Raw genomic sequence first — 144,179 nt, 5'->3', positions numbered from 1 at the left:
GATCACTTTGCAACATTTTCTAGCCATCTTACATCTTGTCTTGAAAAGACTTCTCCTTAAAACAGGTTCCTCATCACTTCTTTTATTACATAAGGCTCTTCTCACCATCAGATTTTCTCCAACCTCAAGTCCACTTGGTGAACTTTCAATGTCTTCTTGAATCACAACATTTCTATTATTCTGTCCACTTTCAGAGGATCTACTTTCAAAAGATCTATGCCCTTCTTTGCCACATCTAAAATAATTACCATGAAATCCACTTCTAGAATAGGAATTACATCTTCCCCAGTAAGAATTAGTGCCTCCTTGGTAAGAATTACCACCTTTCCATTCGGTCTTGCCTTTATCATCACTCTTCCATTCAGTTTTGCCTTTATCTTGCATAGAATTGTCAGATCTACTACTTTCTCCATAAGATTTACCTCTACCTCTTTGGAATCTACCACCTCTACCTCTTTGTCTTTGTTCATGCTTCTTTTTCAAGATCTCCTCAGCCTTCAAGGCATACTGGTATACTTCTTCCACACTTTCCAACTTCACAAAACTTATCTAATCTTGAATTCTAGATCTCAATCCATTAATGTACCTTGCAATTTTCTCAACATCATCATCCACATGTCCAGATCTGATGTCCAATCTATAGAATTCCTTGGTATATTCTTTCATTGTCATGTCCCTTTGTTTCAAATTTTGCATCTTTATCAATAAGCTAACTTGGTAATCAGCAGGGAGAAATTTGTTCTTTACCTTGTTCACCATCTTTGGCCAAGTTCTTATCTTCTCCTTTCCTCTCCTTTGTCTATCAATTTGCAAGTGCTCCCACCATAATGATGCATGACCTTTCAACCTAGTGACTGCAATGTTCACCTTTCTATTATCAGGAGTGTTTTCATACTCAAAGAACTTCTCCATATCAGAGATCCAATCCAACACAGTATTTGTAGCCAATTTCCCATCATAAGGGACAACTTCTACAGTAGGCTTTGAATTTTCCCTAGATAATAATCGCAACAATCTTTCCTCATCTCGATCTTTTTCAGATTTTGGATTATGGTTTGGTGTTGTTGCTTCATCATCACTTACATCTTCAAGATGCGCTCCTCTCCTCTGGGTTGTCTCCACAGCATCTAATCTGGCTGCAATTTTTCTTAACTAATCCAATATAGTGTTATCAACATTATTTCCTCTACCACGAACCATCTTTACAAATTAGATTCCTGTAAGATCGTAACCCTTTGCAAGTTATAGGTCAAATCCATAGATCTGCCACCCTACAACTAGATCCAAATTAGGGTTCTACACCATCCAATCTCCACAAGGATGAACTTTGGGCTCTGATACCAATTGATGTAGGCAAGGGATGAATAACTAGGGCCAAAGGCACACCCAACTATCTAAACCACCCTGTAAGAGTTAACACAACGGAAGCAAACACGAGCAACAACACCAAGGAAAGAGAGAACACAGATATATTTATTGATTCATCAAATATTTAGCATACATGCCTAGCTATAAGGCCTTCTGGGTTACGGCCAATTACAAAATGTACAACTTCCAAACCTCCAAATCAGCTTTTTAAATCCACATATCTCTTTTCTTTTGAACTCTCCCCTAAAATCTGCCCTAACTCTAAAACTAAACACCCTACTTATACTTGCCAAAATGGCTTACAGATAATTCTAGAACATAGAGAAACCACAAGTCGGCCCTCATCAAATATAATTAACTATACCAAAATTAAATGTGAGCAAAGTCGGCCCAATTGGAACTAGGCAGAATGAACTAATGTGCAGGATTATAAAGATACCCAAGATGCTCCTGCATCATCTTTCTATATGAGTCCCTCACAACCTTAAGATGTTTGAAAGCTTTTTGTAACAATTTCTTATGATAAAAAAATATTACTACCAAACTCATGCTCTATATCTTTGATGAGCTCATCTTTTTTTTCTTTATCTTGGAAGTTCCACCTTTTAAGAAAAAATACAAAATTGTTAGATATAACTAGTATAAGAAAAGACCTGAATAAAAGGAAAAATGTTGCACCAATTAATGATATGAAAAAAAAAATAGTGGGGTAAAATTAGTTCAGTTATGATGTTCCACCTTGTACATATGGTGGGCCCGAATCTTTGTAGCATGAGGTCATAAAGCCTCCTATAAAATGTATCATTTCTTGCAAAAAATGTCATGGGATAATTAATAGTAAGAACCATTAAAATGAATCTGAAAGTGAGCACTCTAAAACTCTAACAAGCAATAGCAATTATGTTGGAAATCATTGAAAACTGAACATTGAATATGAAAGAAGACTCCCACATTTGGTTCTCTGTAGAAAAATTGGTTAGTATCTTCTACTAAAAGCATGATATTGCAATGTACCGAATGAGACATCTCAATGGTACACACACTTCCACTATTTAGATCATATAGTGCTAGTAGAAATATTTAGATCAAATTTGGAACTCACAGATCTAGTTCAAAAACATTAAGTTCAAAAACATTAAAATGCAAAATAGACTTGTGCAGGGTTGTGCCCTAGCATAATAGACTTGTTAAATATCAATAGAGGAAATCATGAACTCTAAATTACAAGTGATATAAATGTACATGTTGATTTTGGTCTCCCATCAATGTACTTGCAATGTTACCATTTGAGCAATCCAAATTAAAACCACCATAGGTACTGAATCAAACACTTCATAGCTCAAATTGAATTACTAAACTAGAGAATTACTAGCATAGACAAAAGGTCATTGATAATTCAGATGATCCTACCAAACCCCTAATAAAAAGGAATTCTAGAATAATTAAACAACTTGCACAATATGACATACTAAAGAAGGTCATGAGGCATCACTCTACATCAAAAGCCCTTGCATTCACCACTTCCTATCATGTTTACATCTTGCAAGAAAATCCTTATTACAATCTAAAAAATAATTATTTAAAGTACATTGATTCATCATCATCAATCAACAACGATGTTTGTGTAGCTCACGTGCTAGAAACATGGGTAGCTCCAAGAAATGACGGTGAATTATCACCAATACATGCACTATGATCCACATCTGGCAGCATACCAGACGGTGCATCTCCTACCACAAAAAAAATAATACACTATGTGATGCACCCAAGATTAAAGTACAAATTATCAACTCATTATTAACACAAAACCAAATATAAAACAAGGATTTACCAGTTGGATGTCCCCTTGTTGCCGACATTGTAGTCGACAAATCTTGTACGAGCATTCGTCTACCTCGTAGGAGTCTCCTGCACTATATGACCTTAACAATACATTGTTAGAAAAGACATTCTGAAATAATAAAAGTAAGAGCTAAGTTAAGAAGTTTTAAATGTTCGAAATAAAAAATTCCTTCTAAGTTGTCAACTAAAAGATTATTTTACCAGTGGCAGTCGGAGCTCTACTACTACTGGCCTCACCGCGTTGTCCTTGACCAAGTTGTGGATCAGTTGCCAAAAAATCTTGTATAACAAGAGTTTAGTAGTTAAAGTTTCTTACAACTCTTTAAAAAAAATTGCATCAATAAAGTATTTTTGCACATATTACATATTTTACTTCACAACATAAAAGATTTTAAAATATAAATCTCTATTGAACTTTTGTTATAACTAAAGATTCATTACTGCTTACTTCATAATGACGAGTTTGCGCTCTCAAATCTAATAGCCTCTTCATCATCTCCTTGGATTCCATATTTGCCTCATCCAAAATTTTCATTATTTCTAAATTAATTTTTAAATTTTTTTTCTTCAACATTTTTGTTACATTAGGAGTTTCAATAATATCCTCATCAGAAGGTGTAGCTAGTGGCTTGGTACTTATTGTTGGTGCTTTACCCTTTTCCTGAACATCAAATTGTGAGAGGAATATCAGTAAAACTATCATAAAAATTCAAAAACTATAAATAAAATAACATAATAATATAACATTTTTCAACTATCTAATTTGTACAATTTCAATAAGGTTTACCCTCGCTGAAGAAGGGGTGGGAGTAGCAGCCTGGTGGCCTCTATCATCTATCGGATCCATATCGTCCTATCACAAAGATTAAACATAAAAATTCAGCTAACTGAAAGCAATAGACAAAAAAAGAAAAACTTATTAGCAAAATGGTATATAGTACTTACAACCCTCATGATAGTAACTTTGTTTGTATCTATGTGATTTAAATGGTAATCTATTAGCAGTTTTTTCCCTTGCACTTATTGATTTTATTGCACAAAAAAAAACTTCATTCCCCTCATGTGCCTCAAATATGCAATTGAGTTGCTTACTAGTTGAGGAAGGTCGTGTACTATTTATAAAACCTACAATATTACCTATTTCTTTTGGTCTCCCATCAATGTACATAGCAAATCTTTTACTTTGATCATTTCTTTTCGTTGTATATAATTAGCTGATAGTGCATACCTACGCATACTTTTTTTTATATCGAACAATTTGCATCCAATCATTGTAATTGTAACATGGACCGACATACTTGAACAATTTGACAATTTTTTTGTAACATACCTTTATCCCATCCATGGAAAATAGGCCCAAACTATGTAATGAGGATGGAGCAATGCGATATATCCTCTCATTAACACGAAAATCTATGTTAATTAGAGGTAGCTCATTGGGTACCCATTCTTTCTCAATGTGTGTGTACCAAAAGGGTACCTTGATGTCACCTTTGGTCTCATCATCATAAGAACATGACCCCCTATTAGCAAGGAAAAATTGCATGTGTTTATCAATTTTTTTTCTAATCTTTTGACCTCTAGTTGATCTCCCTATTTTAGCTATACTACATGTAGATCTTTCATCTACCATTTCCTCATTTCCCTCATTCGATGTAGATAGATCTGACGAGTACCTATTTGGTGGGTCCTCCAATCCATCAAATGGAAAGTGAAAGTGACAAATATAAAATGTAGTAAGTTGAAAGTGATTATATTCTATACAGACCTTCTTTGTCTATATATATACATTATATGATTATATAATATGTCTATTTATAACATACATGCTCAATGATAAACAAGAAGAATATAAGAAAATTATGTCTATTTTTTGACTTATACCTACTGATCCATGTCACCGTGCATGATCCACGCCAAAGGGGTCAAATTTCCTACATATGTTAATCATTTATCTTAAGTTAGCTAAAAATTACATGATATGTGTAAACATGAACAAATTTACCTTATATATGGAATGCAAGATCGTCAATAGAAGGGGTGACGATGTACCTATAATCAATTCAGTGTTTGCAAAAAGGGTGATAATCAGACACAATATAAACATTTGTAATTATAAATAACATATGTTGTAATCATTAGAAATGAACACAATAAATATGTAATCAAATTTCCTACATATGTTAATCATTTACCTTAAGTTAGCTAAAAATTACATGATACATGTTTGCTAAAAATAACTTAGAAGACAACATGAACAATAGGCAACATCATAAACATGAACAAATTTCCCTTATATATGGAATGCAAGATCGTCAACAGAAGGGGTGATGATGTACATATAGTCAATTGACTGTTTGCAAAAAGGGTGATAATTAAACACGACATAAACATTGGTAATTATAAATAACATATGTTGTAATAATTAGAAACGAGCACAATAAATATGTAATCAAATTTCTTGCATATGTTAATAATTTATCTTAAGTTAGCTAAAAATTACATGATACGTGTATGCTACAAATAACTTAGAACACAACATGAACAATATGCAACATCGTAAACATGAACAAATTTACCTTATATATGGAATGCAAGATTGTCAACAAAAGGGGTGATGCCATTTGTAGTCATTGATTATCTTTTTCTTCATCATCATCATCATCACCATCATTGCCATCATCGCCATCATCACCATCATCATTACCATCATCACCATCACCATCACCATCATCATCATCATCACCATCATCATCATTTCCATCATCATCTCCATCATCACCATCATCATTGCCATCATCACCATCACCATCATCATCACCATCATCATTGCCATCATCACCATCACCATCATCATCATCATCACCATCATCATCATCATCATCATCATCATCATCATCACCATCACCATCATTGTCATCACCATCATCGTCATCACCATCATCTTGATCTTCATCATTTGCTTCTTCATCATCTTCAATATCTTCTTCTTCCATAACATTATACTTTATCGGCCTTCCTCTTGGATCATGTCTAAAAAAAAATGACCAACCCTATTTATGTGGAACCTTTGAGTAAAACACTTGCTCACATTGGCTTGGAAGAACATAGGGCTCATCTCCAATTGGCTCAAACAACCTTGTATTAATCATTGTAAATCCATTATCATGTTGAATAACCGTTCTATTTGGATCATTTTGATTTAGTTGTAACTTGTACCATTTGATGATGAATATAACTACTTTGAAGGTGTTAAATTCACACTCAATTATATCATCCAAGATGCCATAGTATTGATTTTGAGATTGTTGAGGATGCATGTCATTTCTAGATGATATATTGGGGACCTCAAAAACTGTAATTATCCCAAAATCACAAGTTTTCTTTGTGTCATCCAACTTTTTTATGTAAAATTTTTGACCATGATAGTACATAGCTTTGTGGTGCTTGACCTACAATTTTTGAAGTTGTAAATTATTTGCATCGTGAGTTGATACGAAACATACGTCGAGTTATAATCATTAATAAATTTCTATGTACCTCTCCACCTCTTAAACTCTTTACTAGATCAATTACCATTGACATAACATTGGAATCTCCATTACGATGAGCTTTTGTAACTAATGAAGCAACACCTTCCCATGTTAATGAGCAACCATTTTGTTGACATCATTCAATCCATTCTGTCATCCAATCAAGATTGTTCACAATATACAAATGTATTGCATCCCACTCTCGACCACCTGTTTAAAAAAAAAAAAACACCAATTATAAATAACTTATATTGAAGATTTATAAGAATTAATTAACTACAATAACATCTTAGATTTACCTCTCACTTTCCTCGATCTACCTTTTCCCATCAAGTACTCCCTTTCAAATTTTTTAATTGAGTTGGGATCCTTAATACGATCTACATGGATCTTTGTTGCAAACTTAGGAAGATATTCACTAATGTACACCATGGTCTGGTATACCATATATCCCTCCACCATAGAACCCTCAGGATGTGTTGTTTGTCAAACCAAGCCTTTCAAAAATTTTAAGTGCCTCTCAACCATCCACATTGACCTAGTTGGTACAGGTCCACACAATTCAATCTCCTGAACTTGATGTATGAGGTAGTGTTCTTGTGCATTGAAAAAACTTGGAGGTAGACATTTTTGCATTTCACACATCAGAAGAGGAATTTTTCTCTTTCAATATTTTATATCTTCTTTATTGATTTCTTTAGATGACAACCACCTCATATATTTTCCAAGATCATATATAACCTGTTTGACATTGTTGGCGAAGTGGTGTGGGAGAGATAGAGGTGGAACATATTGCAATATTTGTAAAATGATCTTGTCAATATTTTATAAAAGAATGCAATTAAAACTACATGCACTATATAAATATATAGTGAATACAAAATAACATGAATTACCTTAATAAATGTATGCCAATCGTTTGTTTTCAACCCTAGCCCAAATTCACATTTTTTTGATATGAGATTGTTTATGTTCGCAGCAAATCCTGTGGGAAATCGTATTTTTTCATGACTTCTTTTATAACATTGGTATGCTGCTCTGACAATAACCAACTAAGGGCACTTGTATCAATTTGGTCTCCATTGTTATTTGATCGAATGCCAATTTTCATTGCATGGTTGGATTCTTCAATGTCACTACAATTTTTGACAATTTGGTCTTTGTCATGCCTTCCATCCAAGATTTTCCATAATGTCTCTGTTACATTCTGTCCAATATGCATAGGATCAAACAAATGCACAATTGGGAGTTGTTCGTAGTACACCAACCTAGTAAATTGTGTAGGATAAATTTTTAGTCCTTTTGGAAGTTGGTCATCGATGCCTTGACAACCTTCACAAGTATCGATCACATCATCAGTAAACAAAACATAATATCAAAATATAAATTTGAAACAAAAACCATTAGATGGAATGACATTACCTCGATGATTTATTTTATTATATGCCAACTTCCATAGGTGAGGTGTCATTCTTCGTGGCTTTGATGTAGTCTCTTCTTTCCCATTGAAAAGATGTTTTTCGATAATTCGGTACTTATGATTTTTGTGCAGAAAGTGTTTATTCTCATCAAACACCTGCTTTCTTAAACTTTTTGAATGACGAGATTTCATTTTTGGACCACAAACTGGACATGCAAATTTTCCCTTTGTCTGAAGACCTACAAAATCGTGTATAATTGGATTAAATGTGTTAACTTTGACATACCAAAAAAGAGGTGTTAAGAAGAGAACATACCACAACAATGTGTTAGACTAGGGGCATCGTGTATTGTCCATACAAGCATTGCATGAAATTGAAATTGTCTTTGTCCTATTGGTCTATAGATGTCATACATAGTAACCCCATTCCATAACACCATCAACTCGTTGATAAGGGGTTCAATATATACATTGATATCTTTAACTTGGTACATACCTAGTTGAATGAACAAAAACATTACATAATTATTATGACCATTTTGATGGATTAGTAATAATAAATTAATTTAGATGACCACTAAATCAAAAAATACCTAGAACAATTAGTGTCAAAATTATGTGCTCTCTCTTTATGGACAACCAAGGAGGTATGTTATTGTTGATAACAAAAATAGGCCATGCCAAGCAAGTAGATCTCATCTCTCCAAAAGGATTGGCATCATCTGCTGCCAATGAAAGCTTGAGATTACAAGGTTCTTCTTTAAAGTGTGGCCATTTTCCCTCTATTTCCTTAAATGTCGAACCATCTGCAGGAATTCGTATAATGTCATCTTGACTTCTATTGTGTGCATGGTAATCCATAAATTGTGCCAAGCTATTGCAACTAAATAATTGTTGCAGATGTGGAATAATGGGAATATGCTGAAGAACCTTGTGAGGCACCTTTTTTGTTAATCAATCTGATTGATATCTACTAATATGACAAATAGGGCATTGTGTTGCAAATTCATGTTGTTTATGATATATAATATGATCGTTTGGACATTCATGTATTGTTTGATACTCCATTCCAATATCTTTCATGATGGCAGATAATTCTCAGTACAAGCAAGGTAGAATGTTTGATGATGGTAACAAACACTAACCTATCAACCTACGACCAAAAATATAATTTGTTAATTTAAAGAATATTAATTGCTACATGAACCCAATGTTAATTGTAAGGGAACTATGAGTAAAATAATGAAAGAAGATGGAAAACCTTAACATACATGTCATTGCTACGTTGGATAAACCATTCATAACCTTCAAGTTCACCAACAACAATACAATGAGAAAAAGAGTTGTTGGAGCCTTCATATAGGAACTCGTGTGCCTTCTCAAGTATAGGTACATCAAGCTCTATGTCAACATCATCATCATCATCTTGATCATCGTGATCTTCATCATTGTGGTCTTCTTCCATGGTATCATTACCTTCTACTTCAATATTCACACCTCCATGTTCTCTCATTGGGAAATCCACGTTCTTTGAATTGTCATGGTCCATAACATGAAACTTAGGGATGTTGACCTATATAAAAATGATGACCTTATATTAACCATGACCATGATTTCATCATCAAATCATGCCTTATGTAATTTATAAACTATTAAAATACATACCAATGGACGATATTCATTTCCCCCTTCAATGTGACCATGTTGCCTACAATGTTGCTCAACTGTTGTGATTAGATATCTTCGAGTCTTTAAGCCCTTACAAATTTTGAGAGGACAATAAAATTTTCCATCACCTTTTATTTTTAAGTTAGACCACAGTCTAGCAATTGTCTCCCTATTTTTTTGTGCATTGATATTGTCAGACATGGTCTTTCTTGAATGGAATGACTCATTGGTGGAAGAAGGATGATTTGTTTGCAACCTGCAGATGGAGTAGTAAGAGGAAGACACATATAGAAATGAATACTAAAGAGAGATAGAAAGAAAGATGTATATATAGAAAGATAGATTGATAAAGAGATAAAGAAATATAAAAAATGAAAAGTAAAAAATACTTAGTTGACCTTCCATAACTCAGAGGACCAAATCTTTGTTGATCAGTTTAACATAGATTGATGAACAAAAAATTCATAATAAAAATCTGATTTTTTTCCACACTTGTTCAAACCATATAATGAATGACAAAAAATGAATTGTATACGAGTCACTCCAAATCCTTAGCTTTTAATACGTTTCATAGATGAGATTGCATTATATGGTTTGAACAAGATGTGGAAAAAAATGAAATGACAGAGTCACTCCAAATCCTTAGCTTTTAATACGCTTCATATATGAGATTGATCATCACTCTGTTGATAATTTGGAGTGATAAGGATACAAATAGAGTGTAGTTGCTTTGTAAGCTCATGGTTTTTAAGTCATTTTGAAGGTCACTATGTTGGAACAGTCAGAACAAAAGGAGTGTATGGAACAATCAGAGCCTTAAGTAATATATGAGATCTAAAATCACTTGTAACATCAAACAACCACTTTGATATGGCTTAGAGAACCTAAAAATCCAAACATTATAGGGAAGCATCCAGCAAACATACTTCACATGGATGATAATTTTACAAACTTCGAGACAAATAAAGCTCACTTAACCTTGAACAAAACTAATATTTGTTCTTCAAAAGTAATGAAGATAGTAGAATACCCAAAAAACTTAACTTAGATTTGGTTGAATTTAACAAGAAGGTTCTAAAAACCATTCATTAGAGAAATCAATTCAAAGGTGATGTCTTGTTACATATGGTAAGATATTTTCACTTTCTAAAAGAAATATAATGCTTACTAGCTCTATGACACATTTTGATACAAAGAATTATAGTGACTAGTCAAAATATCAATATGCTCAATTTGGTATTATATGTCAAATTTTATAGTGCAACTTGAATTTGAAAGGCATAGGTACTATCTTCGGTATCTTAGCTACTATTATTTAAGTAGACTTTGATGCAATGAAGCTTGAACTCTATTTTGAAAAGAAAAGAGTTGTTGATTATTTAACTTCTACTAGTGCCACTTATCCAATTTATATAAAAATAATACCATCAATATTTGATAATAATTTCCACGATAAGTTGATGTAAAAAGAAGTAGAACAAAAGTATAGTAATAGTCTGGATTGAGTTGAAGACAAATTTATGGTATTCATTGATTGTGAAGGATATCAAAATCATATATTATAGTTCAAAATTTTGAAATAGAAGAAGATATGAATGTTAATTTTAGTTCTAATCCAAGATATAGTTCCAGATATTTTTAATATTTATATACATACTCTTGTCAAGAAATAAGGTTATTATTTTTAAAATAACATTTAATCTTCAAAGCCACCCAAATGAAAACACACAATATTTTGGTCTATTTGTTTCAATAATCCACTTATCCAATGAGCAATCATATCATTAAAAGCTTCATTACAGTATTTATAAAGCTCTTAAATTTTGTCAATTACAATCTTCCATAGAAAGAAAAGAAGTTACGAATTGCCCAGCCTAGATAATTTTGTTGAAGGAGATCTATGTTGTGGAAAACTTCTAAGAAATGCAAGTTACACTTCAAAACAAACAAAGACACACAAAGTCAGATGATACTTTTTTCTTCTATAAATTCCATTTAATTCTAATATTAACATAAAATAGAACGAGTTTAAATGACCATAAACAAATTGGCTTTAGAAACTTCCATTAATTCTTGGAAACTTTTGAAACATTTAAATTGAAACCCAAAGTAACATGAATATTTGGATTTAGTTATCAAACCTTATTTTAGTAGCATACTAAGGACTCCAAGAGCCTTACAACAACCAAGGAGGGTGGAAGTAATCCACCATTGGTAAGAAATAAAGATTGCATGTGCATATAGACTCAATCAGAGAGGATGATCTTAACAAGAACATCACATAAGAAATAAGATTAAATATCAGAAACAATGATAAAAAACTTCAAACTAGCCATTATATCAAGCCATCATTTGGATTAAAAAGTGGATCATCACATACACAAAGTTGATGAACATTAGAAATAGTGATGAGCATATTACTTTCAGATTGATTTAAAGTTCTATATTTGATTGATATAATATAGAAATAATATTCACAACTCATCCATTCTTCTCACATCTTTGAATTATAACACAGTGATCAAACTTAGATCAATACAATCTCTATATATATTATAAATTCATATCAGTCCTTGCCATATCAATGTGTATCTTGCAATGGCTTCATCCAGATTCTGGACGATCTCCATAAATCAACATTTCTACCAAAGTCAAATAAGATATTGCAATTGTTCATTCAATCCATACATTTGCAGATCGATATATATTTTCCCTTATAGTTGCAGATCAATATCTATTATATCAGTGATCATCTTGAACAAATCATTTTGGATATAATGTTTAAAAAGTTGATATTTGTTGATCAAAGACTTTCTTCATCACCCACATTGTTTATTGATTTCAGATCAGAGGATCATATTAGAATTATTTTTTGGCAATAAAATCTTGCAGATTAGTCTTCAATATCATCAAGGCAGCAAACATTTCATGTAAGAAGCCTTCAAGGCTCAACTGCTTAATTGACTATGGTTGTTTTTGGTTTTTATTGTTTTCCATTTTTGTGTGTTTTTGAGATGGTTTGACATGAAAAGCACTACATGTGCTGAATTAAAGCTTCTGAAAATTAATACTTGTTCTATTGGAAATTAAAGCACTAAATTTTCATTTTTTTTTCCTATTTTTTGGTGTAGCAAAATCAATTTTACTCCCAGCAAAATTGGCACCGACTAATAAGAATTCATAATTTATTGTACAAAAATTGATTTAAAAAATTAACTAGTTTTAAAAATAAATGAGCATTGAAGAATAGCTACCTTTAAGGGAAGGGAATCCAAATTAGACACGTTGATGGCATATTGCATTGGCTTGAAGACAACTTGTTAAAGAACAAACAAGTTTTAATCAATTTGGGTTGCTTGAAAGAAACAAGAGCTTAAAATGGGTCAACAAAATATAATAGATTAGTTAAGGAAGAATAACATGAACAAATCAAATTAATTTAAGGAAGAATAACGTGAAGAAATACTCTACTGAGAATGATCTTAACATATTCAATATTGCTTAGCACTTATCTTGACTAATTGTAGGAAATTCAAGCATTTTTAGGCAAGTTGATTGACAAGAGATGTCTCTTAGGAAATTATTACTTTGCGTAAAATCTGATCTACACTAAGAAAATATTTTCTAACCGCTATACACTCCATAGTTATCTCCTCCATGTTCATTTTTATATAATGAATGACGTTTCCCATCTCCTCTAATAAAATGATTTCTATGTGAGCCGCAGTGAAACTTCTAGAATTCAATCATTCGTGCAAAATTAAGTCACCCGTTGGTATAGAACATGCATAACATGTGAAGTTCTCAATATCTATCTAACACATGAGATTGTCTGGCAGTGGTTCAATGACCTTGCTTTTTCATGATAATTTAGTTATCAACCAAATCATCTTATTTCATTAATTTTGTGAATGAATATTATTAAAGAATGCACAAAAGATAAATAGGAACAATGACATTTATGGTGGCTGTAGATTGAATTATTAGTTGAGGTATCAAAAATTTGTCAATAATGTCTTTTAAGGCTAAAAATGACACATAATTGAACTTTAAAGAGAGATCTAGAATCCAATTTTCAAAAAATAAATTAAAAGATAAGATAAGCCAACCCTAATTTTTCCATCACAAATGATTCTGTGGTACGTAGTTAAAGACGCGTAAGCAAAAACTATTATACATTCCTTCATTATGATCAAGAAATGCCACCCATAATCAAAGATGACAAGTTTAACAGCATTCCAATCCTTCAATAGTTCTTACTTGCAAGAAAGTTTTGCATTTCTTGCAAATTCAATGAGAGAATTGTTTAGGAGATTTCTATTATGGTCTGTTTTAGCAAGCCCTATTCCAAAGCATGTTGCAATCATAATGGATGGTAATAGGGGATATGCAATGAATAGAAATAAGCAAAAATGGAGGGGCCATGAATATGGGTATAACAACTTGATGCATACTTTGAGAGATTGTTATGAAATTGGTATAAAATGTGAGTGCTTATGCTTTTAGTATTGAGAATTTCAAGTGCTCAAAGGAAGAAGTTGAGACACTTATGAATTTAATGAAGGAGAAGCTTGATCTTCTTGTTGAGAAGGAAAGCATGGTTAACAAGTATGGAATTAGGGTTCAACTTATAGGAGATATCATTCTTTTTCCTCAGAATGTGAGAGAATCAACAGAAAGGGCCATGGCTTTCTCTAGGAATAATGATAAGGCTATTCTAAATATATGTGCTCCTTATACTGGTACTCAGGAGATTGCTAAGGCTATTGAAGATGTTTTGGAGGAAGAGGATTTGGATGGAAAGAAGATTAGTGAAGAGGATATTGCAAAGCATTTGTATACTACATCTATGCAATACCTAGGAAGCATCTTATATTGTAACTATTAAGTCTATTTTAATTTTCAACTCTTCTTCTTCATTATTTCATAGAGAAAAAAACTTGTTACGATCAAATAGCATACTTGGGTAGTGGAAGAAACCCTTTTAACATTCGTTGCCCAAAAAGACAAGTCAACAATATAAAACCCTTTGCCAATCAGTAGTAAAAACTTCAAGAGATGATACCAAACCCTGCTATAGCCCTGGGCTTCTTATAATGTTGCATTTTGCCCTTACCTTTGATGGTGGTAAGTCTTCAAGTGGCCCTATATGCTCGAATGACGCTCCAATCAAAATGCCCTCCACTATGCCTTCAGGCAAAATGCCCTCCACTATGCCCTCATGCTCTACCCCTCCTCGAACACAAAATCAACAAGCTATTCAAGTCTCTCATCTTTGCCAGAGTTGCACTTTTGAACGTGTTTTCTTCTCAGTGACTTACTCAATGCCCAAGAAATTATTGACGAGGCAGCCATATTGGCCTTTTAAACTGCTTGGGGCCTCCAAAATTCATGTAAGATATGTGTATCGATACTACTTCGAGGATTCAACCTCTTCTCACTACGCAAAATGTTGGAATAGCGCTCAAGCGAAACCCTCGACACTGACTTGCTCAAGTGAAATGTGAATTCCATGCCCTTTTTTTTTGTCTTTATGCTGTCATGTGCATCATAATTGATACCAACACAAAATACACATAATTGGTTGCAATTGCAACCAACATGGGCATGTTATTAAAAAAAACAAAAAGTTGCCTTTATAATTGACCAACCAAGCCATTTAAAAAAGTTGGTCAAAATTTAGGGTTAAATGCACTAGTGCAATAGAAGAAAGCCACCTGTAAGTCTAATGGTTGACTTTGCTCTGGAACTTATCCAAAATCCCCTGCCTATACAACCTATACTGAGATCCCAGAGCCAAAGGGACGCCAAGGTATATCAGGGGAAGATAACCAATCTGAAATCTAAGGATCCTAGCAATCCTATTCTGAATAGGCTGAGGGGTATTGAAGAAGTAAATGAAAGATTTGTCATCATTGATACACTGGCTTGAAGCCTTCAAATAGATGTCTAGGGCCCAACTGAAATTCATAGCTTCACTAACTCTAGCAATACCCATCAACATAGTATCATCCACAAACTAAAGGTGAGAATAGGAAGGGATAGAGTCGTCCCAACTCCAACCTTGAATAAGACCCCACTCCACTTGAGACTTAATAAATCTTCCAAGACCCTCTACCATGATAATGAATAAATAAGGAGATAAAGGGTCCCCTTGCCGAAGTCCTTGAGAGACACTAAAAAAATAAGATGGTTCTCCATTTACAAGAACTGAATAGGAAGAAGAGGTCACATAATTAAGAATCCAATTCACCCACTCCTCAACAAAACCAAATGCCAAGAGAATGTTCTGTAAGAATTCCTAGCTCACCCGATCATAAGCTTTAGCCATATCAAGCTTCATAAACATAGCCCTCTCCTTAGAATTAGCCATAGAATGAATAGCTTCCATTGCAACCACAATACCATCCAAAATTTGTCTTCCTTCAACAAAACCCCCCTGCTTCGGAGAGATCAGAGAACCAAGAAGAGGTTTAAGTCTCTCAGCAATCCGCTTAGTGATGATCTTATAAACAACATTACATAGTGCAATAGGTCTAAATTGAGTCAACTAATTAGCCCCTTCTTGTTTAAGTATGAGAGCCAAAAAAGTAGAATTCATGGACCTGAGCATCTGTTTGTTCCTATGTGATTCTTAAACCACCTCAAGGAGGTCAAACTTTATTATTTCCCAGAACTCCTGAAAGAACTGAATCGGAAACCCATTAGGGTCGGGAGCCTTACCTTTCTTCATGTTAAACACCACTTTCTCAAATTTTGATAATAAAATAGGACGTAAGAGAGCTTCATTCATCTCTGCAGAAACTAGGTGAGGAATGCAATCCAAGATTACCCTCTCCTCCTCCCTAGCATCAAGATCCTCCTTAGAAAAGAGATCTAAAAAATAGTTGACCGCAGCCCTAGAAATATCCATATTGGAAGAAAGGTGAGCCCTTTCAGGCAAGATCAAAGAGGAGAAATAATTCCCCTGCCTCTGAGCTTGATCGAATTGTGAAAGAATGCAGTGTTCCTATCCCTCTCCTGAAGCCAATCAACATGAGATTTTTGCTTCCAAAAGATCTCCTCCCAAAGCTCCCACTCTTCTAATCCTTTAAGGGCCAAGGACTCAGCTTCACTAAGATCAAGGGTGCTCCCTTGATCCCGAACCACCCGAGTAATGTTGTCTAACTTAGACTGAGAAACAATCCTCTGAGCCTATAGGTTCCCAAAACATTGTTTATTCCACTTCTTAAGCCTGTGCTTAACATGCTGGAGCCTCTTACAAAATGTATACATTGCCGTCCCATAGGCAAACATCCCCTCATACCACCAATCCACCATAAGGTCCTGCAAAGACTGATCTCTTAACCACATTAATTGAAACTTAAAAGAAGTGTTTTTTGCAATCCCATAAGCAGTAACTGAGAGCTTGATGGGCCAATGATCGGAGCCTCTCCAATCGAGAATTTTTGAACTGGTGACCAACCTGTTGTTCATCCAATAACAAGAAACCAAAAACCTATCAAGTCTTTCTAAGATAGTCTCAGCACCACATCTCCTATTATTCCATGTAAAGACACCGTTATTTGGCTTCATGTCAATGAGCTTCAAGGAATCTATCATATCTCTAAAAAGATTTGCAGAAGGGTCCAGCCTGGCAACCCCACCATGTTTTTCATCTAAGCTAGTAACAGAGTTAAAATCACCAACCAAAATCCATGAGAGAAATGGGTCTAAGGCTCGGATGCAACTAATATGAACCCAAAGATTTGATTTGCCTAAAATATTAGTAGGAGCATAAATATTGGATAGAAGGCACCTTTCTCCGGTATCCAAACAAGATGCAACCAAAGAGATAGAGGATCGACTAGAAATCCACCATAAGGGCAGGACTTTTCTTAGGTTCCAGAAGCAAGCAACCCCCCTTGAACTGTTCTGAGCTCCTACCCCTTGCCAATTGCTCTGGGGCTAGATGTGCGAAGCACAATTAGCTAAGCCATCAACTGTAAGCTTAGTATCTTGGATAAAAACCACATCAGGTAATTGAGATTTCATTAATCTATGAACAACCTTTTGTCTAGGGATGTTATTCAACCCCCTGACATTCCATGATAGAACAATCATTTATGGGGGTGAGAGAAATGAGAATCAATGGGTTTCATAGACCCATATTCCACCAAAGTATCTCCCATAATCTTAACATTCTCTTGATCTGTCTTCTCGCCACTCCTTGACGGTTTATCAAGAGACCCCTTTTTAAAGGATTTCTACTATAAGCCTAATGTAGGATGGGCTTTACTGCCTTTAGCCAAATTTGAGGCCCCCTTTGGAGCAGGGGGATTTGGAACCACCATAGTCGAACTCATCAGAGCCTATAACCCTTGGGGGTCCCTGGGATCCTAAATCTAAGGCTATGGATCCATATCAATCTGTACATTCTGAAGGTCCTTTGAAGATAATTGATCCTCTTTCTTTTCCTCTTCTTCTAGAACTTCATGCAGACCCTTGTCACTAGAAGAAAGCTCCACCAAAATACCTTTCTCCTGAACCAGGTCTTCAAGAACATCAAATTTGTTAAAAATACCATCATTGTGTCTCTCCAGCTAGGTTCTCTTCTTACCCTTTCCTTTGTTACATGATTTAACCTGAGTAAAGCCCTCATTATCCATAGGTTCAGTAGATGTAGGAGCCTTCCCCTTGTCACCCTTAAGAGGTCCAGAAGCATTCGAAGGAGCATGCTTAAATATGGGGCATTTGCAGAGTAAATGGCCATATTCATGGAAAATTCAACATCTAAAAGGGAGGGTCTCATAATCCAGTTGTTGAATCCGAAAAGAGGATCCCATGCATATTTCCATAGAATCTGGTAGTGGATTGGTTAAATCAACTTCTACACAAATGCGAGCATAAGAGATTACCTTATGATCTTGAGTTTGTGTAGTCGCTCCCATAGGCTTTCCAAGAAGTAATGAGATCGAGTGAAGGATGTCTTCCCTCCAAAACTCCAGTAGAAATCTCAGCAAACGAACCCACACAAGTACCCATGAGGGGATCTCCTCGGTTGAATTGAAGCCCATGTGTCAAGGCTTGTTGAAAAGCCTCACCTGGTTAAAGAAATAAGGGCCTCCTTCAAAAGCCCTGTCCCTATCCAACATGCATGAGAAGATAACCAGAAAATGATTATTCACAGCTAGAATAATTTCCATATCACCTTCAAGATTCCAAACCCGACAAGCCTAGGAATCCAACATAGGTAAGGAAAGATGAAGGCCCAAAAATTTGTAGCTAAGGGCATGATTATGCCAATATTCAACATCCTCTGAAATCTGCTCAGGTTGGATGACTAAAATAGGTCAGTCTTCTGATCTTTCCAAACATCCATTAACTTTTTTAATACAAGATACTTCTTTTAAGGATGAGACCCCATCTCCCAATGTAGATTTATTCATCTGATCTTCACCATTGGCCTGCACTGAAGAAGATGGAACAACCATCTCCATATCCTCAGAAGCAATCAAAGATAATACTAAACCTCGATTCACCATAAAGCAAGCCCAACAACCCACCAGTAAAGGAAGATGGGATAGGAAACCCCCAAACTCCAATTCCACCAAAACCCCTGACCAAAAACTAGCTGCTACACCAAAATGCAGAAGTTTCCAAACCCTCGCAGCCAAAAATTGACCCCACAATCCATCTACACCCTGTGAATCAGCAAGAACAAACCCCCCCTATGTACGTAGAAGACCCCACCTGCCATCGTGCACAGATACTGGACCAAAGGCTAAGGCATGCAGGCCCTAGTGCTCAATAGACTTGCACAATGCCATCGCCATTCCTCTGGTCTGCCATTTTTGCTTTGATTAACCCAAATATTATAATTGAATCATTTTTCAAATAAATCACATAGTCAAATATACATAAAAACAACATTACCACAACTAACCAAAACTCAAAAGTAAACAACACAGACAAAGATAAACTCATGGGTTTAAAAAAGGTGGAAAGTTAGATATGTGTCCTTCTCAGGACAAGTAATTAGGCTAGGATTGGACCTGAATATTATCTCCGCTTTCTTACCATTGAGTTATTGCAATAGAGCACACTCATCCTAGCAATTTAGGGAAGTCAATGCCTGGTATCTGCAAATTTGTATAAAATATGAGCATGTATATCATGTAGATCTCAAAGGTGACTACAACTCCCTCCCTCAACCAAATCAGACACATCAAACATAAATCTAAAATAGACACACACACACACCACACACACACAAGTACATGGTGCGTATAATAGTAAACCCTAAATATAAATAACATCATATTCTAACATGAATATCTCATCATCGTGAGGACATACTAAACATCTTTCCAAGACACACCATATGACATCATCATAAAAGTAATTTCATTAACTAACTAAGAGAAATTAAAACATCATCACTACCACTAGGAAATTATTACAACTTGACGCAATCAATTACTCAATATATCAAAGTATTGCATTTCAAATATCAAATAAGGGCTAACACATCTATAGAAGAGTCATATAAAACTTTAACAATTAAGTCTACAAGGATAGCAAATGAGGGGTATTACAAGAATTATATTTGGAGATTTCCCCTTTTCCTCACATACATATTTGAATGGCTTAATGGACCAAAAAAATGGAGATCTAGAATCCTATTAAAGTGTCACCCTTTTCCCCATAAATAATATGCACAATACTATGTATGTTATTTTATCATATCTATTCAACTGAAAAATATAGATCATTAAAACATAGATATCAACAAGTTATAGCTCATCTATTCTCAAAAAATATACATGTGGAAAAAACTAAGTTAGGTTGGAACTTAAAGTTAGTTATAGGTTAAAACTAGATTTGAATAACTAAGTTAACTAGAGGTTTGAGCAAGGTTTCTAGGTTTGATGTAGATGGAACTTAACTAGATTTAAATAGCTAAGTTGACTCTAGCTTTTAAGTTGTATATTTTAGTTCTAAGTTTGAATAACTAGGTTCATTCCAAGTTAGTTCTAGCTTATGTTTAATTAGGCTAGGTCTAAGATTTTATGTTTGGCTAGGTTAGCTAACATTAAATCTTGACAATAATTTTTTAATATTTTAAACATGATTAAATGTTTTAAGTATCAGTTTACATGTATTATATAAACATCTAAATTTATATCATGTGCATGCACATTTAATCTAAACACGAGAAAAAAATGAATGGTAAATTTATAATTTAATTATTCTTTTATATACATAAAACTCATGAATAAAACATAAATAAACATGATTAGTTCTATATATTCTATACCTATGTTAGTTCCATGTTTTCAAAGTATGGTTAAAACTATCTTAAGTTAGATAAGTTAGATTATGTTTACTAGGTTAATTATGTTTAAAATACAACCAACTAAAATTAATATACGTTTATCTATGTTAACTACATTTTTTCTATGGCTATAATTATATGATTAAATTTGACTACGATTATCTACATTTAATCTACCTCTATGGTTAACTAAGTTAAAATTGACTTTAGTTATCTGCGTTCAATCTATGTCTTTGGTTAACTAGACTAAATTTGACTATAATTTTCTACATTTAATCTATGTCAATGATTAACTATCATTTAATTAAAAAAAACATAATACAAAATATATTAATTAAATTTAATAGTACAACTAAACTAATTCATCCTAACTATAATATGCAAACCTATACTAACTAAATAACACTTCTAAAACCAAAAAATAAAATAAAATCGGCCTACTTGCTCTGGCCAAAAGCCCTAATCACCCGCTCTAGGAAATTTGGAAACTGCTACAATAAAAATGAACCACTAAGGGCTCCTTCAACCTATATATAGATTAAGGGGGTCTGATCAAAACCCTTATGATTGGAACCATTCTGGCCCGAAAGTGTTATGATTGAACCCATTTTGCCACCACTGTGCCACGTCGATACCACTTGGTGCTGCGAGGGTTCAAATGAAAGCAATCTGACTAGACCCTTTCTGGTCATAACCCTTATGATTGTAACCCCATTGGATGTCCTAAAGGGGACACAACTTTGTGCTTTTACCCAAGTGTTCTAGCAAGCTAAATGACTTGATTTTGGGAGAAACTCCATGATTAAGTATGCTTGAGTTAGATTAGTATTAAGATGGGATGAATGACTTCCCTGGAAGTCTTCTTGCTTCACCCTTTTGAACATCAACTAAATGTAACGAGTGTTAAATGTACCATTCATGCTAATGAGAAATGAGTAAATGAAAATTGACTCAAAACTTCATAGTCGAGTCTTTGATAAAAAATCATTTATCACAAAAAATCCATCCATCTTTATAAATGAGCCAATGGATAGTTAATGGACAATTAATAATGTATAATATGTGCTAAAGGATTCGTAAATAAACTAGCAAGCTAATAGAGATTACTCCTAGGAAGAACTCGATACTAAGTATGCTTCAATTGGAGTAATAATAGAATAGGTGGCTTCACTATGTGAACATCACCTTAATGTTACTGATGAGCTATAGATTCATATGAACCACCTCTTGAAGAGTCTTTGTGCTTTATCTTTGTGAACATCATCTTAATGCTATTAATAAGAAATAGTTTTATGTAACCCACCTCTCATAAAAATAAGATACACTATAGAAATCTCCCTCCCACTACAAAACCTCCGTATCAAATTATCTTCTTCAAGAGTACTAGGTTTTGATGATTAGAAAACTCTTATAGAAAAATAGAATAAAAATCGAGAAAATATTTTTCACAAGAGAGTTCAACAATAAGGAGACAAAAAATAACATCTACAAAACTAACATGAATAAAAACTCAAGCCAATTTCTTAAGGCTTTCTCACTAAAAAAAAAATAATACCAAGAATCAATTATCATTTAGACATTAATGCAATGTCCCTAATGTCGCTATAAGCATCACACTCCAAAATTAATATATTTCAAATTAGTTTGGGGTCATATAGAAGGGGGCTTCCTAAAAAATAGCGTTAGAGCCTCTTGCTACATTTTAGGAATATTTTAAAAGTGATGGTCTAATGAATTTTGTAGTCTTATTCAACTTATAAATTTAAATATTGAAATTTAAGGAAGTTGGTGGTCTAATGAATATAAATGTAAATACAAAATGTTTTCCATATATAATGATTTTAAAAGAATTTTTTTAAATTAAAACTTAGGCAAGTGACAAAAGACACTCCTAAGCTAGTGAGACAATTTCTAACCCCAACCCTTTTGCACTTATTTAAATATGTAATTCTAAAAAGTAGGAATTCCTATTTTGAAGGAGAAAATTCCAATTATTCACGAGACCGCCCTCTTCTTTTAAAATAAAACATGCTAATTGAATAAGCTGTAGGTCCATCACTAACTGCGGCCTCTAGAGTTTTGGTGTTTGGATACATACTTGCTTACTTGAGGTCTTATGTTCTACTCTCACCCCTCTCCCCATGTGGTGTTAATGCTGGGCCAATGCACCCCAGGACCCATGTGATGGTGGGGTCCCCGACCTATTGCCGGTTGAGCTCACAAACATGCTTACTAAATAAGTTGCAGGTCCATCACCAACTCCGACCTCTGGAATTTTGGTATTTAGATACATGCTAATTTGAGATCTTATGTTCTTCACAAAACCACCTCTTATTTAAAAAAACTAGAACTCAACTTCCCTATAAGACCCCTTACCTAGACTAGTACCAAAAAAACAAAGGCTCACCCCCTTTATTTCTAAATTTATTTTGCTCCTACGTATAATGGAATTTCACATCACAATTGAGTAGAGTTGGTTCTTATTTGAAGAACAAGTATTTACAAATCACAGACCTCAAGAAGGTTTCAAGAAATACGAGATAGCGAATCGCATAAGCAGTCGGAAGATGCAAATGCCAACAACACACGTTGAAAAACGCTAACCTCGTGGAATATATAAACTCTGTGACAAATTCAATCTTTTGAAGGCCAAGAGGGCATAAGGTACAGGGGCTTGTCTCTGGAATAATGGCAGAATCGGCAGTGGATGTGCCGCCCGCGCCCCCTCCATTTGCAGCGGTGGTTATGCCAGATGCCAATGTGGATGCCTCGTCCGAAAATGTGAGATCAGGAGGCGGAGGAGAAACGACTGAAAACAAAGTGAAGCCGTGGCACGTGTCCACGGCTGAACAGGCGCAGGAGCTGAAGCGAACTTTAGTGGAATCTACAGATTCTGCCTTGCAATCGGTAAGGGAAAATGTGGAAGAGCTGCGGGCCAGTTCTTCAATTCAGTATCGCACAATACTGGTAATTCTTTTCATTTTAATCTCATTGCTTAAAAAGCTTCTTTTGCTATTATTGCAAGTGGTAAAAATTGAGCAAAGAATACTTAAATCTTTTTTTTAGTTTAATTTTTTAAAACTATATCTTTTTGTTTTTGAGTTTGTTAAGCTGAAAATTTACTTCCTGGCGGGTTGATCTGTGTAGATGTCACAAGAGTAGTTATTTGTTCACATGTTCTAGCTCGATATTGTAAACTATAATCCCTGCAAGTCGATTAATATATAGTACCGAACATTTCACTGCCTGAACTCATCGATTCAATTGCTTTTAACTTTCGGTTAAATGTCTTCAGAAGGGGGAAAAAAGAAGGAAAAAAACAAAAAACAAAACCGTTGAATAGATTCGTGTACCTTTTCTATTGAAAGATTTCTTGGGTTGAACGTCGAAATGCAATTCATTTTCACACACACCTGTTTATGCATGGCATGGTTTGAATATGCATATCATGTCTGTTATGCGATAGGTTCCTGTGATCTTGTGATGAATTTACTACCTAGTATTTACCGTTTGTGGGGTTGATTTCCTTCCAAATATATATGCCTTTTGACATTGAAGATTCACCTCAATATCTTAGTGCTAAAATTTTCATGGCACTGGGTAGGAGGACCTTTTTATTAAAATTCCACTGAGAGAGAGTTATGAGACCATGTTTCCTTTCCACTCACAAAACATTATGATGTAGGATCTCTCCGAAACACATTTTCAGATAAAAGGTCAAAAGATTGGCAAGAGCCAGATGAGATTCACGATTCTAATATCATTGTCCTTCAAGTTTTGATGCTCAATTTATATTACAAGTATTTTAAAGCCTGATTACTCACATACACATACCTATCTATATACATGCATATATATGCGCACACACATGAACCCCCATATATATCATAATTAGAAGAGAAGATTTGGGGATTCTCAACTCTTCGAAAGGTGTGAAAGTGTCCCTATTGGCAGAATGCCTGGACATTTGGTCCAGACTGCTACAAGAAGGCACCAGAAAGAAACATAGAAATCTAGAAGTGGAAGTGATAAAACAAAGCTAAACTGCTTACTGAAACTAAAACACTAACCAAACTGAACAACACTGAAACTGAAACACCAAATTTACAGAATTCAAGAGCAGATCAAAGCAGACTCAAAAGGAAACCACACAAATGCATTTTTGGAAGAACTGGAATTTCACTATCTTCCAGAACTTAAAATCCCATGGGATATGTCTGGCAACTAGAAGTCGTAATAAAAAATGAAAAGCCATAATCAGGGAAATATATTTTTCCAAAAGATTATAATGGGACCAGATCCACAGTGGCATCTATAAAAGAGTTACATTTTCTTTGCTTTCCTTTGGCTTTGATAATTAAGATATGCTGCCCAAATGTTTGTCTAAGCTTCAGTTTTTGGTCTTCTGAAAAACAATCAATTGTGAGTTTTATATTGTAAATTTTTCTAGGTCTTTTTTTCTTGCCTTAATTTCCAAGCTTTTCTGAATATTTTCACAAAGATGTAAAGTTTGTAAACCTTGTGAACTTGTTCTTGTTTTTAGTAACTTTATGATATCATGAACCTTACCAAATTCTGAAAGGTTCTTGTTTTTGATGTTTTTACAAATTCTCCAACCTTTGTTTTCTTATCTCTCTGTTATGGAAAAGTAAGTTTGCAAGTTGTCCGAAATGCAGACAAGATTGCTTCTCCAGTTCTCCAATTTGTTTAGCACATAAATTCATGATCTTTGCGAATGCTTGAGACAGAGTTTGGTCAAGTTGGTTCATATTTCGAAGTTTGAATAATTGGCTAGTTTGGGAACTTACCAAAAGCCTGAAAAGCCAAAAAAGTGCCTAATCTCTCAAAAAGTGCAACAAGAGCTTCTGCTGTTGGCTTTTCTATGAGTTCTTGAATGTTCTAGCTCACTGAAAGAAAGAATATGCTTTAAAAGGATGATTTGATGCATAAATTGGGGATTTGTGAGCTCATTACTCAATTAAGGACCTAAGATGTGAAAGTCATGGTGGACACTACCAGTATACCAACTGTACCTGTTGCATTAGGAATCGTTGTACACATGTTTTCTTAATGGGTCTACTTTTAGTGGATGCTTTTGATCTAGCATTTTTTTGTCCATTGTTTATTCCTTTGCACATCTCCTCTAAAACAAGTGAGAGTACTGAGCATATTGGGAAATTGAAGATACAAGGGAATTGGGAATCTAGAAGTCTAGAGACTTAGAGAGTCTTGGGCTGCATGCTCTTAGCTTGTGTTTTCAATTAAACTTGTTGATCAGAAATCTCTATAGATATAAGAGAGAAGTACTTATTGCATTGTATAGATAATATATTATAACTAGAGATAGATTGTATTTCATCTTGTGTTATTGTTGTTGTTCATCCACTTTATTTTAATAATTTTAATGGTAGCAAAAGCCATTTTTCAAATAATTTTAACAAAATATTTCTTCACAACCACCTTCATCTTGCCCAAGCATACATCAACTTTCTATTTGGTCTCACACATTTAAACCATCTGGGATTCTTTCCTGATGGTATTTCAGAATGTACCAAGCCCCACTTTTCTACCTGGACACCATACTTCATTTATATATGCTTTTCCCGTTCATGTGTCCTCTTTTGTTCATTTGGAGAACTTGACTTAATTCTTTTGCTGATTGTCAAAACAAAGTTACAGAATGCTTAATAGTCAGTAGGATTCAGTGAATGATCATTATTATTATTTGTGTGCCAGGTTTTCCAACAGAAGTGCTTGAGACAGCTCAATTTTCTAGGTTTGTTCTATTATAGAATAGTATCATTAGCATCTATTCTTTTTAGGAACATGCTTCTGGTCTGACCTAGTAACTTAAATCAGATACAATTCAAACTTATAATCATGAATGTGAACCATTACTTCTGCATTGTCATCAATTGGCACTTGTACATAGTTCAAGTTACTGTAAACCTCTTGTTTGTCACTCTGTTATTATTGATCAGGAATCGAGGATCTGCAGTATGCTCAAATTCTGAGTTAGTCTGAACAACATTGTGTTTTCTTGCGCAACATCCTATTGACAGACCTTATTGGTCAAGAAAACTTTTTAAAATATATATCTTAGAATGTTCTCTGTGGCATGACACAAGGAGAAGTATGTACTGCCCCTGGGACTTCCGAATTGCCTAAACCTGTTGCCTAGCAGCTAAAGTAGTAGGCACTTGAACGGTGCTATCATTGGCGGGTCTTTTCGAGAGCTCAACTGGTTTGTCGTCCTTTTCTTATGGGTGCCTTGATTTTCAAGCCAACGGGTCCAGAACTGGACGTCATGCTTATTTTGGGTTTTTCAAGCTCTCTTCTGGGTACCCCTTCATTTTTTTTGGGTCTTCCAATTTTTTGCCTCAAAGTACGTGCCTTCACAGACTTTCACACTTTTTCACTGAAAACTGTTGATGTGAGTTTTGTTCCATATAACATGCAGAATCAAATACTTAATGTTTTAAGGAGAAACACAAAACATTCAATCCTTTCTTGATATAAGGTCATCTCTCATGCTAAGCTTGCAAAGTAAGATCATGAAATGACTTCAAGGTTCCTTCTATGGTGGATACTTGCTCAGTGAAATAATGTGATTTTCTGGTTGTGACAAAGGGACTTATGCTATTCATTCTATGGATATCAACTCTTGCACCTCTAAAGATTTGGCTTTAGAATGTGCAATGAAAATATAAGTTCTGACTTCCCAATTCCCCACTTCAACTTAAACTTCTAATCTCTATTGCTACTTCTACTTCTACTTCTACTTTGAATGCAAGGAATCATAGATGACTTAGGCTCTACTAAATGCAATCTTGCCAGCGACTCCACCGATCTAATGCAAGCTTCTAAGGAATATACAAATGATTTTCACATCAATATCCTCTCTCCAACCTGTCATCTGGATACAAACCAAAGATTGAACATCAAGTTGAAGTTAAGTGTTTTCATCAGTGCACCATGCAAGGCACTCTTACAATCCTGATGTAGGAGCATGCTAGGTGTAAGGCCAATCTTGCATCACCCAAAAATATTTTATTTTTAGTCTTTTCTATTTTAATAAGGACTAGTAGACAGGGTTGTTACTATTTATGGGAACTTGCTATTTTTAGTAAGTTTGTCATATGAGCCCGGAATGTTCTCATTTACTACAGCAAGGTTCATTTTAGAGATACAAGCCTACTGTAAAAATCTCATTGCTCCACCTTAAGTATCAGAGAAGTTATTGCAGATTTTCGGCGGAACAATTTGCAGAAAAATCTTCAGGCTCACCGTTGGAGGCCTTAGAGTGCTCGGATGAGGTCCAAAAACTAGAGAAAAGGGTGCTAGTGTAGTTTTGAGCTTGTAGATCAGGAGTTGGCGTTTCCGAAAAGTGGTTATAATAGCCAATCGGAGCAACGGTCTGTGAGTTATGGCCTTCCGAAGTTGGGCTACTCGAAACTTCTAAAATAATTGTCAAAGATGTATATGGCCGTATTAAGTTTGAGCATCTAGAACCTTTTTGGGCGGCATAAAATTGCCTATTTAAGAAAGGCCCGAATATTGTCTAAGACAGCTCTGGGTGATAGTTCACAACATGTCTTGCAAAATTATTGTATTGAAGGTGCCCATGTGGGTTAGCATATTGTACTTATGAATTCTGTAATTCCTTATTTGCGGCGCAAATAAGAAGTCCATATATTTTTCTCGCATTTGCTATTGTTTCTTTGTTTCTATTATGAGTTTATGGTATTAAGTGGAGCACCCTACATCAAATCCATAAGAGGCTAGTGGCCTGGATTTGTTTGAGTCATGCAAGTGAACATCTACAATGACTTCCATCCAATTATACTACTTCAAAACAAAATCCTAAACTAAGTGGGGAAATATGGATCACCATGCAGTAATACAAACTTGATCACAACAATTCACCATGCAAGGCACAACAATGAAAAGTAGAGAAAATTTGGTATTATAATGACGGTAGCACTCCTTATATAGGGAGCTCAAATACAACAGACAACCAAGATTGTTTTGAAATCAAGGGCCGAGATGAATACACATAAGCCCTAATTAGGGTTTCCATAAATACCTGCTACAAGCATTAATGCTCACCCAATTACAATTAAGCATCACCTTGTGGGCCAGTGAAAAAATTAAGCAACAATTCTCCAAAAATCCTCCTTGTACAAATGACGGTAGCACTCCTTATATAGGGAGCTCAAATACAATAGACGACCAAGATTGTTTTGAAATCAAGGGTCGAGATGAATACACATAAGCCCTAATTAGGGTTTCCATAAATACTTGCTGCAAGCATTAATGCTCACCCAATTACAATTAAGCATCACCTTGTGGGCCAGTGAAAAAATTACAATGGCTTAATGGGCCAATGAGAAAATTAAAATCTATAACAACTTGATAAGGATAAACGACACTTGGGCCAATGAGAAAAGAACACTTGTAGAAGAAGTCACCTCATCATCTTAACATGCAAAGCAAACCACCACTTGTAAATAATTATAAAATTCTAAATAATAATTGCAATAAGACTTAGAAAATTGTCACAAACTTGCCACTTAATTTTTCAATAAAAATAATTTAATGGGGTAATGCAAATTTGATTGGAAAATATTTATTTTATTAGCATTTATAATTTATTTTCTATTATTTTAATTTCCCATTTGTTAAACCAATGTCATTTGGATAATTTCAATGCAACAATGGGTGAATTAATTAATTAATTTTTTAAATCAATCCATATTTTGCAAAGTCAAGGTAAATTTAACCTCGACCCAATTTAAAACCCACTATTTGCAAAGTCAAGGCAAATTTTGATTTCATCTTAATTTAAAACCACTTTTTATAATAATTTATTATTTATCATTTATTTTTCTATTAATTTGTCACTTTCTCTCTCCCTAGTTTTTTTAATGAATATTTTGGTGTTATTCAAATATTTGAAATTTTGATCTTGTTTCATAATCTCCCAATAAATGTTAAAATTTCAAAGCATTTAATTAAACTCAAGGAGAGGTAGGTGGTTTTGAAATTGAGGTCTCCTGTTAATCACAGAGTGGAAACCACCACTACACACTTAGGCAAAACCATTAAACAAAAAGTGGAAACCACTAGGGACTCGGGCAAAACAATCAAACAAAAAGTGGAAACCACTAGACACTTGGACAAAGCCATCAAACAAAAAGTGGAAACCACTAGGGACTTAGGCAAAACCATTAAACAAAAAGTTGAAACCACTACATGCTTAGGCAAAACCATGGTGGAAATCAAGGGTGACTTAGGCAAGAGCATGGTGGAAATCAAGGATGACTTAGGCAAGTGCATGGTATTGTCCGGAAGTCACCATGCACTTGGGCAAGCACATGTATAGTGAAGATCACTGTGCACTTAGACAAGTACATGTATTGTGCGGAAGTCACCATGCTCTTGGGCAAACACATGTATAGTGAAGATCACCGTGCACATAGACAAGTACATGTATTGTGGAGAAGTCACCATGGACTTGGGCAAGCACATGTATAGTCAAGATCACTGTGCACTTAGACAAGTACATGTATTTGTGGCTCAATTTTAATTTTTCTTTTCACTTTTTTTTTTCAATATATTTTTTTATTTTGCCAAATTTTATCAAATTTCATATTTTCCACACATGGCCAGATTTTGCCCCTTTTTCCTATTTTTGACACTTGGGGAAAAATTTGCCAATTTTTCCTTGTTCAACTTGACTCTTGGAAGGCTCGCAATGTTTTTGAATGTTTGCTAAAACTGCTCTACTCATTAGACTAAGAACAAGAGGAGGTCTCCATTTGCAATGTGGCGATGGTGTGAAAACCTCACAACAAAAACTTGCTACGACATTTTTGACTAATATTTTGCTTGAGGGAAATTAGAAGTTCAATGGTCACAATTATGGCACATGGAAGTAACGGATGCTAATGATCTTTGAATATCAAAATACTGATTAGATTGTTTTGGGTGTTACATAGTGTTCGATTGCATCTAGTACTGATCATGATACCTTTGATCAAAATAATCGGGAGGCAGTGATGCTTCTCAAATTATCCGTAGCTGATGATCAACTCCCTCAGATTCCATCTGACAAGACACTTGTCGAGATATGAGAGCATCTCAAGAAACTTCATGAGACTTTAAACAAAAATAGGGCCTTCTTTCTCAAGAACACTCTGTTTTCTATTGTCATGGACGAGTAAAAATTGCTCCAGGAACACCTGAACAAGATTTAGGAAATCCATGATCAGTTGCTTGCCATTGGACACAAGATAGAGGAAGATAAAATTTTGGTAATAACCCTCAAAAGTTTACCCAAGTCCTATGAGCATTTTATCGAGACTCTCAACACCACTTCTACTAGTGTTGATCCAAAGTTCACAGATCTTTGTACACTTATGCTTTAGCAAGATTGGTGGAAACAATAGTTCGGTAGCAGTTCCATCTCCACCTCCACAGAGCAAGTCATTACTGCTAAATCCTTTCAAAAGGATAAGGGAAAGTCTCATTCGCAACAGTCTTCTCAGTAGGAGTACTTTGCTCCAGCATTATAAGGCTCCAAGAAAAAGAACACGCAATGCAACTACTGCCATAAGTATGGTCACATGACGGTTGAATATCGAGAATGCTTAACTGTCCAATCTTAAGCAATCTAGTTCACAACCCAAAGCAAAAAGTGCAGAGCTCACTGAGCAGATAGAATAGACTTTTTACACCTTCATGGCTAAAAGACTTGCAGATCATGTGAAGCTGTTTGCCTGGTATATTGATTCAGGTGCTTCTTGACATTTAACCCACCGTAGAGATTGGTTCACTGATTACTAGCCTTTTTTAGATTTAGTTATTTTTGGTGGAGGGAAGAGTACGCTGTTGTCGACAAAGGCAATATTTATAATCAGTTTGCTTGGAGGAATCTCATTTTCCTTGATGTGTACTATGTTCCAGGTATGGAACTAAATCTTCTTTCAATTAGTCATATGTTGCGACACTCTCCATGATTGGATCACCTTCCATTCACATTAGTGCACCATCAGTGATAGGGAGACTCAATCTGTTGTTGCACTTGGTCTTGAGGTTCATGGTCTTTTCAAACTTGTTGATTCTAGTGATTCTCGGGACATAGCTATGGTTGTTGGATGGTCTTCTGTCAATTCACTTTCGCATTAACAGTACGAGCACTTAAATGTGCATTATCTCTCTAAGTTTGCTTAGGAAGAGCTTTTCCTTGGATTGCCAGAGATTTAGACTCAACAACTTGGAGTTTGCGATGTGTGCCAGACTGGGAAGCAAAATTGCACACCTTTCAAAAGTGGTGATTCATGGTGGACTTCTCAGGTACTTCAGCTTGTTCATGCTGATATCTGCGGGCCCTATGGCTACTCCTTTTGTTCCTGGGTTTAGGTATTTTGTGTTGTTTGTTGATGATTTCAGTAGAAAGATGTGGGTGTATTTTCTTAAAAAGGAATCAGATGTGTTTACTGTATTTCAGAAGTTTAAACCTCTAGTTGAAAAAGACTGGGAAATCTATTATTGCTCTTAGGATAGATAATGGGGGGGGGGGGGGGGGGGGATTTTGTTCTATTGAATTCTCTAGCTTCTGTGATACTCATGGCATCAAGTGCCGGTTAACCACACCTCACACATCACAAAAAAATAGTGTAGTTGAACACCGGAACAGAACAATCACCAAGATGGCTTGATCCATGCTCGAACACAGACATGTTTTGAAGAAGTAGTTAACACCACAGTTTGTCTTTTGAACTAGTCACCCACTATGGCGGTCAAAGGTAAGACTCCAAAAGAGGCTTGGTCAGATCACAAGCCCAAAATTAGTCACCTGAAGGTTTTTAGCTCTCTTGCCTATGTTTGGATACCTGCTACATTATGCACCAAGTTGGATGCCAAGAGTCAGAAACTCATGCTTGCTAGATACAATAGCCTTCACAAAGCCTACCGTATGATCAACACTAAGACATCTCGTCTCCTGAACAGTCATGATGTAGTCTTTGATGAGAAGCGAGGACCTTTCATGCCTGTTTCTCCTGTTCCTGATTCAACATATCAGCCTACGAAGGCTCATGATTTGGCAGTTCGACTTCCATTAAGTCCATCTCATGAGAGGGCCCCAACAACTCTAGTTATACTAGTGATTCTTGTACAAACACCTTCAGCGTCTCCTGCAAGATCACCCTGATTTAGAGATGCTTCACTTGATTTTGATCCATAATCTTCGAATGAGGAACTTGATCATAGAGCATCTTTTGATGCTAATGTTAGTCCTCCTCTCCAACCTAAGTGGTGGGCTAAGAAACTTGTTGATCTTCGAGACGATGAACTCATTGTTGGGAGAACTGCTTGGAAAAAGAACAAACCTACAGAGACAATTAATTTTGCTCTCATGGCCAACATTCACAGTGTGTTTTAAACCCTAGACATACTCCGAGGCTAAAGGAATTCCATAATGGGAACGGGCCATGACATTTGAACACTAGAGCATGTTGAAGAATCACACCTAGGTCCTTTTTGATCTTCCACTAGGGAAGAAACCCATTGGTTGCAAATGGGTTTACAAAATAAAATATGAGTCTAATGGTACTTTGGATAACTACAAAGCTCGTTTAGTTGCAAAGGGCTTTTCTCGGTGTCAAGGCATTGATTTTTGAGGAGACCTTTGCTCCTACAACAAAGATGAGCACTATCAGATTAGTCCTAGCCATGGCAACACCATTTAGCTAGAAGGTGTTGATTTCAGTTTTGTACCACTACATAACATATAGCAATTGAATACTTGATATAAAATACCAAACACTCAATCCCTCTCTTGAAAAGTAAATACTCATGAAGAACATGAGAAAACTCAAAGGTTCCTTACACCTGTGGATACTAACTCAGTTATATTAATGTGATTTGCTGGTTAATCATGTAGGCGGGCTTACATTGTTCTTTCAAGGATGTTGGACTTTTGCTGTGATGATGATGAAATCTAACTTTGCAATGTATACTAGCGTCAAATGATGTTGATGGTGATGATGGAGGGTATGTCCACCAGCAATGCTTCTAATTTTCTAACTTTATTCTTGAATGAATTCTAATTACTACACTACTTGCTGCTTTACTTCTACTCCTATGAATGGACAAGGATCAAATCTGATGAAAGCCTATCGACGGCTCTACCTCCATAGATACAATGATTCAAGGGAAAAAGATTAGATTACCACACAAGGCTTCCTAACAAGCCGCTAGGATGCTAGTGGCCTAGTTTATAGATCCCTGTCAAACATCCACTAATATCACCATGCAACTATTCATCTATTCTTACTCTTGCTTAACAACTTTTTTGAAATAAAATCTACTTTAACAACTTCAATGGAAATTAACTCTAACTATTGGAAGTAGAAGCCATGCAATAACACCAAGTGTTCTTAATCACCATGCAAGACACAACAATGTTAAAAGAAGCAATTTTGGTATTATCTTAAGCAACAAGATTCTTCAAACCTTTACAAATGAGAGCAAATGGCCTTATATAGAGGCCAAAATTACAACCAAAGGTAGAGATTAAGAGGCAAAATCAGCAATCCAGATCAAATCCTTGAAACCCTAATTAGGGTTGCCACCCCATCGGCCAATGAGAAAATGCCACCTCATTAATGGACCAATGAAAAAAAGGAAAAGTGGCAACAATGAGAAGGCGCCAAAATGGTAGCCAATCAGAATCAGACACCTATCCTACCCAAGAAGAAAGGAGAAATTGCCACTTGGGCTTACATCAAATGATCCTCTAATAGAATTCTACCCTTTTCTTTCATCCTTTTAGCCAAGGCAATGAACTTGGCTAGCCTATTGTTGACTTCCTTCATGGTAGGGCAAGGCGTGTGCTTCATTTTGAGCTCAACTGAATTCATCATGTTGCTTGCTGCTTGCAGTGTCTTCTCATACTCTTTCGCATATTCGATAAAGGCACTGAGGGAGGCAAGGGTGCCCAAATGCTTCTTCTTGATGGAAACCTTCCTCAACTCATCCAATCTCGACCCAAACTCTGTCTCACTGATGCCCTCCTCTTTGATATCTTCAAAATCAAGTGCAACCCCAACATCGCCCAACATGGTTGAAATGAAAGTGTCAACGCCTGGGCTATGCTGTGCAATCTCATTCCGTATCTCTTTAAGTATCCTCAATTTGACGATCAAGGCAACATACCAAGACTCCACTGTACTTATTCCTCCATCCACCAACTTGGTTCTTTCCAAATATCTCTCCAGTAGCCCAATAAATGTCCGTAGCCTGGGAATGGCTAAGTCCTTGACTGGAAGGAAATCCTTCCACTCCCCTTCAAATGTTCTGAATTTGTCTCTAATAGCCATCAATGACCTGAATGTTGAGATAAAGGAAGGCAAGAAATTTCTCCCATTTTGAATTATATCATTGATCCAATCTTTGATTTTGTGCAGCCGAGCCAATATCTCTATTATGTTGCTCTTGCTATCTTGCAGAAGGGCTGCCTGATGCAACTGTTGGATAGGCTGAGAATTTCTCCAATACTTGTTTTCGGTCTCCAACTTTACAATCCTCTCGTTTGCCTTCCTCAACCTTTCTCTAATTGAAACCATGCCTTCCCAGATCTCCTCACATTCCATGTCATCCATGATTCATCCCAAGTTATTCTCTACTATCTCATACTCCTGGGCTACAACCTCATCCATTGCCTTGCTAACTTTTGGTATAGCAATTTGAACTTTTCGGTGACCCTCATCATCGCTTTTGATTACCTTTGTCACCATTTTTGCAATTGGTTTTTGTTTCTCGCTATCTTTCTTTTCCACTAACCCTTGAATATCTTCAACTGTTCGGATAGTCACCACCTCACCTCTTGGCATAAGCATTTTCCTTAACCATAATGGTGCAGTGCATCTCCTCAAATCCGGATTAGGTTCAACTAGCAAAGCATCACCAACAACCTCAGGCGCTTAGCTTATTTCCTTAATATCAATTGGCCTATCCTCTTCTTTACTAGTTACTATCACACCATCTCCATGTTGGTTCTCCGAGAGAGGAGAGTACTCGGTACTGTTACTATAACCATCTGATTCTGAATCAAAGCTCACCTCTATTGAGACCCTTTGTCTACTTGTATTAACCCCTTGGCTCCTAGCCTTAATTATGCTCTCCCTTGACGGTGCTGCATTCTGTCTCTTTGCTGTAGGCTCTTGATGTTCTTTACTTTTCTCAACCTCCAAATTTCTCTTCTTGCTCTTAATTGCTCTTTGCTACTGGATATTGGTGTCCGATTGACTCCGCTAGACCTTATTTCTCCGGTTTCATCTTCTCATAAGTAAGGCGTACCTTCCGACTTTGTAATCGCCTTAACTTCTCATTGTACCATGACTCAACGTGTAGATCAACTGTCCTTGTAACTGCCTTTAAGGAAGGATCCTGATGATCATCCCAATCCACTAGACCTAATTCTGTTCCATCCTTTGTATTATAATCTTCCCTTAGCACATTTTCATCATCTTCCAATTGATCGGGAATATCAAGGCCTCTCCATCTAATTGCCCTCATCATGCCCACTGACAATCTTGAGAAAGCTAGCTTCCTCACATGAAAGTCATCTTGTGCATTGGCCCAAAAATCTTCTATAGTAGGAATATGTTTGAATGTGTTTTCGTGAGATGCCTTGATTACTATAACCATCTGATTCTGAATCAAAGCTCACCTCTATTGAGACCCTTTGTCTACTTGTATTAACCCCTTGGCTCCTGGCCTCAATTATGCTCTCCCTTGACGGTGCTGCATTCTATCTCTTTGCTGTAGGCTCTTGATGTTCTTTACTTTTCTCAACCTCCAAATTTCTCTTCTTGCTCTTAATTGCTCTTTGCTACTGGATACTGGTGTCCGATTGACTCCGCTAGACCTTATTTCTCCGGTTTCATCTTCTCATAAGTAAGGCGTACCTTCCGACTTTGTAATCGCCTTAACTTCTCATTGTACCATGACTCAACATGTAGATCAACTGTCCTTGTAACTGCCTCTAAGGAAGGATCCTGATGATCATCCCAATCCACTAGACCTAATTCTGTTCCATCCTTTGTATTATAATCTTCCCTTAGCACATTTTCATCATCTTCCAATTGATCGAGAATATCAAGGCCTCTCCATCTAATTGCCCTCATCATGCCCACTGACAATCTTGAGAAAGCTAGCTTCCTCACATGAAAGTCATCTTGTGCATTGGCCCAAAAATCTTCTATAGTAGGAATATGTTTGAATGTGTTTTCGTGAGATGCCTTGATAAGACCATTAGGATCGAATCCTTGTCTTGCTCTATACCATCTTAGATGATACCATTCTAACTCTTTCTCCGCAGTTGCAAAGGCGATAGGATTGGGGCAAGTATCATTGCCTATTACAAATGAGAAGATAATCCTTGTCTCACCTTTAAGTTTCATCATCTTGTCATAATGCTCAAGTCGCCTAGCCAACTCCATCAAAACTATCTTGTTAGGTGGGTACCTTGGAAGTCTCTTGGGACAAACTGTACTTCCTGTTACTCTGATAAATGTGAATTGCGGAAATTGGATAAACCAACTCCCATACTTCTTAACTTTTGCTTCCGCTTCCAATGAGAGCCTCCTAGCAGGTGCCCCTTGTAATATCCTTACCGTCTTCATGGCAAAGGCATCATAAAAGATCTTATAATCTTTGGTGTTGTGCAAATGAAGTTGTGGATAGCATTCATGCACCAAACATTGCCCTAGCCCATTGCCAATCACTCCTAAGGCCTTAAGTCCAGGATTTTCATATAGTCTCGCAATCAGATAGAAAAGATAGGACCCCATGTAGAATTGCTTTTGATTTTGTACTGTCCTAAGTTGCAACTCTAAATTTTCACTTATGTTTCTAGCCCAATCAAATTTTCTCTTTCCATTTTCAATTTCATCAATAAAATAGTACATCCAGTTCTTGAATTGCATACCTTGAGCTATGCCCATGATCCGGCTGAGAAGCACATTAAGGTCGCTATACTCTGATTTGAAATTTGACTTGGTGAGATTTGACGACTTGGTAACTCCCTTTTTGCCTTCGTGTAACTAATTATGCTTTAGATGAATGAAGTAAGCCTCCTGATTATCCTGAAAGAACTTGGCTGCCCGATCCATCATTACCATTGTCATACCTTTATATTGGGGAATATTGAATACTTCTTCGACCACTTGTCTGTTGATGTTAGCGAACACTCTCTTCCCTTCATCAAAAATGATGGACTTGGTCACAATATCAAACTGGGATGCACACTCCATTACCAATTTTGGACAAGGCAAGGTAGGAGGGAAAGCTGCCACATGTACAATTCTGCTCTTGTAAATCTTCTTCGCCATGGGGGATTGTCGTTCCTTCAATCTATCCTTCAACTGTACCATGTTTACCGTGCCGATATTGGTATCACTTATTCGCCTCACTTTCGAGAAGAAGGTGGTCTTAGGCATCATGTCTTCTTTGTCTTTTTTGGTATTCGTTCCCTTTGGGTTCTTGCTTGCACTAACATCTACCATCCTAAACACTTATTTATGCCCCTTCGTTCCAAATAATATGGACTACACTTATCAATCTCCAAACTTCTTTCTATTGATGGTATCTAGCTTATTTAATCTCTCCATATCTCTACACTTATCAATCTCCAAATTTCAATCTTAGGGGTGGGACTACCACTTATTTCTACCTCTTTGTTACCTTAGGATGGATTACATTTATATCTCCCAACTTTAATCCTAGGGTGGTCTAGTTTATTTTTGCCTCTCCAAGTGTCCTATCATGAAATCTACACTTATATCTCTCAACTTCAGTCTATCAATGGAAATGATGAAGTGGTGGATGAGTAGTGCAAGAAGAAGATAAGGGAAACGAACCAAGTAAGAGCAAGGAATAAAATCCACTTTTAAAGCCAAAAAAATGAATGGGAATTTTACCTTAAATCTGCCTTTACCAATAATTGGGTCTCTTCAAGTTCAGATCTGATCTTAGAAAATTCAGTCCCTCAACAAAATATGATGCCCTAGCGAATGAATTGCTTGCAAAATCTACCCTAAATCAGAATTTCGACTTCCCAAACTTGCCTTCAAATGGGAAAAAAAATTAAAAAAAAAATCAGACCTTAAATCGCTTTGCCTCTTCACCGAATAAAATCGCCATAGTTGGAAGAAGAAATCGCTGCCAAGGAGGAAAAAAATAAGACTTCAAAATTGCTGCCAATCTCACAAAAATCAGGCTTACCCTCACAAATTCGACCTAGGGCAAAAATCGCCCAACTTGCAAAAATCAGATCTGCTCCTCCAAATTGCCTTAGGGTAGAAATCGCCCAACCAAGGAAGAGAAAATCGCTGCCAAGAAATGGAAAATCAGACCCCAAAAATCACCTTAGGGCAAAAATTCGCCCCTTTAGAAGAAAATCGCTCAATCTTGCAAGAGGAGGTGGAAAGAATGAATGAGGAAATAAGAGGGGGGAAGCCCCTTCTTATATTCTCCAGTTGATCTCCAGAGTGGGCCGACTTGCCTGGAGGGAAACAAAATTTAAGTTAGACCGACAAAGATGACCCAGATTTAAATGAAACATTAAAATAACGAAGCCTTATAGCGAAATTGACCCATTTAATTGCCAGTTTGATATAGAATTACAAAATAGAAACAAGGTAAGCCTAGGAGATGTCAAAATTTTCATTTAACAACATTTTGGTAATCAAAATATCATTAAAATCGAATCTAGCAAGCCAAAATCAATTTTCAATTCCAAATTACCAATTTCCTTTAACATTTCTAAAATCCTTTTGGCAAAATTTCAACCAATTAATTTCAATTTTGCAATTTAATCCAATTTCAATTTTGCAATACAATTTCAATTTTTTTTACAAAATAAATCTTTTTCCTGACACTCGAAATTCAAACTCTAAATCCAATTTCACTATCAAAATTTCTTTTCACTGAAAAATTTCAAAAATTTTCCAAAACGACTAAATCTAAATTTCATTTTGAAAATGCTCAAGCTTATACAATTATATCAATTTTTTCAAAAATCCGTCTAAGTCTGAAATTTGCAAGTTTGTCTTGCCATATATCATTTTAACCATCGAAAAATGTTGTTGTTGAAACCTATTAGGCCTAAGGACAAAATTACATGTTCCCGAAAATCAAGTTTCGCATCGGGTGAAAACAAACCAAATCCCTTCCTGGCCCAAAGGCGTCCAAGGTGTAAAATTGTCAATTCAAAAACCTTTGGACACCTCCAAAATTTTGCTAAGGCAAACGAAAAATTACAACACTTGTGAAAATTGCCAAGGCCTGCTCAAAAAAGGGGGTCCCCAAAAATTTTGGGGCGATGGTGTGAAAACCTCACAACAGAAGGTCCATCAGATGGATGTCAAGAGTGCTTTCTTGAATGACGACCTACAAGAAGAGGTCTACAAAATGTAGCCTCGTGCTTTCAAGCTTGCTAGTAAAGAACATCAGGTTCTCAGATTAGTGAAATCTCTCTATGGTTTGAAGTAGGCCCTTCGGGAATGATACATGAAAATTGATATGCACCTCAGTGATCAAGGCTTCTAGAGGAGTTATTCAAATTCACATTTGTACATCAAGACTACTGACAGTAACATTAGCCTTCTAGTCATTTATGTGGATGATTTGAACATCACTGACTGTTTGACATCTTTGATCTAGGGAATCAAATAGAGTTTATGCCAGTCTTTTGATATGATTGATCTCGGGCTCATGCATTATTGCCTAGGTGTTGAGGTTTGGCAACAGTTTTCTTGTATATGCATTTTTCAATCCAAATATGCCAAGGCTTTGTTGGACAAGTTTCGTATGCAGGATTGCAAGGCTGCATCTACACTCATGGAGAAAGGTTGAAGTTGTCAGCTAAGTCTGATTCTCCTCCAGTTGATGATACTACATACATGCAACTAGTAGGCAACCTCATCCACCTCTACTACTAGACGCGGGTTCTGAAATTTAGATTGGGTAGGTTTTGTTGAGGATAAAAGGTCATTTTTTGGATATGTGTTCAGTTTTGGATCTAGTGTCATTACATGGACTAGTAAGAAGCAACTGACAGTTTTTGTCCCTTCTACAAAGGTTGAATACAGAGGGATAGTTAAGAAAGTTTGTGAAGCTATTTGGCTTTGTTGGATGCTTTGGGATATGCAAATTTCAGCAGCAAGACCAACTTCTTTGTTTGTTGATAACGAAGCCGTTATCAAGTTAGCACGAAATCCAGTCTTCCATGAATGTACCAGGCATGTGGATGTTTACTATCACTACATACGACATTTGGTTGAAGACAGGACAATAGACTTGCAATATGTTCCTATAGTGGATTAGACTGCAAATATTCTCATCAAGCCTCTTGGTCTAGATAAGTTTGTAAAATTTAGAGGACAACTTGGTGATATGGATAGATTAACCATTAAGGGAGGGTATTACGATAATAGGTAGCTTCTATTATTGTCTATTATTATTTAATGACTATCTATTTGTAATCTATTGTAAATACTAGAATATTTCTAATATTTAGTTAGTTGTTAGTTTACTATTAGTTAGAATAGAATGTTTCTATTCTTTACGATCACTTCCTAAGGAAACATCATTTATTCTTTTGTATATATTGATCAATTGATCACTGTTAATAATAAGCAAGTATTTTACCAATTACTTTGTAATAGAAGGCTTTGTGAATTAATAATTTCACCAAGATGGTTCAAACCAACAGGAATGTCCCATTAATCAAATAATTGATTCAGACTGTAATCAATTTTTCAAATTAAATATGCAAGGCATATTTAATTTCTTCAGTCACACGAGTCCATAGCATTCCACCAATTAGATATTTGCCCTGAGCTTAGATTATATTCCAATAATTGGGCCTTGCAGCCAATAATGATGACTTCAGCAGTAATAAAACGGTAAATATTATTTTAATGTCAACTTTATGATGATTAACGGCAGAATCCAATCATATCTGATAATGAAAGGGCTACAATAAATGCTTATATAAATTATTCTGCAGCTGCCGAGAATATTTAGAATAAAAATTATATTTTAATTTTTCCAAATTAGATACAAATATATAATACCTCAGCTCTGGAGTAGTTTATTTACTGCAAGTTTGTCTTTGGAGGAAGACTCTACGAATTTGCTTATGTTTCTTTCAGCTGAAACTTCCAATAGTATGATAATGAAGTGCAATGGTGAATTCTTGATGAGTCCACACCAAAGATGGATTTGGGTTTCTGTCCTTAGAATTATTATAAATGAAAGCCAAAGCTCTCCTAGAGAAAATAACAAAACCAAACATATTTTGAATGAACCTCTCACTGTTCTTTTATAACCCATTACAATGACACTTCGCTCTCCTTCTGCTTGCCTCTTGATATTCCTTTCCTTGTGTCTTTTAACTGTCCCTCTCTTTTAATTCAATTTTGAACTTAGGGGAAAATAATAATAAAGTGAATTATTCACTCATAAAGTCACTTTAATAATTTGTGAAATTATTTAATTACTTTGTCATTAAATTTGTCATTTTGGACAATCTAAATTAAATTTTTTTGACTGATTTCTAATATCCAAGAAAGGGGACATTACAAACACAGCCTGAAGGACTACAAGCAGATAGTGTCTTACCACCGTATATATTTATTGTACCTATTTTACTTGGTTGCATAAAAGAAAAAAAAAATGATTAGGCTTTGCTTAATTTATGATTTTAAATTACATGGATGTTTGCATGAGTTTGTACCATAAATCTTTAAAGGTTCTTTTATTGACTTCTCTATATAAACTATTTTGTTGCTCTATGGTAAGACTTGCCACTAATAAGCCACTAACTTTTTCTGTGCAGGATCATGTGCCAAAGATAAGGAACCAGTATATTGTTTATGAAGACACCTTCTTTAAAAAACTCAAGGGTAATGTTTAGTCATTGCCTACATGCTTTAAGCAACTGAACTTTTCCCATTAAAGATCTTGGATGGACTCATTTTTGTGAATAATATGCTTGTGGAATTTGCAACGTCTGCTGAATTTCATTTGAATTTGTTACCTTTTGCAGAGGGATTGTTAATTGCTCGTGAGAACCCAACAACAACATTTGGTGTAGCAGCTGGCATTGGCCTTCTCCTTATGAGAAGTATGCCATTGATTGGGAAAGGGAAATTTACAAATAAGTTGTGAATTGTATTTTCAAATTTGTTCATATATATTTTCTGCCATGTTATTGTCTTGCATGGAGATATAGACTACTGCAGTGGGAAATATCAACAATGATTCTGGATTCTATGGGGAGACATTTAAACACTATATTTTGCTTGATTTGCCCCTAATCATGTCATCCTGTATCACTTACTTAAGGTCTAGGACATACTGTGCTGACAAGTTTGTCTCAAGTAGGAGGGTAAATAGGATCTCATGTCATTTTAGTTTGCAATATTATTATTTTATTGTAGCTTCCTTCTTTTTGTCCGAGTGCTCTGACATTTGCTTTTGAGAAACTAAATGGAATAATTTATTCTGGGAAAATGCTATCTTTTGACTTCACCTTTTCAGAATGAAAAATGGTCCTACTATGCTGGTGTTGGGCAACATTGTGATATATGTGTACTTTCTTGTGGGTATTTTACATTTCTTTTAATATAATTTATAAAGTAGTGATGTTCAACATGCTATTTACTTTCAGGTCCGAGAAGGTTTTTATTTCGACATACTATTGGTCGATTCCAAAGTGAAGAGGTAGGTTTCATTATCATTAACTTTTAAATATAATTTGGTTAGTAAGAGCTAGTTCATTTCCTCCAAACTTATGAATGTAGTTCGGCTTAGAGTTATTTCTTCCCTTTTCTGTTGTAAGTTTCTAGGTTTCTTCTTTTGCTGAATTTCTGATTGAATATGCATAAGTGGTACTAAACTATTATTTTAGGATATGAATATCAGATTGGAATTTGTCCATATGATATAACTTGCAATTACTTTTGACACAAGGCAATCAATCGTAGAGTGTTTACAAGAATTTGTTTCAGTATTAGGAATAGGAACTTTTTCGCTTCTTCAAGGAACTACAACGTTATATTTTATAAATGTAATAACTTTGGTCACATTGCAAAAGCACTTAGAAGTGACATGGCATATTTCTCGAAGTAGAAGAACAATAAATTTGAGAAAGAGGACAAAGCTGTTGGTTAACAGATTTGTCCTTAAGAAAATTATTCATGAATTAGTGACTCTAGGCCCTTTTTTAATAAGAACAATCTATTCCAACAGTTGAGTCAGTCACTCAACTGAACTCTCTGCATTTACAGGTGCAGCTCCCTGTACAGAGATGATTCATTTAATTCTTTAAAAGAAGAAAGCACAATTATTGGGACCAGAAAGCATTAAGGAAGGCAATGAGCATCCAATCATAACCATGAATATGAATACTGGAAGTAAAATAGAATCTTCACAATATTAAGCCTACAGACTTTATTACGAGGTAATTGGTAAATACTTGCTTGTTATTAACACAAACCGAAAGGTCAATTTATACAAAAGAATGAGACGATGTTTCCTTAGGAAACGATCGTAAAGATTAGAAACATTCTATTCCGGAGAAAGCAAAAAACGAAAGCAAACTAAAGCTAAAGATATTTACAAGATAACCATTAACTAATAATAGACGTCTTATCTATTATTGTAATACCCTCCCTTAATGGTTAATCTATCTAACACACCAAGCTGTCCTCGGAATTTGACAAACTTATCAGGACCAAGAGGCTTGGTGAGAATGTCTGCAGTCTGATCTGTGGTAGGAACATACTGCAGATCTATATTCTCGTCTTCAACCAACTGTCGTATGTAATGACAATGAACATCCACATGCTTGGTTCGTTCATGGAAGACTGGATTCCGTGCTAACTTGATAACGCCTTCGTTATCAACAAACAGAGTAGTCGGTCCTGCTGGTGACATCTGCATATCCCCAAGCATCCGACGAAGCCAGACAGCTTCACATCCTGCCTTAACAGTCCCTCTGTATTCAGCCTCTGTAGAAGAGAGAGAAACTGCCTGCTGCTTCTTGCTGGTCCATGTGACTGCACCGGATCCCAAACTAAACACATATCCAGATGTTGACTTTTTATCATCAACAGAGCCTGCCCAATCTGAATCTGTGAACCCACTGAGTTTAGGATTAGAACTCCGAGAATACAGAAGTCCATAATCAGAAGTGCCCTTCACATAGCGAAGCACACGCTTTGCTGCCATCCAATGATCAGCCTTAGGAGCTGTCATAAAGTATGAAATATAGCTGACTGCGAAGCTGATATCAGGCCTAGTAGCAGATAGGTAGATGAGGCTGCCTACTAGTTGTCTATACGTAGTATCATCAACGGAAGGAGAATCAGACTTGGCTGATAACTTGAGACCTTTCTCCATAGGTGTAGATGCAGGTTTGCAATCCTGCATTCGGAATTTGTCTAACAAGGCCCTGGCATATTTGGACTGAGAGATGAATATACCAGAAGATTGTTGCCAAACTTCAACACCTAAGCAATAATGCATGAGCTCAAGGTCAGTCATATCAAAAGACTGGCATAAGTGTTGTTTGATTCCCTGAATCAAAGATGCCGAACTGCCAGTGATGATCAGATCATCCACATAGATAATCAGAAGGATGATGTCACTGTCAGTAGTCTTGATGTACAGATTTGAGTCTGAAGAACTCCTCTTGAAGCCTTGATCACTGAGGTACGTATCAATCTTGATGTACCATGCCCGAGGGGCCTGCTTCAGACCATAGAGAGCTTTTACCAATCTGAGAACTTGATGGTCTTTACCGGCAACCTTGAAACCAGGAGGCTGCGTCATGTAGACCTCTTCATGGAGATCACCATTCAGGAAAGCACTCTTTACGTCCATCTGATGGACCTTCCAGCCAAACTGTGCTGCCATGGCTAGGACTAATCTGATGGTGCTCATCTTTGCAGTAGGAGCAAAGGTCTCCTCATAATCAATGCCCTGACGCTGAGAAAAGCCCTTTGCCACTAAACGAGCTTTGTACTTATCCAAAGTACCATCTGATTTGTATTTGATTTTGTAGACCCATTTGCAGCTAATGGGTTTCTTCCCTGGGGGAAGATCAGAAAGGACCCAAGTGTTGTTCTTTAGCAGGCTCTGGTGTTCAGATTGCATGGCTTGTTCCCACTTTGGAATTCCTTTAGCCTCGGAATATGTTTGAGGTTCAAACACACTGTAAATGTTGGCCATAAGAGCAAAGTTAACAGAATCTGTAGTTTTGCTCTTTTTCCGAGCAGTTCTCCCATCAATGAGCTCATCATCATGAAGATCAGCAAGTGTCTTAGCCCACCACTTAGGCCGGAGAGGAGAATGACCAACAGTACTACTAGGAGATGCTTGATCAGCAGGATCCTGATCAGAAGAATCTGGATCAAACTCAGGTGAAGCATCTTCAAAACGAGGTGATCCTGCAGGAGAAGCCGGAGGTGGCTGTACAGGGATCACTGGCAGGACTAGAGCTGGAGGAGCTACTGGAGCCCTCCCATCAGGTGGACCTAATGGAAGCCGAACTCTCAAATCATGAACCTGCATAGGCTGGTCTGCTGGATCAGGAACAGGAGAAACAGGCATGAATGGTCCTTGCTGCTCATCAAAGACTACATCGCGGCTGTATATGAGACGAGATGTCGCAACATCAATAAGGCGGTAGGCTTTGTGAAGACTGCTATATCCAGCAAGCATCAGTTTCTGACTCTTGGCATCCAACTTGGTGCGTGAAGCATCAGGGATCCAAACAAAAGCAAGAGAGCTAAAAACCTTCAGGTGATTGATTCTGGGCTTGCGACCGAACCAGGCCTCTTTCGGAGTTTTACCTTTGACCGCCATTGTGGGTGACCGGTTCAACAGATAAACTACAGTGTTAACTGCTTCTGCCCAAAAACGCTTCGGAACATGTCTGTGTTCGAGCATGGAACGAGCCATCTCGGTGATTGTCTTGTTCCGACGTTCAACTACACTGTTCTGTTGTGGCGTGTGGGGTGTGGTGAACTGGCGTTGGATGCCATGTGTATCCAAGAAGCTGGAGAAAACATTAGAACAAAATTCCCCCCCATTGTCTGATCTAAGAGTAATAATAGATTTCCCAGACTCTTTTTCAACTAAGGGTTTAAACTTCTGAAATACAGTAAATGCATCGGATTTCTTTTTAAGGAAATACACCCACATTTTTCTACTGAAATCATCTACAAATAACAGAAAATACCTGTACCCAAGAACAGAAGGAGTGGCCATAGGGCCGCAGATATCAGCATGAACAAGCTGAAGTACTTGAGAAGCTCGCCAAGAATCGCCACTAGGGAAAGGTGTGCGATGTTGCTTCCCAGCCTGACATGCGTCACAAACTCCAAGGTGTTGGGTTTGAATCTTTGGCAAACCAAGAACAAGCTCATCCCGAGCAAGTTGTGAGAGATAATGCACATTTAAGTGCCCATATTGTTGATGCCAAAGTGTGCTGATGGAAGATCGCCGAGCAGCCATAGCTAAGTCCTGAGAATCACCAGAATCAGTAAGTTTGAAAAGACCATGATCCTCAAGACCAACTGCAACAGTAGACTTAGTCGCCCGATCAGTGATGGTGCACTAATGTGAACTGAAGGTGACTGCCAAGTGTGGAGAATGTCGCAACAACTGATTGACCGAGAGTAGATTTAGTTCCATCCCTGGAACATAGTACACATCAAGGAATATGAGCTTCCTCCCAACAGACTGAATTTGAATCCTTTACCAACAACCATGTACTCTTCTCCACCACCAAAGATAACAGAATTTGAATAAGGCTGGTAGTCAGTAAACTAGTCTCTGCGATGAGTGAAATGTCGAGAGGCACTTGAATTAATGTACCAGGCAGATGACTGCACATGATCTGCAGGTCTTTTAGCCATAAAGGCGTAAAAGGCGGATTTCGCCTGCTCAGTGTGCTCTGCACTGTTCGCTTTGGGTTGCGAACCTGATTGCTTAGACTGGGCAGCTAAGTGTTTTCGACATGCAACCTTCATGTGACCATACTTGTGGCAATAGTTGCATTGAATGTTCTTCTTTTTGGTACCATCGGATGCTGGAGCAGAAGACTTCTGCTAAGATTGTTGCTGAAACTTGCCCTTATCCTTTTGAAAGGATTTCGCAGCAAAGGCTTTCTCAGTGGAGGTGGAACTGGAGCTGCTACCGAACTGTTGTTTCCACCGATCTTGCTGAAGTAGCAGGGTGCAGAGATCAATGAACTTTAGATCAACACCAGTAGATGTGATGTTGAGAGTCTCGATAAAATGCTCATAGGAATTTGGTAAACTCCGAAGAGTGATTACCACAATATCCTCTTCCTCCATCTTGCGACCGATGGCAAGTAACTAATCACGGATTTCCTGAATCCGATTCAGGTGTGCCTGGAGCGAGGTGCGCTCATCCATGACAATAGAAAACAAAGTGTTTTTCAAAAAGAAGGCTCTGCTCTTGTCGGAAGTCTCATGAAGACCTTTGAGATGTGTCCAGATTTCGGCCGCTGTCTTGCCGGATGGAATCTGAGAAAGTTGGTCATTAGCTACGGAGAGTTTGAGAAGCATTACTGCCTCTCGATTGTTCAGATCCCATGTATCTTGATCAGGACCTAGAGAAGTCAGACGTTGCTTAACACTCGGAACAAGTTGATCGGTGTTTCGATATTCGAAGATTGCGATGATGCACTGCTTCCAGGTTCCATAATTGCGTCCATTGAATTTGGAATTATGCTCGAGCAGAATATTTGTCAGAGATGCCATGGCACGTTTTTCAATGAAAAACTGTGAAAATCTGTGAGGCATGTTCTTCGAGGCAAAAATACAGAAGACCCAGAAGAATCAGAGAATGACCCAAAAGAGAGCTCGAAAAAATCAGAAGGAATCTGTTGTCGTTTTCTGAATCTGCTGGCTTGAAAATCGAGGCACAAAAATCAAGGCACCCAGAAAAAATGGACGACAACCCAATTGAGCTCTCGAAAAACCCACCAAGAATCTGCAAACAAAATATTTTTTCGACCCCAAAAATTAGAGTTACGAAAAAAACGGCCCTAGCTGAAAAAAGCTTGAAAAAACTTCAGATTTCTTGATAAAAAATGGTCAAATCTGCTTCCCAGAGCACGATGACAGACTGAGACGGCTAAGAGCATGAAGATTTGATACAGAAACATGCAGATTTTCACCCCAAAAACGCGTGTATGCAGTCAAAACACAGGGTTTTTTAAATGTTTGAAGGACGCTTGTGAATTTTAGATGCGGGCCGACCATACACAGACCTCCAAAAAATGCATTTTTCCAGTCATGAAGCCGTGATTTGCAGAGGAGTTCGGTCAAAAGAAATCGCGATTTGCATATACCAGTCACAAATGGTAAAAAATGGCCACGATTTCCACGCGATTTGCAGACCCGTAATTCGAGAATTTCTCCAAGCAGAAAACCCTAGGTGGGTTTTGGAGAAATTATCTGAAATAATTTTGGAAAAATTTAAACAAATAATTTCAAGAAGAAATTATAAATTTTTCCGAAAAAATTAATTATTTAGCTCTGATACCATATTACGAGGTAATTGGTAAATACTTGCTTGTTATTAACAGAGACCGAAAGGTCAATTTATACAAAAGAATGAGACGATGTTTCCTTAGGAAACGATCGTAAAGAATAGAAACATTCTATTCCAGAGAAAGCAAAAAACGAAAGCAAACTAAAGCTAAAGATATTTACAAGATAACCATTAACTAATAATAGACGTCTTATCTATTATTGTAATAGACTTAACATTTAAATACATTATAAACTGATCATTTCAAAGAACGTTCCATAATATAAAATACACCATAAGTATTAACAGAAAAAGAATTCAGATGGATATTGAAAATGATTTAGTTCCCACTGAAACCAAATGCATATACTCAAAACCAACTGATTAAGAGGAATAGCAATCTGCTCGTAAACCAACGGATTAAGTCTTTTAACTATTAACTTAAACAGCACATAAACAAACTTTTTCAAACTATAATCAAAATTTCTGAAACTAGAGTGCTGCCGACCCTCAAAAACTCTTTAATTAAAACATATATAGCCACACAGGGCATAATCAGTTTGTGAAACTAACTCCTGTGGGAGCAACCATCAAAATAGTATTAAAACTAAAGCATTTAAATAACAAAAATAAAACAAGAGTCATATTGGCCTTCATGATCTTCGGGGGCAATAGATTAATTGCTGGCTGGGGCGGAGGAATTCGTGGGTTGTTTCTGAGCAGGAGGAGCTCCATTTGTTGCTTTCCAATCCTTGTATGCCATCGTGAAATTCACCAGGATTTGATGATTTGGCAACCCAATATGTGCTATCCGTTGCTTCCAAACTTCCTTATCCATGTGAATTTGTGCTACCTTCCGCTCGTGCATCTCCAGGTGGTCCTGACATATGATCAACATAGATTCTACCTGCGCTACTTTGGAGAAATTGCCCCCAGAGATAACTTGGATTCTTTAGTAATCTGCATCTTCTCTCAGAATGATTCAACCATCTCTTTTGCAGTCCTAATAGTCTTCTCATCATTCTCCATCAACTGGACATCAATGCATTTTGTATCATTGTGCATGATGTCTTTGATACAATCCAATTCTTTTAAGAGTTCAAATGACTCTTCTGTCCCCTGTTCAGTGACCACATTCTTCCATTCCACATTGACCTTAGTAACATACAATACATTATCATCCAGACTGGCATTGGCTTTTCCGCTACGAACTTCATGACACTATAAGCTTGGATCTCCTCCATCCATGTTACTTCTTCTGCCCACTTTGTTTTCTCTTTCTCCCACGAGGCCATCTCTGTTTCAAGTTCTTCAATGATAACAAGGGCACCCTTGTAAGTCTCACTGAGGCTGTTAATATAGTTGGTTCCCTCCTGAGTGACAAAGTCTAACCAATCACCAAATGCCTTAGAGACCATTCCGTCCCTTTGGATTTGATCTAAAAGCTTTTGGTTAATTGGTGATTTCACATCAATGGCTGCTGGGACTTCGGACAGAGGCAGAAGACCAGGGTGTTGTATAGCATGTATGTATTCCGCCATTTGCCTCATTGTTTCCTTCATTGCCTTTTTATCATTCCAATCTTTCTAGATCCTCGAAAATATCCTCTTATTGGTGGATTCAAAGTGTTTCATGTCAACCGCCTTTGTAGCCCGACCAAGATCAACTTTCTCAACTTTGAAGTCCCACATAGAGACTTCGCCATATTTTTATTTGTCGTGGGCTTGAATATATCTGCTACCCAATGCCCTTTGTCCTTATTCACCTCTAACATGGTTTCGACCTTGGGTTTCTTGCCTTTAGGGGTTTTTCCCAAGCACTTACCATATCCTCCATAGAAACTAATGCAAGGATGATGCTTTGTTTTCTGCTGATGAAAGTTAGAGCTATTTTGGTGCACTCGATGTGCTGTTCTTTTAAGGAGTCTAGAGATCAGCAGCGTTTTCCAAGGCTAGTAAATCAGGGGTAACGAGGTTTAATTCTACATGTTTGTCTCCTTCTGTTGCTATCTCAATTGAACCTTTTGTGTTGGGATTCTCCATCGTATGTGGCTTTCTTCCATTGAATCCAGGTCCACTAGAATTTTCACGCTCGTAGATTGCTTGTTCTTCGTTCTGCTCCTAGAGTGAATAACTCAAACTCTGGGTTGTATTTGAATTGAGACTTGTTTCTTTGCAAGAGGGTCGATTTCAATTTCACCTGCAAGGTGACATTTAACAATTTCATCTGTACAAACTGGGGGAGGTTTTGAACTCGATTGCATTAACTTCTGCCGAGAAGTTGTTCCAACACTATTTGATTTCCCTATTTTGTGTTCTCTCAACCTTTTTTCAATTCTCCTTATGACATTGGAGGCCTTGAATTGAATGTTGTCCTCTTCCTTTTCGCTCCAATCCACTTCGAGTATCAGGAGATATTGGACTCATTCAAAATATTGGGGATCCAAGACTTCCTCTTGTTTTGTTTCTTCTACACCTTCAATGTTCATTTGCAGCCTAAAAGTGGCAACTTGCTTAAGCGTGAACCCGGACCAAAGTCTTCTCCTTTAAACTTGTCAACATAGTCAACCCAAAACTCCTCCAGTTGGGGTTCATGCATGAATTCTGGGGCTATATTGAAATGAGCTCCGACAAAGCCCTTACTGTCAAACTTAGGCTTGGCTTAGTAGGGCTTTAGGTTCATCACTTTCAACTCAGGCTTAAGGTTTAAGGCACCTTGTACTAATTTACAACGATAATGTCCTAGGTTAATAGGAAAGACAACACTTGAACCTTTCTTTCCTTTGCACTTTTTATCTATATGAGCTAATTGCCGACAAACTTCAATCAATGCATATTTGTCCAAACAGTACCTGGGTAGCCTTAGCGGTTCTCTGTCAAATCCCCCTACCCTCAAATAAGTGAATTTTGGAAATTGGATGAAGTAGCTTCCATACACAGTAATCAATTGCATCGTTTCTTCGAAGAGCCTTTTATTCTCTTTCCTTTGTAACTCAAAGACCATACGTGCTAAGAACATGTCATGTACCCGTTTGAAATTTTTGGGATTTATTTGTTGCTACAAGTGTGGATGATACTTGTATATCTTCATATCTTTTGTCCAAGGGTCGTGTGGATGACCTTCCCATTCTTTGCAACATACTAAATATATAACAGGTAAAAGTCATAGAAATAGACCATACCAACGACTTGGATCTATTCTTCATGCAATCTTTCCGCAATGACCTTAGCCTAGTCTATGAACCTGTTTTCGCCCAGTATCACCTAAATAAAGAAATACATCTAGTCCACCCAGGGGAAGGAATGTTAGTTCCCCTTAATGTAATGTCCACTCCCTAGTTGAGCTTTACTTAAATATTTCTCTATTAAGCTATTTACAGACTTATTTCATATATATTCACCGTATTTCTTCATTTCTCCATCTTTTAATAATTGATAATATCTTGATAAGTAGGAGATAATTTCCACAGTAAGTCAAATTGTGATATTGCTATCAGGATTTAACTGTGTGATTTTGAGTCAAACTCATTGACCCATGTTTCATGAGTAGTGATTCAACATGAATCCATCTCTCATGAGAATAAATGGAACACTTAGCACTCATTGGATCTAGGTGATGCTCACAGGGGTGAAGCATCGGGACTTCTCAAGAGTAAACCCATCCCAGTACTACTCCAGCCTGAGTGCGCTTAACTATGAAGTTTCCTCCATGGTTAAACCCAAAGCTTGCAACCCCATTTGCAAAACCTTCACCAAGTGTTGTGCCTTACGAAACACAATGACATCTCTTGCAATAGTGGCTTGGTCTTGACATACGGGGATAGTTTAATGCACAACAACATCATCAAGTGGAATCAAGGGAGCTTCCTCATTCTTCCAGGACCCTTAGCCGGACACACGAGTTCATTCAATCTTGGAGGGACAAATGGTAATTTACCGACAAACACTCTGGGCTTATCACAAGCCAGCGGACCACCCACAGGAGGAAACTACATCTATGTGAATGCCAAACAATATAAAAGAATAATTAGGCAGAGAAAGATACGAAAGTTTAAAAATGCAAAAAGAGGGAAATTAGCAGCTTTACTTCCAAAATTGATTCCACAAACCCCAGACAGCGCAAGGGAGGGAGAACAAAGTCTGAGGCCGACTGAAATCTCTAAAACAATTAAGCGGTTTGATAATATTAGAGATATTAACGGTAAAGGGAAGACGGATAATTCTCAGGTGATAGACACAGTGGAGGATGGACTACCAAATAATTACGGCCCCACAAGGACACCTATGACGTGGTATCTAGACATCTTTGTGAACGATTTAGTAGCTATGAAGGAAAGGGTGTGGGCACTTGAAGAGAGGAGCCAAATAGAAAGTATCACAATGGAAAGAGTTACTGAGGATAACTGGAAGCTGGCAGCGGAGGTCAAGTCACTTAGAGAACAAATTCAAAAATTGCAATTTAATATGGAAAAAGGAGAGTATGAATTAATATTGTTAAAGAAAGAAGTAGGGGAAAAGAGGACAGCAGCAAGTACTACGGGAGAAGGAGAGGCTACGGAAGCAGACAAAAACCCGCAAATGAAAAATATACAAGATGCCATGGCCAATATGGAAATAAAAGAGAATCAACTCAGAGAACAAATCGAAGAAGTTAGATCATGCACTAACATAGTAAAGGGGCCAACAAACACTCCTATTGACAACATAGAAAAACAAGTTCGGAGACAGATTAGAGAGGAAAAAGAAAGAAATGAGAAAGCAACAAATATTGTCGTCAAAGGGCTACGAGACTATGGAGAACAGGAGAAAACAACGGATTTAGTTAAAGACTTCTTTAAAGACCAATTAGACTGGCATGGAACAACCATACAAGCACAAAGAATCGAAAAATGGATTAGAGGAGGCAAAGACAGACATGTTAGAGTGACAATGAGGGATAAAAACAACATTTTCAGCAAGAGGAAGTTTCTTACACGCACACACATATATCTTGATGATGACCTCGCCGTAACTCAGCAAGAAGAAAGGAGGAAGGAATGGGAAAAAGTGAAAATAGCAAGAGAAAACAGCAAGTGGGTGTGGCTACAAAATGGCAAAGCCCAAATCAGCGACAAAATCACACGCAATAAATAGGAACTCGGGCCCACCTAGGAACATTTAACCATAGTTAGCTGGAACTGTAGAGGTTATCTTTGGAGAAGAGGACTTGGGTTAGGGCCGATAGTTAAAGATAATGACATCATTATGCTTGCCGAGACTCATGAACATGATGGATGTAGGGTTCCAGATTTTGAAGGGTATAAGAAGGTATCACTGTGGAATGAGAAGATAGGTAATGGTAAGGGGCGTGGAGGCATCACCATTTTAATAAAAGAAACTTGGAGCAGATTTGTAAACTTAGACAAAGAAGATGTAAACAAGTAGTATATTTGGATAAAAATTACATAGAATCAGATTTCTACAACGGTGGTTGTCTGTTACTTCGCTCCAAAAGGCTCAAAAATATAAAAAAACATAGATTGGATCGAGAAGACCTGTTCGTTGCACTCAAAAAAGACATAGCAGCCTTTAGCTCTTTAGGGGAAATAATGATAATAGGGGATTTCAATGCTAGAACAGCAAACAACCAAACTCTCAATCTTAAGGAGAGTTACAATGAAAGCAGAGACCCAGTTTGGCTCGAAGAAGAAGGGACACAAAAATAGGAAAGATCTTCACAAGATAGCATGGGAAAGATTAATCATTTTGGTGTTGAATTACTAGGCTTATGCTGCCTATACAACATGGTCATATGCAATGGTATGGAAAAGTGGCCTAAATCAGGTGGAATCACATGCAAAAGATACAATGGACAAAGTGTTGTTGATTATGTTATATGCTCGCAAGACTATGTCGCAAAGATAATTAACTTTGAGATAAAGGATTGCCCCATGGAGTTAAAATCTGATCATAACCCCATCTTGATAAGGGTGGCCACTCACTTTAAAGATCAACATATTGTCCCAAAACCTTTACAGAAGAGGAAGATGATTCTGACCGGAAAAGTTTTAATGACACAAGAAAACCATGATACTTTCCAAGACTCTCTTTTGCGGCTGTCTAGGGTTTTGGGAAACCATCTCGAGTCTGAAAAACAACATTTCATGGACAAGGATAATCTTGTTCTTACTATCATTAAAGCATTGGAGGAGTGTAAAAGATCTAGGGCCACAAGAGAAGCCAAGAACACTTTTCCGGCCAATCCTTGGTTTGATGAGGAGTGCAAAATGGCAAAAAGGAATTGGAAAAAGAACATGAACAGAGAAAGTAGAAAGGAGTATGATCAGCTGATTAAAAAGAAGAAAGAAGAGTATGTGAACAAGAGAAGAATCAAGTTGATTAATCTTGGTAAAAACAACCCCAAAAAATTTTGGAAAGAGCTTCAGCAGAGAAAAACTCAGATAGAGAATAACATAACAGGAACCAAATGGCTGGAATATGCCAAGACTCTTTACGAATGTGATCTAGGAGAACGAAGAACCATGGAAACAAGGCCTACAAGGGAGTTACTTAGCGAAAAGGATATTATTCAAGGCATAAGGAGGTTAGCTGCTAGTAAAGCGCAAGATATAGATGGGCTACAAGCGGAATACTTAAAATGGGGTGCTGAAACCTTCACACCACACATCACTAAGATTTTCAACAGTGTCAATAGAAAAGGTTTCCCTGTAAAATGGACAAGTGTGGTGATCCCACTCCACAAAAGTCGAGATATAAACAATCCTTCTAATTACCGAACCATCATGATCAATCCACTATTTGGCAAGTTATTTGGCAGCTTGGTAGAACAAAAAATCAGCAACTGGGCTGAAATAGAAGGCAAACGTGCAAAAGGGCAAGCAGGCTTTAGACTGAAACACTCTACTATAGATCACGGCATCAGTTTCAGACATTTGATAGAGAAAGTTTGGGACACTCCGGGGAACGAGGCTTTTTGTTGTTTCATGGACTTTAAAATAGCATTCGACACAGTGCCACGTAATAAACTATGGGATAGAATGGTAGAGTTGGAAGTTCCTAAAGAACTTAGGTCAGCGGTTTACAGATTATATGAGCAGGTCAAAGCTAAAATCAGAACGGCAGAAGGGTTATCAGAAGATTTTGACAGCAACATCGGGGTTAAGCAAGGGTGTCCGCTTTCTCCAACATTATTTGGGCTCTATATTGACAAGTTAGAAGAGTGGATAAACAAGACCAATGGTGAGGGGGTGCAGCTAGCCCACTTCATGATAAGATTGCTCTTATATGCAGATGATCTCATAATTCTTGCTAGAACAGCGAAAGGTTTGAAAGAGCACTTGAAAGCACTAGAATTTTTTTGTCATGAAGTAGGAATGCAAGTTAACACTGGCAAAACCAAAATTATGATCTTCTCACTAAAAAAGAATAGGGGCATACAAGACAAGTTTCTGTTTGAAAATAGCCCCCTTGAGATTGTAGAAGAGTACAAATACTTGGGCATCGATTTTCATAACAAACTCAATTGAGATACTTGCAGATCGAAAAGGATCCAAGGGGGCTGGAAGGCGTTATACTCTTTACAAAACAAGTGTAGGAATGCAAAATTATGGGATTGGACGATCATGAAAACTCTTTTTGGTTTGCTGGTCACTCCGGTTATTCTATACGGATGTGAAGTGTGGGGCGGTAGTATGTCCGAACAGAAATGACGGCAAGTAGAAAGAATTCAAAAACACTTCATCACATGCAATCTTAAAGTCAAGACCACAGTTTTGTATGAAATCCTTTTGGCGGAGGTGGGTTTCTTTCCATTAGAAGCTGTCACATTGATCCGGATGCTAAGCTATTTAAAGAAAACTCAAGGTTTGGAAACACATCGTTGGCCCAAGTTGGTCATAGAGGAAAAACTTGTGAGGCGGAAAAGCACATGGATGAAGCAAAATGACAAATGGATGTGAAAATGTGATATCAACATCCAAACTTGCCCGGATAACATTAAAGAAATCAAGAAGTTTGTCAATGAAAAATTCTGCAATATTCTATGGACAAGACACATAGGGTGGAAAAAATCTTATTACATTAAAGAATTTAATCTCACTTCTAGTCATGATGAAAAGGCCTATATAAGGGCACCTATTAACTGGAAAGCAAAAATGTTGATGGCACAACTTAGAACTAGTTCACATCAGCTGCAATGTGAAACTGGTAGATGGCAAGTTCCAAAGGAAGAGTGGGCAGACAGAACATGTTTATTCTTTAATATGGGAACAGTTGAGATAGAGCAGCACTTTGTCAAGGAGTGCTTGGCTTACAACGACATCAGATCGGATTATACAAAAATACTGCAGAACAAGGACTTCAACTATTTATTTGAGGAAGATCAAGTGAAGAGAATAGCGGATTTGATTATCAAACTTCAAAGAAGGAGAGACAAGTTAACCAAAACTTTGCAACTGACTAGTTTTGCTCCTGACTTGGGAGGTGATTGCATGGGTTCCATAGACTACTTTAGTCTCGTGGACGTCATTAAAATCTATCATATCATACCATATCATTAGAAAGCCCCTTAAGCTCATCAATTGATAAGTAGGAGATAATTTCTACAGTAAGTCAAATTGTGATATTGCTATTAAGATTTAATTGTGTGATTTTGAGTCAGACTCATTGACCCATGTTTCATGAGTAGTGATTCAACATGAATCCATCTCTCATGAGGATAAATGGAACACTTAGCACTCATTGGATCTAGGTGATGCTCACAAGGGTGAAGCACCGAGACTTCCTGGGAGGTCACCCATCCCAATACTACTCCAGCCTGAGCGTGCTTAACTATGAAGTTTCTTCCTTGGTTAAACCCAAAGCTTGCAACCCCATTTGCAAAACCTTCACCAAGTGTTGTGCCTTATGAACCATTCATTAGAAAGCCCCTTAAGCTCATCAATTGATAAGTAGGAGATAATTTCCATAGTAAGTCAAATTGTGGTATTGCTATTAGGATTTAACTGTGAGATTTTGAGTCAAACTCATTGACCCATGTTTCATGAGTAGTAATTCAACATGAATCCATCTCTCATGAGAATAAATGGAACACTTAGCACTCATTGGATCTAGGTGATGCTCATAGGGGTGAAGCACCGAGACTTCCCGGGAGGTCACCAATCACAGTAATTAAATCTTAATTAAATTATATTATTCCTGGATCTAGGTGATAATATCTTGTTAATAATTAAATTATATCATTCCTGGATTGCACTTGCATCAGATGGCTTTTTCCTAATATTACGGTCTCAATTGGAGTTTTGGATGAAGATCAATGATGACAACTTTTATGATGGTTTTTGGCTTGGCTCTTGGTGTTGTCTCCAACACCAAACAAAGAATTGTAATCATATGAGTTTTGGGCTCTTTGTAATCACAATGTTCTAGATTTGGGATCGACAATGACAAGATTCATTAGTGTTGATAGATACGTTCTCTAGATGCAGGCTTTCTTCTTCTGCATCATTTTTGTATCAGGCAATGACCAAAGTTTTTCTTTTCTGGTTCTTTTCTCCAGGAGCCATTTTTGAACCAGTTATTATTATTAATATAAGTATAAAGTTTTGCCAAAAAAATAAAATAAAAATTATATTAATAATATATATTAATAACATATATATTATATTAATTATATATAAGTTATATCAATTATATTTCTCATTATTAATATGGGGCATAATATTTTCACTTTTATTATTATATTATGACTATTAATTTAAATATTTAATTCTCAATATATATATATATATATTTGATCAGTAAGAGGCCGAAGCCAAGATTAATTAATTATTATTATTTGTTAGATGCAAGTAGATTCGAACCCAAGACCTCTTCGATAAGAGGCTCACAATTTACCGTTGTGTTGTAGGCTCTTGCTTAAATATTTTGATATATTATAATATGATTATAACTTTATTAATATTATATTATTATTTAATTAATTAATTTATACCCTATTTTGACAAGGATATCACACTTAACCCTATTCAACAACAACACCATGTCTCTAACACTCTAATAAAATGTTCCCTGGTTAAGGGTCTAGGCAAGCAGGAGCCACCTTTCTCGGGTTTCAACAACTAGTTCCTTGCAATGGCACTGTTGTAATCTTTTTTCTTCATAGAGAATTGACTATAGGCCACACTTATAGTCCAATCTTCATATTTTTCCATGTGAGAGATTTTCATAGCAGCCATGATAGTATCTCAACTTATTTTGACCAACAATTCACTAGTAAAATTATGGGTACGTCTTTCTTCGTTGTGACACTGGTTTCTACATTCTAATACCAACTCAAGGCATGACATGACTCTTGAAAATCCTGCAACTTCAATTAAGCCACTTTTGGCTACCCTATGGGCTATTTAACTTGGTTTCACATTTTTGATTCTCCCCACAATGTCCTCAAGGTTTGCATCTATCAGTGCGGTGTCTCTGATTTCTGGGAGCGAACTATCTAAACAAGATGTCTTTTCTACTTTAGGGATTTTGGGTTTGGATGAGGACATTTTTTTTATAGACGGTTCTTAAAAATCCACTATAGATAGAATAGTAAAACAATGGAATCCCAATTTGACAAACTCAGTTCACTGAAAGAAGAATTTACATGAAAAAGCTTCATAACCACTAGTTAGATTCACCTTGTTTTGCTGTAAGTAAAACTAAATTACCTTGCCTTTGTTCGCTGATTCAATATACCAAGGTCATGATTACACAGTATGATTATATGTATCGATGAAATGGTAAGGGAAAAATCTACTACGAGATTTCACACGTTCGGCACAACCAAATACCCCACACAAAGTACCACTGGTTTGACAACATGCTGGCAGTTTTAAATGCGAGTCATCTTGGCATGCGGACATAGTCACCACACCATGTTCTTGGATGTTCTTTGGCAAAACCGTGATTTCAGTATGTAAAAGCATGAATTGTTTTTGGCAAGGAATGTCAAAAACGTGATCTCTAGTAACAATAGAATGCATCCAAACTCAGAAACGACCATCCATTGGTAGAAAATGCAAGCTGGAAATGCCCAAATCTGGGCGTTTTTAACCAAAATGTGCCCTTGAAAGGTAATGAAAGCAAGTTTTTTGCAAGGAGATTCAACGCCTAGGGCATAGAAATGCATGGAAATGCCAAAACGCTCCTCTTGGAAAGGATTTCATGCCATGAATCAAGTAAATCTGAAGATTTTAGCCAAAAACATGTTCTTGGAGAGCATGAACATGATTGTTTTTTCTCTGGGAGGTAAAATTGGGTTCTTAGAATGCATTTGCATGTATCTTAAAGGAAATCGCACTCTAAAGGAGGCATTGCATGTTTTAAATTACATGTAACTTGACTTCTTATGCAAATTGCACTCTAGGAGTGCATTTGCGTATTTAAATTACATGTATTTTGGCTTCTAAGTGCAGATCGCACTCTTGGAGTGCATTTGCATATTTTAAAAACTTGTATTTAGATGCCTAGATGCAAATTACACTCTAGGAAGAGCATTGCATGTTCTAAAAACTTGTCCAAACAAGCCTATAGTGCAAAATCCCACTCTCCAAGGGTCATTGCATGTTTTAAAAAAGGCTCTAAGATGCAGATTGCATTCTTGTAAAAGCATTGCATGTTTTAAAATACATGCATTTACATCTTTAAGTGTTTTAAAATGCCTTTTTAGTGCAAAATTGTGGTCTCTAGACGCATTTGCATGTAAACTTGTAAATAGGTTGAAAAACATGTATATGCACAACTTAAATGATCAATTAAGCACATGTCTAATTGATTTTTGAGGAAATATCACTTAATTGGGTCAAAATAATATTTACACTACAATTTAATTTATTATGTGCAAATATCATTCAAAAAGTAATATTAACTTAGATGTTTTAAATTAAAATATAAAGTAACTCAAAAAAAAAAAATCAAACTGTATAGTTAATAAATTCACTTAAGTGAAAAATTTAAAAAGCAACTCAATATGAAAATATAACATGAAGTGCTCTATAGTCACTTAAGTGATAAATTTAAGTGATAGAAGTAATTTAAAAACATAACATAAATTATTTATGTTATATTTTTCAAAAAGTGAATGTGAACATAAAAATATAACTCAAATTTTCAAATCTTGCAGTTGCACTTGGAGAGTCCACTTTTTGGGCACTAAAATGGTCATATCTTTTGAATGCCAACTCCGATTAAACCCTAAGATAGACCAGATCGAAAGGAAAACCCAAAACAATGATTTGAGCAAAACCAAAAATCCAAAATCAAACAAACACACACTCAAAAGCACGAAAAAAGACATTGAAGGGTTCAAAAATCAAGCATAGGCTCAACAAACAAAAAAACTAAAAGGACTTGACGAGAGCCTTCAATAAAAGGATTCATTATATCAATTGGGGTCAATTGGTTGATCAATGTCGACCAATTAAATAATGTGTAACAACCAGATTTCCCAGGTCTTAATTAACAACTAACATACTCAACGAAATACAGTTATTACTTCTTTTTCATAGGAAGACAGTTAAATCGGTTTTGTTCATATGAAAGAGATTGATGGTTAAAATTAGTTAGTCAAAATTTCTTAACTAAGGACTTAAAACACCATTAATGAATTACTATAGAAATTAAAATCCACATACCATGGACTTCGAAATAAGAAATTATAAGAAATTATTGTAGGGATGTTTTTGCAACCACCCAAGTTAGTTCACAAATACCACTATAACAAAATCATATAATGACTACCATTCAATACTGCTATATCAAAATTGAATGATGAATTACTATTAAATACCACTCTATAAAATTAGGGCATCACATACCACTGTATCAATTAGGGCATCGATTACCATTGGATCATTTAGGGCTTCAGATACCACTGTATCAATTAGGGCTTCGGATACGACGAAATTCAATTAGGGCTTCAGATACCACTGTATCATTTAGGGCTCCAGTTACCATTGATTAAATTAGGGCTTCATATACCACTGTATTATTCCTTTCCTTCCGATTGCTTAATTGTTTTTCGACAACAATTGAATGTATAGCTTATCCTTGTTTGTTGTTCGTCCAACATCTTGGGGAAGAGATGAAACATTGTCAGGGGCTTAACCACCCAACCTTGGACCTTAACTTATTTCCCACACAATCTCTAACGAGAAAGGCCCTCCCTACCCGGAATTGAACTTGGAACCTCTATCATCTACTGAGCATTCTGGTATTTAAACGCACCACTAGACTTGACAGCAGGAGTTACAATAACAGGATCATGCTTGAGCTATTAAATAATTCATATTAAAAATGATAAACATTGTTATGTCATAATTGATACTGTTTTTATGTTATTGCAGATTCCTTTGTCTCACCTCTTCACCCTTTTCGTTGGCTGCACAGCCGGGTGAGTTCCAAGTGTTTGGAATTCTCAAAACAACTGGTTCTGTCAATTATACAAGAAGATTACATGCATCCAACATTCATAGTTTGTGATTTGAAAAAGATATTCTTAAAGAATACATAATTTGTTGCATAATTCTAATCTCCATTGGCACAATGATCTATGGATCCATACTATGATTACTTGGCTATCACTTGCCATGAACAAGGCAAAATTAGAAAGAGAATCAAATCTACAGTATCAATGATATATCAACGTAAGCGATAAATGTACATACATATTATGATTATTTGTAATGGTTGGGTCAACATATACTTGTTGTGTAAAGTGCTCATTAATACTCAAACATTACCCACAACGTATCTTTGGCTTGTATTTCATTTGTTGAAGTTTGTGATTCTACTAGAATGAACATGCTGCACTTAGAGACCAAGAGTTGGGTAACTTCAACGGCAATAACAGATTCTTGATTACATTGAGTCAAATTGAAATTGTGGGTGAAAGACTTAAAAAAAAAAAATAGTAATATCAACTCGATGAGATGACAATGATTTGCTCCTATATTGTGTTGTCAAAGTTTGCGATGGATTCAACTATGCAAATAATATTTGAAGTAACACATAAGCAAAATATATTCTAAATTTCACATAGAATGAATCGCTGGGGAAGAAATCGGGAGCAGCTTAGAATCGAGAGTAAAAATGTTAATGGTTATCACAGCAGCATGACCTGTACGCAGTTAAGTCTGCAAACCAAGGAGTTGTGTAGTCAAAGATGGTAGTCAGTCCAGATCTCGGCAGCAGTCCACATGTGAGTCTCTATACAAATGAAATATCATTTTCGAATGCAAGGATATCTGGCATAAAATGTTGTGTTCGTGATGCACATTATACAGAACAAAGACTGGTAAAAGAGCGCCTCGTTTTGTGGAAGAAAAAGACATATTGTAGAGAAGGAACATAACACATCGACTTTCCTATGTTGATAATGCAAATATTATCATAGTTATGAAATCTGCTCACACATCACACAGAAAAGAAAGAAGGTCGGGAATTGTTAAAGAAAACCGATCCTAAAAAAAAAGTAGTCGGGTGAATAAAAAGGATAGATATACTTGTCCACCTCCCTCATGACTTCCATTAAAAGAACAAGCTGACTTCTTGGCTTCCGAAACATAAAAGAAAGATTACATGCCATTCGAATTCCAAGTAATAAATTGATTTATCATGCCAAGTGTTAATTGGTTAAAAGCAAAGAATATTAAAATGGAAAGAAGAGTTGGAAGATTATAATTCGGATATTATAATAATTCGAATGTTATTATTATAATCTTATATTTATTTAGGTACATGTAAATATTAATGGGGTGACATCACTTTATTAAATTATTATAATATAATGGTGTCATCTCATTTTTATATCTATATGTACATATATAGATATATCTATTATAATAATAAGGTGAAAGATCATTAAAAATCCTTTGAGGTATGTTTTATATTTTAACTCAATTATTTTAATTAAATTATTTTATGTTTTAAATTATTTATAAATAGTTCATGCGAGTCCCACAGATGTATCCTGTTTCAAGTCGCTAGGTCCTCAACCCATTTGCCCAGTGATGGTGATGCTCCCGCCTAATTCTTTTATGACAATGCTTCCATGTAACATCCCGATTTCTCGGGTCTAAATTAATGAATACCATACTCAAGAAATATAGTTGCTACTTCGTTCCATAGGAAGACAATTATATCATTCAGGTTCATGTGAATAAGTTTATTGTTAAAAAATCAGTCAGACAAAATTTCTTAACTAAAAACTTAAAAAAACCATCAAATGAAATTACTACAGAAATCAAAACCACATACCTCAGAAAAATGTGATTGAAATCAACTAGGGTTACTTTTGCAACCACCCGGGTTAGTCCACAAATACCTCAATAACAATACCACAAAAAGGACTTATATCCAATATTGTTAAACCAAAATCAAATGACGATTATCATTAAATACCATTATATAAAATAAGGGCATCACATACCACTGTATCAATTAGGGCATTGTTTACCTTCGGTTCATTTAGGGCTTCTGATACCGCTAACTCACTTAGGATTTCCGCAACCACGGATTCAATTAGGGCTTCTGATACCACTGATTTAAAATAGGGCTTCCAATACCACTGATTCAATTAGGGCTTCCGCTACCACGGATTCAATTAGGGCTTTCGATACTACTGATTCATTTAGGGTTTTCGCTACCATGGATTCAATTAGGGCTTCTGAGCCACTATATCACTTAGGGTTCTAGTCATCACTCCATCAATTTTGTGCTTCAGGATTCCTTTCCTTCCGATTACTTAACTGTGACAGTATCTCAAGATTAGGAATATGCTTATACTCGATATTCATATAAATGAAAGCAATCCATGATTCTCTCTTATATCTAGGTGTAAGATAACAGTAACAATGAAATAACTCAATTTAATCTTACCTCCTCATAAATAAAAGTAATATTACCTGTTTTTCGATCAACAATTTAATGTACAGCTTATCTCTGTCTGACATACGTTTGACATCTTGGGGACGGGTGAAATATTGTTAGAGGCTTAACAACCCAACCTTAGACCAAATCTTATCCCCTCACAATCTCTAATGAGAAAGGCCCTCCCTACCCAGATTAGACAGGGGACATCTTGCCATCCACTAGGCTTCTTGGGAATTTAACATGCAACTTGGCAGCAGGAGATCACAATTTATGCACGAGTTATTAATTAATTCATATAAAAAATGATAGTCGTTGTTCTGTCATAACTAGTATAGATTCATATTCTTGAGGATTCCTTTCTCTCACCTCATCACCCATCTTCTTGGCTACATAGCCAAGTGAGACCCAAATGTTCAGAATTCTCAGAACAACCGGTTTTGTCAAATATCCAAGAAAATATTACATGCTTCCAACATTTTACAAACTATGATGTTCTTAAAGGATTCCAGAATTTGTTTCTAATTTTCGAGGCATAATAATTTATGGATCCATTCCATGGTTACTTGACTTCCACTCGCCAGGAACAAGGTTAAATTTAAAGATGGTCAATCTGTAAATGTCGATCTATATATCATCTTGATAAATGTTGAGAAAGGAAGCTGAATCATGGATTTAACAAACAGGGCTTTGGGTTCCACAAAGGAAAAATTGGAGGTGTCAGAATCAGAGTTTGGTCTAGTGGAGAAGAGGCCTTCCAACATTGACACACTGCCTTCCAACATTGACACACTATAACAAGATTTTACAACATCATCAGATCATACCCCTTACGGTGAATACAATTGAAAACCGCAGATTGAAATATCTAAAAAATAATGTTTTGCATTAGAATCCTATTCAAATCATCTTTGAAATACAAGTCCTTAATGCTACAACTAATTACAGACAGAGACAAACTTCTTGATAAGAAATCTATCGATGCAGAATATCTTATAACCTTGCTCAAGGATTATTGCTAGGCATTATGTGCCATATGTAGTACCATTGTTGCTGCTATCCATATGTGTTCCGGGAATGTTATAGATCACCTCTTTACTCATTGAAATTGGTAGTTTATATTTATCATTTGGTGTTTGTAAGATGTAGTTCACTCTATTTTGGAAAGAGACCAATGAACACTTTTGTATAACGTGAACAGGGACATATTAAGTATTCTATCATTCCATTGGCACCATCTACAGTTAGATAATATCATCCTTTGCAAACAATAATAAAAATACATTTGTAATTTTGTGAGACGATTAAAATAAATCCTTGATATTTATAATTGAGAACATAGTAGTAGAGAAGATCCAAGTGTTTGGATGCAACCCTAGTCCAAGTTACTGGTGCCAAAATCTAAGATAGTCTATAGATTACGATGTACCTTCTAGACACAAAAATCCAACATTTGAAGATTTCAAAGGGATACAAAGGAAGACTGAGTCAGCCGTGTTGCTGTAAAGGAATAGTGAGTCGATCAACATGGTTGATTCATGACTTCCGCCCAGATAGTTACCGTACAGTAGGCTTGAAGTAGAATATTAATCGGAAAGGAACTGCCAAAAATAAAAACAATGAAGATTATATGACAAACTCGAATTGCCATAAATTAAATGTAAATCGCCCATATGAAGAAAAGGTAATCGGGTGCTTATAAACAATTCATACCTTCAACTCCCATTCTCAATTTCTTATAATATAATAAGGTGGCCCTTTGGCTTCCGTAACTTAACAGATTAATTGACAAGTAAGAACGCCAAGTGTCTAATCAGTTATAAACAAAGATTTATGAAAAGAATAAAAGAATGGAAAGAGAGTTGGAAGGTTATAATTTGAAAATTATAATAATTTAATGTTATTATAATTCGAATATTATTATAATCTTATATGCACATATAAACATCACTCTATTAAATTATTAATATAAAGATGCGAAATCATTTTTATATTTAAATGCACATATATAAATAATTATTAAAAAATAATATGACGAAAGATAAATTAAAATATTTTAAGATACGTTTTATATTTTAACTTAATTATTTTAATTAAATTATTTATTTAAATAACTCATGCAGTTCCACAGATGTAATCTGTTTCAAATCGCTAGATCCTTTACCTGTTTGCCCAGTGATGGTGATGCTCTGCCTAATTCTTCTCTGACAATGCTTCCACCCCTTCGACATACTCCCTACAAGGGATTTCTTCATAATTAAATTATAAATTATATAATCATAAATAATCATAACAGTTAACCTTTCATCTCAATTCCATGAATTCGCGATTAACAATCAACTAACATGTCATCTTCACTTGAAATCATAACGACTATCTTACCATTTCGCTAGATTATAACAAATTAAACTGCCAACTGACTTCATACGAACCTCAACGGCTATATTTCAAGTTAGGTCAAAAATTGGGATGTAACATTCCACTCCTTCAACGTGTTTCATGCAAGGAAATTCTCCGTAATTAAATTATATTATCATAATAAATTATTTAATCATAAATAATCATAACGGTTAACCATCTTCTCAATTCCATGAATTCGTGATAAATGATCAACTAACTTGTTATCCTCACTTGAAATTATAATGACTAACCATCTTACCATTTTGCAAGATTATAACAAATTAAACTGCCAACCGACTTCACGTGAACCCCCACAGCTATATTTTAAATTAGGTCAAAAATTGGGATGTAACATAATGAATCAACACAGAGAAAAACGAAACTAAGTTCAAAAAGTTTTATACTGTTACCTATATTTTGTGGTGACAAAATGTAGGACAACATCCCTTACCCTTTGGTCCATCAATTATAATTGTTACAAGAGATCTTAACTAGGCCTATGTTAAGGTGTTTCTGTTTTATGCCTTTTTTCCTTCATACTTAGGCTACTAATCAAAATTGTCAAATTGTAAAGATGTCTTTGTTTTCTTGTGCATCCAAGTTAAATTGGCAAGAAGTTTACAAGTTCCTGAACGTCCTGATTCCCGATAACAAAGCAAGGGAAGGTCCAAGTAAAGGTCTCCAAGTTTGCTAGTTTGTGAATTTGGAAAGACAGAAACAAAATTTGAAATGTCATAGGGTTTATGAATTGTATGAAAGTGTGACACAAAGGTTATGTGCATAATCCCCACTGCTGTCTTCGTGAGCACCAACCCACTGCACATAAACTTCTTTTCCACCTTGATGATGTTGCAACTCAATTGATGATGGAGATCTTTAGTGCACACCACTTTATTTTTACATTTGTATAAATCTTTATCTTCAACACTAACTCCCTTCTTATTTTTCTTCACAAGTCTGAATATATTCTTTTCAATCTGAAGTCAGTCTTATATATAAATATATAATCCTCTTCCTGGACCTCTCGTACGGCTTCTATTACTCTGATATAAATATATAGATCAGATTGAAAATATGATTATATAAAATCTCTTCTTTTCTTTACTTATATTACTGTTCACTGTCTAACTACAGATTTCTCATCTCAAATTTTTCACTTTTATCATATTTCATTCTTAATCTATTTCCTTCCTTTTTGACTTATCCAAATGAATACTTTATCTTCCACACATATTCTTTCCACAATCTTCTTCTGCTACTCTTTAATCGCTGACCATTCTTTACATACTTCTATGTCCCTATTTTTCTTTTTGAACCTTTTCATATTTATATCTCATTCAAATATGGGACGTGACTTTTCGATGTCTGGTCATGTCTCTTCTAAAGTTAAACAGCACTTTATTATTTTTCTTTAATTTAAATACTCTTTAGTTAGGCAATACTCCTTATCCCAATAAAAATAGACTTCAAATATCCTTCTAATTGCATGACAATTCTTTATACACATCTCTCTTTGGTTTGTATTCCTATAGATTAATTACTGAGATTAATCGCTCAGTCTTCCGCACTCCTGAGTGTCTCAGAATTAATGCAAACCACAATATCTCATGTCCTTGCCAATTAAATACTCATCACTGCCTGTTATAATCACGGTATATATACTTTTAATCATTTTATATTCAATATGGTTGCTTCTCTTCAACGTCTCACCATTTGCTACATGATATAAATTGCTATTTTAGTATCGATGCTCTGTCTTCCTTCAGTTTTTTTTCTTTTGAAAAATAGGGGTAAAAACTTTATTAAAGATCAGAAAGCACCATTATTACAAAGAAAGCAAGGACCTAAGGTCCCAAGAATGCCCAAGCACCTCCCCACACAAAAAAAAAACAACCCTCACCATCCTCTGTCACCATTCTCCACCCCATCCACATCCAGAATACTAATTAAGTCCTGACGACACTCCCGAGGGACTAACTCCCACTCCTCAATTCTCCATCCCTCCGCATGCTCAGAAGCCCACTTTGCCAAACAGTCAGCAGCCCTATTCCACTCCCTTGGAATATGGACAAAGTTCACCATTTCCATCAAAGAGCTAATCCATAAAATTTGCTGCACAATCCTAGTCAACTGCCAGCTAACATCAACAACTTTTTGTTCAATAAGCAGATTGATCAAGACTTGGGAATCAGATTCACAAACTATCCTTCTCCACCCTAAAGCATGAGCTCTCTCAAGAGCAACAAGAATAGCCAGGCCTTCCACCAAGTTGATGGTCTGTACCCCTTCATAGATCGAAAAGATAAAGATCATAGAGCTCTGAGAATCTCTACCAATCCCGCCAATACTGGCTGGACCCCGATTACCCCTTGAAGATCCATCAGTATTGATCTTCAAAACTCCAAAGGGGAGAGCCTGCCTTTTGCCAACCTTGTCAATTTTTTGCTTCTCATGATGTCTTCTCTTAGTCCTGACCAAGGCCATAGAAGACCCCATAATCCCCAATCTTTCAACCAACTCTGTATCTCTCTTCTCCAAAGGGAATTCCACTTCACACTTAGCCGCAACTGTCTCTTGAACCATGCCCAATATCCTTTGCCAGATTTGTTGTACTAGCCTCTGCTCCCCACGAAAAATCCACCGATTACGCTCCAACCAAATCTGCCACAATTAGAAGATAGGCCCCACAAACCATACCTCCTGAAGAAAAGGAGCCACAGAAGGGGGTCGACCCATTCTCTGCCAAAACTCAATCAAGGAAGAAGCATGAACACAAGGAGTAGTCCAAACACCCCACCAAAAATGCCAAAGCTGCATGGCAAAGGAGCAATGAAAGAATAGGTGGGTTGAATCCTCCTCATTAGCCCCACACATAACACAAATAGAAGGACCAAGAAATCCTCTCTTCCGAATATTATCCCAGGTCAAACACTTATTCCAAGCTAACATCCAAACAAAACAATTACATTTAGGCCAAGATAGTTTGTTCCAAACCTATTTCCACCACTGCATTTCCGGCCCAACCAAGTTATGAGACATTAACCTGCTATAACCAGAGGCAATAGTATAGATCCCCTTAGGATTGGGAGACCAAGAAAGCATGTCATCTTCCTAAAGAGAGCAGCATCTTCGGCTGGAGAGGATATTATGTAGCACATCACACTCCTCCTGTAACCCAGTAACCGGCCATTCATCTGGGGACTTCCATTTTGCCATCTCCATTTGACCACAGAAAAAGGACTTAAAGTCCCTCACTCGTGACCAACCAGCCTCCTAAAACCGCTGACAAAGAATCCCCAAATTGGGGAACTGAGAAGTGATGGGAAGAAAACCATCCCAAGAATTTGACCAGAACTGGGCCTCCTCCCCTCTCTTGCAAATCCAAAATAATCCATCCTTAATAAGCATGGCCCCTTTCTTAAGGGTGTCCCAAATCGTAGATCCCTTTCCTACAAGGGGGTACCAAGAGATATTGATAGGGGAAATTCCGGGGAGATACTTTTGAGAAAGAATCTTAGCCCAACTCTTATCCTGCTCATTACACCATCGCCAATAAAGTTTAGCAGCCAAAGCTTCCCCAGTTAGAGCCGACTGCCTCAAGCCTAATCCACCATATTGTTTCGGGCTACACACCACTTCCCACCTAACTAAACTCCATTTGGAGGTCCCCAAGCATTCGGCCCATAAAAATTGGCGCACCACAGAATCCAGATCCTTTAGAAAGCCCATAGGAGCAATCTGGAGCATACATCTATAAATGGGCAGAGCCTGCACAATAGATTTAATCAACTGAACAAGACCAGCAAAGGATAGCCAGCGGTGAGTCCAGTGATTAACCTTCACCCGAAATTTATCCAAAATAATTTGCCAAGACTCTCTGGGTAGTCTACTCACCGAGATGGGAATACCAAGATACACCAATGGAAGACTCTCGATCTAAAATCTCAAAGTTTGAGCAATCCTATGCTGGATAGGGCCCGAAGTGTTGAAGAAGAAGATAGAAGACTTTCCTTCATTAATCTGCTGACCAGAGGCAACCAAGTACACATCCAAGACCCTTCAAAGATTAGAGGCCTCCCTCATATTGGCCATCCCCATCAAAGCATTATCATCCACAAATTGCAGGTGAGTTTGCAGAGGTAAGGTACCACTCCACTTCCAACCTTGAATAAGACCCAATTACACATTTCGTTTAATCCATCTCCCCAAACCTTCAGCCAAAAGAATAAACAAATAAGGAGAGAGAGGGTCTCCCTGATGAAGTCCCTTCGAAGCCCCAAAAAGCTTAGAATGACTCCCATTGATAAGCACGGAAAAAGATATTGAGGTAACACAACTCCTAACCCATTGAATCCAATCTTCCGCAAAGCCAAAAGCACTAAGAATCCGCCAAAGGAAGGACCACCTAACTCTATCATAGGCTTTAGCCATGTCCAGTTTGATAAACATCGCTTTTTCCTTTGACCTGGCCATAGAGTGAATTACCTTAGTTGCAATGACAATCCCATCCAGAATTTGCCTACCAGCAATAAAACCACTTTGCTCTTTGGAGATCAAATCCACAATCCCCTTCTTCAACTTGTCAGCCATAAGTTTAGAAATAATTTTGTAGATAACATTGCATAAAGAGATGGGCCGAAATTGACTCAACCTGTTAGCCCCCTCCATTTTGGGGATAAGAGCAAGAAAAGTAGGATTGAGAGCCCTTAACATCTGCTTATTGTGTTGAGACTCATGAACCACTGCTAGGAGATCAAATTTGATGATTTCCCAAAATTCCTGAAAAAACTCAGTCGGGAAACCATCCAGACCTAGTGCTTTCCCCTTCTTCATATTAAACAAAATCCCTTCAAGCTCTTCTAGCGAAATATCCCTCATGAGTTGCTGATTCATATTATTAGAGACAAGAGAAGGGATACAAGAAAGAATTTGCTCCTCTTCAGGAGACCCCCCTTGCAAGTCCTCTCGAAAGAGAGACCCAAAATACTGCACTGCCTCACTAGAAATTTCCGGGAAGGAAGAAAGTCGGTCACCCTTGTCATTAACCAATCCAGTAATAGAATTGCCTTGGCACCTAACTTTCACAGAGTTGAAGAAAAAAGCAGTGTTTTTGTCCCCTTCTTGAAGCCACTCAATCCGAGCCTTTTATTTCTAGTACAATTCCTCTCGCAATTCCCATTCTTCCAGCAACGTCACAGCCCGAGCCTCATCCTGAAGCAGATCAGCTGTGAGCCCCTCCTCCCTAATTCTCCTTGTAATGTCATCCATATCTGCTTGGGCCGACACCTTTGCCTGGAAAACATTCCCAAAATACAGACGGTTCCACTGTTTAAGCTCAAATTTAACATATTGAAGGAGTTTAGCAAAGACATACATTGCTGTGCTATATGCCGGTCTCCCTCTCCTCCACCAGACAAAAACCAAATCATTCAGCGATGGATCCCGTAACCACATGAGTTGAAACTTAAAAGAAGGCTTACGAAGTGCTCGAGTTGATACTATAGTCAGCTTAATAGGCCAGTGGTCCGATCCTCTCCAATCCAAGATCTCAAAGCAAGAAGACCACATCCCTCCAACCCAGTAACAAGAAACCAAAAATTGATCTAACCTTGCTGCAATCGAAGACTCACCAACTCGATGGTTGTTCCAAGTAAACCGGCCATTGTAAGGTTTCATATCAACAAGATTCAAGGTATTGATATTGTCTCTAAGCAGCAATGCAGAGGGTTCCAACCTTCCAGTACCACCACACTTCTCAGCCAACTCACAAATAGAATTGAAATCCCCAGCCATAATCCGGGGATGGAAAGGCACCATACTACAAACCAATCTAATGTGCGACCACAAACCTTGTTTGCCTTGGAAATCAGAAGGAGCATAAATATTGGAAAATAATATGACTTCCCCTGTCTCCAGGCTAGTAGCAACCATAGACATAGAGGACCTAGAGGAAATCCACCAAAGAGGCTGGATTCTTCTAGGATTCCATAAACAAACCAGACCCCCTGAAGCTCCTTGAGCTCCAATACTCTGGCTCTCCCCATTTCTCCACAACTTAGGCGTCAAAACTTGCATATTCTCTATAGATAACTTAGTTTCCTACAAAAAAATGACATCAGGACCTTGCCTTCTGATTAACTCATGAACTGCTTTTTGTCTAGGGCCACTGTTCAAGCCCCTAACATTCCATAACTGAACAATCATTTCAAGGGGCTTGAAAAAATAGAATCCAAAGGCTTAACAACCCCTGACCCTACCAAATTCTCACTAGCAAGTTTAATCTTTTCCATATCCTTTTTTTTGCCAGGTTTAACAAATTTCTCTGCCCCACCCTTCTTAATGTCTTTCTGCATAATGCCCAATTTAGGTGGAGGCTTAAGCTTCGCTGTCGAGTCTGAGCCATTTTTCCCCCCCATAGACGAAGAATCCACTCTTGTTGTAGTAACAATGGCCAAGGGTTCCTGTACCTCAGAGATACCCCTTTGCTGATCTATTTCCAAGTGTCGACAGTCCTCCCCCTATGGGTCCATAGAAGCCTCAATTACAGGATCCTCCTGAACTAAATCCGCAAGTCCCTGACCCAAGTTGATCAAACCCGGGTTCACTTCCTGTTGGCTAAGCTCATCCAGAACCTCAACCCTGTTGAAATTACCATCATCATGCTTCTCATTAAAGGGCCTCTTTCGACCCCAATTCTGATTTCAAGACTTGACCGACACAAAACCATCAGAAGTCCCAACCTCCTCTGAAGAAATACCCTTTCCCTTATCTGTTATAGGAAGATTACTTATACGTTGTGAACGTTGGGTCTCCCTAGTCTTGAACCTTGGGCACCTCTGCTGCAAATGGCCATATTCTCGGCAGAGCCGACATCGAAAAGGGAGGGTTTCATAGTCTAATTGCTGCACCTAAGAATAAGAACCTGCACACATTTCTATTGCATCTGGTAAAGGCCTACTAAGATCAATTTCAACACAAATATGTGCAAAAGTCATTACCTTTTTGTCCAAGGTTTGCAATGACGTTCCTATAGGGTTACCAAGCACTGAGGCCAAAAGTTGCAACACATCCTCTCGAAAGCACTCCACCGGTAGATGTGGTAAACAAACCCATACCGGGACACGGTTTGGAAGTTCCTCTGTAGGGTTAAATCCAGCATGCCATGGCTTGATAAACAACCCTACCTTATTATAAAAATAAGGCCCCCCGTCAAATACTCGATTGCGATCAGCAATGCAATTAAAGGTAACCATGAAATAATTGTTTGCTAGTAACATAATCTTCATTTCCCCTTCCAACTCCCAAGTCTTCCGAGCCCAAACCTCCAAAAATTGCAATGATACCCTCATCCCCAAAAACTTGTAGTATAATGAGTGATGCGAAAAATATTCAACATCTTCAGCAATCATCAACTGGGATAACCAATTTTGGCCTCTCCTTGCACCTCTCGAGACATCCATTAGTCTTCGTAACCCTTGATCCATTAGATGGCTCCAAATCAGCATTCCCAAAATTCTGCACAAACAAGTTATTATCAAAGGTCTTCATCCCTTTATTCGAAGACATCGAGCCTATTGCTGCTCGAAAATCCAAGCGAGAGCTCCTCCCAATCCTCTCAACCTTGGAGTCTGCCATGATGCCAGGGCAACAGACCCACACCAAGACGATGAAGAGGCAGTCCGCCCCTCACCTTAAGTCGAAATCCAGCAAACCCTTCACCAACAGTCCTTCCCCCCCACTCAACTCAGAAAACAAGAGGCGGCAGGTCAACAGGCCACTTGTGGCAGCGACTCCCCTCCTTTTGTATGCAGCAACAGATTGCACCAGGCGTAAGCTACAGCCCGTGCACCCACAAAAACTCGCCTTCCCACCGCTCGGCCCGCCCCAAATGCAGGAAGATGAGCCGCCCAATGCCTGACCCTGCAAACACCAAGAACCCACCCGCGCAGCACAGAGAACCAGAGAATAGATGAAGCTAGGGCATGGATGCCCTAGCTTGGAATGCAGAGCACCACCCACGCCATCTTCCAGCCGTTCTCTACTTCCTATCGCTCTGTCTTCCTTCAATTAATGTCACTGCTGTAGATATATTCATTCGCAACTTATCCTCTGGTCTTCATATGTTCCATTGATAATGACCAGGCTGCTCTTACAATAGTTCTCAATTATTTAATTCTTCATATCATGTTCCAGATAGTTATATTTTATGCTGACGTGCCATGGAGACTTCAATATATACCGTTCAATGTTGCCTGCTATATCTTTGTTATTCTAATATATCCTTCGGTCAACGATTCCTTTTGAATGAATCGCTCTATGACTGTCATTGTATCTTCTATGGCTATCGTTGAACCAATCACATATTTCTATTGCCATCAAATAATCATATCTCTTTACTATCTGCAATTTTAATTGATCTATACACCTTATGCAAATCACGGTTTATAAAAATATTGTTTCAATAGCGTATGCTCCATCATTAATTTATACTTGAAACCTGCGATAATGATCCTTGCGCTGAATGGTTTTATAGACAACACTTACTTGACATTCTTATACCTTTGCTGATGTGGCAGGTTTGACCTTTATTGCTGCATAAATCTTCAAATAATTCTGCTATTTCTCAGGAGGTTCGTACTGAGTTTGACATACTCTTCTATACATTTGTCATTGTCCAAATACTTCAGAATTTCTGCAAGTTCATTGTCTTATAAACGGTGCATGCTTTCTCAATATGAGGTTGCTTGAATGTTTCAGTCAAACATGGCTGCCGGTGGGTAACAATAAAAATATATTCATCGCCAAGTCTTCTACCATTTTTATTGCTATTATTGCTCATAGTATTCATCACCATATCTTAGATCTATGTACCCTGCATACAATGGTTAGGTAAGAGGTACATGCCATCTTGTCATACATATGTTCATACTAAAGGAATGCCGCCACTTCTCCCTGTCAATTTACTCTTCATATTTGAGCCATCATTATGTATATCTTATACTTGGTTGTTCTTTCTAATATTGCCACAGGTAAAGATTCATATTTCTGTGTTTGTATTCTTATTGTTATTGTGTATTTCATAGATTCGATTGACTATCATATATCTATGTAACCTGATTATATATATATATATATATATATATATATATATATATATATATTTAAAAAAATAAAATAAAAAAATCAGATATTGCTATGATAACAAACCTGTCACAACATTGATTATAACCTCTTTGTAAATTGCTCAGAGTTTGCAAGATCTGTTCAAGAATGCTTCAGCTTTTAGTGAAGTTTATGTTGTTGATCACTATTAATCAACTCCTCATATTTGACTTTGATGACGACTTCTTTTTACCTTTGACATTGACTATACTAACACATATAGCTTAGTTAATGAAACCCTTTGACATCAATGACAATATCTCTACATATAGCACCCCCCTCCCCCCACCCCCTTCTGCCATCCCCTTGCTGTCCCAAAATTGAGGCCCTTTGTCTCCCTGCCCTAGAAACTTATCTCGGCGTCCCGACACACCCCAATGCCGATAAAGCTGTTTGGTCATTGTCTTGGGGAAAAAGTAGGGGAAGGGAGGAGAAGGAGGGCTAAGGGAAGGAAAGACAGAGGAACGAGAGAATCACATTTCTAAATATTGCTCTTGATTGATCCCTTTCCTTGTGTCAGTCTTAATTTGGTTGATCATTTGAAAAGACAACTAAGCATCATTTGCTCAATCAATGCTTTCCTAACTAGCTTTCTAATATTATGTTCGAATATTTCAATGTATTGAATGAAATAATTGCAACGAATATATAGACTATCAAAAGAGATTCAAATTGAAGCAAAAGTCTTGCCAAAATACAAGTCTAAAATAAAGTAATAAATAAAACTCCTAAATGACCATGAATAGAAGATTCTAAAAAGCTAGCTAAAAATAGCAAGCAAAAAGTAATATAATATTCTAATAACCTCCCTTAATGGCCATTCTATCAACTACCCTATAAAAGACAATTTATGGGTCTTTTGGTCACAAATGCATAGAATGCTCTGCCAAATGAGTTTTCTGCTAAGATCCTTCTTGATTCTGCAAAATGTGTGGAAGAAAGCAAGATAACCAGAACCTTGCCAACTTGATGTTGGGAAACAAAGGTATCACTCCCTGTAGCCAGAGACAACAAGATATCACGATTTGCCAAGAACTCTCGCAGATGAGCACTATGACTCAAAATAGACTGCAAGAAGCCATGATTTTTGTGGGAGACACAAACAAAACCCTAAAATTGAAGTTTACAAAGCATTGTTTTCCCATAAAAAATGGTAAAAACCCTAAGATTGAAATACTTGACATAATAACCCATGATAATCATAAAAAACACATACATTTAGGAACAAGTTATAAAACCTTAGAGTAACTATTTAAGGAAAAAATTGTAAAACCTAGAAAAATCACACAAATTTCCACTCGAAAACCCCCAACTGAAAAACAGGGCCTAGAAATGAACAACTACAAAAAACCCTTGAAATTTTTACTAACTATTTCAAACAAAAACCTTCAATGGTTTTTCCATAATCCTTGCTCCTCACACGAGGGAGTCATAACTAGATGAGCATCTGCTCTGATACTATGTTCAAATATTTTGATGTATTGAATGAAATGATTACTATTTCGAAGAGTGCTTTTGAATAGTTTTCATGACATCTCACTAAACATCCTGCGACTATAGAATAGGCACAACACTCAACCACAGTCGGCCCCTCTATGATGGAAAGGTGGTTGTTAGGTGATTCATTCATGGGTGCCTCCCTATTACAGAAAGAGAAGCTAGGGTATGGAAATCAATGCCTTAGCAATGGAGAAGAGGTTTTGAGTTAAGATACCCTCATTCAATTGTCAATAAGGAGGTTCTTATGTTTTTGTTTGCCCCTGCAAGGTGTAGTTTGAAGTTTGTGAAATTTCCATGGTGCTTATATTTGTGGTGTTAGAGTTCTACATATTCAAATACCCATCACATGCCAATGTTTGCTAACTGTGCCTTGTATGCAAATATTCAACATCCCACATGTCTTTGTGAAGACAGTCTGTATCATCAATAATAATTGTAGTTTCTTTTGTAAGGCATAGCATGTCATCAGTGACTTTTTGATCATGAGCATCTATTAAGCTCTTCCCATTGTGGATGATTTTTTCTGCCTACTCTATATAGATGACTACCCTATAATTGATGGTTTGATCTTTTTCTTTGGCAACATACTATTGTTTTAATTATCTGGAGGATACCATTAATGCATTTGTAATGTTGCTGTAAATTTATTCACATGACTTCTGGTGGTCTGTTTTTCTCATTTCTTGGCTTTAATACACTATTTATTTATATTCTTTCTATTTGACCATTTTCAATTAGGTGCATATTATGAAGTGGTGAATTGAAATTGGCTATAGAGAAATGTTAAGATTTTTTTGGCTTAGCTACTTATTTCTAATTATTATTACTTCTACAGTCTTTGCTTGCAAATGCAGAGAACAAGGTGAAAGGATTGAGACAATCAGTCGACCTACTGAAAAATGAAAGTAAAAAGCTGCAGGTACTTGAAATTTATCTTTATTCTGACAATCTGTCTTATAAACATTCTCCCTTGATCCTTTTCATATCTCATTTCACTGAAGTGTATGGTTTTGCCTTTGTTCTCAATCTTTTCTTCTTCAGTTTTCCCGTTCATGCTCTATGTGCTGTTTTGTGCATTTTTTCTTTTTGGTTATACATATCTGTTTCCTTCTGATTTTTTACCAAAGGCTTCATTAAATTTAACTGCCATCAATGTTTGTATTGAAATTTTTATCCAAATTCACTATCTATTTAGAGTTAAGAGCAATGACTAACATATCAAATTGATCACATGTTTTATATTAAAATTATTGACTAAGATAAGTGCACTTTTTTACCTGTAAGTGAGTTGAATTTGTGGTACATGAATCAGGAGAGGGCAACACTTGCTGAAGAAGAGTTGAAACGAGGACAAACAAAGCTTAAGTATGTTCACGCTTTCCTTTCTTATTTGTGTTAAATTTTTTTTCACTTTTGGGAAGGAAATTTCAGCCCTTATTGTGGAAAATTTTTGTCTTCTTCATAGGCATGCGGGAAATCAGATACAGAGCCTTGTACGTTCTGTATACAAAACTGAGACTCAAGCATCACGTATGTTAGGCCCAATGCTTTTGAGGTTTTGATTAGCTTTGATTTTGAGTATCATTTAATGTCAATCTTCTTGGTATCTTCTATATTTATTATAGCTGTCATGCTGCCTCAGGTTTAATGGATAACCTCAGAGAAATTCCTGGAAGGGAGGCCTTGAAGCTCCGAGCAGAGGTACATTTGGATCTACCGTATTTGGAGAATTTTTTGTCTGTATCTCTGCAATTTTATTCTTTGATTTTGGTAATATCCAGAGCCAGAGTGTCAGACTAAGCTGGCGAGAGCACAAAGTTCAATGTGAATATTTGTGATATATCTGTGTGGGTCTGCATGTGGTCTGCAAAGAGAAGGGAGTCACCAATGCCCAATACATGACGAATTATTGAAATGAAATTCTTTAATTGCTTAACAAATTGGTTTTCTATAAAACATTGTAAAAGTTACCTAGCATAAGTCTCAAAACTATATAATAGATTTCACTGCACACTAACAAATTGAAGTGTCCTTAAGATATGTTTCCAAAACTAAGACTCGGCAAAAACTCTTCAGACCCAAATTTGACTTTGACTAAGTGACTCAGCAACACAAAAAACTTTAGTTCTTTTAAGAAACATAAATTTGATGCAAAACTCAGTTATAAAATTTACCAACAAGTTTGTCAAGTTGGGAAAGTTGTCTCCTATTAGAATATCATTTGAATACGAAATGAGTACAATATCATGTCATGCAAAGACTACAGCTGATAAACATGATATGTATTATGATCAATGACATTGAAAATAATCCTAAATAAGTACATATCCATGCAAGGTACAACTATTTACATGTCCTCTTCTGCATTCTAGTGAGAATTTAGGGTGTGCTCTCAAACTACAAGACTCCAACACCAACCTAGAACTAGATGACAATGACTCCTGCACCTTAAGATCAACAATGTTGGCAGTGATGTCATCCCATCTAATGTCTCCTAGATAACACCCTCGCTTTCTTTTTAAATTGACATTCTTGTCTTTTATAAACATAGGGGTACCCTATCCTATAGTCTATGTTTTGTATGGGTCAATTTCGTCCAAGTCTATAAGCTAATGAATCACTGTGTTCTTCACCTTTCTTGTGCAAAGGCAAAAGTTAAATTGCATAAAACAAGGTCATTGAAGCCTTGTTTGACATCTTATTACATTTTCTCATATAAATGGCCTCATAATAATGTAGGCTATACTAGCATCTAGAAGCACTACAAGGTTGAGACAGTAAAACGTTATATTGAAGAGTGAGTGTGTCCCCACTCCAATCTTCCTACCAAGCGGTTTAAAATTAGATATTGGAAATTTTCTAAACACTAATTATAAGAAAGGTTACACAAGGATGTGTCCCCTATTTCCAAATCCCTCATCATCGTCCCATCGAACATTTTTGGGTTGGTGGGACACAAAGGCAACACCCCCAACAAGTAAAAATTGGCCAAAATGGCAGGAAATATTCCCTGTCATTTGGGGATGGCTAGCCGCCCAGAAAATGACTTGGGACATTTCCTTCATTAGAAAAAGTTTTTCTAAAATTTGGTTTGCTTCCATAACTGCTTATGAGAATCAAAACAATGTATTTAAGTTTCAAATGTATGAGAATCAAAACAGCTATCTAATTTCAAATGTATAAGAATCAAATATAGTCAATAAAATACACATTAAAAGTTACAGTTGTATAATTTTTAAGGCATGCCATGCCCATGTTTCAATACTATGCTTGAAATGTTTTCTCTGAGTTTCAACATATAAAAAAATACACCATTTTATTTCTTCGTATGATTGTACCTTTATTTGCTCTGAAAATGTTTACCATTTGGCACCAACCATAGTGGCTACCATTGGATGATCCACTTCTTCTAAAGGGGAATAGTGACTCAGATGATTCTGACTCTTTGAATGTTGTGAGGCTAAGTTTCATAAACTGTTGTATTTTGATGTTTGAGACTTTGGACACTGATAGACCATGGTATTTTTATGTTTGAGACTGCTTTTTTAATGCTTTATTGAAATTTATTATGCTGTTATACTACTGCTCTCATGATTAATTTACATACTGATATTTTTGTGTTATTGGTTATCAGCATATTAATCTTTCTATATATATACACACCGCTATCCCCTATTTATGGCTCTCTATGAAACATCCTAGAAACATGTCCACTTTCGTTCCTTTGTCCCCGCCCCCGAGATGCTGTGGAACATAGATTGTAACATATATATTATAAGTGCAGAATCCAAATTTTTGTTGCTTGTAAGCCCCTCCCTCAACCTTAGACTTGATCCTCTCAAAGCTCATTGAGAGGTCATTTTTAATCTCATTGATATTTGTGAAGTCTTTTGAGATAAAAAAATGGGTTTGAGGTAGTAAGTTGTTGCATGAATGGGTTAGTGAAGTTTATTGTCTCACCTTAAATCTGTGATCTCCAATATATGTTCGAATCTATCTTGTGGTGGTTTTGGATGCTCCTCATGGCCTTGTGTATAGCCTCATAACTGTATTCCATTTGGTTTGGCTTCCCATCCACCAAACTCAAAACCATCACTGAAAGCTCCAACATTGACTAACAAATCAAAGCTATCATGAAAATAAATACTTTAAAAATGTGAAATCAACGGATTCGGTTTCAATTTATTTACAAAGTGAGAATTTGCTTTGATGATCTTTATAGCTCTCTAAGCAAAATCAAAAATAGTTTTTTTCCTCATTTTGTTCTCACTCTAAAGGCTTATTTGAATACTATGATTCTATCCGTGGTTGACTAATATGTAGGATTTATTGATTTCATTGGCCACAAACATAGCATAATTATATCCAACATCTTTTGAATACCTTGATAATTCATATACGGCAATAATATTTCGTAAGAGAAAAAAACTACATTTTGTAACATTTTTAATTCAAAATAATAAAAGAGCTAGTCCAAACAACATTAGCCTCTTGAAATATTAATTTCTAAGGGCAATTACATTTGTGCCATGTTCTTTTCAAAATATAATTGTGGGTGATCTATGGGGACCCCAACCTTGATTATAAACTTCATATTACAATATTGATAATATACTCCAAAATACTTACCAAAAGATGATAAAACGAGGAAATGATAAAAAAACCGACACCTTTTGAGACTATTATTATTACCTAAACTAGAACAAAAACATTTCCATTAGCACTATGCTAGCGGATGGAAGAAAACCAAACATATTATTGCTAACCAAATTAGACTATTCTTTATGACATGTGATATTTGACCCATGTAAGTCACCTCTCACTTATTGCTCATCTACTTGTGTTGGTCTTCCTATATGATGGTTTGCTAGGGCTGCAAAACAAGTCTTGTAACAAATTTCCTAGCCATAGTGAGAGTGGTGCACAAAAGGGCCTCAAACCATTGGCATATTAATCTGATTCCCAATTTGAAGCTTGCTACAATGGTGATGAACATGTAACCTATCAAAGAATTTTCCCACATCAACATAGAACACTTGAGGTACACCTACTTTACATTGCATCATTTCCATTTTGTTCAACATTGCCACCACCTAGGGATGGAGTGGAAGCAAAACCTCTACCCTCTGTAGTAGTTGATAAAATCCAACTCCACAGCTCGCCAAGATCGCCTGCATGCAAATAGCTTGCTGAAGAGAAACTGAAGGAGCAAGAGCTTAAAGCAAACAATGCAAGAGAAAATATTTTACAATAGGAAAATGAAATTGCTATGTGAATGAATTTACAATGAGAGAGAGACCGAATATAAAGGCCTCATGGAAGCTTGTAGAACAAGCTGGAAAGTGGTAGAAGAAAAGGTTGACAACTAAGCACACTTCCACAAAAAGGTGGAACATGCTAGAAGGGAACAAACTCCCGTGTTGTCAACAGCTCATCACTACAACTATTAACTACATGCATTAACCTAAGTAATCTTAAGTAAATAGAATAAATAATAAATAATTAATAATTTACTCTAACACCCCTCCTTAAGTGCAACTTAGGGGAATGCCTTAAGCTCACAAAAACTAAGATGAAATGCATAATGGGTCCCGACAACAAGGCCATGTTAGGTACCCATATACAATGCTAAGAAATGTAACCTTTGAAAACGGGGAAAGAGGGAAAACCTCATGGGAAAAACCCTCCCGAAAAAAGAGTTAAAACACATGCTGAAAAAATGAAGGAAGGAAGGCCTCAACAAGACCCCCCAAGGACAACTTCTATTGAAAATGTTTCAAGAGACTCTCTCAAAACCATAAGTATAACCAACCCCTCCATGAGAGAGAGAAAAGCTACCAAAGCCCCGCCAGAATAATGGAGCCCCCGAAGAAAGAATCGAACCAATGAAAATCCAATGCAGAGTAAACAAGGGAACAAAACAAGGGAACCCCTAAATGAGAGGGAAAACTGGAAGGCCTATCTGATGCTCAAAGGAGAAAATATGAGGATCCTGAAAGGGAATCCCCAAGGCAGATGTGATGATACTGTCATGAATGTCCACTGTAGAATCCATAACAAGTGCACCTGGAGGCTCGATGAATGGAGCTGGAGTATCAGGTAGAGCAGAAGAAGAAGAATCCTACTGAAGAGAAAAGTCCTCAACTGGATGTGGTGTGGTAGTCAGAATAGGGATCTCAGGAACAATACAAAGGTTCAAGTATCCCGATAGCACCACATGATGCTCCTGCAAAAGAGAAGTAGTGTGCTCCAACAATAGAGATGGTGGACCAAAGTGCAAGAAGGTGTAGAGTCGAGTGGAAGGATCAACTACCCCTGTAGCAATAAGAACTCCTGTTACACAATCTCGAATGAAGACTGAATCAGCAGTCAACTCAACTATCTTCCCTGATCCACTGTGTGTAATTTGAGAAATTGAGAGAAGATTGGCAGACAAAGACGAAACATACAATACATCATTGAATATACCATCCTGGATGTGAACTGGACCTTTCTCGCAGACTAGTAGGGTATTGTTATTCCCCATGAGAATATGAGGAATAGGAGAAGCCTAAAGAGTAGAGAAGACACCTTGAGAAGATGTCATATGGTGAGAAGCACCTGAATCCAGTATCCAAGGAATCTGTGAAGGAGATGCAATGGAAGCCTGTAATGCATGACCCTTTCCAAGATTTGATGTAGATGGTGAAGATGTGGAAGAAGACTGAAAGGTAGACCCCTGTGAGGTAGAAGAGGATGGAGAAGAAACAGTGTTCTTCTGAAGAAGAGCTTGCAAATTTGCAATTTGTTTCTCATAGCCATCAAATCTCTTCTGAAAACAATGTGCCTCATCATGAGATCCTTTCCCACAATAGGAACAGGTAGGAGTCTTAGTCTTCTTTTTCTCCTTCTTCTTAGAAGATGATGAACTAGTAGAAGAAGGATCTGATATTTGCTTCGACCTCTGCTCCTGTGTATTCTTGACAAGCAATGCCTGTGACTGTGAACCTGAAAGTGAATCCATCTGATTGATCTTGGACTGTTCACGAGTTAATCGATCACAAAATATCTCAAATTAAGGCATCCTGTGTCTGTCACCTAAGGCATCCATAATGGAGTAGAAAGTGGAAGAGAAGATCTGATATTGGCCTCTCAACTTTGAGAGTATCAAAAAGATACACTCATCATCTGTCTTGGTTTTCCCACATCCCTGCAAAAGTGTACGCAAAGATTTGAATTTCATCAAGAAGTCCTCAATGGTGGGAAAGTTGTCACGTGTCAAAGAAATCAACTCTGCATCAAGCTGAAGTGCCTGGAACTCATTCACTGTGCCAAACAAAGTTTGAAATTTGAGCCAATAAGTCTGTGGAGTGGTCAAACCATCCAAGTGAAATAGTAGACTGTTTGAAATATTCAATGCAATCAATCCCATGGCCTAATCCATTTTATTCCTGTGCTGAAGAACCTCAAAAGGGCGTGTAAGAACAGGTTGATTCTCATTTAGACATGACCATAAGTCGCTTGACATGAGAAGCCTAGTCATTTGTGCCTTCCAGGTGTGATAGTTGTGTGGCATGAGACGGGTCACAGATGGATCCGCCATTGAGAGAGAAGAAGATAGAAGTAGAAGGGTCTTATTCTGAAGTAAATTACAGAAAAGAAAATGCTCCCCCAAAATGCAAAAGAGATCAATTAACCCGCCCTAATGTATGATTTGGGCACTCTATACTTAGTGCGACTACAATAGCCAATTTAGGGCCTATTTCTGAAAGTAATATTTTTGTCCACAGAACTTATAATCTAATTGCAGATCTGGAAAGTAAACAAAAAAATATGCACTTTAAAAAAAAATGGAACCTGATTATGTGTCCAGATGAGCCCATACAAAGCATTTAAAGTGGCAAAAAAAGGGATTTGCAAGTTGTAGAAAAATTTAGGAACAAAGATGTCAGACCACCTACACCAATGTGTAGATCACAAAATTCTACCCCAAAACAAAAAAAATTGCTTGAAAAAACGAGTCCGTATGAGGGAGATATTGATGTTTGAAAATCACCTCTGTAGTTATTTTTTCTGAATTGCCGTTGTCGCACCTTCAAAAAATAAAGAAAAAAGCCCAAAAAATGATAGATTTGTTATGTCAAACCCTCTTTCTCATTTTTCTCCAAATACTGAAAAAATGCTGTTCCTCTTGATTGAAGAAAAAATCACAAACAAAGTAGGGTTTGTGTCTCTGAATCGCGGCTTCAAAAATCCTTCAACCAAGAAGCAGCAGGGAGGCTCTGATACCATGTAGGAGTGGATGAAATCCAACTCCACAGCTCGCCAAGATCACTTGCATGCAAATAGCTTGCTGAAGAGAAACCGAAGGAGCAAGAGCTTGAAGCAAACAATGCAAGAGAAAATATTTCACAATAGGAAAATGAAATTGCTATGTGAATGAATTTACAATGAGAGAGAGACCGAATATAAAAGCCTCATGGAAGCTTGTAGAACAAGTTGGAAAGTGGTAGAAGATAAGGTTGACAACTAAGCACACTTCCACAAAAAGGTGGAACATGCTAGAAGGGAACAAACTCCCGTGTTGTCAACAACTCATCACTACAACTATTAATTACATGCATTAACCTAAGTAAGCTTGAGTAAATAGAATAAATAATAAATAATTAATTATTACTCTAAAACCCTCCACCACTAAAGCCAATGGCTTCTTTTGTTGTGCTGATGCACCTCCTATTGGCTAGAGTTGAGCCAAAGAGTTGGTTTGGTAAGAAAATTTGCTATGTTATTAATTCGGCCATCTAAACTTCAAAGTCCAGGTTCAATTTAGCACAAATACAAAATCGAGTTCTATTCATATAGAAGTTTTCTTAGGGTTTCTTGAAAATTTTGTGGGATTGTCCCCAAAGAATCTAGGTGAACCTACCACAAATTTAGGGATGCTTTCTTGCCTTTTTTCTTTTGAAAATCTTCTTTTCTTTTGTTTGCACATGAATTGCCCCTTGTTTTTTCTCCTTTTTCTATTTTTTAGGGCTGAAAATATTATGTAGCGTTTGCAAAGCTCACAATTCATAATTGCTTCTTGATGTTTCTATTAGAAATAGGGAATACTGAGAAGGGGGGGGAGGAGGGTGAATCAGTATTCCAACACTTTTTGCCCAATTATGGATTTCAACAATTAACCATATGCTTGCATATATATACAAATTGAAAAGTGAAGTGAGTAATACAATGAAACTCATAACACTATATTTTGTTAACTAGGGAAACCTTGGCCAAGGGAAAACCTCGACAAGGATGGTACCCACAAAATGATGCACCAATCAATTATACTTTATAAAGAGTGTTGACCCTGTTAGGAGTTTGTTACATACATTTTAGTACATTAGTCCTTGTTAGAAGACCAGATCTTGTTAGAGGCCTCAAACTTGTTAGGAGTTGTATTACAAAAGGAGCTCACTGCCCATACAATGAATTACAATCTGTATAATAGATATAGGTATTATACCAAAGCTGACTACACTGATATCTTCAATAGTTGATTAGTTCTTGTGTGTTCCTCACATCTGATCATGCCCATATAGCATCTGATCGCATTTGACCATCAATACATGCATATACCAACATACATAAAGCTCGCATAAAAAGAGACCGACGAGGAGTCAAATCATTTAGCAACTCATCAAGAATAATACATTGATGAATATATAGATTAAATAAATGGAAAATAAATTTGTCAACATAGTCGGCAATCTTTACACACTAAATTACAGATATAAACTTGGGCCGTGACATATTCAATAGGGAACAATGACTATGGTTAAACATGGATGATTAAAATTTAATATAAAACGACGATTACAAGGGGATAGTTACATTAGACAACGATTAGACTTATAACATTTCAACAACAATAGTAAAACAAGATCCACGGCTTCTATAAAGTTGACCAATATCCGTAATTAGTCATGGGATTAATAATGAAGTTGGTAAAAGACAATCACTAGATAAGCATAATTCTTGTGAAGGGGAGGTTGTTATTCAAAGAGATGTGATTAATAGTAGAAGAGCTATGACCTTGAGGAGAAAGAAGGATGGACGTGTCAATAAGGAACATTTCCTTTTATATATATATATATATATATATATATTGTTAAGTTTTGAGCCTAGAAATAGAGATGATAAACAGTAATAAGGAATGACCATAAATGAAAACAAGAGACACAAAAGTTTACCTTGGGAAAACCCTTCAGATTTGAAGGGAAACACAACAAAAGATTTATTTTATTGATCATCAAATGTTCCAAAGTACAAGGCTTTCACTTGATTGAATTACAATATACCAAGCAATCATATAAATAGATTGCAAAGACTCTTCATCTTTCACACGAAGGTCTCTTTGAGTCCCAAAAATAAGACCCTTCATATTTCCACACATTCAACACTTCATATTTCCATACGCATGCCTCTTTGCATGACGTATATATAATATTAACTTAAATGTTCTCACAAATGTCTCTTTCAGTTGAAGGTGACCATAATGGTTATAACAAACATATTTCCATTTCATAAGAGCAGAGATAAAGATCTCTATTGCAACTACAAACTTCAACACTCCCTCTTAGCAAGAAGGAGATATTTAATAAGGCAAGCAACACATAGCTGCAACCAAAGATGTCAATGATATATTCTCATCACATAGCATATGGTATCTCAGCATAACATAATTCACTATAGTTACTTCATAAGTACATAAAAATAGAGTCATGGAGTCACACAAATGACTTTCACCACATCAATTCGTAGAGGGTGATCCATCATAGCTAGTCGTAGGGGCTAGAACAAGGGCTTTTATCTCAAATCTTCTCCCAGAGAAGGATACATTTCCACCATGCCTACTCGCAGAGGGTGGAGCGAGGGCTTTCACCTCATACTTCTCCCAAAGAAGAATGCATTTTCACCATGCCTACTTGTAGAGGGTGGTCCACCGTACCTACTCGTAGAGGGTGGAACGAGGACTTTCACCTCAGCTTTCTCTCAGAGAAGAATGCATTAATAAATGATATTTTCTCTTAACATAGACTCCCTCTTAGCAGGGAGAACTTTTAATAACTGAGATTTTCTCTTAACAAAGACTCCCTCTTAGCAGTACAACTTATAATAACTGAGATTTTCTTTTAATAGAGACTCCCTCTCAATAGGTACAACTTTTAATAACTGAGATTTGCTTTTAACAAAGACTCCCTCTTAGTAGGGACAACTCTTAATAACTGAGATTTTCTCTTAACAAAGACTCCCTCTCAGCGGGGACAACTTTAATCACAGAGACTCCCTTTCAACAGATACAACTTTTAGTCACCACAATGAGATGATATATATGTTTGCAAATGATTAAACAACTCTCTTTGAAGCTGACTAGTCTCCCTCTGAAAATGAAAAATTTCCACCCGTGTATGATCTTCCTACTTTTATGAAGATAACAAATCAGTCCAAGACTGCAACCAGCATCGTGTCACTTTATCTTGATGCCTCAAATCAAGATAGATTCATCAAATCAATTAGTGCTATACATTATTCCCATTAAAGTGAGCAAAACTTATGTAATTGAAGCTTGAATGTAAGAAAGATAATCAAACTCCCTTTCATAGCTTTGAATCGCACCAATGATGACAAGCCAGGAATTCCTAACTGCAACCGCAGACTACAGATTGTATCTGTGCATACTCCCGCGAAGACAAGGATACGAGCAAGGAAACACTGGCTTTGAATGCCGATGAGCTGTTTCAAGCATAACATCTTTGACCCTCATAATATGAGAAAAATAGGCGCTACTAAAAAATATAACTGGAAATAACAAAAGGATATGACCTTTCGTGAGAGAAAGAAGAAGGTTCCAAGAAAACCGTCGAGGGTAGCAAATCATGATTCCGCCTAAAATTTAGAAGTCCAATGATTTTCTACCATCCGATGGAATCGTCTGAGACTTTTCTTTTACCACCCACTAATATTTCAAAGGTTCCAAATACAAGCTTAGCTTCTTCATCCTTTACATTGAATGACGATGAGCTTACTTGCATTGTTTTTGTTTGAGGGTAGAGCTACTACTAGAGCACTAGTTGAATCCAAATCAACACACTCACTGCTCCGAAATCAACACTTCAATACTTCGCTAAAATCCTCCTCCTTTGATGGCTTGGTTCCACCCTAGAGAAGGAAAGTTGTCCAGAATAATGATTTGATGTGACCACCTTTTGTGGTCTCAGCAGCAAGGTCCATCGCCATCTTGGAGTTCTCCTTGGCTGTTTTCGAACTGCAGCTGGTGTGACATAATTTGATAGCAGAAATGATTATTTCACCAAGGAATATTATTGTAACAACTTCCGCATCATTACAACAGTGACATGCTGTTATAACTTTCACGTCAATACAAGAGACAACAACCACGATGAACCGGCATGCAGATAGAGGCATCTCCACCTTGCAAAACATACAATAATTAGAAACTTTTCTAATATGATTGATACCATTTTTTTTTCTACCTTTTCAAAGAACAAGAAAAACAAAAGTTTGAAATTTGCGAAAAACTTTCCCTAATAAAAATCACCATCGTTGAAGGATATAACCAGCTGCCAACACTAAATTTTTGCCAATCCTTGCGTATTTTACACACGCATCAATATGGATGCAGGAATATAAATAAGTTAATTGACGCCAATAGAGGAACATGCAACAGATAAAACCGATAGCCCCACGGGATGCTTGTAGATGGACTGGACTTCATCATTAATGGAGAACCAACTCAGACAATCTCTAAATCCCATCCTCAAGGCAGACGATCACATTAGGGAGCACGGAACGGAGAATGTTTACCAAGCCATGTTCACTCTTGTGGTTGAGTTCTTCTAGAATCTATCTTATAATCTCTTCTTGCTCTGAATACCAGAGACTTCCAGAGAAGAGAGTGATCTATTCTTTGCATGCAAACTATGCCACTTTATGGCTATCGATGAAAGTACAAAAGAGAAACTTCTTCATTGTCTATATCTGGCTTCAGCCAATTGCAATTCAAAGCATCACATGCATAATACTCTCTCCAATCTTCAAAGGCCGCGAATAACAACTTGTGTGACAACCAAATGCAAGAAAAGTTTCAACCCTCATTAGCTGTTATCTAACTAGGCTCTGATACCATGTTAAGTTTTGAGCCTAGAAACAGAGATGATAAACAGTAAAAGGAATAACCAGAAATGAAAACAAGAGACACAAAAGCTTACCTTGGGAAAACCCAGCAACACAACAAAAGATTTATTTTATTGATCATCAAATGTTCCAGAGTACAAGGCTTTCACTTGATTGAATTACAATATACCAAGCAATCATATAAATAGATTGCATAAGACTCTTTATCTTTCACAGGAAGGTCTCTTTGAGTTCCAAAAATAAGACCCTTCGTATTTCCACACATTCAACACTTCATAATTCCATCGCATGCCTCTTCGTATGATGTATATATAATATTAACTTAAATGTTCTCACAAATGTCCTTTTAGCTGAAGATTACCGTAATAGTCTTAACAAACATATTTCCATTTTATAAGTGCAAGGATAAAGATCTCTATCGCAGCTACAAACACACACACACACACACAGAGGCAGATTGGTATTAAACGGGGGTTGTCTCAGATGACAATCATTAATAATCAATACAGAAAAAGAAGTAATAAGAAAATTGGATACAAACAAAATAAAATAGGCTTTTCTCTTCAATAAGAAACTATTAGATCGAACAAGACAAAACATATATATATATATATATATATATATATATATATATATATATATATATAGGCAGATTGATATTAAATGGGGGGTGTCTCAGACGACAATCATTAATAATCAATACAGAAAAAGAAGTAATATGAAAATTGGATACAAACAAAATAAAATAGGCATTTCTTTACAATAAGAAACTATTAGACCGAACAAGACAAAACATATATATATAGGCAGATTGATATTAAATGGGGGGTGTCTCAGACGACAATCATTAATAATCAATACAGAAAAATAAGTAATATGAAAATTGGATACAAACAAAATAAAATAGGCATTTCTTTACAATAAGAAACTATTAGACCAAACAAGACAAAACATAAGTAATTAGAGATTTAGCGCATGTATGAGAAAAGAACATGACATAGTAAAGGCGGACTGCAGTTATCATACATCGTGTTCTTTCCTCATATGTGCACTGATATAACCATTAATATACATTCAGTCCTGATTTGAGATCTGAGTTAAATTCATATGGCTAGACTGAGATAATTATTGAAGTTAGATACAACTGATGGGAACTATTCATCGACATATAAGCATGGTGTTATCAGTTATAAAGGCAACAACTAGGATATTAACATCGTAATCATGCTAAATGATATCTTTGCCATAATTTCATGATCATCAACAAGGAGGGAAATAAGAAATTTTAGGGAATAAAAGGTGATCCTAGTCATCATAGCTCCACAATACAGTCAGCATCAAAGACTCGACAAAGTGCGAAAGTGATTAAGTCCATACACTAATAAGTAAGAGAGAGAAATCCAGAGCTTTGAGATTATTGATAGAGACAAGAGATCAAAAGAACAGTTTGCAAGCAAGATCCAGTCAGTGTCCTCACCCTATATCCAGTCATCCACCAAAAGGTGATCGAAAGGAACAAAACAATGAATAGAATTGAGAATAAAGGAAACAGCAATATAGTGAACGATAACAGCAACAAAGAAAACGATATACAAAGTATGTAAGAACAGTGAGTGGAATGTAAAAAAACAGAGAATTCATAACAGCAACAAGAATTACATGATAAAAAAATAAATATGAAAGATCCCAACTACCACAGACATTCATCAGCAGTTGAATCGAACACAAGAAACTATTAGTACAGAGCCATGTTATACATATAAAAGGTTGTAGCGATAAAATAATAATATTGGGAAGAGAATACACTTGCAGCTTAAAAAGGCAACTTGAGGTCTTAACCACCAAATACTCAAGCCAGGAAGAAGGGTCATTACAGCCAACTATAGTATATTATATACAATATATAATATAATCATTTATTAAATTAGATAGGGCAAGAATTAGCACAAGTAGGCCCTGCACTTCTATCGTTTCTTTTATCATTTCATCTAAATAATGTATGACCATGTCATAGTCTATGCCCGCATGGAACTGATTTAATACTATGCTTTGGATAAATCTTTATTGTTTGGATTTTGGTTTGGTTTTTGTTTAACTGCTTATTTTCAGAATGTATAATGTTTCCTCAAGAATTTGGAAACAGGCACGTATAAAGCTCTTTGTATTAGCAACTGCATTTCTTTTGTTCTTATTGATTGATAATGAATTGAAGAAAGATACCAATAAGCATAGCTATCGGTGGGGTGGATTATATGTTTATTAATATGAATTTAACTAATGATTTACACAACTATATGTCTACAGGTTGCATCAATGGCTTCTGATGCCAAAAGTCAAAGGAGTTTACTGGTGAAACAAGTTTCAAAAATTACTAATCATGGTATCTCAGTTTGATTGCTTCAAATCTGTGAAAAAGGCCAATTTTTTATGCTCCATTTTTCTCCAATCCCAGCCTTATAGTATTAAATTAATAATAGCACTTGTTTTAGAACTTTCTCACAATTACCTTCTGAATATATGAAAGTGACTTTTTTTAGCTGAGAGAAACTGAATAAAGTTACAAGTAGATTAAAAATCCTGCAAATGCTGGGATTGGATACAGTGAGTTGCAGTTTGCTTAAGGAATACAAACAATTGCAGTTGGGAGCAAAAATTGTGTGTTTAGAAATTTCTCACAATTACCTTCTGATTATATGATGTTTGGTTGAATGAAGCTGAATAAAATTGCTTATAAATTAAAAATCCTGATGGGAATAGATACGTTGTGGAAATGCAGTTTCCTTAAGGCAGACAGGCATTTGAAGTTGGTAGTGAAAATTGTCTTTTTACTGTTTTTGTTACCCCCACAAATTAGAATATCTGATTCAATTAAGAGGGAAGTGTATCATGCACACCCACTGTACTTTAGTGCAAACTGTATGCAATTGTCTGTAACGTATACAACAATGAGCCATTAATTCAATCAGTTAGGTCGAATCATGAAAAAGGATTGACACAAACATGAAATAACTACTCAAGAGCATCTCATTGCTCTCTAATCCTAAGGATCTACTTAATTTGCTCTCAGCTGCAACAAGATTTTATAGATGACAACTTGGGAAATGAGAATGATATGAAGAGGCAAGCTAGCTTACTTAATATTTAGAATTTTCAATGATATAAGATGATCAATATGTTTTTTTTTAAAAAAAAACTAAAGGAGGGGTACATTTTTTATTGAATACCAAAGAGAGCAGAACAACACAAGAAATACAGAGAATTACAGAGCTTTATCTTAGTCCACAAGTTGAATCAGCATCTGAGATAAATCAAGGGGAAGCATCCTATGATCAATAATGTTCCAAGCCGGCCCATGCTCAGAGGCCCATTTAGCCAGACAATCAACCACACCATTTCACTCACGAGGGATATGCATAAAAGACATAGAATCCAGAGAATTGCATAGCTAAATGATTTGTTGAATAACCAAAGCCGAATGCTAATCCACATGCACAAGGTTCCTTATATTTAATAAATTCACAACCACTTGTGAGTTAGTCTCACAGATAATTCTTTTCTAGCCATGTCGACAGCACCATTCCACTGCAACCAAGATAGCCAGGGCTTCCATGAGGTTATTAGTATGGTAACCTTTGTATATAGAAAACAAAAATTGAATATTGTTGATGCGAGTTTTGTATCACTTACATAACATATTAGGATTTGAATATTTGATACAGGGTATCAAACATACAACTCCTCTATTGAAAAGTTAATACTCATGAGACATGAGTATAACTCCAATGTTCCTTACACCGTTGGATACTCGATCAGTTTTATCGATGTGATTTGCTGGTAATCACATAGGCGGCCTTACGCTATTCATTCGAGGATGACTTGAACTTTGATGGAATGATGGAGATGACGACTCAGTTTGTGAAATGTGCAGAGGCAGATAATGTGATGGTCGCGATGATGGAGGGTGTGTCTGCCGATGATAATGTTAATGAGAAAGCAATGGTTGTGGAAGGTGAATGGATGAGTTCTATCACTTGATCTACTCTAACTTGCTTCTCTAAGCTTCGACTACCCAGCTACTTACTATTCTACTCCTACTCCTATGAATGGAAGGTTAGCAAATGGACGGGGATCGAACCTAATGAGAGCTGACCAGCGGCCTCACTTCCACAGGTGCAATGATTCTAAGGAAAAATAAACTAGTTTACCACACAAAGCTTCCCAACCAGCCGCTAGGATGCTAGTGGCCTAGTATTGATCCCTATCAAACATTTACCAATGCTACCATACAACTATCCATCTACTTTAACTTCACTTGAACAATTTCAAATGCAACCAACTTAAAACAACTTGAAAGAAAATCTAACTAAGTGGAAGTAGAAAACATGCAATAACACCCAATATTCTTGATCAACATGCCAATCGCAACAATGAAAAAGAGAGCATTTTGGTATTATCTTTGCAACAATTTTTTCGACCCCTTTACAAATGAGAGCAAATGGCCTTTTATAGAGGCTAGAAATACAATGGACGGTGGAGATCAAAACAAGATTGGCCAATGAGAAGCTGCCACCTCATCAATGGACCAATGAAAAAAGTGCAAAAAGTGGCAACCAATGAGAAGGCACCAAAATGGTGGCCAATAAGAAATAGACACTTGTCCTATTCTAGAAGAAAGGGGAAATTTGCCACTTGGGCTTACATCTAATGATCTTCTAATATAAATCTTCCCTTTTCTTTCATTTTCTTAGCTAAGGAAATGAACATAGCTAGCCTTTCGTTAACTTCTTCCATAGGAGGACAAGGTGTGTGTGCTTTGCCTTGAGTTCTGCTGTCTTTGCCACGCTGTTTGCTGCTTGTAGTATTTTTTTCATGATCCTTCTCATATTCTTTTGCAAATCCAATAAAAGCGCTGAGAGAGGGAAGGGTGCCCAAATGCTTTTTCTTGATAGCAACCTTTCCTAACTCATCCAACCTCGATCCAAAATTTGTCTCATTGACATCCTCTTCTTTGATATCTTCAAAATCAAGGGCTACGCCGTTGTCGGTCATCATGGTCACAGTGGAAGTGTCGATGCCTAGGCCGTGATGTGCAACTGCCTTTTGTATATCCTTTTATTGTACCACCATTGGTATTGGTTATTCGCCTCATTTTTGAGAAGGGAGTTTTGGGCATCATATCCTCTTTATCTTTCTTAGTGTTCGCCCACTTGGGATTCTTACTTGCACTATCATCCTCCATGCTTGTCGCCCTATTACGAGATGGTAGAGTGGTGGACCAAAAGGCAAGAAGAACCAAGCGGAGCAATCCTTAGCGTAGAACGAAAGATGGATATCTCGGCTTAAGCACTCTTCGCAACTGTAAATGATTTGAAATTACCTCTACCTATAGCCAAGGGGGATTGTCCTTCCTTTAGTCTGTCCCTCATCAGTATCATGTCCACTGTACAGATATTGGTGTTGGTTATTCACTTCATTTTCGAGAAGGAAGTATTGGGCGTCATATCCTCTTTGTCTTTCTTAGTGTTCGCCCGCTTGGGATTCTTACTTGCACTATCATCCTCCATGCTCGTTGCCCTATTACGGGATGGTAGAGTGGTGGACCAAAAGGCAAGAAGAACCAAGCGGAGCAATCCTTAGCCTAGAACGAAAGATGGATATCTCAGTTTAAGCACTCCTTGCAACTCTAGATGATGAAAATTCACCTTAACCGATAAACTTACAGCGACTTTTCGGAACCTAGGATATGACTGTCAAGAAGTTCAAATCCCTTTGCAAATCAGGAATTTACCATGCAATTCACCTCCAAATAAAATTACCCAACCTAGGGCAAAAATCACAGCCTCTTGAAAAAAATTAGAATTTTATCTTTCACAAATTTCGGCTCCCACAAAATTCGGCCTCTACAAATTTTGCCTTTCACAAAATTCAGCTCCCACAAATTTCGCCCAAGTCTAGAAAAAATTTGTTCCTCCACAAAATTCGCCCACATGGAGAGGAAGAAATGATTTGTGAAAATGAAATGGGGAGGAGAATCCCTTTATAGCCAATTTTCTTTCTTCATAAAGCTGGCCTACATGGTCTAGGAGAAAACAAAAAACAAAAATTAAATTCAAGTTAAGGCCCATAATTAAATACTTAGCTTAAAAAAAATTAATTTTGCCAAAAAGAAAATTGCACTTTTAAATTTACCAATTAGCTCCAATTGCAAAGCGAAATTAAATGGTGCCTTGAGGGTGTTAAATATTTTCATTTAATGAGGATTTAGTAATTAATACGTCATTAAAATTGTATTTTGGCTAACCAAAAGTCATTTTTCAATAATAAATTACTAAATTCATTAAAAACTTAAAAGTTTTCAAGGCAAATTAATCCAATTAAAGTCAACTTTTTGCAATTTTCTACCAAATCGATTTTGCTAAGCTAAAAATTAAAAAATTAAAATTTGAAATTGCATTTAGAACCAAAAATCGATTTTTTGCAATTTTCCACATTTCAACAAAATTAAAAAATTTTCACCAAAAAAAAATTTGAGATTTTTCAAAAACTTAAGTCTAAAACAATTTCTCTTTGAAAATTATCCAAATTTATAGAGTTAAAACCAAAATTTCAAAAGAAAGCATCTAAGTACAGAATTCACAACTTTATCTTGTCGAGTTGAAGTTAACTTAGAAAATTATTCGGCATAGGGATAAAATTGATAGCTCTGGAAAATCAAGTTAAGAAAATTGGGTGAAAATAAGCTAAGCCTCCCCATATCTGTCCTGAAGGTGCCAAGGTGTGAAATTTTTCAAAACTCAAAATTGTTGGACAATCCAAAAATTTGCCAAGGCGATTAGAAAAAAGGGGGTCTCCAAAAATTTTGGGGCGATAGTGTGAAAACCTCACAACAAATATCACTAAACTATCATGCCCAACTCCCTCAATACCAATCGGACTAGGATTTTTTCAAGAAGAACCATCAGTGTTGATTTTAAGAATGCTCGCCTCAGGAGGAGACCAATGCCCCTTACGATTAACAGGCTGAGAGTGTTTCCTAGCTCTATTCCCAAAGCGGTTGTGGGGGACTGAGGGAGTGCTGCCTTGAAGAGGAAAGGAAAGGCATGAGTAAATACCAACATCTCTAGGATCCAAACCTCCACCAATGTCACATTTAGCTAGGAGTGTTTCATGAAGAGAATAAACAATTTTCCCCCATAGGTGCTTGATCTCAAATTGCACATCATGAAAGATCCTCCTATTCCTCTCAAGACAAACATGTCATAAAATAAGGGAAGGTCTAATAGTCCAAGCAACCTGAAGAAAATAAGTCTTGGAAGGGGGATGGCCCAAACGGTCTCAAAATTTAGACAAAGAGGAGACATGCCAGCACGTGCATCCCCACACACTCCACCAAAAGTGCCAAATCTGTTTGGCAAAGGGGCACTGGAAAAAAAGGGTGAGAAATAGTTTCTTCACTATTGCAGCATAAAACACAGATGAAAGGCCCTTGGAAGCCTCGCTTGTAGAGATTCTCACAAGTAAGACAACGATTGTAAACTAGAATCCAGACGAAAAAGTTACATTTAGGCCATGAAAAACTATTCCAAACTTTCTTCCACCAAGAGACCTCCACCTTGCCAAAAAGTTGCTTCGTCAGTGCAAGGTACTCTGAAGAAACAAAATACTTGCCAGAAGAAGCACCTCCCCAAGCCAAAACATCAGGTTCCTGCAGAGAGCTGCACTCCCTAGAAGCCATTATTTGAGATAGTTCCAACCGATCCCCCAGAGAGCCACTCAATGGCCAATCAGAAGAATTCTTCCATCAGTAACCCACAAAAAGGCCCAAGTTATAAGCCTCCTTATAATGAGCCACCTTATTCCATCCAGCAAAAAGGGAAAAATTACAAAGAGACTGCAAGTGTGGATGAGAGGATAAGAGAGGAGGATGCCCATTCCGAGAATCACTCCATAATAGAGCCTCAATGCCTTTGTTACAGATCCAAAGTAAACTTTTCTTCACCAGGTGAGCACCAATCTTGAGGGTATTCCACACCATAGAGCCTTTTCCCTCAAGAGAAAACTTGAAAATATCTGAAGGTTCAACACTAGGTAAATATTTGTGTGACAGGATATAGGCCCAAAGCTGAGACTGACTAGAACACCAGCGCCAATAGAGTTTGGCAGCAAGAGCTTGACTGCACAAGATAGCAGAACGAAGGCCTAGGCCTCCTTCCTTTTTTGGCTTGCAAATGGTATCCCAATTAATGAGGCTCCATTTAGTATTTTGCAAATTCACGCTCCAAAGAAATTGGCGAGAGAGAGCATCAAATTCCATAAGAAAATACACTGGGGCAGCTTGAACCATGCTTCTGTATATGGGAAGGGCCTGAATCACAGATTGTAGGAGTGTCACCTTGCCAGCAGTAGAGAGCCACCTATGAGTTCAATGATTGACTTTTTGTCAAAGTTTGTCGAGCAAGCTTTGCTAGAAAAGCCTAGGCTATCTACCCACCACAATAGGGACCCCCAAGTAAGTCAGAGGGAGAGACTCAATTTGAAATCTTAGGATATTAGCAATCCTCCGCTGGATAGGCTCAGGGGTGTTGAAGAAAAAAATAGAGGACTTGTGGTCATTAATTTTCTGCCCAAAGGCAGCCAAATAAGTATCCAAGGTGAGCCGAAAGGCTTTAGCTTCCCGAATCCGAGCTCTCCCAGCAAGGGCTGTATCATCAACAAATTGAAGGTGGGAAAGAGTGGGCAAACCATTTCCCCATTGCCATCCTTGAATCAGATAATGGGAAACATGAAACTTGATAAGTCTACCAAGTCCCTCAACCATAATGATAAACAAATAAGTAGAGAGGGGATCTCCTTGGTGAAGACCTCTAGATGCCCCCAAAAAGCTCTGACAGTTCACCATTAAGAAGGACTAAGAAGGAAGTAGTAACACAACTAAGAATCCATCTAACCCATTCCTGACTGAAGCCAAAAGCCAGAAGAACTTTTCGCAAGAAATCTCAACTGACTCTGTCATAAGCCTTAGCCATATCAAGCTTAATGAACATGGCACGTTCCCTAGAAGTACACATAGAGTGAATAGCTTCAGAAGCAATAACCACCCCATCCAAAATTTGTTTTCCCACCACAAAATCCTCTTGTTCCTTAGAGATAACCATGGGAAGCCAAACTTTAAGCCTCTCTGCTAGTAGCTTAGTAATGATTTTATAGACCACATTACAAAGAGCAATGCGTCTAAAGAAGTCTAACTGATTAGCCTCTTCCTTCTTTGGAATAAGGACTAAGAAAGTAGCATTGAAGGCCCAAAGCATTACTTTGTTGGAATAGGACCCCCTAAACCACATCCAAAAGGTCATGATTGATAATATCCCAAAATTCCTAAAAGAATTCAACAGGGAAGCCATTAGGCCCCGAAGCTTTGCCTTTCCGCAAGCTGAAGACCAACCCCTCCAAGTCAAACATACTAATTGGCCTCATAAGAGAGTCATTCATCTCCCTAGTCACAATAGAGGGAATACAGGACAAGATTGTATTCTCCTCAATCTCTACTAGAGGTAAATCATCTAAATAGCTTCCTTGGATACAGCTTGAGAGGAGGTCAAACACATCCCATTAGAAGTAACAAGAGAAGAAATGTAACTCATGTTACGTCAAGCCTGCAAAAATTTATGAAAAAATGCGGTGTTCTTGTTCCCTTCCTGAAGCCAATCAACTCAAGCCTTTTGTTTCCAATAAATTTCTTCTCTAAGATCCCACTTAGCTAAATTAGTAGAAGCTCGAGATTCTGCTATGCCAAGAGCTTTAGAAAAACCCAAATCCCGAATCTGCCTGGTAATAACATCAAGACGATCCTGAGCCCTCTTCTTCATAATGTGGAGATTACCAAAACAATTCGTGTTCCAATGCTTCAACTTCCTTTTAACATATTGAAGTTTTTTAGAGGAGGACATAGTAGTGCCATAGGCAGGGCCTCCCTGTCTCCACCAGTGAGCCATTAAGTTATGAAGAGAAGAGTCTCGAAGCCACATCAGCTGGAACTTAAATGGAGGCTCCTTGGGGACAACAACATAACTAGCTGTGAGCTTAATAGGCCAGTGCTCAGAACCTCTCCAATCAAGAATTTTAGAAAAGAGAGAAAGAGAGCCACAATTTTAAAAGCAAGAAACAAGGAACCTGTCCAAGTGTTCTGAGATGGCATCATTTCCAACCCTTCGATTGTTCCAAGTAAAGAGCCCATTAAGAGGTTTGACATCATAGAGATGTAAAAGATCAATATTTTGTCGAAGAAGCTCAAAAGGACCCAAGTGAGCCAACCCACCCCTCTTCTCCTATAGACTGAGAACAGAGGTGAAATCTCCAGCCACAATCTAAGGCAAGAAAGGATGACAACTTCTGACATGCCTAATATGTTCCCAGAGCTTGAGCTTGCCAGGGAGATCAATATGAGCATACACATTAGTAACAAGAATCATCTCTCCATTTTCTAGAGAGGATGCAACCATTGAGAGAGCGAGAGGCAAGAGACCCAGTAAAGTGGCATAACTTTCCTAGGATCCTAGCAAATTATAAGACCACCAGAGCTCCCCAGAGCACCAACACACTAACATTGGCCTAGAAGCCAAATTTTAGGAGCATATCTAAACATGGAGTCCACTGAAAGCTTGGTCTCCTGGATACAAAGGATATCCAGAGAATGATCAATCGCTAGCTCGTGAATAGCTTTTTGTCTAGGGATGCTATTCAACCCCTTCACATTCCATGAGAGAATAATCATTGAGTAGAGTGGGGAAATGATCATCCAAGGTCCTAACAATCCTAGACTCTACCAGTAAATCTCCTGTAAGTTTAATTTTTTCCTGATCTTGCTTTCGCCCAACTCTTGAGGGAGTAGCAAAAGAGACTTTCTTAAATGGTCTTTGCATCAGGCCCAAAACAAGAGAAGATCCCTTTCCTTTACCAGAGGCAAACACATCTTTAACCAAATTTGCCACAAGAACATCCTTTTCCTATGGAGCAGGAGAAACCACAAGGGCACCAGACTCAGGGCCAATAGAAGTCTCCGACATCTGCTGAGCTACAACATCTTGGTTTCCACTAAGAATAGAACTCCTCCCCTTTGAGCTAGTAGTTGCACACTGAGCCTTTGCAGGAATGCCTTCTTCTATGACCATGTTGTCAAGAACCTCAAAATGATTGAACCTTGAGTCCACTTGTCGATCTAGATGAGATCGCTTCTAACCCCGCCCCTTAGCACGGTTTTGAGCTAGGATAAAACCATCCTTATCAGGATCGATAGTACTGGATGGCCCTTGCCCTTGACTTGTAGTGTTCATTTGAGCTTTCCCTTTATTTGTATTATCAGTCTGAACATTTCCTTTTCCAGTACTAACAGTTTGACCATTCCCCTTACCATCATTGGCCATCCTTGGGCCAGAGAACCCACCAGGGGTACCATTGTCTTTGGAGGCTTGAGGGCATTAGCGTTGTAAATGACCATACGCATGACAAGTGCGGCAATAGAAGGGAATAGATTCATAGTCTAGCTGTTGGATCCAAGAAGAGCTCCTAGGCAAATTTCTAAAGAATCTGGCAAAGGATTATTTAAATCAATTTCAGCACAAATACGAGCATAAGAAATAACCTTTTTGTTCAGAGATTGATGTGATATAGTAGTCTACTTTCCAAGCACAACAACAATATGTTGCAGGATATCCTCGCCTTAGAACTCCAAAGGAAGCCGTGGCAGGCGGACCCAAACAAGAACCCTCGAAGGAAGATCCTCAGCAGAATTGAACCCCGTATGCCAGGGTTTGACAAAAAGACCTACGCTGTCATAAAAATATGGGCCTCTATCAAAGACTTGGTTCCAATCTGACATGCAAGAGAAATTCACCAGAAGGTAGCTATTACCAGCCAACATAATATCCATATCACCTTCCACCTACCATGAATGACGAATCCAGGCTTCCAAATCTGATAGGGAAATCCGGATACCAAGAAAATTGCATATCAATGCATGTGTGGCCAAATAGTCTACATCTTCCATTACTGCTTCCGGAGGGATAACCAACACAGGCCGATCCTGACTACGCAGAAAGCAACCATTAACTTTATTTAACTTTGGGCGCTCACTAACATAAAATGGGTCCTTCTGCTATGACCTCACTCTGGGAGAAGATCCATCACAACCAGAGGCTCCAACAAGAATGAGACTCGTGGAGACCCCGTTCGTGGCCATAAGAGCCCAACAAACAAATGTTGAACCAGGATCGAAGCAATCTCAAATTTCTACCAAAAAATATCAAAAAACCTTGCTGCCATGCCCTAGCGACTCCAATCGCTATTTCACCTCGTGGGGGATGATCAATATGTTAAATGAAGCTAGATGCAAGATCAAGATGAAGAATTAAACCAAATGATGCAAGATATATGCTAAAATGATGAACTATGAAACTGAAATGCAAAGTAATCTATGAATGAATCTAAGCTAAATGCATTGGAGTGAAAAATGGCCGTTGTGGTGATGCTTAAATGAATTGAATGCACAAACTAATAGAACACAAATACTCTAGATGAAAGGGGATGCAAATGAACTAAAATTATTCTTATTTATAGGATTTTCAAGGCTTTGGGGTGTGTTTTTTTATGAATGGTCAAGATTGTTTTTTTGAGAATGGATGACTAAGATTGCAAAGGCATTTGGTAATCCTTGTGCTTTTCTCTCATCGGTTTTAATTTGTTCTTTTGTCCTTTTTTGGTTGACAAAAAATAGGATTTATCGATTGCTTTTAAATAATTTCTTTAGCCATATATGATGTGTCATTGATAGATTAGGATTTATTGATTGATTCTAATTAATTTCTTTATCCATATGTAATGTGTCATGTGATGAGTTGGTTAGAATGTGATGAGGTGGAAAAGACATGTGAATGAAATGGACTCTATTTAATTTAAAGAATTAATAATTTGAAATGAACTATATATATTAATTCAATTACATAGTAGAGGAAATTTGAATTTATTAATTAAATTGCTTGAATTTAATTATTGTTTGATCTTTGACGATTTTTAGGTGTATACACAAATAAAATCTAAAAAGAGTTGCTTATTCAAGTTTCGTAGTACACATACTTTCACAACAAAATTGTAATTTGAGTAAATACCAATTATTTGCAAAGATGAAAGCGACACATAAAATATGACTTATATAGGAAATGTGAAATGCAAACCAATGTCAAAGAGCTAAGGAAAATAAATAACCTTTGAAAAATCGCTTCGATTGAAAAATCCTTTTAAAGCACAAATGTTAAGTAAATAAATGTTACCTTGTGCTATTCTTGGAGTCTTTTGACTATATATTTGTAGTTTTATATATCTTGTTTTCTACTAAATTGTGGCATTGTATATTTCAATAACACATTCATAACTATTGTGCTTTAATCTATTGGATCATGCACCTATGGCTGAGTTTCAACTTTGGAGGCCAAGATGAGAGGTTTTGACTTGAGTTACTATTATGCAATATAAAACATAGATACAAAAATATCAGGAAAGTTGATGGTTCATTCTTGGTAGTTGGAATTATGGTGTAATGATGCATTATTGAATTCCTCAACAAAATCTTTTATGCAAACTAGTGTGAAATGATGAGAGGTTTTGACTTGAGTTACTATTATGCTATATAAAACATAGATATAGAAATATCAGGAAAGTTAATGGTTCATTCTTGGTAGTTGGAAATTATAGTGTTTGGCAAAGTTGAATTCCTCAGCAAAATCTCTTATGCAAACTAGTGTGAAGTTGTTGAGTCTTAAATCTAGGGGGTGATTAATCCAAACCCTATATAAAACATACTCTTTGGACATGAGAGAATGTTAAAAGGCTTCCCCACTTCTAATTTGCTTATTCAAATTGAACTTTGATGAAACTTCTATTACAAAGTAATTGATAACTAGCTTTCTATTATTGAATTGACTTGTTGATAGGTAATGGAATAACGCTTGATTAACAATTGAAGGCTTGGAAGTGTTGAAGCACACAACTTAGCAATTCAACTCCATTGGTTGTAGGGATCATTGGATGGTAGTTTCTCACATGCTTATACATGGCCTTACATTTTGAATTGCACATCGAGGTGTTTGTCAATTCCTTATGAAACCTATGGGGAGGTATAATTGTAGCGTCGACAAAACTTGCAAAGAGATATATGGATCTAATCACAAAAGATCTTATTCTAAGCATTAAATTCTACTATAAGAGAGACTAAAATAAATCAATCAACACACATAATTCATAAAATAACTCACATTTATCAACCCATATAATATAACCATTTTCCTCTCTTGCTTCTCCCCTCATATTTTCTAGGCTCTCAAATTTACTCTCAATACGATGCCACAAAAAAATTGAGAATTGTGGTTTTGAAAAATAATGAAAAATCACCTTCATTTAATAGAAGTCAAGAGACTAATAGATGGTCTAAGATAAAGATGCACAAAGTAATAATGGATGATCAAGATTGATTAAGATTGAATTGATTGTACATATTACTAAGAATGATTAGCATATGATTGGTTGCATAAAATATTTCATAGCCGAGTTAAAAGATCTAATTGATAGATGCCTAAATTGATTAATTAAAAGAGTGAATAGTTAAGTTGATTGATGAAAGAGAAGATATAATAGATTTGAGTAACAAATTGTTAGTTTGTGTGAGATATGGAGGTGGGGTTGAAACAAGAAGTTAGAATTAAATAATTAAAAAACATTTAATTGTGCACGAGGAGGAAATAAATAAAATAAAACTTAGCTTTGTAGACGTGGAGTAATTAAATATATTAAACAATTTATCTAACTAGTATAGATATATTTCAAAAATCTATCTAAAGAAATGCTGATAGGCATCCATAATAAAATGAATAAAAAATTTAGTACATTTTCGTGTATTTCCATTTTTTTTTGATCGGTAAACGACCAAAGCCTAGATTCATTGTTGTTATTTATTGTAATTATTTATTTTATGTGTTAAGTGAATTTGAACCCAAAACCTCCCAGATGAGAGGCTCACAAGTTACCTTTGTGTTATAGGCTCTTGCCTGTGTATTTCCATTTATTTATTTTGCACTCACTTAAGTTTTTTATTTTAATCTTTAAAAAAATGATTTTTATATCTCCAAACTCTATAATTTTAGCACATATACTATGTAATTCTTAATAAATATTAAGATTTTGACATGTAAATGGTTGTCAAATTTAATCGAAAAAGATAAATGTTAACATTAACACACTTACCATTGCACTTCACCCATTCTGACATTGTACATATGCCTATGCCTACCGACATTAATTACAGAGGAAAGACTTAGTAGATTAAAATAATGATTAAATGGTGGTGAAAAGAATAAGAAGAATCAATTTAATAAATTATTAATGATTATTTTATTAAAATTGGACAAAAATGAATCAATTAAATAATAAACATTAATTAATTAATTTTAAATGAATAAGTAGGTAATTATATAATTTAAATTATTTTATTATGATAAATTAGAGGAAATGTTGATTTGAAATTTGCATTGGAAGAATGACATAATTTAATTAAATAATAAAAGATCATTTAATTTATTGAGAAAGTTCATAAAAATGTCGTGTACAAGAGATGAGACAATTTTAAATGTTTATAAGACTCATAGGGTAATGGATGAAAGCATGTCCTCTATTGAATTTATCTTGACAATTGATATTCCATGAGGTAATATAAACTTGAATCAAATGAAGAGTGAAACTAGTTAATTCCTTTTGATTGGGTAATTGTGCTTCCAAGGTAGTGTACTTGACCTTAATCTTCAATTATTTGATTGTTGTTTATCAAATTTTGATAGTTGTGGTTTTTTCACCTTTAGAAGCAAGACAACTTGATCAATAATCAAAAGCCAAATATAACTCTTTGATTGGTTGCTCATAGATTCAACAAAAAAAAAAACCACTTTCATAAACCTTGACCACATGTTATCCATTAATATAATGACATTTGGATCATATCCATCAATCAATTTTACAAGATAATAAATTTTGCACGAGCAAACCTTGTGCCAAGATTTAAACTTCAAATTCTAATAGGTCAAGATGGTGATCAAATGTTTTAATTATTGACATCACCATTAATTCTTATCTTCATAATTTTGATAAAAAGGATGATTAGGGGGGTGATTTTGACCCTTGAGTTTATTAACTATGAGAAATAAGAACCAAGATGAGCCAACAAATCAATATGCCATGGGGGTTACAATTAGTGGATACATTGAACATACAAAAATAACTAGAAGGAAAAGTCATGGCAAATTTTAGTTTTAGGATTTTGCACCATGTTTGTGTGTTCAACTTGAAAAAATGGCATTTGGGGAGATATATCTTATAACTATCATATTTGATTCTTATGCTATGGGTTTTCTTTCTTGTTGAGAAAACATGTATCTCAACCTTGCTATATTTTTTGGATAGTTCCAAAAGTAGTTCGGGGATTTTCCACATCTTGTCAAAATATGCCCTATGCATAGTATAATTTAGGAGGGCCATTTTTAGATGTTGTATGAGACATGCCCTGATAATTATGAGGGTGAAAAATAGGGGATAACAATTTGGATGTGAGACACTATTTTAAACCTGCTTCATACCTATCTTTAACAATTCAAGTCAAGGATGTGCTACTTATGTCAAGGAGGTTTGGCACATGGTATTGTAAAACCACAAGTGGTTTCCAAGTTTTGTGAAGTTTATAAAAGGAGGGGTTAGGGAGGAGTTTGAGAATTTTATTTTATTTGCAAGATTGGTTGCTAGAAGGGTGCTTGTGAAGTTCCTCCAAGTTTGAGTTGAGGTGATACTCTAGTAAGAACTTACATTGCAAGAGTATTGTAATCTCCATTGATTTGATATTAAATTGCACGAGTCTTATTGTGCGAGTTTTTTTTTTTTTTTTTTTCTCTTGTAATAGTTTCCCCATGATAATCACTATGTTATGTGTTTATTGTTATTTTATTTATGATCTTATTTGTCTCTTGAAAATTTTGAAATCGTTAAGTTGATATTTGTATAACTGTCCTCTCAAGATTAGTGTAGGAAGTGAGTCTAGATACCTTTGCTTCCTCACAAGTGATGTCAAAGCATGGCCAATTTTGGTTCTATTTCTTGGGTACACAAATTTTTGAGCTAATAAAGGTTTGAGTGAGAGCTTGTGCAAAGTATTAAATTTTTTTATATTGCATCATAGTAAATATGGCAAGCATATCTACGATGATTGATGTAGAGAAGTTTTATGGCATAAACTTTGAAATATGGAAGTTGAAGATGGAAGATTTGTTGATTTATCAGGATCTTTGGGAAGTTCTTGTGATACTGGAGGTACTTCTTTTGAACCTTCCTCTGCAACAACTGTGTGTGATTTTCTCTTCCTAGGAGTTGAGGCTTCTATGGTCGAAATTTTCCTCTATGCAGTTTTAGGCGTAGAAGCAGAAGCCGAAGCTCCTTGAGCCATTCTATATACTACTTTCTTGACTCCTACAACAGTTTTCTCTCTTGTCCCTACTCCTTGCCCTTTAGGTCCACCCCTTTTAGGTCCCTCTGACCTTAGCTTTACAAAATCATCCCATGTTCCCAAGTGCTGCCTAGTCAACTCCTTTTCAATTATAGCCCTAATCAAGCAATGGTGGGATACCGACTGGGTTTTGCCTTGCTGTACATAGGTAGCTTGCCTTTTGATGATATTATAAAGGAAACTTGGAAGATTTACAGGAAAATCCCCATGTCGCAAACCACTCAGAATTTTGAAATGAATAGCATGCAAATAGGAATATCTTGCTTCACAGGTAAAATATCTTATGATAAATTCAGTAGGCTGGATGAATTGTAGAGGGAGAGATAATCATAATGTACCTTGCTTTTTGTTTTCCTCTAGCCGAGGATCTCCCAGTACTGAGAATTGCTCTTTTGCTTATTGTGCATCCATGTCCTCTGTCCAACATTCTCCAATTGTGGGTAACCCAGAAACTTCTGCCACTATTTCTTCGGTGAATTCTACCCGAATACCCTTAACAGTTGCATATCCATCCCTCAATGTATTATGAAATTGGAGCACAATTTCTTGATCAAACTGCTTCAAACTGAGACAATAAGCCAACCAACCTCGTTGTTGAAACAAACTACATGTTGCTGGGTCTGCTAGTAAGACTCTGTGATCTGCTGGTTCATGCTGCTGAGGTTCGCCACCCATATTTTAGAATAAAATGCTAGTACAGGCGATTTCACTGCAAATGATTTTGAAAGTATGGGCGGTGATAGCTACAGGGGTTTCAACAAAGGGAAATTGCAATACTTCAATACTTTCCAAACATCACATCCTTCAGTACTTCATGACAACATTTTAATCACCAAACCATAATGGGAATAAAGATCGAGCTATAAAACATACACCATATTAATGAGGAGTTATGCAAAATCATGATTTAATATTATTTCACACATTTCGGAAGTACAAAGGGTTGCCAGCTCATTACTGAAATGAGCCTTCCCCATACATCCTATATGCTAACTTAAGATTTCCTTGATTTTGCATTCATGATTTCGATTTCTCCTCCCCCCAACCTAGCAGAGACTGGGTCCCACTAGACCGTAAAGATTGCAAATTTTGAAAATTGAAATAACATGCTTTCTTAAATAAATAATAAATTAAATAAATGCAAAAGGGTCAAGTGTGACTGACCTGAGGTGCGATAGGAAGGATGAACCGAAAAGTGCCTTATTAGAGAAAGAAAGTGAGATGAAATGATGATGGAAATACAAGAAGATGGGATGGAATGAGGTGGAAAAGGAATGAATTTGCGCATGAGCGCAAAATTTTTATTATAAAGGCCTTGAAAATAAATTCAAGGGGCTACAGGCATCTGAGTGGAAGCCTCAGACGAAGTGGCTACAGGAAGAGATGTTTCTGTTGTTGTGAATTGTTGAAGAAATTCTTCTCTGGTTGCTGGTTTATGATATAACTTCAGGCGATGCCCATTAACTAGGAGCTTGAATTTGACTGGATCAATCGTTGATAGTTGAACCGCTCCATTGTTAAAAATTGTAATGATTTCATTGGGACCAAGCCATCAAGTTTGAAATTTGCCTTGGTGATGCTGATATCATGAATCATACAGGAGTGCCCAATCACCAACAGAGAATTCTCTGTTTTTAATGAATTTGTCATGCCATTGCTTCCTTTGACTTTGAATTAATTCTGTGTTATGAAGAGCTGATTTTCGCCATTCATCCAACTCATTGAGATGCAAAATGTGATTCTGTTGTGCTGCAGGAAGGGTAATATCAAGTTCTAAAGCTGTCCGCAGAGTTTTATGTTCAAATTCAATAGGCATGACAATTGTCTTCCCATATAGGAGTTGGAAAGGCATAAACCCAGTAGTGGATTTCCATGTTGTTCTGTACGCCCATAAGGCTTCAGGAAGTTTAGCTGCCCAATCTCTACGATGCAAAGACACTATTTTAGTGAGAATATGTTCCAGCTCTCTATTTGTTACTTCTCCCTGTCCATTGGCTTGTGGATGATATAGAGATGATTTGCCATGCCGAATTTTATATTCCTCCATAAGTGCTGCTATCAAGTTAGATGTGAATTGAGGCCCTTGATCTGATTGTAATTCTCTTGGAACACCAAATCTGGTAAAGATACATTCGTACATAAACTTTTCAACATTATTGTCACGGGGATGCTTCATGGGTTTTGCTTCAGCCCACTTAGTAACATAATCAGTACAAACCAATATGTAACTTTTGCCTTCTGATGGTGGTTCAATAGGGCCAACAAAATCAATTTCCCATTTATCAAATGGTTCTACTACTATCTGTGGCTGCAGGGGCATTTCACCTGTTTTTGTCGGTCTACCCATTCTTTGACATTTATCACATTTTTTTGTATACTGAGCCGCATCTTTGTTAAGTGTAGGCCAATAATAACCTGTATTCAGAATCTTTAACGCAGTCCGTTTGTTAGCAAAGTGTCCACCACAGGGCTCATCATGACAAGCATGAAGAACATCATATATTTCATCCTCTCTGAGGCATCGTCATATTACCTAATTTGGTCCAGTATAAAACATGAATCTTGAGATCCATGAGAAATTAAAACTCTTTTTTGCTAGCAATCATTTTTCTTTTGTAGAAAAATGTGAAGGAGTTTTGCCAGTAGTTAGATAGTTGGCAATGTTAGCATACCAAGGATTTTGCGTTGATAAAAGGAAGAGATGTTCATCAGGAAAGCTATCTTCTATGGCTGTAGGATCATCAGGTGTTTGAAGACGAGACAAGAAATCAGCCACAACATTTGTTTTACCTGGCTTGTCAATAATGGTGATGTCAAATTCTTGCATTAGTAACAACCATCGAGCCAATCGTCCAGAGATTGCTGGCTTGTTCATCAAGTATTTGATAGCAGAGTGATCTGTATGTACAAATATTTGATATCCTGTAATGTAATGTTTGAATTTGTTCAGAGCATAAATTACAGCAAGTAGTTCTTTCTCTGTCACCGTGTAGTTATACTCGGCTCCTTGAAGATTTTTGCTGATATAGTAAATTGCATGTTCTACTGAATTTGTCTTTTGGCCAAGTATCGCTCCAATGGCATGATCTGAAGCGTCTGTGTGTATATGAAAAGGTAACTCCCAATTTGGTCCTCGAAGCATTGGTGCTGTTGAGAGGACTTCCTTAAGTTGCAGGAAAGCTTTTGTACACTCTGAATCCCATACAAACTCTGCATCTTTTCGAAGCAATTTGTATAAGGGTGCTGCAATTTGACTAAAATCTTTGATAAAACGCTGATAATATCTCGCATGTCCTAAAAAACTCTTGACTTCTTTCAATTTGGCTGGTACAACTAATGTATGTATGACTTCTATTTTTGCCAGATCTACTTCAATTCCTTTAGGAGAAATAAATTGTCCCAAGACCACTCCTTCTTGCATCATCATAAAGCACTTTTCACTGTTTAAAGACAAATTGTAGTCTTTGCATCTTTGTAAAACCTTGTCCAAGTTTTCCTTGGCTTCTTCAAATGTTTGCCCGTATGTGGTGAAGTCATCCATATACACTTCCAAACAATCTGCAGATATGTCAGAAAAAATGCTAATAACAGCTCTTTGGAAGGTTGCGGGTGAATTGCACAAACCAAATGGTAGCATAGAATAAGAAAATGTTCCCCATGGACATGTGAATGTTTTCTTGTCCTGATCTTCTGGTGCTATCTGGATTTGATTGTAACCGCTGAACCCATCTAAGAATGAAAAGTATTTCTTTCTTGCAAGATTGTCAAGCACTTGATTGACAAAAGGTAATGGAAAATGATCCTTCTTGGTAGCCGAATTAAGTTCTCTATAATCTATGCAGACTCGCCATTTTCCCCCCCTTTTGGGAACAATAACTAATGGTGACACCCATTGGCTATCGAAAATAGGATATATGAAGCCAGCATTGAGTAACTTTTGCAATTTATTTTTTACAATATCCCTTAATGCTGGGTTTATCCTATGCTGAGGTTGTCTCATAGGTTTATAATCCAGACTGATATAAATTCTATGGGTACAGAGTGCAGGATCCAAACCTTTCATATCTGTATACTCCCAAGCAAAAGCATCTCGATGCTTTTGTAACAACTGCAGGGTATCATGATGTTGTGCCTGAGATAAGGACTTGCTTATATTTAATTCTCTTCCTGGAATGATTGTTGTTTTGACTACTTTTTCAGCCATTGAAATTTCCACAATTGGTTGTGAATCTATCTCATGTGGTAGGAGTGAATGCAGTTCATCAGATAAAGGCAGAATGCTTTCTAAGACATACTCTTATGTAGAAGATGTCTCAAGTTGTGTTCCATACTCATTCAATATAATAGAAGAAACGACATCATCTTCTTCTTTAATGTTTACAAATGAGTCCCGTGAGATCATCATCAATTGTTGAATAGAATCTATGTCCATATCAACGTCATCTATATTTGGCCAGACAATTTGATCATCCTGTAGCAAAGGCTGAGCAGGAGAATACAAGGTCAAATTTCTAGTGTTTGTTCCATCTGAAATAGTCATTTCCCCTGATTGGCATGCAATATAAGCATCTGCTATTGCTAACCATGGTCATCCTAAAATGATAAGGTAGCCTCCAATACTTATTTTTGGAGAGAGTACAACAAAATCAACTAGATACTCCCATGAATGTAATATGGCAGTGACATCTTCTAGCATACCATTAGGAATGATGGTAGAACTATCTGCTAATTGCAAGATTGTTGGCGTCTGCCTGAGACCAATGATACTTAATTTGGACACTACTTCCTTGGTCATTACATTGATGGATGCTCCTAGGTCTATTAAGACATTCTGTACTTGTACTCTGTGAATGGTGAGGGTTACTACTGGGCTACCAGGGTCTGCATACTTAGGCATTTTGCAGTTATCGAGCATAAGATCAGAAAGCTGTCCAAGGACATGGATAGTCTTTGGGTCTTTCTTTTTCCTTCCTGGCTTTTTAACACAAGCTTCTCTGATAGCTTTTGAATATATAGGTACTTCCTTGATTGCATCAAGTAAGGGAATTTTTACCGTCATTTGCTTGAGTTGCTCAAGCAAATCTAGTGTAGCTTGATTTTCACTTGGCAGTATTTGCTCTGTTAACCTACTAGGAAATGGTGGTGTTTTGGCTGCAGGAGAAATAGTGGTGGTAGGTTCTTGAACTGACTCAGCACTTGTATCATCTATTTCTGTTATAATGGGCTGCTGAGGTGAGGCAAGTGTTGTTCCAGATCTTAGATGAATATCATTTAGGGTGATGGAATAACTTTGTTGCTGGGCTGAAGGTTTTGCACTATTAGGGTTAGGTGCAGGTTGCGTAGGTAATTGTGGCTATTTTGGAAGGGCTGTATTGGTTGCAGGAGGCATTAAGGCTTGCTGTTGAGGAGGTTGAGTCAAAGCCAGCTGCTGCTGATGCTGCTACCAATTTTGAGTTTGCTGCCAACCCTGCTGAGGTTGGTGCCAACCTTGGTTAGTCTGTGGCCAACCTTGGTTAGGTTGCTGCCAACCTTGGTTAGGTTGCTGCCAACCTTGGTAAGGTTGTTGCCAACCTTGGTAAGGTTGCTGCCAATGATTATAATTACCATGATGTTGTTGCCATTGACTATTACTACCGTAATTATGGAGTGGGTCTTGAGGAATCCCTGATCTTGGAGCCCATGGCCTTTGTTGAGCAACATAAAAGACTTTCCCGTCTTCATCAATTTCCTTGAACTCAGTAGGCACATGCTATGATTCCACGCTAGCAATAGGCTTACATCGACAATTGCGTTTCTTTTCTCTGCAAATGGGGCAATATTCTGCCAACATATTATCAACATCTTCCTTCTTCCTGCATGCTTGCATGGTATCCAATTGTGTAGCAACATCATTAATGATGTCTTGCTTGAAATCTGACAAGAGGTTTGACAATTCTGTCTTAGATACTCCTACCCCAGGAGTCTTTTGGAGTAAATCCCTCAAACCTCGTCCTTTTTTTGTTGTTGCTCTGGAATAGTTTAAACAAATATTTTGGATTTCAGCCCACGTCTTCTATGTAATGTCACCTCCAGCCATTAAGTCTAAAGCTTCCATACTCCTGTCATGTACTCCTTTCAGAAAGAGATGCTTTTGAGACTCCTCGTTCAACTGATGTTGTGTGTTACACTGTAGGTTAAACATGAACCGAGCAACATAGTCCTCCAAAGTCTCATCCTCCTTTTGTGACATTTTAAAAATGTCATCTCCTTTCAAATCATGGCCTCTGCAATATTCCTTATATTTATTAAGGAACAGGTTACTCAGAGTTGGCCAATCTATCACAACATTGGCACTTAAACTCATGAACCATCTCAAAGTGACTTCTTTGAGAGTTGATGGAAACAATTTTAGCTTATGGACATCAGTTGTGTAATCATAATTTTGACAAAGGATGTCGAACTCAAAGAGAAATTTTTTTGAATCTTCAGTAATAAGGCCATAGAATTTAGGTAGGGCGGCTAAGGGTATATTTTTCAAATTTTGATTATCCTGCTGAGGAGGAATTGGAAAGGGAAAGGTAGGTTGAGCTGCTGCCATTTGTAGATGTTCTAGTGGTGGCTGATAAATGACTAGAGCTAATGGATTATCTTGATATTCTGGCTCAGAAAAAGATTATTCAAATGAAAAGATTCTTTAGATGTGGTTGGTGATTGTACTTGTTTCGATACTTCTGCAAATACGTTCTCCAACAGCTCTTCTTCTCTTTCTACTCTTTCTTCAGAGTCAGGATAAAAAGGATCTTCCTGATTGAAGTTGGGAAGAAATCTTCCAAGGTGATCTCTTCTTCTATGCATGCAAGAATGCTGAAAATGAAACTAAATGACTCAATAGTAAATACTAGACTGACACCATCCTCGGCAACGGTGCCAAAAATATGTCTAATTAATATAACACCCTTTTAGTTGCAGGATTGGACATCCCTTACCACCAAAGTACTATGCTAATTTTCATTAAATGTCAATCCGAGAGCATGAACTTGAGATGATGTCTGCAAAGTATATGCTCTAGTTTTCACTAAAAGTCACTACTACTTTGAATGCAATAACCGTTAAGGAAATCTAGTTTATCCAAAGGGAAGACGACTATCAAATACTTGGAAGTAAATTCTAATTATTTAGCCATACATCTATGCACCTACTAATGTAGGAACAGTGACTGGTTCTATTTCCAGTGGCTGCAGGAACAACAGTTTTAACTTTAACTTAGAAAACTGAGTCTAACTCCTACTTACTAAAGTAAAACTCCACCTTCCGCATGGGCCCCCACAAAAGAATGAAGGAAAGACAAACTCAGATAAAAGTGTAGAAACTCAGCAAAGGCATGTATTCATCAAATATGCAGTATTACAATAACTTAGGAAAAATAGTAAGATGTCTATCAACTCTGTCTGTCTATTCACTACTTAACCTCATAGATACAGACGAGGTCTTATTTATAGGGAAGAACAAAAAAATCCTAAAACTATGACTTCCTCATGAAGGAAAGTCAGTTACAACTTTAAGACTGCAAACATGCAATTGAAAAGACAATAATTCTCCCTTAAATTCCCCACAAATATAGAGATCATAGCAAATGCTAGATTTTCTCATTTATCTGTCTTCAAACAGCTTTCCAAGAATTCAGGTATCGTGCTTTGCATATTTAATTGATTGCTTTGATGCTTACTTCCTTGCTCAGCCACTTTATCAGGTCTCGCTTGGTTATTCATTAAGATAGGTCCCCTCTGACTTTGCCGCCAAGTCTTCTAGCTGCAACGGTGTCATAACGCTTCTTGTTAATTGTCATTAATGCCTTAGTGCTATTCCTTCATAGTTTGTTTAACTCTCGCTCAGCTTGTATCCTACGATCAACATTTAATACACACAAGACTTCCTGCAAACATTTATTTTCATTTATTAGTTTATAAAGAAAAGACATTAATTATTCAACTAACAATTTTTGCAATCTCTTTAGTTGCAGGAAAATCTACCCATATCAAACATTCATGAAGAAATATTTTTACCACAAAATGAACCCCTTTTAAAATATAATTCCGATTATCATTTTATGCCTTATGTCCATACTTTATACATCAAAAGTTCAAAACATTTATACTAAAGGATGATAAAGTTTAGTATGTTATAGACAAATGTTCACAAAAAGGGCTAATAAAACTTCTATTTCTTCATGTCATCACTTGTGCTAGTTTCTACCCCTTGAACGTGCTCATGAACTCATACATCGTAGTCGTGATTGGACTCTTTATACTCTAAAGTCAGTTCTTCCATGTGTCTTTATCTAGTTTCATCTTAGTCACAATGTCGAGGTACTCAAGAAGTTGTTGATTGCACATGTCTAACATTGCCTCAACTTTGGCTACCTTGGTAAGATTGGATGTGGTAAGATCAACATTGCTTTTAATCAGGTTCAAGTGTTCTTCATATTGATTGATTAATGTCTCAACATTAGAACCTCCTTTGAAAGTGGCAGAATGGGTTGAACTGATTGTCTGAAACTCCCTGTTCACACTTTCTAGTGCAGTTTTAGGCTCCTCAAAAGGTTGCATATGAGAGATAGCTGAACCATAAATAGACACCCTCCAAGCTATGTTTTTCTGCAAAACATGAATCAACCCTGCATCGACATGTAGCAATGGATTCTCCTCTAGGAATTTGTTTGAACTATATTCTTCTACTTCTACCAAATGTGTGACCATGGATGACAATATTTCAACTTCTGCTTTCCAGATTTTCACTTGAAGATGAGATTCATTGAGTACGACCTTAGCAAGAGTGAAGATTTTGTGCAAATCTTGCATGAGCTTAGCAACCAAGTTTACCACTTGATCAATCCAATTATAGACAACGATGATCACAACTTTCCCTTTTTCAAATCATCCATCAATTGCTGATTCTCATGTGCACTTGGATCGAATGTGAGTTGTGATTGATCATTTGATGTCAAACTCTATCCTTTCAGTGACCTTATATATTCAGCCATTACATTTATTTCTGCCTTAAACTTTTTCTTCTTGATTCCATCTTTTTGAGATTGCAAAAAAAATTTCTTGGTCAATTCTTCCACCTAATGCTCTTTTGTTTCATAGTTGATTACTCCAAATTCCATGTGAATAACTTCAAAGTTACTCAAATCAAGCTCATTTGTACCCTCCTTGTGATTATATGTAGCTACTTCTGCAATGCTTTTACCTATCACATTGTCAAACACTATCCTAGCTATGCTCTTACTTCTCTTAGGTTTTGGATTCCTGGTAGTGTACTTGCTCACAATATCATCTTTCGAAAAGAAAACAAGTACCAAGCTTCATTTTTATTTACCGAAGCAACTAACCAATTTGGAGTAGAAGCAGTAGCTTTTTGAGGTTCATTACTCTTGGCTAGAGAATTCATAACTTCTATTTTCTAAGGAGATGTGCCCACTGTCATCTGGACTCGTTGATGATTGTCAATAAGTTCACCAACTTTTTCTTTGTCAGGTTCACTATCGACTTGAATAGCTTAATTAAGTCCCACTAATGTTGACATCTCAGCTTTGCTCTTGGAACAAGTTTTTCGCACTACATAAGTGTTTGGGGAGTCGCATGGGTTCATCGTCAGAGCCTCCTATACTCAAATAAGTAAATTTAGGACACTTAATGTATATGCTCCTAGAGGATTAAACAAGTTTCTAAGACTCATGAGAAAATCTATGATTAGGAGAACCCTTCATTTCAAAACACATCTTCCCAAAGAAAATATCATGGAATGTTTTGAAATTATCCAAGGCTTTGTCTTTACGCAACACACGTTAATAATTATACACAATGATTTCTTCAGTCCAAGGTTCATTAGCTAAATATTGCAAATCTTGGGTATTAGCTAACATATACATCAAAAATGAGGACATATACTTTTTTTTCTTTAGGTTCAAAGCCCACTTGAGCTGGTTCCTGAAAGAGCTAGCAACTAACTTAGCCTAGTCGAAAAACTACGACCCTTCCAACACTATCTGGATGTAAAAATACATCCAATCTTCAAACAAACTCACATATGGAGAACCACACATTATGTGTAGCAAAACTATTATATCATGAACTCTGGGGATGTATGATCCTTCTTAAGGGTTTTTGGCAACCTAGAACCACCTTTGTAAAATGATACAGGCTAACTCCTTGCAATGAAATTCATATAGATATCTGAAGTTACTAAAAACTTCCCCAAAGACGACATAGGAGTCATGTCGACAAACTCTTGTTCTTCAAGGCAGAACAATTTAGACATGGATTCTCTAGTAATTCTTAGCAACACACTCCCATCCTTTTTTTAGAATATTATTGCTAGGTACATCATACATTTGAATACATTCTTGAATCAATTTTGGACACGAATATGCAGGTGGGAAATTGGAAGCTAGAAGAAAATTGCAATCCAAGACTTTAGTGGAAAAGGGTTCTGAAAGTCTTTCACATAGCCTCTTTGTTATTCCCTCTAAATGAACCCCTAAGAGGTTTGTATCTGATATGACATGTGACTTACTATATAGACTACAAGTATTTCCAAACATATGCAGAGTAGACCTCATGACCTAGAATCTTGCTTTTTGGAAATAAAAGAAGCAGTCACTACCTTGTCTATCAAAAGATGAACTGCAAGAATGGGAAATACGAAAGTTACTTGATGAATAAAAACTATGGCAACTATGAAGTTGATTCTTTCTTTGGACTTCTGCAACTAGTGTTTAGATTGCTCAAGGAAACTTATGCTTCTTTTTACAAAGAATGATTTACCTCATATAGACTTTGAAACAAGTACAAGACATTAATTATGAAATAAGCATAATGAATCCTTACATGTCGTGAAAAAGTGGGGATGAGAGTACTATGACGTCTAGTATTAATTATAAAGAAAGGAGCTCAAGTGATATTTTACCTTCGCACACACTGAATCTTTACTTTTAATCCATAAATTAATGTCTTAGCACAATTATTAATGATAACCCTATCTCAAAATTTTTTCTATCCATGACCTTTCCATAAATGATCAAATTGCACATGAGTGTGTTAGCCCCAGAATGACATCCAACTGTAGTTCAATTTCTCCTTGAACTTCGCAGCGCGTCTAGCTAGGGCCCACTAGAAAGTGTCGTATGGAAAACAAAAACAAGTTGAACCGAAGGAACTGTTGAAATGTTGAACCAAATACAAGGGGTACAAAGAGGTCCATGACTCCTTTGTACCATTCGAGAGTGGTACAAATTGGTTCAAGATTACTTAAAGAAACTTTGAACCTTTTGGCATGATAAAAATAATACATTTTTCATGGAGGTTTCACGGGTCAAACTTGGTCAACAATAGGCAAAGAAAGAGAGAAAGACACTGTTAAGACAAGGTTTACTAATGAGCTACTCAATTGTTTATTGCATCTCAATTTAAGAGACCAAAAAAAGGCAGAGCTGATGGTTCAAAAATAAACAAATCAACTATGAATTAATTAGAAAAATATACCAAAAGAAATGGCGACTCTAAAAAATTCTGAACTAACATGGGCTTTGCTTAGGGACTGGTTTTCAAACAAAAACTAGAGAACTAAGAAACTTGAGTAGGCAGACCTAAAGAAAGGAAACAAAAATGAAAACAAAAAGAAAGAACCCAAAAATAGGAACCTAAGTTAAATATGTACAAAGAAAGGACAAACTTTCAGAACTTATATAATTTTAGATCTTTCCCATTGTAGGGATATGGCATGATTTCAGCATCCACATAAGACAATTTCATAGCATTAGATCCAATTAATTCCTATACTCTGAAAGGACCTTTCCACAAGGACTGAAATTGTCGTGGCTCCCTTTCTTCTCATTTCGGTTATCCCACAAGAGAACTTCATCACATAGCATGAACTTTCTGGGTCTTGTATTCCTATCAAAGATCTTCTTCACTCTCATTTGGTGTTCTGTGATTATGGATACCATTTTGTTCCTTTCCTCCTCTAGTTTGGTCAAGTACATAATTCATTTTTCCAAGGATGACTGAAAAAAAATCTTCTATTGTTATTTGCAATTTTGAAGCTGCAAGGTTTAGAGGTAAAGAAACTTGCACATCAATCCCATAAACTAGTTCAAATGGATACATACCTATTTCGAATCCTATATGACCAAAGTGCCTCATACAACATATTATGCCAATCTTTACCCTTATCACTTACCATCTTTTTCATGATTGACACCAAATTTTTGTTACTCCACTGGGCCTGGCTGTTTCCTTGGGGGAAATAATTTGAAGCATGTGCCAAAGTAATTTCATGTTCGTAACAAAACATACTCATTTCTCTAGAGGAAAAATAAGTGGCGTTATTAGCAACAATTTTTACAGGTACTCCGAATCTCACCAGAATATGTTTCATAAGGAACTCACAAGTCACTTGAATATTTTCTTTTTTGGTTGGAATGACTTCAACCCATTTATTGAAATAATTAGTTGTTGTCACAATATAAATGTTTCTTGCACTTGAGGTTGGATTTATAGGTTCGATAAAATCAATTCCCCACTGTTTAAAAGGTTCATCAACAATCACTTTTCTAAGAGGCAACATAGCTAGCTAAGGTTTACCCATGAGCAATTTATAGTTTTCATAGTCCTTAACATATAGATAAGCATCTCAAAACATCCCAGGCTAATAGAAACAATTTTTGATGATTTTATAAGTAGTGACAGAAGAAGATAAATGACCTCCATATACGTCATAATGAAAAGTTTTGAGCAATTTCTTTTGCTAAGTTTCGTCTACACATCTTAAGTAAGTTTCATCCAAACCTTTTTTATACAAAATATCTTGATCTATTACTTACTTTGTGGCCTTTAGTTTCAAATCTCTTTTCTTCTTGTGAATCATACCCTATGGGAAATCTCCATAAGTCAAATAATAAGCCACATGGGAAAACCATGAATCAGTGAGACTTACCAATAATACTTGTGGCTGTTCTTCCTCTTTTGATGGAGTGACAACCCTTTCAACAATTAACTTACATAAACCCTTTTCTCTTCCTAAATTTGTTGTCTTTATATTGATATCATATTCTTGCAACTTAGCCACTCACGTAGCCCTCTTATTCAACCCCACATCTTGTTGAATTAAAATACTCTTCACAACAGTCTTAAGAACATAAACAATTCAGTGTGAATGTAAGATATAGTACCTGGATAGTTTCATTGCTTTTACCATAGAAAAAGCTTGTTTTTCAATGATAGGGTACTTTAATTCATGCTTTTTCAAGGGTACACTTATAAAAAAAATAGGTGACTTTGTACCTTGATCATTCTTTTTTCATAAGGATACCTGACATTGTATGTTCAGAGAAGCATAGCAATATACATTGAAGTCTTTCTTAAAATTAGGAGTCACCAATGTAGGAGCGAGAACAATGGATCTCTGAATCTCCTCAAATGCTTTCTTCCCATATCCATTCCATCCAAAAACTTCTGACGTAGGAGCATCCTAGGTGTAAGAGCAATCTTGCATCACCCAAAAGTATTTTCTTTTGAGTCTTTTCTATTTTAATAAGGACTAGTAGATAGTGTGGTTACTATTTATGGAAACATGCTATTTTTAGTAAGTTCATCATACAAACTCCAAATGTTCTCATTTTCTACATGAAGGTTCATTTTAGAGTTATAAGTCTACCATAAAAATCTCATTACTCCAGCTTAAGTATCAAAGAAGTTATTATTATTTTTTGGTGGAAATACTTGCAGAAAAATCTTTAGGCTCACCGTTGGAGGCCTTAGAGTGCCTAGATGAGGTTTGAAAACTCGATGGAAGGGTGCGTGCATAGTTTTGAGTTTGTAGATCAAGAGCTAGCGTTTATGAAGAGTGGTTATAATAGCCAATTGGAGCAACAGTTTGTGAGTTACGACCTTTCAAAGTTGAGCTACCCAAAATATCTAAAATAATTGTCAAAAATGTATTTGGCTGACTCTATATGTATTGTTAGGGTCCGCTGGCCCTAAGTATTAAGTTTTAACGTCTAGAACCTTCCCAAGTGGCATAAAATTGCCTATTTAAGAAAGGATCAAACATTGTCTAGGACAACTCTAGGTGAAAGTTCGCAGCTTAGTCTTGCAGATTTCTATAATGAAGGTGCCCATGTGGGTTAGCATTTTGTACTTGTGAATTCTATAATTTTGCATTTGCGGTGCAAATAAGAAGTTCATATCTTGTTCTTGAATTTGTTGTTTTTTAAAATTTCTATTATGAGTTTATGAGTTTAAGGGGATCACTCTTCATCAAATTCGCTCTCACTCATCATTTTTATTATGTCTTTGGTAAGTTTAGCAATGTTTGGTACAAAGGCTCGAAGGAAATTAACTTGTCAGAAAAAGAACTTCACACCACTTTTATTCACTAGAAGATTCAACTGTTGAATAGCCTTTATCCTTTCAGGATCTATTGAAACTCCTTTTTTTGACACAATGTGTCCTAACAATTTTCCCTCTTCAACAAAGAAAATTGATTTTTTAGGGTTTAGGGAAATACCACATTCTCTGCATTTGTGAAGTAGAGTGCATAAATCCTCTAAGTGATCCTTCCTCTTTTTAGAAAACATGGTCAAATCATCAAGATAGATTACAATAATTCTATCTCTCAAATATTTGGAAGAAGAATTCATGGCTTGCTGAAAAGTAGCACCAACATTAATGAGATCAAATGGCATTCTATTATAAGAGAAAGTTCCCCAAGGAGTTATAAAGGCAATCTTGTGTTGATCTTGCTTAGCTACACTGATTTGGTTGTAACCTGAACAACCATCTAACATCGACATCATCTTAATGCCAACTACTTCTTGAAGCAAATGTTCCATCATGGGGAGGGCATAATTATCTTTATGACTAGGCTGATTTAGGTTGTAGAAATCTACATAGATTCTAATTTCCCCATTCTTCTTTTGTATTGGTACTATATTATCTACCCAAGTAGAGTGGTGAATAGTATGAATAATTCGAGCTTTCAACATCTTCTCAATTTCTCTCAAGATTATTTAGACACCTTAGGATTGTAGTTTCTTAACTTCTATATATAAGGAGTGGCAACTTGCTTCAATGGAATATAATACCTATATTCTCCATTCCAAATTTTTTCAAATCATCATAACTCCATGCGAAAATGTCCTTAAAATATGTCAACAATGCTTTTAGCTTAACTTTTACTTCTGGAGAACATGTTTTTCCAATAGAGATCCACTTTGGTTCACTCTCACTTTGAGCATTGATGTTATCATATTCTTTATTTACCTTAGAATCAAGGTCTTTCCTTGATATAAGACCTTCATTCTTCCATGAAAACATATTCTCAAGGGAAACTAGGCCACAAGGGATTTTATTTCATTTTAGTTGAAGTATCTCCTATTCATCATTGGGCTCCAAGTGATCTCCATTTAGTATTTTTGAAGAACCTTCAAAATAGGAATTAACAAAGCACCCTATGGAAGCCACGAACCATTCAATTTTTTTGTCATTACCAAAGACCTTCCAATGATTTACATTGTTGGATACACTAGGAGGATAAATCATCTCAGTTCAGTACTTCCTTTGTTCAAATTCTAGATTTGGAAGAAGTAATGGTGCATATACCGCTAAAGAGTTCGTTTGAGAATTCTCATTTCTAGCAATGAATTTGATATTAAATGCCTCAAGAAACTTGATATTGTCTCACACCAGGTTTCAGTATTACTTCAACCGATCATTCTTTACAACATAGAGACCTTGAAATTTCTTTACAATAAAATCAACATCCCTTTCATAGTGAGAAACTTTATCCCTTTCATTTTTGCTTTATGCAAATGCCAAAAGAAGAGCTTCCTATTCAGAAGTATTGTTAGTGTTAGGAAAGTCTAAATTGAATTAATATGTTGACATATCTCTTCAAGAGAAACCTATACGATTCAAGCTCTTGAACTAGGACTAGAACAACTCCCATAAAACTCCACACACCACATTTCTTCTTCTTTTGAAGGGCCTATTTCTTCATTAGATTGGATAAAGTAGTTACCAAATTGACATCCTTCATATAGGATGTGGGACTTACAATTATCTGAACGAAATACCGTATATTGATTTTTTTCTTTAGGAGCCAAACGAACCTTCTTATCACCAATCAAAATCACAACTTCAGACTAGTCCATTTTGATCTCACCCCCCATGTCTTTACAAAAGGTTTGACTGAGAAACATCCCATAACTCATTGGTATCTCAAGTACTAAAATGGTTAACTTCAATCTCTTATTAAGGTATGATGCCAACATTGCTTGTGCATCCTTTACTTGACGTATAAGAGGAACCTTCTTACCATCCATAGAATAATATTTTCCAAAATTCTTGGTAAGGATTAATCCTAAATCTTTACCAATAGAAGAAGGCATAATATTTTTTGATGTTCCAGAATCAATAATGCAATTAGTGAGTTTTTGTCCATTTAGTAACAATGAGATGTAGAATGGATTGGTCTTTTTATCCTATTTGTCCTCTTCAAGAACCATTAAACTTTCATTATCTATAGGTTGTTTTGAGGAATGTTCAAGAGTTAGAGTAGGTGGTTCAATAGAATCAAAGGTTTCTCCTATAAGCTTGGAACTATTACAAGGTCCACCTTTGATAAATTCAACTAGTCTATCTAATTATTTGGGATTGGCTTTCAAATAATCAACAATAGATATAGTAATAGAAGCAGATTTACAAAACTAAACTATATCAAAAGAAGAAGAAGAATTTAGATTTACAACATTCTTTTGAGGAAAAGAACTTTTCGTACCTTTAGGGGTATCTCTATTAGATTGAGATGGGTCTTTCCCTTTCGCATCTTGTGGACCTGAACCTGCTCCAGGGGTGAACTTTAGATTTCTTTGACTTTTTGTTAATACAAAACATGATAGATCATTTGTAGGTCATAAGATATCCCTTCGTTCCTCGAAATTAAACTCATACTCCAAAAAGAACCCACTGAGGTGCTTGCATCAGATGGACAAGATTCCTCTTCAGTAACACTCCCATGCCAACCTTCAGTTTCTTTCATTTGCAAATACCTCAACTAGTTAGTTCATGTTTCACCGTCATGATTTGTGGTAAGGTGAAAAGAACAGATTATCTCTTTCCCAAGAGGAGCTTCTATATGTAACTTATTTTGTGCGCTAGGCAACTGATAAGCACCTCTTCTTTTTTTTGTAGGAAAGTTATTTCGCTTGGCTTGATTTTGATATTGGTTCGAATAAACATTAGGTCTAACTTGTTATCTCTTTAGGGTGATAACATCATTTACTAACCTTTGAACCATATGAGCTATACTTGTAGAGGTTTGAGCACTAGATGTTTGCACATCTTTCCTCCACTTCCCTATGGTTATCAGATTATCCTCTAATTCTATGGCTAACTTCTGAGTTGTTACTAAATTAGTAGATACATACCTCATTTGAAAAGAGATATCTAGGGGCATGACACCTAGGAAGAATCCTTTTTGATTCTCAGCATTGGGTCTTGAGGTTGCAAGAATTCTTTCTAAAAACTTATTGTATTTAGCCACAAATTCCCTCATAAGCTTGCGCATTTCTTTTTTGTGTTATGCTAATTGAATGAGAAGGAAATTTTCATCACTAGGAGTTTTTAATTGGGCTTCAAATGCACAAATTATGGTATTCAAATCTATTGTGGAGGCATGTGGAAGATGATTAAACCAATCAACTACAACATTAGTAAAAGTATGAAAGAAGAGTCAAACCACAACATCTTCAGTAGGAACATCTATAGTTTTGCAAGTTGGTTTGAAAGAACTCAAATGATCTTCAGCTAGGGTTTTTTTGTCTCCATTAAATTTAGGCAAGAAGTCTCTAGCACTCTTAGCCATGGATCCAAGATTTTATTCAATATGGAGATGTCTATTTTACTAACCCCAAAAGGCCATGTTTGGATTGGTGGTATTTAAAGGTGGAATATTTAAGAAGGAAGGAGTGACAGTGCCAAGGATAACAAGAGCTTGTAAAACAAGAGAAGGTTGTACTGAAGGTGGTGAAGATATAGGCTTATTAGCTGACCGGATTTTCTTTTTCCTTCTTAGATTATGATCAAGTTTGAAATCAATCAATCTCAAAGCTTTGAAGTCATCATTGGTTAAACCCTTATCCTTGTGTGTCCTCATGTATCTTCTCTCAACCAACTTTATCAATCTTTTTAATTCAATTTCTCACTGGTTCTTAGGCTAATATGTTTACCAAAGTATCTTATTGAACTATAGGGGTCCCTCTAAATCTCTCACCAATTTCTTCTTCCCCTTCTAAGAATCTAGCGAATTGCAAGTATTGTTGATCACTTACTCTTTCTCTCTAAGCTGTAGCATTCAAATCAAATATGATATCTTCCTAAGTATTGTTAAAGCCGATATTGGGCTATAGAATGGGAAAAATATCATAATGTGGGAGTACCATGTTGGTGCATGATATCCTTTTCATGTTTAACGAAACACTAGATCTTGTCCACTCAACTCCCCAACAGAGTTGCCAAAAATTTGTTGGTAAATAGATTTGTCTTTTCAATAAAATAAAAAAATAAAAAATGTTTTTGCACAATTCTCAAAACAAACAAAAATTTCCAATAGTTGAAGAATTGTTAATCTTTAATTCTTCTTTAAATTTTACTAAGGTTCAACTCCTTTATTAGATGTTCAACATAACCACTTTTAAATGTGAATTACTTTTAACTAGAAATCAATAAGGTATCCCTCTATTCTTGCATAGATGGAGAAATTAGATAAATACAAATAAAATAATATAAACCACACATATAACAATGGAAATACACAAATTTTCCATCAACACATGAATTCAAGAGAAATAATAACAGATCAACTAAATACTTAGAATCTGCATCATATATGTATCCAGTAATATAAAATAGATCCATAATTCAAAATTGAATAAAAAATAAACCAACAACGAATAAACCAAAGCACAAAGTCTTTGAATAGTTTATGGGACCTTTCATTCATTCAGAAATCATTCCATTTTTGTATGTTATTGACGATTCCAAATACTTGTAGAGAATTCAAAAGTAAATACTAAACTAAAGCCTTCGATTTGATATCAATAAAAAATACCAACCACTACTACTATTGAGTTTCATGCATATATAGAGCTATGTTTGAGAATCTCCATTAAAGCTCAATTCTCGAACAATTTAAGAAGTAGTTGAAAAAACCAATCCATAGGTATGCAAACCCAAAAACTAACTATTAAGAGTTTATCTAAAAAACATAAATCAATAATTTTTTTAAAGCTAATCATCTTCTTGCTGCTTAAGTGGCTCATATTCATCCTCACCATCTTTCGTGTTGATTGGTCTTCATGCCAGTTTCCAGCCCCTGAACATGCTCATGAACTTGGACATCACATTCGTGTTTGGACTCTTTATACTTTGAAGTTGGTTCTTCCATGTGTCTTTATCTTATTTCATCTTAGTCACAATGTCAAGGTACTTAGGAAGTCGTTGATTGCACATGTCTATCATTGCCTCAACTTCGGCTGCCTTGGTAAGATTGGATGTGGTAAGAGAAAAATTGTTTCTAATTAGGTTCATGTGTTCTTCATACTACTTGATTAATGTCTCAACATCAAAAGGTTGAATTGATTGTCTGGAACTCCCTATTTACACTTTCTAGTGTAGACTTGGACTCCTTCTCAAAAGATTGCATATGAGAGATAACTGAACCATAATTAGAAACCCTCCAAGATATGTTTTTTTGAAAAAAATGAATCAACCCTATATCGACATGTTTCAATGGATTGTCCTCTAGGAATTTGTTTGAACCATATTCTTCTACCTCTACCAATTGAGTGACCATGGTAGACAATCTTTCGATTTTTGCTTTCCAGATTGTCACTTGAAGATGAGATTCATTGAGTATGGCCTCAACAAGAGTGAAGATTTTGTGCAAATCTCACATGAGCTTAGCAACCAGGTTTACCACTTGATCAATCCAATTATAGATAATGATGATCACAACTTTCCCCTTTTTCAAATCATCCATAAATTGTTGATTCTTAGGTGCACTTGGATCAAATGTGAGTCATGATTGATCATTGGATGTCAAAATATGTCCTTTTAGTGAACTTATATTTAACCATTGCATTTATTTCTACCTTCTACTTTTTCTTCTTGATTCCATCTTTTTGAGATTTCAAAACAGTTGGCTTGATTGATGCTTCCACCCAATGCTCTTTAATTTCATGGTTGATTACTCCCAAGTCTGTGCGAGTAACTTCAAAGTTACTTAGATCAAGCTCATCTATACCCTCCTTGTGATTATATGTAGCTACTTTTTCAATGCTTTTACCTTTCACATTGTTAAACAATATCTTGGCTATGCTCTTAGTTCTCTTAGGTTTTGGAGTCTTGGTAGTGTACTTGCTCACAATATCATCTACTAAAAAGAAAATAGGTACCAAGCTTCATTTCTAATTTATTGAAGCAACTAACCAATTTGGAGTACAAGAAACAACTTTTTGAGGTTCATTACTCTTGGATGGAGTATTCATAATTTTTGTTCTCTGAGGAGATGTGCCAACTGTAATATGAACTCGTTGAAAATTGTCAATAAGTTCACCAACCTATTCTTTTTCAGGTTCACTATCGACTTGAATATCTTCATTAGGTCCTGCTGGTGTTGACATCTCAACTTTGCTCTTGGAATGGGTTTTCCACACTGAGGAAGTATCAATACCCTTCCCATTGCTAGTTCTTGAAGATCTCCTATTACCTGCAAGTTTAAGAGTAGCATTAGAACATTTGGGGTCAGTTGATTTTTGAACATGTTTTCTCTTTTTCATCTTTAGCCAAGAATTTTTTCTTTTGAATACAAATTTCATCCTTTCAAGAATATTATCTTCCTCTTTAGAATTCTAGTTTATGATAGCTTGTTTGGAAAATAGGGATTCAACTACTTGAGTGTTAATAAGATCCAACTTATCTTCTTTGACACCTGTGTTATCTACATCCACACTCAGCTTATACAACTCAATCTGAGAAATGATAAACCTGGAGGATTCTCTATCCCATTTTTCCACCTCATCTACATAAGCCTTCCAAAAGTCTTTAACATTATGAAGATGCAAAAAATTTAAATTGGTTATGAACAAGCTATGAAATATCCCCTCACTATCAAAATCACGTCGAACATGATAAAAGGAAAAACATAAGTTGACTAAGTCTAGACTTATACATATGACATCTTCCATACTGCTATAGGTTAATTTTCCTCATTTAAGTAGGAAGATAATACCTGATGCTTCTTCAATGAAAAACTTATTTATCACAACAACTAGTTGCCAAGACACCTCTGCTAGGATAGAACAATCAAGAGCATATCTAGGGAGTCACATGGGTTTATCATTAAAGCCTCCTATCCTCAAATAAGTAAATTTAGGATACTAAATGTATATGCTCCCATAAGATTGAACAAATTCATGAGACTCATGAGAGAATCTACGATGAGGAGAACCCTTCATTTTAAAACATAACTTCTTAGAGAAAATATCATGGAATTTTAAATTTTTTTCCAAGGCTTTGTCTTTACGTAACACAGGGAAATAATTATTCACAATGATGTTTTTGATCCAGGGTTCATGAGGTAACTATTGCAAATCTTGGGTATTGGCTAACATATACATCAAATATGAGGACATATAAAAAACTTTCTTTAGGTTCAAAGCCCAGTTGAGCTGGTTCCTAAAAGAGCTAGAAATTAACTTAGCCTAGTCCAAAAACTAGGACCCTTCTAACACTATCTAGATGTAAAAATACATCCAATCTTCAAATAGACTCACATCTAGAGAACCGCATATTTTGTGTAGAAAAATTATTATATCATGAATTCGTGGGGACATATGATCCTTCTTAAGGGTTTTTGGCAACCTAGAACCACCTTTGTAAAATGATACAGTTCAGCTCCTTGTGATGACATTCCTATAAAAGTTTCTGAAAACTTCACCAAAGATGATATAGGATTTATGTTTGCAAACTCTTTTTCTTCAATGTGGAACAATTTATACATAGATTCTCTGGTAATTCTTAGAAACACACTCCCATCCTTTTTTCAGAATATTATTGCTAGGTACGTCATACATTTGAATACATTCTTGAATCAATTCTAGACATGAATATGCAGGTGGGAAATTGGAAGCTAGAAGAAAATTACAATCCAAGACTTTAGTGGAAAAGGGTTCTAAAAGTCTTTCACATAGCTCCTCTGTTATTCCCTCTAAATGAACCCCTAGGAGGTTTGTATCTGATATGACATGTGACTTACTATATAGACTATGAGTATTTCCAAAAATATGCAGAGTAGATCTCATGACCTAGAATCTTGCTTTTTGGAAATAAAAGAAGCAGTCACTACCTTGTCTATCAAAAGATGAAATGCAAGAATGGGAATAAACATTAACTATTACAACTATGAAAGCTGATTCTTTCTCCAGACATATGATCCTTCTTAAGGGTTTTTGGCAACCTAGAACCACCTTTGTAAAATGATACAACCCAACTCCTTGTGATGACATTCCTATAAAATTTGCTGAAAACTTCACCAAAGATGACATAGGAGTTATGTTAGCAAACTCTTGTTCTTTAATGTGGAACAATTTAGACATAGATTCTCTGGTAATTCTTAGAAACACACTCCCATCCTTTTTTAATATTATTTCTAGGTACATCATATAGTTGAATACATTATTGAATCAATTTTGGATAGGGATATGCATGTGGGGAAGTAGAAGCCATAAAAAAATTACAAACTAAGACTTTTTGGAAAATAGTTTTGAAAGTCTTTCACATAACTTCTCTATTATTCCCTCTAAATCAACCCTTAGGAGGTTTGTATCTTATATGACAAGTGACTTACTATACAAACTATGAGTATTTCCAAACATATGTAGAGTAGATCTAATGAATTAGAATCTCAATTTTTGGAAATAAAACAAGCAATCACTACCCTGTCTATCAAAAGATGAAATGAAGGAATGGGAATAAACATCAACTATGACAACTATGAAAGCTAATTCTTTCTCTAGACTTTTGTAGCTAGCATTTAAATCACTCAAGGAAACTTATGCTTCTTTTAAAAGAATGATTTACCTCATATAGACTTGGAAATATGTACATGACATTAATTATGACATGGACATAATGAATCCTTACATGCCATGAAAAAATTAGGATGAGAGTACTACAAAGTCTAGAATTAATTACAAAGTAAGGAGCTCAAGTGATGTTTTTCCTTTGCAAGCACCAAAAATTTACTTTTAATCCATAAATAAATATCTTAGCATGATTATTAATGATGACCCTATCTCAAAAAATATTCTATCACATTAAATATCATGAGTATTGGTCTTTCCAAAATATCAACAATGATATTCATCAAGTACTCAAAAAGGTTTGATATCACATCTGATATCAAGAGTATTGGTCTCCTATAAGAATATCAATGATATTCACCAAGTATTCAAAATAAGGTTTGATATCACATCTGATATCAAGAGTATTGACCTCCTAGATTATCAATGATATTCACCAAGTACTCAAAATAAGGTTTGATATCACATCTGATATCAAGAGTATTGGCCTCCTAGAATATCAATGATATTCACCAAGTACTCAAAATAAGGTTTGATATCACATCTGATATCAAGATTATTGGCCTCCCAAAATATCAATGATATTCACCAAATACTTGTTGAGTAATGGCCTTCTAGAATGTTGAGATGCAACACATTCACCATATACTTAATTTTTTTGATCTCATAATATAGGCTATTGTAAGATCGTCACCTTATAATAACTTTTGCAAAAACAAGTGACATCACTTGGAATTTGTCACTTCCTCATGATGTATACAAGAGGTAGGACCATTAGAATCATGTAGTCATGAGGTATAATCATGAATCATAGTCTTCTTGATTGCTACATTTTATTTATCACTAGAGAATCCATCTCAACATGGTTTACTCCCTTTGAATCAATCTGACCAAGATCACAAAGGTTGACCGAATCATATCTTCTATCTGCTCCCTCTCTTTCAAGGTTTCCTCTAATGAAATATCAGTCTCCCTTCATATCTCAATCTTCCTCTTTTCCTGCAATCACATTCTCAAAAGAAAAAAATCAAAGCACATGTCTCTTATAATATATACAAAAATAAAAATAAGAGAGAGACTTCATTGATTAGTTAAATGAAATACTCAAGGATACTAAATAATTTTGTTTAATAATATAAGATTGTTCCAATACAATATTGAAAAAAATATAATTTAAGGATTCACTTATATTCATAAGAAATTATATTACTATCTTGTTGCACATCAACTAATCATTTTACATTTAATAATATCAAAGTATTAGATTAAAAGATATTTCCACATATATATGCATTTTATATTTATCCTTCTAAATTCACAAATATTTCAAAATAATCAAATATAATATCTAATAAACATTGAACATAAAAATCAATATTTGTGAAATGAACTCATACCTTTATACTTACCTTACCTTTAATAGTGGGACCTTCTGGTCCTCATGGTGGCGATACCTTATGTTATAACATTGCACATTCTTAAATGTCGCATATCAGTTTCTTATTGTGCAACTTGATTTATAGAATGTCTCAATAAATTTGTGTTTGAGGATTTCCCTTCTTTAGTGAAACACATGCCATGACATCAAGGTCTTGTGCTCAATCCATGTCACAAAATATCCACACTTATTTTTAGTGTGAATGAGAATGTGGTTTATTCTTCCACTATGTCTACCCTACCCAATGTAGCTGAGGTGTTCACAAGATACACATGTTATTTGTAAGAAAAAAAATGATATTCTTAGTATTTCTTGGTGGGTTCATTTTTTGTAGGTTTTATTTATAGAGCTTCCACTATCTTCCTTAATATATTAATTATCATATAGTGGACACTCTTTCTTCCTCTTGAGCCACTGAAGAAGACATACATGGTGGAAAATATGAGTTTTGTGGAAGAACATTTGGCAAGCACCTTCTCTACCTCAAATTAAACCATACAAATCACACAACAAGGAACACTATTGATGTGAAGAAGAGATGTATTAATGGTATCAAATGTGTTTATCAATTCCATTACCTCCCTCTCCATCTATTGTTGAGATAAAATATTAGGTGAGGAAGAGTCTTAAAAAATCTAAGGGTTCATTTTCAAGCCTACTCAACATCTCTTCACCAATTCTTCTCATTTCTTCTATGTCAAAGTTTCTCATTAGTTTTGATATCCACTTGAAATTTTGTAATATTATTATTTCTTGATCATCAACCTCATTTCTATTTTTTTTTTCCATGGACTTTATTTATCTCCTAAACGTATAATTAGGCAAGCCTGTGCCCTAAATTACAACCATTTATGGAAGTATAGACACATAGATAACTCGTGTAATATGCCTATGGTCTTGATTGTGTCTCCATTTGTATCCACATATGTTCTGAAAGACACCTCTTCTTCATTAACATATTGTAGAGTCACCATCAAGTGTTGAAGGGATTCTATAGCCTAAAGTTTGGCATCTTTGCAATACATACTTGTGTGACTATTCAAGTTATTCCTCACATGGAGTGTCAGCATCTTTGGAGTTTGAAACAATGGTTGTATGTTTGTTACTTACACTTGATAAAAAGGATTTAACACACTTCCAATAGATCCATCTTCTGCATATAGTGCACTCTAAAAATGCCATCTATGTGTGAGGAATTATAGTAAACATTTTCATTTGCGAACATATATGCTACATTCAACACACACACACACACACACACACACACGCACGCACACGCACACGCACACGCACACGCACACGCACACGCACACGCACACGCACACGCACACGCACACGCGCACGCGCACGCGCACGCGCACGCACACACACACACACACACACACACACACACACACACACACACACACACGTAGTTGATTCTGATACCGTGTTGATTTTCATAGAGGATATTTTACAAATTTAGGGTATGTGCAGGATCATGGTCAACCAAACTATGGCCTTAAGTGGTAGTGAAAAACTAACAAATCAGGGTTATGTCAACTTGACACACAATTTTAAAGTAGTTATGGACTTTATATCAAAAAGTTGTAAAAAAAATATCTATAAGAAAATGAATGTAGTTTCTGAACTACTAGGCCTTATCAAGAGAAAAAATTAATTCATCGGTAAAAAGTTTGAATTTTAATACAGTACTACAAAAATTTCAGGGCAAAAATAAAAAGTAGGTGTATGTCTGACCACCTTAATCAAAATCAAATGATAATATTTTTTTAATATAATTATAGATATGAAAAGTAGACTCATGCCCGGATGTGACGCATATTTTTCGATATTTTTATTCCAAATAAATAATTAAATATGAATTTTCTACCAAAATTTTTTTGGAGAAAAAAAAGTCCCATGTTTGACCACCTTAACTAATAGAAAATTTTACCAAATTTAATTTAAATTTTTTTTTTTCTTATACTAATCAAAGCATAGAATGTGACACAACTTTTAGATTTAAAAAATGTTATACCATTTGAAAGTTATAGCTATTTTTCAATCAGTATGTCAATCAACACTTTACAATAATCTTCATTGATAATTAACTAATAAATACTTATCGAACTCAGAATTTGACAGAAATTATATTGATGGAATTTCGAGAGCGATATTAAAGAACCTTTTTCGATTCATTCAATTTCGATCAAAATAACATTGTCAGACGGTTACCTGAAGTCTGAGTATCATTAAAACCCTCTTCAAACATGTCTTTTGGGTTGATCGAGAAGGGTTGGTAAATACCAAGCCTAATCGGATATCCGATTTGAAATTGGATATCCGATATGGCTCGGTGAATTTTGCTGAAAAATTTGAAATCCCAATCCATTTTTGAGGGAAAACTGGGTTTAAGAGTTATAGCTTATGATTTATAAATTATTTCAGTTATATTACTATGTAAAGATGTATTTATATATATATATATATATATATATATATATATATATATATATATATATATATATATATATATATATATATATATACTAATGTAATGTAAAGATATAAGATATAATCTATTAATATATAATAATATATTACGTTATTCTTATTATAATCTATAAATATAATTTATATTATTATTATTTTTACTAAATATAATAACATAATATATATATATATATATATATATATATAATATAATATGTATTATATATTATTATATTTATATGTATGTTATTAATATATATAATAACGTAATATTTTCATTAAATATAATATATGTATAATAACGTAACATATTATATATATAATATGTATTATATATTATTATATTAATATGTATATTTTTAATATACATAATAACGTAATATTTTTATTAAATATAATAACATAATATATATATGTTATTAATATATATTATTATATTAATATGTATGTTATTAATATATATATGTATATTATTAATATATATGAGTCAAAGGGGGTCATAGGTTGACCTATGACCCCCTTTGACCCATTAAATGATGACATATGTCCCTAAGGGTCTTAGGACACCTAGAGACATATTAGAATCGTTCTTATGGGTCGAAGGGGGTCATAGGTTGACTTATGATCCCATTCGACCAATTACATGACCAAATATGTCACTAGGGGTCCTAGGACCCCTAGGGACATATAAGAATCGTTCATATGGGTCAAAGGGGGTCATAGGTTGACCTATGAACCCCTTTTACCCATTACACGATGAAATATGTCGCTAGGAGTTCTAGGACCCCTAAGCACATATTAGAATCGTTCATATGGGTCAAAGGGGATCATAGGTTGAACTATGAACCCCTTCGACCCATTACATGTCGACATATGTCCCTAGGGGTCCTAGGACCCCTAGGGACATATGTCGACATGTAATGGGTCGAGTCCTAGGACCCCTAGGGACATATGTCGACATGTAATGGGTCGAAGGGTTTCATAGGTCAACCTATGACCCCCTTTGACCCATATGAATGATTCTAATATGTCTCTAGGGGTCCTAAGACCCCTAGGGACATATGTGGTCATGTAATGGGTCGAAGGGGGTCATAGGTCAACCTATGACCGCCTTCGACCCATAAGAACGATTCTAATATGTCTATAGGGGTCCTAGAACCTCTAAGGACATATGTTGTCATTTAATGGGTCAAACGAGGTCATAGGTCAACCTATGACCCCCTTTGGCTCATATATATTAATAATATACATATATCTTAATAACATACATATTAATATAATAATATATATAAATAAAATATATATATATATATATTACATTATTATATTTAATAAAAATATTACGTTATTATATATATTAATAACATACATATTAATATAATAATATATAATATAATAATATATAATATGTTACGTTATTATACATATATTATATTATTATACATATTAATATAATAATATATAATACATATTATATTTAATAAAAATATTACGTTATTATATATATATTAATAACATACATATTAATATGTATAATGAGAGTGATTCTCATATATCCCTAGGGGTCCTAGGGACATCTGTTGTCATGTAATGGGTCAAAGGGGGTGATAGGTCAACCTATGACCCCCTTTGACCCATATGAACAATTCTAATATGTCCCTAGGGGTCCTAGGACCCATAGGGACATATGTCATCATTTAATGGGATGTGGGGGTCATAGGTCACCCTATGACCCCTTTTGACTCATATTAAACATTTTAATATGTCCCTAGGGGTCCTAGGACCCCTAGGGACATATGTCATCATTTAATGAGATGTGGGGGGTCATAGGTCACCCTATGACCCCCTTTGACTCATATTAAACATTTTAATATGTCCCTAGGGGTCCTAGGACCCCTAGGGACATATGTCATCATTTAATGGGTCGAAGCCCTTTGACCCATAAGAACGAAATATGTCCTTAGGGGTCCTAAGACCTCTAGACAGATATGTCATCATGTAATGTGTTGAAAGGGGTCATAGGTTGACCTATGACCCCCTATGGCCCATAAAAGTGATTCTCATATGTCCCTAGGGGTCTTAGGGACATATGTTGTCATGTAATGGGTCAAAGGGGGTGATAGGTCAACCTATGACCCCTATTGACCCATATGAACAATTTTAATATGTCCCTAGGGGTCCTAGGACCCCTAGAGACATATGCCGTCATTTAATGGATTGAAGGGGGTTATAGGTAGACCTATACAATATGTCCCTAGGGGTTCTAGGACTCCTAGAGACATATGTCATCATTTAATGGATCAAAGGGGGTCAACGGTCACCCTATCATCCTATTTGATTCATTTAAGACCCTTAGGGACATACTAGAATTGTTCATATGGGTCAAAGGGGGTCATAGATTCACCTTATGACCCCGTTTGACCCATTAAATGATGACATATGTCCATAGGGGTTTTATGACCCCTAGAGACATATTAGAATTGTTCATGTGGATCAAAGGGGGTCATAGGGTGATCTATGAGCCCCTTTGACCTATTAAATGACGAAATATGTCCCTAGGGGTCCTAAGACCCTTAGGGGCATATTAGAATTGTTCATATGGTCAAAGGAGGTCTTAGGTTCATCCTATGACCACTTTTGACCCATTAAATGATGACATATGTCACTACAGGTCCTAAGACACGTAGGGACATATTAGAATTGTTCATATGGGTCAAAGGGGGTCATAGGGTGACCTATGACCCCTTTTAACCCATTAAATTGTGACGTATGTCCCTAGGGGTCCTAGGACCCCTAGGGACATATTAGAATGGTTAATATGGGTCAAAAGGGATCATAGGGTGACCTATGACCCCCTTTGACAGATTAAATGATGACATATGTCCCTAGGGGTCCAAGGACCCCTAGAGACATATTAGAATTGTTCATATGGATCAAAGAGGGTCATAGGGTGACCTATGACCTCCGTTGACCCATTAAATGATGACATATGTTCTTAAGGGTCCTAGGACTTCTAGGGACATATTAGAATGGTTAATATGGGTCAAAGTGGGTCATAAGGTGACCTATAACCCCCTGTGACCCATTAAATGACGACATATGTCCCTAGGGGTCCTATGACGCCTAGAGACATATTATAATCATTTTTATGGGTCGAAGGGGGTCATAGGTTGACCTATGACCCCCTTTGACCCATTAAATGATGACATATGTCCCTAGGGGTCTTAAGAACCCTAGGGACATATTAGAAATGTTCATATGGGTCAAAGGAGGTCAAAGGGCGACCTATGACCCCTTTTGACCTATTAAATGATGACATATGTCCCTAGGGGTCTTAGGACCCTAGGGACATATTAGAATTGTTCATATAGTCAAAGGGGGTCATAGGTTCACCCTATGACACCCTTTGACCCATTAAATTATGACATATGTCCCTAAGGGTCCTAGGACCCCTAGGGATGTATTAGAATTGTTCATATGGGTCAAAGGGGGTCATAGGGTGACCGATGACCCCCTTTAATCTATTAAATGATGACATATGTCCCTAGGGGTCCTAGGACCCCTACGAACATATTAGAATGGTTAATATGGGTCAAACCCTATGACCTCCTTTGACCTATTAAATGATGACAAATATTAGAATTGTTCATATGGGTGAAAGGGGGTCATAGGGTGACCTTTGACACCATCGACCAATTAAATGATGACATATGTCTCTAGGGGTCTTAAGACCTCTAGGTACATACTTGAATGGTTAATATGGGTCAAAAGGGGTCATAATGTGACCTATGACCTCCTTTGACTCATTAAATGATGACATACGTCCCTAGGGGTCCTAGGACCCTTAGAGACATATTAGAATCATTCTTATGGGTTGAAGGGGGTCATAGGTTGACCTATGACCCCCTTTGACCCATTAAATGATGACATATGTCACTAGGGGTCCTAGGACCCCCAGAGACATAATACAATTGTTCATATGGATAAAAGGGGGTCATAGGCTGACCTATGACCCTCTTTGATCCATTAATTGATAACATATGTCCCTAGGGGTCCTAGGACCCCTAGGGACATATTAGAATTATTCATATGGGTCAAAGGGGGCCATAGGGTGACCTATGGCCCCCTTTGACCCATTAAATGACAACATATATCCCTAGGGGTCCAAGGACCCCTAGGGACATATTATAATTATTTATATGGGTCAAAGGGAGTCATAGGGTGACCTATGACCCCTTTTGACTCATTAAATGATGACATATGTCCATAGGGGTCCTAGGACCCTTAGGGACATATTATAATTGTTCATATGGTAAAAGGGGGTCATAGGTTCACCTTATGATCCGCTTTGATCCATTAAATGACAACATATGTCCCTAGGGGTCCTATGACCCCTAGGGACATATTAAAATTGTTCATATGGGTCAAATAGGGTCATAGGGTGACCTGTGACCACCTTTTACCGATTAAATGATGAAATATGTTCTTAAAGTTTCAAGGACCCCTAGGGACATATTAATTTTTTTTATATGGATCAAAAAGTGTCATAGGGTGATCGATGACCCTTGTTGACCTATTAAATGATGACATATGTCCCTAGGGGTCCTAGGACCCCTAGGGACATAATAGAATTGTTCATATGGGTGAAAGGGGGTCATAGGGTGTCATATGACCCCTTTTGACCCATTAAATAATGACATATGTCCCTAGGGGCCCTAGGACCCCTAGAGACATATTAGAATTGTTCATATGGTTTAAAGGTGCTCATAAGGTGACTTATGACCCCAGTTGACCTATTAATAGATGACATATATCCCTAGGGGTCCTAGAACCTGTAGGGACATAACAAAATTGTTCATATGAGTCAAATGGAGAACTATGAACCCCTTTGATCCATTAAATGATGACATATGTCCCTAGGGGTCCTAGGACCCCTAGGGACATATTAGAATGGTTAATATGAGTCAAAGGTGGTCATAGGGTTACCTATGACTCCCTTTGACCCATTAAATGAGGACATACATCTTTAGGGGTCCAAGGACCCGTAAGGACATATTATAATTTTTCATATGGGTCAAAGCGGGTCATATGGTGACCCATGACCCTAGTTGACCCATTAAATGATGATATATGACATATTAGAATGGTTAATATGGGTCAAAGGGGGTTATTGGTCACCTAATAAATGATGACATATGTCCTTAGGGGTCCTAGGACCCCTAAAGGCATATTAAAATAATTCTTATGGGTTGAAGGCGGTCATATGTTAACCTATGATCCCGTTTGACCCATTAAATGACGACATATGTCCGTAGGGGTCCTAGGACCCCTAGGGGCATATTAGAATGGTTAATATGGTTCAAAGGGGGTCTCAAAGTGACCTATGACCCCCTTTGACCCATTAAATGATGACATATGTTCGTAGGGGTCCTAAGACCCCTAGAGACATATTATAATCGTTCTTAAGGGTTGAAGGGGGTCATAGGTTGACCTATGACCCCCTTTGACCCATTATATCATGACATATGTCCCTAAGGGTCCTAGGACCCCTAGGGACATATTACAATTGTAAATATAGGTCAAAGGGGGTCATAGTGTGACCTATGACCTCCTTTGACACATTAAATGATGACATATTATAATTGTTCATATGGGTCAAAGGGGGTCATAGGGTGATTTATGGGCCCCTTTGACCCATTAAATGATGACATATGTCTTTAAGCATCTAAGAACCCCTAAGGACATATTAGAATTGTTCATATGGGTCAAAGGGGGTCATAGGGTGACTTATGATATCTTTTGACCCATTAAATGATGACATATGTCCCTAGGGGTCTTAGGACTCCTAGGGACATATTAGAATTGTTGATATAGGTCGAAGCACCCTATGACCCCTATTGACCCATTAAATGATGACATATGTACCTAGGGGTCTTAGGATGCTTAGGTATGGATTAGAATTATTCACATGGGTCAAAGGGGGTCATAGGGTGACCTATGGCCAACTTTGACCCATTAAATGATGACATATGTCCCTAAGGGTCCTAGGACCCCTAGGGACACATTAGAATGGTTAATATGGGTCGAAAGGGGTCATAGGTCAGACCCATTAAATGATGAAAAATGTCTTTAGTGGTCCAAGGACCCCTAAGGTTATACTAGAACTGTTCATATGGGTCAAAGGGGGTCATAGGGTGACCTATGACCTCCGTTGACCCATTAAATGATGACATATGTCCCTAGGGGTCCTAGGACCCCTAGGGACATAATAAAAAGGTTAATATGGGTCAAAGGGGGTCATAGGTTGACCTATGACCCCATTTGACCCATTAAATGATGACATATGTCTTTAGGGGTCCTAGGACCCTTAGAGACATTTTAGAATTGTTATTGTGGGTTGAAGGGGGTCATAGGTTGACCTATGACCAATCTATGACCCCGTTTGACCCATTAAATGATGACATATGTCCCTAAGGGTCTTAGGACCCCTAGGTGCATATTAGAATTGTTCATATGGGTCAAAGGGGGTCATGGGATGACCGATGACCCCCTTTGACCCATTAAATAATGACATATGTCTCTAAGGGTTCTAGTACTCCTAGAGATATTATAATTGTTCATATGGGTTAAAGGGGGTTATAGAGTGACCTATGGCCCTCTTTGACCCATTAAATGATGACATATGTCCCTAGGGGTCCAAGGACCCCTAGAGACATATTAGAATTGTTTATATGGGTCAAAGAGGGTCATAGAGTGACCTATGACCCCTTTTGACCTATTAAATGATGACATATGTCCCTAGGGGTCCTAAGACCCTTAGGGACATATTAAAATTGTTCATACGGTAAAAAGGGCTCATAAGTTCACTCTATGATCTCCTTTGACCCATTAAATGACAACATATGTCCTTAAGGGTCCTAAGACCCCTAGGGACATATTAGAATTGTTCATATGGGTCAAGGGGGTCATATGGTGACCTATGACCCACTTTTATCCATTAAATGACCAAATATGTCCCTACGGGTTGAAGGACCCCTGGAGACATATTAAAATTGTTCATATGGGTCAAAGAGGGTCATAGGGTGATCGATGACCCCCGTTGACCCATTAAATGATGACATAAGTCCTTAGGGGTCCTAGGACCCCTAGAGATGTATTAGAATTGTTCATATAGGTCAAAGGGGGTCATAAGTCCCATTGACCCATTAAATGATGACATATGTCCCTAGGGGTCGTAGAACCCCTAAGGACATATTAGAATTGTTCATATGGGTAAAAGGTGGTCATAGGGTGACCTATGAACCTCGTTGACCCATTAAATGATGACATATGTCCTTTAGGGATGTATTAGAATTGTTCATATGAGTCAAAGGGGGTCATAGGGTGACCTACGACCCCTTTTGACCCATTAAATGATGGCATATGTCCCTAGGTGTCTTAGGAGCCTGAGGGACATATTAGAATGGTTAATATGAGTCAAAGGGGGTCATAGGGTGACCTATGACCCCCTTTGACCCATTAAATGATGACATATGTCCTTAGGAGTCTAAGGA

The 144,179-nt window shown here is 36.3% G+C and overlaps 1 protein-coding gene and 1 pseudogene across 1 annotated transcript; both read left to right on the top strand.

Moving 5' to 3' along the window:
• Positions 1–14,049: 14,049 nt before the first annotated feature.
• On the top strand, positions 14,050–14,719 carry LOC149542642 (dehydrodolichyl diphosphate synthase CPT3 pseudogene; annotated as a pseudogene).
• A 9,074-nt stretch (positions 14,720–23,793) lies between these two features.
• LOC149542641 (RGS1-HXK1-interacting protein 1-like) lies at positions 23,794–94,689 on the top strand. The gene is made up of 9 exons (XM_089797527.1): positions 23,794–24,115; positions 43,062–43,128; positions 43,272–43,349; positions 43,896–43,948; positions 79,601–79,684; positions 80,078–80,130; positions 80,231–80,295; positions 80,408–80,466; positions 94,249–94,689. The coding sequence occupies exons 1-9, from the start codon at positions 23,837–23,839 to the stop codon at positions 94,336–94,338; spliced, it is 828 nt and encodes a 275-aa protein (XP_089653653.1). The 5' UTR covers positions 23,794–23,836; the 3' UTR covers positions 94,339–94,689.
• The last annotated feature ends 49,490 nt before the right edge of the window (positions 94,690–144,179 follow it).

Source organism: Cupressus sempervirens, chromosome 8 (genome assembly GCF_028749045.1).
Source record: "Cupressus sempervirens isolate cs-2001-9-10 chromosome 8, ASM2874904v1, whole genome shotgun sequence".
Lineage (NCBI taxonomy): Eukaryota > Viridiplantae > Streptophyta > Pinopsida > Cupressales > Cupressaceae > Cupressus > Cupressus sempervirens.
This window is presented reverse-complemented; position numbering and strand designations above follow the sequence as displayed.

What these genes read in the sequence shown, in the direction of transcription:
- LOC149542641 (XM_089797527.1), top strand. Translation starts at nt 23,837, where the DNA reads ATGGCAGAATCGGCAGTGGATGTGCCGCCCGCGCCCCCTCCATTTGCA. An exon ending in TGGCCTTCTCCTTATGAGAA is followed by an intron (nt 43,350 to 43,895) that starts GTATGCCATTGA and finishes ATTTACTTTCAG; the next exon opens with GTCCGAGAAGGTTTTTATTT. An exon ending in AACTGAGACTCAAGCATCAC is followed by an intron (nt 80,296 to 80,407) that starts GTATGTTAGGCC and finishes ATGCTGCCTCAG; the next exon opens with GTTTAATGGATAACCTCAGA.